The following is a 118460-nucleotide window of genomic DNA, read 5'->3' on the forward strand; positions in this document are numbered from 1 at the left end:
AAGTCACACACTAGCAACCCCATTAATGGGGTATGAAGCAACACTTATTCATAGCCATCATTCTGAACTGCTCTCTGGCCATGTTGGTGTGTTGTCTCCGGTCTTACTGAATCAGTTAAGGGGTTTCCTGAAAGCAGCCCATGCACTGGCTGGCTTACGGGAACACATGGTTCACCATCTTGCTGAGTCTTTTTCTGCTTCCTTTGGCAAACGCTCAAAGATACGTTTTTTAAGAGATACCAATAGAAGAGTGGAGAAGACAAGCAAGGGAAGTGGGGTATTTTAGGGAACTCTTTAGGTCCAGGAGCTGTCTTACACAAATCAGCCATTGACTAAGATCTCTCCTTGGCCCCCTGGCACTAGGTATCCATGCAGCAAAGAAATTTAAGAATTCCAAGGGTGATCCTTTGTCAGAAAACGCACTGAAAGAAGGAAATAGAGAAGGCCAGAATGGGGTACATAGCAATGATAAGAGTAATAGGGATCTGAGCAGAATGCCCACTACATTGATCTTACTGAGCTACTTTCAGTCATTGGAATGAAGGTCTGTCACTAGCCTCTTGTCAATCAGCTCATCCCTGATGTGCTCTTGCCTGGCTTCTACAATTGGAATGTTGAACTATCAGAGACCTGGCCAAGATCCCCCATCTCCCAAATGAGTGTACGGTGAAGACTTAAATAAATGAGACAGATGGTATGATTTTAGGACTCCAGGAGGATCAAAATCCTCTAACACAGTTTGAGACACTGGGGGCTAAGACAAGAAATGTCTCTGGGTGGCCTATATTTATTTAGTTTTCAAATAAGGAAGGTGTTAGAGTAGAAAATGTGGGAAACTGAGCAAGACCTTGGGAATGGTTCAAAGACTTTTCCAAGTAACAGACTATGTTAATTTAGGAAAACTTTATTATGTTAATTTAGGAGAAATATCTTATGTTAATTTAGGAAAATTATCTTAGAAGAAATTCTGCAGGTTGACCTTCACTATGGGAGTAAAATGCCTACAACTACAATCTCTATCTTGTTAATTGAGGTTGGGGCCAGGTGTCCTCAGCTGTGGCCTTATCTTGCCCTTTGAGGTATCTGTTTGTTCTCGGGTTGGCCATTCCTTAGCCATGCTGCAGCCCTACTTGTGTGTTTGATTTCCAGCTTCAACAGCTCCTAACACTCAACAGACACAATTTAGTCCAGTGCTTCTCAAATGGGGGCAATTTTATCCACTCCCATTTCCCCACTGTCCCTGCATGAGGGCATTTGACAATGTCTGGAGACATTTCTGATCATCACGACTTTAGCAGTGGGCGCTATTAGCATCTGGACTGTCTACAGCTAATGCCAACATCTTAGGATGAACAGCACAGTCTCTCCTTTTTCCCCAGAAAGAATTATGTGGTCCAAAGTGTCAATAGTGCCAAGCTGGGAAACTTTGTTGAGGCTCAGTTCTGATAGTTAAATCACTGCTTTGCTCTGCATTTGAGTCCCTGGCTGCTTATAACCTGTTTGTACTGAAATTCTATAGGATTATCCTTAATAACCCCAGAATGAGAGTCCGCTCCATCACCCCAACCCCATTATGCTTACCTATCTGCATCTCATAATGTTGCTTATAACCAGGTTCTCTATATCAGAAGAAAAACTTTCACAAACATTTGTTGTTAGTATTGAGTATTCAGTACAACTACAGAAAAAAAGAGTCTAATCTTATGGGCTCTCAAGATACTACTGTGGGGGCTGGGGATTTAGCTCAGCGGCATAAGCACCTGCCTTGCAAGCAGGCAGTCGTGAGTTCGATCCCCGCTACCGATAAAAAGGAAAAAGACAAAAAAAAAAAAAAAAAAAAAAAAAAAAAGATACTACTGTGGAATACTGTACTTTCATCTCTTCCTCTGTGATACAGAAAGAACTCTGCAAATCTCTACATTGTGCCTTGGGTCTGGCTAGTTAAATCATTCAATGAGCTGCCAGGAGTGACAGACATGTATCAGGCTGACTGCTTTATAACATATGCATTTGTGTATTATTTGTACTCTAATAGATGACTTACAAATTTAGTGCAGTAACTTTAAAATTTTAAAATAAGTATTATTAAACATGACAACCTTGTAAAAAGCCTGTTTCTTCATTCTTATCACTGCTGTCATTCCATACAACAGGGACCAGTTTTTTATGTACCATACCACATGTACAAATCATTTTTATGTTTTTAAAGCTGTTAAATTAAAGAACAAAAATGTTTTAAAAGCTTTTGAGAGTTACCATAATAAGCATATTAGAAACTTAGTCTTCTTTCTGGGGAAATAATGTTTTAAATATTAAATGATAGGTTCCATCATAATTTGTCTTTTGCAATTTTTTTTTGTCCTCTAAAGAAATCACTTGTATTCGTCCATTAGTATTTAATTTAGCCTCCCCTATATTTGAAGGACCTCAGCAGCTGGCAGAAGCATTGCCCTTTCTTCCCCAACACCCAGAAGAACTCAATAGCCAGGGGGAGCTCAGTCACATGTCCCTCAGCATCTCAATGGGCCAGCAGGAGTTTTGGTGACCCCTCCCCCACTGGAGGACTTTGGTTGGCCTGAAGAAGTCCTATTCTAGAGCACGTCAACATGCAAGCAAGAGTCCACACAACCAGAAGACCTCAGTGAGTAGGCAGTAGTCTCACTGACCCCTCCCTCCACCCAGAGGATTTCAGGAGGCAGGTGAGGGCATGGATGAGTCCTTCCCTCACCTAGAGGACCTTGGCAGGCTGGTAAGAACCCCAGTTAGGCCTCCTTTCAATTGACTGAGAATAACTGAAAAAATTCATGACTACCAAAACAACCCTAGAAAGAATAGTGAGAGATATTCTAGATAGAGATAAAAATGCCCACAATTCTCAGAACAACAGAAAGAAACCATCAGGCATGGCAAGCAGTTAAATAAAGGGAAAAATCAGGGAACCAACAGCAGGAAAATAACATGAAAAAAATAAGCAAATATATATCAGTTATAACCATCAATGCAAATGGCCTCAATTCACCAATTAAAAGGAACAGATTGGCAGAATGGATCAAAAACAAGATCCAACAATATGCTATATACAAGAAACACATTTAACTCAAAAAGAAACTCATAGACTAAACGTCAAAGGATGGAAAACAATATTCTATATAACAAGAACCCAGAAAAAAGCAGGGGTAGCTATTCTGTTTGCAGACAATGTGAACTTGAAACCAAAATTTATCAAAAGAGATAAAGAAGGTCACTACATACTTGTTAGGGGAAAAAATTCAAGATGAAGAAAATACAGATACAACATATCAGAACCTGTAGGATACAATGAAAGCAGTCTTAAGACTGAATTCTCACATTAGGAAAACAGAATGAACACAGATAAACAACCTAGTGCAATACTTTAGCTTCTAGAAAAAGAGCAGCTCAAAACCAAAGTTCATAGAAGGGAAGAAATTATAAAGATTGGAGCAGAAATCAATGCAATTGACACTAAAATTGAAGAGCATATCAGAAAATAGAAAGATATTCTTTGTTCTTGGATAGGAAGAACCAACATTGTGAAAATGGTTATACTCCCAAAGTGATTATACAGATTGAATGCAATTCTGATCAAAATTCCATTAGCATACCTCACAGAACTAGAGAAAATATTCCTAAAATTCAATTGGAAACAGAACCTAGAATAACAAAGAAAATACTAAGCAACAAAGGTAAGGCAGGAGATATTACAATTCCAAACTTGAAATTATACTATGAAGCTACTATGATAAAATCAGCACACTGCTGTCAAAAAACCAGACCTGACGGCAGGGAGAGAGACGCGCAAGGTGGGAATTGGTGAACCAAATGGCATTGAGAGCAGGACTGGCAGGGAGCCCTGCATCGACCTGCAGTGAGTGAGAGAAATGGGAACCCTTTCATAGACTAGGAGGCTCCAACAGAGGACATTCTGGGAACAGGCAAACTAGCCAGAACAGGGCCCTGCAGTGACTTTAGTCACATATTCCCCTCTCAAGCAGGATTGGTGGGTAATGCTTGGCCTGGTTGACGCCACGGACTAAGATCCAGTAGGCTAGCCCAAATCAGGTCCCTGCGCCTGGTGGTGCACCCTAGCAGTGAAGCCTTCAGTAGGTTGACCTGGAGGGGCGGGCCCAACATAAGGCTGCCCGGGTCTGTGCCTCCTAGTACACTGCTGTGGGCAGGACCACCTAGTCAGTGCACTTCAGACAAACTGAAACCAACCAAGAAAGAAACTGGGCCTCCTGTATGGAAGGAACAAAAAATATGAGAAGAGGAGGCAACAAGAAAGGGTCCTCAGTCCCCAGTCCTGAGAACACTGATCCAGAAAAGGTAAATGCAAAGGAGAATGAAGACAGAAAACATACAATATCAGACACAGCACCAACAGACATAAAGCGATATCTCCGGAGCCTCATAGACGAGTTCAAAAGTGAACTTTTGAAGTAAACTAATGAAGTAAAGCAAGATATAAGTAGAATAGTTAGAGAAATGCTAAGCACCACCCAAGAAAAAACAGATGGCGGAATGGAAGAACAGAAAAAAAGGAGAGAATTGTTTGATGGAAAAAAATAGAGAAAACATAGAATATGTGAAGCAGGTTCAAAGAGATTACCAGGAAACTAAAAACTCTATTGAAAGCTGGCATAACAGCTTGAAAGAAACTAAGGCTAGATTATCTGAATCAGAGGACAGATTTGTAATGTGGGAGCATGAAATGAAAAACTTCTTAAAAATAACAAGAAAACAAACAGCAATAATACAAAGGCTAGAAGATGATAAGAGGATCTATAACTTAAGAATTAAGAACGTAAAGGAAGAAGTAGGGACACAAACAGATGAGCTACAAAAGCTATTCACAGAAATAATCCAGGATAATTTCCCTAATTTAGCAAAAGGTAAAGATACTCAGATGTATGAGGCATACAGGACTCCAGCCACCTACAACCCAAACAGAACTACACCCAGGCATATAATAATCAAAATTCCAGAAATCCAATATAAGAACAGAATATTAAAAGCCATCAGAGACAAGAAACAGATCACTCACAAGGGAACACCCATCAGAATTACAGCAGACTTCTCGGCACAAACCATCAAATCACAAAGAGTGTGGGGGGAAATAATTCAAGCTTTGAAAGACAATAACCTCCAGCCAAGATTGATATATCCTGCACAACTGTCCCTAGAAATTGATGGAAAAACAAGGTGCTTCCAGGATAAAGAGGAACTAGGGGAATTTGCAACCACCAATTTAACTCTACAGAGATTACTGCAGGATATTCTAAAAATGAAAAATACCAAGATTCCAGAAACAGTGGCAGAGAGGCCACAATGAATGGAGCAGAAAGTGAAATGAAGAAGACAAATTGACAACTAATGACAGAAAAAGAGCTCAACAGAAATGAGGCAGAGAAGGTTGGATGGTAGGAACAGCCATTTTGGAGAAAATAAGACATCATAATAGGTAGTGCTGATTTAACATCCTCTTGTTTTGAAGTCCCATCAAGCTTTTGTTCTTCTGTCTCCATCAGTTTTAGCCTGTTGCATCTTATTGGATTTTATTATATGTGATAATATAAACAAAACTTTTATAGACAAGGAGATTATACAGAAACCATTGTTCATTTTCTGTTAGTTGATTCTAAATACCCTGTAATACTGTCATTCTCTTGAACGGTTTTATATTGTCTTGATACGCTTGATGCTACAGTATACAAAGTTATACCCAAAGATTTTAAGAGAAGAGACACTATAGTAACTACTTTTATGTCAAGATTATCTTGTGGTGAAACACTATTTTGCCTAAATGGCTATGTTTTGACCTGCGCTGTTTTGTTGTTATGCCCTCTTTTTTATCTCAATCTCCTTTTTATTATCTACTTTTTCATTTTTATCCTTTTAATTAAGGGAAAAATAAATAAAAATAGCAGGATATATTATAGTAACCCACTTTGATTTCCTATTAACTTGATTTGAAACCCTGAATTGCTCTCACCATCTTGTTTTGACTGATTTTCCTCTATTCTGTTATGCTTGATAGTACTGAGTTCGAAAGTATAGGCAACAACTATGAAGACAATAAGATTCATTATGACGCCCATTCTGGTTGACTATTATCTTCTTTTAAAGTCCTCTAACATCTCCAATGTTTTGGTTTTGTTAGACTTATTCTTTACTGTTTTGTTCAATTTTATTATAACTGATGATATAGGCAATTCTTTTTAAGTTAACAAGAGGCATTATGGTAACCATTGTTTATCACCTTGTATTTTGTTTTTACATTATGTATTATGTCCATCCTTTTGATTTGACTGACTGTTATGTCACATTTGGTTTTACTTTCTTCAAAAAAAAGTAATAAGAACTGTGGGAGTAATAAAACCCAAAATGTGTAATTGTCATTGTACAAAAGAAAGGAAAAGAAAGTGCTCTAAAGGATATAACTGCATATATATAGTGCTCTAAAGGATATAACTGCATATATATTTAAGTATATAAGATAGATAACCATATTACTGAGTTTTGTTGGATCATTGAACAAAACTGTTTGCAGTCTCACTGTTTGAAAGTCCCCTCGATATGCTTTAATTTTGTAACTTAACAACTGTTTCAAAGATGACAATATGTAATTAACTAGTGATTTCCTACTGTTTATTTTTTCTGAAATTCTGTATAAATTGCACCCTTTTTCTGTTTTTTTCTTTTTTCTCCTTAAATAAAATTTAAAACAAAAACAAAAACAAAAAAAAACAAAACCAGACCTGAGGATCAATGGAACAGATCACAAGATGCAGACACAACTACAAAGACACTTAGCCACCTGATATTTGACAAAGGCCAACTATGTTCACTGGAAGAAAGCCTCTTTAATAAATGATGTTGGAAAAGTTGACTTTCCACATGCAGAAGACTAAAACTAGGCCCATATCTATCACCATGCACTAAACTATAGTCAAAATGGATCAGAGATCTAAATATTAAAACAGAAACACTGTCCTGGGGAAAATGACGTATCAATAAGTAGCAACGTAAAGAGCTTCTCTGAAACAGCTCAGATGCTAGAATTTAACACCATGAAGAAGATCAGATGAAAGGAGAGGGATTCTCACAACCCAGGATGAAACTAAGTAAAAATAAAAAGAAGAAAAAAAGAAAGAAAAACATGGATGGAAGGCTGGACCAGACATGCTCTCACTGGAGCTGGTCCCACAGTGTGCTAGATGCCACCAGAGCCTGACGACTCCTGGTCTCGCTGAAATTGGGGGTTGCTAAGTCAGCAGGAGGATGAGTTGCAACAGAGAACAGAGTCAGTGTGGAGATCTGCACTGGCCCATAGTGAGTGCTCAGAATTTGGTCCTCTCACAGGAGGGGATGACTGGCTGGGTGACATTTTGGAATTGGGCAGGACAGGCCTGAAACCAAAACCATAGTGGCTTCAGTTGGCCACTCCTGGTGCAGAGGAGGTGGTAGGAACTGCTTGGGCTGGGTTCCGCCCTTGTGTGGACCCAATAGACAGAGACGAAGCTGCCCCTGAAGCTGTTTTGAAATGTTTTCATCTGCACAGCGCACACTAACATGGTGAAGACTGCTGGTGGTTGACTGGCTCAGAGGGGAAGGGCCAGACTGCATCACCCTGCTTGTACCTCAGTGATCAACAGCAAACTGGAGAGGCCAGAATTCCCTAGCCAGTTCAATCCAAGTAATCGTAACCAATACAAAAAGGGCCTGGACCTCCACTATACACTTGTCTGGAAGAAACCAGAAACATGACCATAGGAAAAAACAAAAAAAGTTTCTAGCTGCCAACTCAAACAATATGGAGAGGTAAAGACAGAAGAGATTGAGGGCAGCAAAACTGCAATATCAGAAGCAGCATCAACTGACATAAAGAAATATTTTCATGACATTACAGAAGAACTCAAAACAGAAATCCTAATATAAGCAAGGCAAGATATAAGAAGATTAATAAAAGAAATGCTAAGCACTGCTCAAGAAGACACAGATGGAAGAATGGAGGAGCACAGAAAAAGGAGGGAAACCTTTGATGAAGAATATAAAAAAATCTAGAATACATGAAACAGATTCAAAGAGATTACTGGGAAATTAAAAACTCCATTGAAAGCTAGCAAAACTGCTTGAAAGAAACTAAGGATAGACTATTAAAACTTGCAGACAGGTTTGCAATGTGTGATTGCAAAAGGAAAAATCTCTTAAAAATAACAAGGAATGAGGAAATAACAACACAAAGGCTAGAAGATGACAAGAGGATCTATAATTTAAGAATAAAAAAATGTGAGTGGAAGAAGCAGGGGTAAACACAAATGAAATGCAAAGGCTCTTCACAGAAATAATTAAGGAAAACTTTCAAGTATAGGAAAATAATATTCAGATATATGAGGCATACAGAACTCTAGCTTGCTACAACCGAAACAGATTTATACCCAGACATATAATAATCAAGATGCCAGAAACTCAACACAAGAACAAAATATTAAAAGCTGTCAGAGAAAAGAAACAAATCACCTATAAAGGAAACCCCATCAAAATCACAACAGATTTCTCCACACAAACCATCAAATCAAGAAGAGCTTGGAGTAAAGTATTCCAAGCCCTGCAAGAAAATAATCTCCAACCCAGATGGATGTACCCTGCAAAACTATCTCTCAAAATTAATGGAGAAACAGTATGTTTCCATGACAAAGAGGAACTGGGGGAGTTCATGACCACCAAACCAACCCTACAAAAAATACTGAAGGACATTCTAGAGAGAGAGAGAGAAAAGAAAAACACCAGGGTTTCAGGAATAGTGGCAGAGAGGCCTCAATGAATGGGGCAGATAGTGGAATGAAGGGGAAAAGTAGGCAACCAACAGTAGAAAATGGCATAGCAGAGATAAGGCAGGGAAGGTTGGATATAATCTCTAACATAGATGACCTTGATACACTAACAAAAAGAAACACAGGCAGAGTAGATCAGGAGATATGGTCCATCAAGATGCTCTGCACAGAAAATATAATCAACCTAAAAGAGGGTTTATGGACTGAAAGTCAAAGATGAGAAAGTAATGTTCTATGTGACAGGGAGCCAGAGAGAAACAGGGGTAGCTTGTCCAGCAGCTGCAGATAGGTTGGAAAGACATGACACTTTTGGGCAGTGGAGAAGTACTCAGTTATAAGGAACAAAACCTTGAGACTTTTAAGGTAAAGGAATAAAATTTAAAATCAAGCTCGGGTTAAAATGTTCAGAACCACTTAGATAAATAGCGGGTTGCTTCCCTAATCTAAAAACTAAAAGAGTTAGTGGGAACCAAAATGTACAAGGCACCATGTGAAAGTAAAAGGGGAGGAATTGTCTAAAAAAGGAAGGCAGAGGACATTGTTAATGGTGTATCACGATGTAAAACTCACATTGTTCTCATTGCTCTGTTTAGTTTGGTTATTTTCTGTTCCAGTATGTTTACTTGTACTAGATTTGAGGGCACAGACAGCTATTCCAAAAATAGCAGAATATATTATGGTAATTGTCCTTAATTTCCTATTAACTTAATCTGAAATCCTGTATTACTTACATTGTCTTATTATGACTGATGTTATTTTAATCTGGTTGGTTAGACTACTGTCTTATCTTAATTTTATTTGAATCTGTTATGTTTATCTCAATCTCCCTCCTTTTTTAAAAATCAATTTATTTCTTAGTATCTTTTAATTAAGGGAAAACTAAATTAAAAATAGCGGGATATATTATAGTAACTTTTTTGTTTTCCCATTAACCTAACTTGAACCCTTGTATTGTTCTCCACATCTTGTTCTGATTGATTTTATTATATTCTGTTTTGTTTAATAGTATCAAATTTGAGGGTATAAGCAACCACTTTGAAGGCAACCAGACACTCTATGATGCCCATTATGGTTTGACTATTACCTTCTTTGGAAGTCCTGTAAGGTCTTCAATGTGGGTTTTATTGGTCTTGTTCTGTACTGTTTTGTTCAATTCTTTTATACCAGCTGATATAGGCACCCCTTTTTAGGATAACAAGAGGCATAGTGGTAACCATTGTTGATCACCTAGTAATCTCTTTTTACATTATATACTATGTCCATCCTCCTGTTCTGACTCTGTTTTGCTTTGTCACATTGGGTTTTTTTTTGGTTCTGTTTTGTTTTGTCTTGTTTCTTGTTTTATGTTTTTTTTTTTTCTTTTCCTCTTCAAAGAAAAAGTTATAAGAACTGTGGGAGTAATGGAACCCAAAATGTGTGATTGTTAGCATAAAAAAGGGAGGAAAGGAAGTGACCTAAAGGATATAACTGCAAGTGTATTTAAGTGTGTAGGATAGAAAACCATATTACTGAGTTTTTGTTGGATCATTGAACAGAACTGTCTGCAATCTCACTGTATTAATGTCCACTTTGTATGCTTTAATTTTGTAACCTGGACAACTGTTTCTGAGATGACAATATGTAATCTATTAACTAGTTAATTCTTACTGTATATTTTTTCTCTTGAAATTCTGTATCACTTGTAGCCTTTTACTGCTTTGCTTTGTTTTGTTTTGTTTTTCTCTTTAAATAAAAAAAAAGATTTAATAAGGATTAGTAAAGGTCATTCAGGTTAACTAATTCGATAAGAGTTACGCAGGTAGGAACCAACAGAGCTGAGAATCACACTTAGGGATTTTTTACTTCAGAGCCTGGAATTTAAAAATCATGTGATAAAAAAATAAAAAGAGAAAAACCATGTGATAATGCTGTGAAAACATTTTAATATACTAATAAAAGGTTAAATTTATCAGCTAAACAATAATATAATTTCTATTGAAGACGAATTTTACAGTCACTTTTTTTCTATATCAACATTATAGGTATGCTACAATTTTTTTTATTTAAAGGGAAAAAACCAAAACAGTATAAGGGTACAAGTAATACAGTATTACAAAAAAAAAACGGTAAGAAATCACTAGTTAATAGATTACATACTGTCATCTTAAAAATAGTTGTTCAAGTTACAGGATTAAAGCATACAAAGTGGACATTCAAACAGTGAGACAGCAAACAGTTGTGTTCAATGATCCAACAAAAACTCAGTAATATGGTCATCTATCTTAACACACCTAAACACACTTGCAGTTGTAGCCTTTAGAGCACTTTTGTTCCTTTTTTACAATAACAATTACACATTTTGGGTTTTATTACTCCCATAGTTCTTATTACTTTTTTTGGAAGAGAATAAAACCAACAAAGCAGTCAGTTAAAACAAAGGATAGACATAGCACATGATGCAAAAATAGAATACAAGGTGATACCCTAATGCCTCTTGCTTTCTTAAAAAGAATTGCGTATATCATCAGGTATAATAAAATTGAACAAAACAGTACAGAACAAGACCAATAAAACCTAAACATTGGAAACATTACAGGACTTCAAAAGAAGATAATAGTCAAGCCAGAATGGACATCATAGTGAATCTTATTGCCTTGAAAGTAGTTGCCTATACCCTCAAACTTGATACTATCAAACAGAACGGGAACAGAGTAAAATCAGTCAAAACAAGATAGTGGGAGTAATACAGGCCTTCAAATCAAGTTAATAGGAAATCAAAAAAATTACTATAATATGGCATGCTACAATTTTGAAAGCATTACATTGCATATTCCTTGACACACTTGAAAACAAAAATATTCATTTGAATATTTGTTTTTGCTACTAAGAGAAATGATTCTTTTTTGATATGCTAACTCTTTAAGTTTAGCTCGTTTCTCAGCTGTTAGAATAAAACATTTTTTACCTTGGGGAATGAGATTGATATTGAAATAAAACCATTTATTGTTTCTGGGGAAATACAGTCTTTCTTGGCAGAAACAGATGGCTACTTTTATCTATTTTTTAGTTTTAACCTTTTGCAGTTTGGGGGATCAAACCCATGGCCTCATGCCATGGCAAGTGCTTTACTACTAAATTACATCCCCATTTATTTTATTTCATTAATCTTTTAAGATAAACTCTTGGTAAATTATCCAGGTTGGCTTTGAATTTGAATATGTGATCCTTCTGCCTCAGCTCTTGGGTAGCTGGGATTACAAGCATGGGTTACCAGGTTCAGCTACATCCTTGTTAGGGTTTGTGTCTAGGTATCCCCTAAAACCTCATGCAGTCATGGAGAGGGCTGAGTCTAGGATTTGTGATTGGTTTTTGTCTAGCACTGGGATTGGCAGTGTGACTGTTGCACCTGCTCTGGGGCAGGCAATTGGCATGCAGTATAAGGCAAGGAAGGAGGCCTGCTTTCCCCCTTTTCACTTCTCACTGTTGTCTCTCTTGGCTGCCATGAACGATTGATTAAACCTCAGCCATGCCACCCTTCCTTGAGACCAGCTAAATATGGACTGCAACCTCCAAAAGACTGTAGGCTAAATAAACCTTTCCTTCCTTCATTTTGAGTGTCAGATATTTTGTCTCAGCAAGGAGCAAAAGGTAACCAAGACAATCCCCTTTCTTTTTTTTTTTTTTTTCTTTCCAGAATTCTAAAAATAGGTACTTGTCTCCCTTTAATAAGAAAACTTTGGCTGTTCCAATCATGATTGAATATTTATTGATTAATGAATTACAACTTCATTTCCTCAATTCTATAATAGAGATGTAAAGGTCTCTGAAGACTATGTTGCATCACTTATGTCAAACAATAATCCAAATTTTAAATTGTGAAAGAAAGTTGGCTACATGGGGAAAAACGTCGAACAACAGCTTGATCCTAATTTGAAGATCATCTTTTTAAAACTTCCTTGGGGGGCTGGGGATTTAGCTCAGCGGCATAAGCGCCTGCCTTGAAAGCAGGCAGTCGTGAGTTCGATCCCTGGTACCATAAAAAAGAAAAAGACCAAAACAAACAAACAAACAAACAAACTTCCTGTAATAGCCAGGGGTTTAGCTCAGTGGCATAAGCACCTGCCTTGCATGAGAGCAGTCCTGAGTTTGACCCCTGGTACCAATAAAACAAAACAAAACCACTGCAACTTAAAGAATACTGTTCGTGCTGAGCTTCTTTTTTTTTTTTTTCTCTACATTTACAGGCTTTAATACACAAAACTTATCTCATAGGAGCTGCCCAGCTTTCGTTTCTCACAAATTGAATGATAGGCACGAATGATCCAAACTGTTTTAGGAGCTGTTTGTGATCACCTCATCTGTCAGTTTTATCCATCTTTTCTTTACTTATGTAAAGGGAAAAAAACCGAAATTATTTTGTTTCCTGCTCAGCAGCTGCAAAATGTCTTGGGGAAAAAATAGACTAACTTGAATGTTTAGAGAGGCATAGATAAAAACGTCTAGCTTTTGAATCATATTTATTTGCCACTTCACCATTATCGAAGGTATTTTACATTGGCGCTTTATGTGCGTCTCAAAACTGATTGTGTTTTTTCAACAAATGTTTATTGATTCCAGGCGCTGGAGATACACCGCAAAACAAACAAAAAAGAATAGAAAAAAAATGAAGCCAAATTTGCCTTATAATGTGGAGACATGAGCAATAACGAGGGCGGGCAAATTCCACGAATTTTTTCATTTACTTTGTGTAACGGATCATTAGACGTTTCGGAGCCAGGGATAGTTTCATTTGCCATTTTACAAATATGAAAAATAAAGGCCTGTTCCTCAGTGTATAAACTAAAGGCGCTTCCTACAAATTCTTGGAGAGTTTGCATTTCGGTGGGACGGGGGATTAACAGGAAATAGGCGCTGATTTTGGGTCTTTACTCCAGAGGGCGGCGGAGCAGAAACGAAGAACAAGATAAACTGAAACCCAGAGCTGGGGTGTGAATTAGTGTTAGGGTGCTCGCCCAGCATGAATCAGGCCTTAGGTAGGATAAAGTGAAAATTAATTCAACACACCAAAATAGAGCGTAACATAACGTAAGCCAAGAGTATGCCGGGGCTCTTTTCAGACATTTGTCACGGAAAAGGAAGTACATCCCGACGTCTCGCCCTCTGCCCTCTGCCTACTGCTGGAAGGCTAGAGGTGGAGCGGGACACCCGCTGTCACCCGAAACGTGCCCACCCGTCAGCACCGCCCACTCCGCCCACGAGCTCCGCCCACTTATTCCCCGCCCCCATCCTCAGGGCCCCGCCCCATCCGCAGCGCCTCTCTGCCCCGGTTGGCCGCCGCGGGGGCGGTGGCCGCGGTCCCCGGAAGTGTGGCTGACGTGTCCCGGCCGCGCTCGGAATTGTGGGCTATTGGGCTAATGGCGTCGGCGAGCCTGAGGAGCTTGGGGAGCTAGCACTGAAGCTTCTCACTGGGTTGGCTGGTAACGCCCGGTGTGGCCGGGTCCCGCGACGGCGGGGAGGATCTACCTGGCTGGGAGTCTCTTCGGCCAGCGCTGGCGGAGCCTAGCGGGCAGGAAGACTGCGGGGGCACCTCCGACGGGAGCCGGGGGTGTTTCGAGGCTACGCGGGGCTCGGGCTCGCTTCGGGTTCGCAGCTCAGGCCCTGCAGAGCCCTGCGGAGCCCAAGAGGCAGCTGCTCCCGGGGCTGGAGGGGCCGGAGCGGAGCTGCGCGTTGCCCAGAGGAGCTGACAGTGTCGGAGCTTGTTTGAGTGGCTCAGAAATCAGCTCGGACCTGGGGAGATCATGTCCGGCACCAACAGCCCTGAGGCAGTGAAGAAGCTGCTGGACAATATGCAGAGCGACTTGCGAGCACTGTCACTGGAGTGCAAGAAGAAATTCCCACCTGTCAAAGAGGTAAGCTCCGGGCAACGTCAGGAGGAGGCGCCCAAAGCATGCCTAGTTAGGTTGGACCCAGTCTTTCATCCCCGGCTTCTGTACTCCCGTTTTTCTTTGGTGCTTACCTTCGCAGGTTGGAGTTGGTGGGTTCCGCACGCGTTTTCTGTGGTTTCCGCTTGTGAGGTCTGAGTTGAATTGATTTCTTCCACGCTCCTGTCATTTTGATTTTGGAATGAAGTTCGTAGAGTAAGCCGATTCAGTTAATTCAGCTTAGTGTGCTGTACATTCACATTTTTTGTTGCTTTTAAAAATGCGAAACTGGTCAAGCGAGAGTTGAAAAACTTATGTGTTTGCTCCTAAAAATTAATACCCACTGTTATGGTGAAATCTCTGCTCTTTGTGCAGATAATACATCACTTGATAAAAAACAACTTTCCTTCTTGGGACTTGTAATTCAGTTTACCTCTCTGTCAACTCCATGAAGTATTAATAAACTATCCAAAGCCACCTAATTTACAGCTAGCTGCAGTGACTTTTGTTGTTGTTGTTGTTGTTGTTGAACAATACTGTGGTGGGAAGTTTGGTCTGGGAGTTAAAGCAAATACTGTACACTTGAATTTAAGTTCTAGCAATACATTTTATCTTCTTGAAATTTCAGGATTTTTACCAGTTATAAAATAGAGTTAAATAATGATTTTATAAGATTATGTGTAGAGCGATGTTATAAGAGAAGCTCAGGTTAATGTGTATAACTAAAATTCTTTCTCCAAGTAATTCCTGAATTGAAATTTCTAACATTTAATCACTGTTGGCTTTTTCTCTTAAGATGCCATGTTAACTCTTTTAAAATGTTTTTTAAAAACTCAATTTCCTTTATTTTTTGAAATTACATATTTCAGTGATATTGTAAAGTTAATTTTTATTTCTATTTAGTATAGTTTGGTATACCTGCAATATCATGTGTATTTATTTGCCCTTAAGAATTCGCCAAGGAATTTCGCATTTCTATGATTATTTAAATGTTTACCTGCATTATTATAGAGATTCTATAACTAGAATTGACTAACAAAATTTGGATTTTAGGCTTCTAAGGAATCTTTTCTGTGAGTGTTTCATTCTATGAGGCTTTCTGTTTTTGTTTTTGAGACAGAGCCTCATTGTGCACTTTAGGCTGCCCTGGAACTCACACTATGTGGCTCAGGCTGGCCTTAACTCACAGCGATCCTCTTGCCTCAGCCTCTAGATTGCTGGGCTTATGGTGTGGATTGCAAGCATGTGACACTAAATCCAACATCAGTTTTTAACAAACTGTCTTGTTATTTCTTTAATAAACACAGTGGAACGTGGTAATAGGACCGGATGGGCCATTTTGGGGAGATAGCTACGATGCCTTTTATTTCAGATAGTTAATGTAATCAGTAATGTAATGTAATCAGTAATGTAAAGTAATCTAGGGACCTTCATTAAAGTTAGTTAGCTTTTACTTGAAAACTGGCTAGAAAAGTATTTAGTAGTTGCACCTTGTCTTTTCTGTAATAGTGAGAATTCTTGTGATTATCTGATACATAATTTTGTGTCTAGTGCATGCTGTATAAGAATTTGTTGACTGAAAGACTTGCCTTTTTTTTTTTTTTTTTTGAGTACTGGGAATCGAACTCATGATCCCATGCTTGCCAGTGGCACTGCCACTGAGCTACATTCCCCAGCAGAATCTTGACTTTTTAACCAATAGTACTCATTTAGGACTGTATTTAGAGAAAGCCTTGATTTTCAAGAAATGTTTTGGAAGAATTAAAGTTTCTGTTGTAATAGCAATGGCAGTTTTTGGCTTTTGTAGGTAACTGGTATGTTTTGGGCTTTATTTTTCTCTTTAGGTGCTAGGTAACCATTAAGGCAAAGCTTTTTTTAGTATAAGAAGCTTTTCCATCTGTAGATTCATTTACTAGTTAAGTCTCCCAGGGTCTTTACAGGTATTACCAAAAAAATAATTATGGTGAAGTACTCAAGAACTTAATATAATACAGATCAGATTGCAGTGTGGGCTTTCAAAGATAGGTCTTCTTTAGGACTTTTAAAAAGCCTAAAAAGAAGTGGGATAGTTTATATTTAGCCTTTATATGAAGTTTTCAATAGTTAGTGCTTTTTTGGTTATAATACTTCATTGTAAATTTTTTAATAAGCTGAATTTTTAGGATTTCAAATTTGTTTGAAAAGCAGGAAAAAAACGCAAATAATAATAGGTGATGTCTCTAAAGTCATTTTTATGTAATCAATTTAAGTGGCTTTCAGTAACCTGAAGGTTTTGTTTATGTATTTTATGTAATCAATTTAAGTGGCTTTCAGAGGCAGTAACCTGAAGCTTTTGTTTATGTATTTCACAGATGCAAATATTATGGTTATTTCCTATTTGCTAGTGTTATGCTGTGGAAACAGCTGAGAGTGATCTGAGCCTGAAGTGTGATAGAGAAAATTTGTAATTCTTGTGCTGAGTTTTATAGAATGACTAGAAGAGAGGAGATGAGGATTAGGGGTTATACTTGCCTAAAGAAATAGCATATATTGTTTATAGTTCCTGTAAAATAAATGTCATATTTAAGATGATTGAGAACAATTAAAACTTGTTGAAACTAATATTAGTCACATTTTGACATTGTTAGTGGCAATTACTGGAAAGTATTGAGATTGAGGGAAAGGGTAAATTTTAAAAATGATGATTGCCCATATTAAAGTATAGAGATAAATAGGAGATTGGTTGCATTGTGATAGGAGTAAAAGAGATGGAACAGGTATAATTACCAGGTTATGGTGACCCTTCATAGAGTGGAAAGTGAAATCTGTGATATCTCCTAGGTCAGTGATGGTAAACCTTTTAAAGCTTTCAAAGATATAGCCTACTGTACCACCTAAGTTTTTGGCTTAGGAAATAGGTCAAAGAGGAAATGTTTTGGGGGAAAATTACTAGTCATAATATTTATGTGTGTCATCCAAGTGGAACTGCCCAGGATGTGTTTGAAAGGATAATCTTGTAATGTCAGAAGGAACTCTAGAATCTCAGATTTAGAAGTGTCAGCAAATAGTAACTATAGGAGTTGATGAGGTGAGGTATGGAAAGTAAATAGACTGAGAATATCAGGCTTGAAGAAGGAACTTCTGGAGACCATGGAATTGATAGGAAAGAGATACGGTTGGGTAGGCTGAAGGAGATTTCTTACTAAAACAAGGTTCCTGAGAAAACTAGGGTTTCCTAAATGTAGAAACTAGATTTTAATCTGAGAAAGGAAACATCTTCTGTCACAAGGAAAAAATGGATTTGAATGTCATAAATGTAAGAAGGGCATGATGGAGGGATTGGAAGTTGTGGGCAGTTTGGGCTGCGGCTTCTGCTGTTTTGGTAAGATAGGAAGCAAACTTGTGGCTAGAAGTAATAGTGATAAAAGAAGTGATGAGTGGGAGATTAGAGGAGCGCAGTGGATCACTTTGGAGAAGTGGAGGAGAAATAGACTAGGAATACTTAAGAGTCTTACTAGGAAAGGTGATTTGAAATGATGGATTGTGAGATCTCAATTGAATTCCCAAAGTGGCTTTGAGTGACTTGAAAAGATCCATAGGTTTAAGGAGCTAGCAGCACCATTTTAATAAAAAGCAGTAGGGTGGAAAATGAAAGAGCTAAAGGATAGAGGTCAAGATGGTATACAAATGGAAGTGAATAATATTGATCACATTCTTGGCACTCTTTTGTGACATAGAATAATTGAAAGACATTATCTCTGACGTGAATCAAAAAGGAAGAGATACTTCAAAATTGAATTATTTCTCTATATTTTCTTTTGTATAAGAGAGCTTTATTTTCAGCTATTTTCAAAATAGAAAGTTTTACTCATTATAATTTTATAGAGATTTACTAGTAAACTATAAAGCCTGGCAGCAAATATAAGAACAAATGAGAAATTGCCTTTATTTTCATGAAACTAACTCAAAAAGTTGAGTAAAACTGGTTTAGGAGTTTTGTACCTTTTGGCTCTGTTATGGTTTGTGTTTGGATGTCCCCCAAAGCCTCGTGCAGTCATGGAGGTATCTACTGTTTGTGATTAGTTCATTCTCTAGCACTAGAATTGGCAATGTGAGTGCTGCACTCGCCCGGGGGCAAGTAGCCAGTACACAATATAAGGGAAGGAATGAGGCATGCTTTTCCCTTTTTGCCCTTTTTCACTCTTGTCACCTGTGGCTGCCACAACATTTGCCCCTTAGCCACTCAACCTGCCTTGGAACTAGCTATGTACTGAAACCTCCAAAAACTGTAAGCTAAAAAACCCTTTCCTTTCTTAATTTTGAGGATTGAATATTTTGTCCCAGCAATGAAAGAAAAGTAGCCAACACGGACTGTAATGCTACATGATGTTTTAAATATTTCATTTTGTGAGTTTAGAGAAGTTTAGTAATTTGCGTTAGAATTAAAGCTAGCATGTAGAGGAACCAGAATATGAATCCATGTCTAACTCTTGCTTTTTTTTCTAATTGTATTATGCTGGAAATGCCTTCAAAACAAGTTAACTTGTTTTTGTCCTGTTTCCATTCATCTATTTTACTTCATTATTTATTACTATTGTTCATTCCTTCCATCTTGACATTCTGACTTCTGTAATACTGTGTTCCTGTTTCTCCTCTTGCGTCAGTATTCCTCAGAACTTGTAAGCCTCCCCCAAGTTCTGCCTTCAAACCTCTTCTTTCACCATGCTCATCTTACTAGCACTATCATCCTCTCCCATCTCTTCTGGCCTTACCCCAATGCTGATGACTTGAAAATTTAGTTCACTCTGCTTTCCTTGTTGAGTTTAGACCTGTATTTCCAGTTGCCTGTTTAACACATCTACCAGAATATCTTTCACATATTTCAGATTGAACTTGTAGATGAACTTATCTTTCCTCCTCATTTCCTTGTTTGGTTACTGATTCTATCATTATTACTCAGCAGAGATATTGTTGGCTGTCTTCTCCTTTAGCTTTCTCTGTTTATAGTCAGCTATTTTTTCTGGCTCTGTAATTTCTAATAACCTCTCTTTTTATGTGTGTGTGTGTATGTGTGTGTGTGTGTGTGTGTGTGTGTGTGTGTGTGTGTGTGTGTTTTATTTTCTAGGCTAGGTTATAACATTTTGTCTGGCCTTTGAAAACATAACTGGCATAATAGCTCAAAAAATCATTTTGTATTTTACTACTAAATTAATATACTTAAAATGAGGATCTCAGTGTCTTCCCTGTGCTTATAGGTCTCTTTTAGATAATATACCTTACACTTTCCATTTTTTTAAAATTTTGAGGCTGTGCATTGCTAAGTTGCCCCAGCTGGATTTCAACTTGCAAGCTTTATGCTTCAGCCTTTCAGAGTGCCTACTCTCTTCTTGAATGCTATAGCTTCTGACATTCTTTTCACTAGTCTGAAATTCCCTCTTGTGTGTGTGTGTGTGTGTGTGTGTGTGTGTGTGTGTGTGTCCAGCCCTATTTATTTCATGTCACAGGGCCTTTCCAGGTTGCCAAGGCTGGCATTAAACTTGAACCTTCATGCCTGAATCTTCTAGAGTATTGGAAGTGCACCAAAGCCCTTATCCTCTTTTTTTTTAATTAAGATAATTAGTTATTTACCTCTTAGTTATTTACCTCTCATGGCTGAGACAAACTACCTGATACCGAAAGTTAAGGAAGGAGAGATTTATTTAGCTTACAGTTTGTAGAGATTTCAGTCTATAATGTGTTAGCTCTAAGGTGGGATGGCACTGCAGAGGGGAAACAGTTCATGGAGGGCAGAAGGTAACAAAGCAAGCAAAGGATGACCACAGTTCTTTCTGTTTCTTGTGTCTTATCCAGGATGTAGGGCAGGTAGCACTCACATTCCCTTGATCCTATTACCCTGCTATTGCTCTGTGAAGCAATCCGACACACTCTAGATCCAGCCACTGTAAACAAGCCCCACCTATGACTGTGTAAGGCTTTGGAGGGACACCTAGACATAAGTCATATCACTTGTCTTTAATTCAGTCATATTTTAAGGTTTTTCTATCTGTTTGTTACACAGATGAACCACAGTTACATGTAATTTTCTAATTTTGCCAAGAATTCATTTATTTGTTCATTCATAAAATGTTTGACCACCTGTGTACTGTGTGCTAGGTTAATACTGGAGAAAAATATTTACAACATCTACCTAGACTTGTTCTAGTTTATTTTCCTCGGCTTTCTTGACTTTCATTCACTTAGGCTTATTTTACAAATTATTTCCTCATTACAGTATATTTTACCCTCTGTTATAGTCTGTTTTCCACTTCTAAATAACTCCTTCAGGGTCAGTATTTTATCTTGTTTATCCTGTCTAACATAGTGAAAGCATTTGTGTACCTAAAAGATCCTAAAAACTTGTTAAAGATTACATTTTTAAGAAAAGACAGAAAAGGATGTCACATACATATTTTTTTATCATCTACATGGACTTTGCATGTCAGTTTTTCATTTAATAATATGTTAACAAAAATTTATTTAGTTCTTTCCTAGTAGCTAGAGGCTTTGACTATTGTAGATGTCTGTCTGTCTGTCTGTCTCTCTCTGTATATATGTGTATATATATATATATATATATAGATAGATAGATAGATATGAAATGCTACAGTTATAATTAATTGAAAATCTGGTTTAATGTAATAACTATTTTATAAGCACATTGTCCTCTACAGTGTATTCTAGATCTGTTAAGTACTCTCAACAGTGAACTTTGAGTTTAGGTCTTTTGATTTTACTTGACATCTAAAACTCTTCAGCCAGCTGCATACCTCCCTTGTGTTTCATGAGTTTGTTATATTATCTAAGTTGCCATTAACTGGAATTTCACATTTCTTTTTTAGCTCTTATTTCATACTGTGTCTTGTAAATAATTATTTGTCTTAATTTGATGCTTTGTTCTCATATAAGTTGTGAAGTTTAGCATATACACGTGTATATATATATATATATATATATATATGAGATAAACACAGAACAGGAGCTTTTGTGAAGGGAAGCAGTTTTTAAAAACATTTTAAAAGCAAGTCTATAAATTTCTAGTAGTAGATATTTATTGATTTTTTTCCTTACCATCTGATTCCTTTGCACCCATCAATGATATTCTATACTCTTCCTTCACTTTCAGCCCTTTGATTTTTGTGAATTAATGTTTCTTATCTTTAGAGTGCACTGATTAATTTAATCTAGTTTAAACCTCTTCCACCTCTGTCACTCCCATCTCCATTCCTGCCCATATCATGCAGTGCCAGTGACGTGTGCCTAGGGAAGAAAAGCTTGTTCTTTCTCAGAATTCTTCTGTAAGAGATCTTTTTCTCTCCTAAATATGAAATTGTGAGTTGTGGAATAGCTGCAGCCATTTTTGTTGCCAAGATTTGAAAGCATCCTGAGGATAAATCTATCCATGGAACAGGAGAGAACTAAGAGAGTGACAGAAAAGTAAAACTGCTGTCCTGATGGGGTGATGAATCTGTGGATCAAACTTCCTTGGTTTGTTTGTTTTCCATTAGTGAGACAATAAAGTCTCTCCTCCCTCATCCTTTTTATGTGAGTTTGACTTTTGATACCACTGTATTTAGAACTTTTAATTTATTCATTTAGAAAAATTTATTTCTGTAACTATTGTTTGAAAGACACTGTGAGTGGTATTAACAATATAGAGAGATGAATAGGATGTTTAGTATCTTTTTTTTTTTTTTTGTCTTTTTTGTTTTTATCGGTACCAGGGATCGAACTAACGACTGCCGGCTTGCAAGGCAGGTGCTTATGCTGCTGAGCTAAATCCCCAGCCCCAGGATGTTTAGTATCTTTATAGGGCTTATAGCTTGAATAAATAAAAAGACATAATGAAATGAATGGGTTAAAGCATTACAGATAAGACAGATAATTCTAAAAGCTTTTTTAGTAACTGTCATAGATAAAAGTGTTGAAAAAAATGATTTCTCTCACAAAGGGTGCACCAATTAGAAGAAACTGTCTTACGTCTACAAATATTTTCATGTTGGTTGTGGTTTAATTTTGGTAAACCATTGTCACATAGTAGTGCTAATTTGGCTTTATATTTAAATGATTTTGTTGACTTCATAATTTGAGGACTATAAAGAGTTTATTTTTCTTTTTTGTGGTGCTGGGGATTAAATTCATGGCCTCATGCATGCTAGGCAAATGCTCTACCAACTGAACCACACCCCCACTCAACTCAAAAACTTTATTATATTTATCCATTTTTAAGTTTGTTAGAGAATCCCTTTGCATTTAAAAGATGTCCCTCACATTGCTCAGTTCTGAGAAACTCCAGTAGAAGTGGGTATAAGGAAATTAGTTAAGAGAAACTGAGTAGATAAGAGGTAAAGATTGTAGAGAGATAGATATCCCTTTAGATTGAAAACGAGTTTGAACTAAAGAGTGAAAGGATTTGGGGGGAAAAGATTACAAAATAGTTTAATTAGATAGACTTTGTGCCTAATTAGATTGTGGAATGAGGAGTAAAGCTCAAATGGTTAGTGATGGGATGGGTAATGCCAGTATTCAGAGAAGAAAGATTGTAGAAAAAAGAAACAGGTTTTTCTGGCTGAGGTGGGAGTTTTGGAGGTAGAGGAAGATGATAGCATCTTTTTTAACATGTTGAATTTAAAGTACCTTTTAAAGGTAAGATCAATCAGTCCTGTAATTTGAAAGACACGTTAGGAATTGGAATATACTTTAGTAGTCTTCAGCATTTAGAAAGAGAGTAATTGAAACCATGGAATTACGGGGTACCCAGGAAAAGTTTATTGAGTGAAAAATGAGGCTAAAGACATTCTGGATGGTTTTGCAGGAGGAGTCAGCAGAAGGTATTGAGGAGAATCAGCAAATATTTCTTGAGAATTATTCACTGTTAGAGTGAGAAATAGCTGGATTTAGTGGTGCATACCTTTAATCTGAGACTGATAATCTCAGTCTGAGGCAGAAGGATAATGGTGAGTTTGAGGTCAGCCTGAACTACATAGTGAGTTCAACCTGAACTGCACAGGGAAACACCATCTCCCTCTGAAAAATAAAAAATAAAAATAAAAAAGAAATATTGATTGCTTCAGTGCATTTAACTTTTTATTTTAAAGAGAAAAAACCCCACACATTTAAGATTTTGATTCTCTTTCCCAAATCATAAATTCCATTAGAAATAATATTAGACTACCTAACCTTAACATACATAATCTATCCTGGTTACAGAACTAGCAATTTTTTTGTTTCTTCTCCCCATTAGAGGTAGGAGGATTTGGATAACTTGTGTTACAGTTGAGTAGGTTTCCTACAGATGCACTTATTATCTGTGCAGAGTAGGAGATACTCTTAATCACTTAACATTCTACCCTGAGTGTTGGTGTTGCTGAGGCAGATGTGTTTTCAATCAGCTGATTCTTGTTTGTATGAAATGCACTTGTATGTCTGTTTTATATTGACTATTTTTTTTATATTTTTTAAAATTTAGAACATTGTATTTGCCTTTGATGTTTGTTTCTAGTGAAATTTAACAGTAAGTTCTAGTTATTTTCTTTTACTAATTTATGTTTATTTTATTTGTGATAATAACCTATAATTTTGTGCTACAGTCTATAAAAACTCAGGGTGGGAATGTGGTTCAATGGTAAAGCTCCTTTTTTTTTTTTTTTGTGGTACTGGGGATTAAATTTAGGGCGTTGTGCATGCTAGGCAAGCACTCTACCACTGAGCAATATCGCTGGCCCAGGGCACAGCTCATGCTTTGCATGCACAAGGCCCTGGGTTCAGTTCCCAGCACCACAAAACAAACAAAAAAACTTAACTAAAAAACTCTTAACATAATTACATTAGAGGTAATTTTTGTACTTCTCCAGAACTCTGATTTTCTTTTACAATACAAAATGAACACATTTTGGACACTGGGACTGAATAGGAAGGAAGTGCCAAAAAGATCTGAAAAAAAAAATCTGCAAAAGGAGAACTGATAACAAATGAGACAGGAAAAGTCTGTGTTAGGAAATGAAAGGACAAATTTTTCTCTTTATTGTCAACTATTCATAATACAGAAATGTTAGAACTTGGCAGGAGAAACAAAACTAAAAAAATTCTATAGTGGTCAGTGCTTATAATAATTCTGTGGTGGTTTGACAGTTGATCAACATCTAACAAGCTATCCTATCATCAAAAAGCAAGGAAAATATTATTATAAAATATTTACTTCTAGACTAAATAATATGGAACTCATTTGTTATTTAGTCAAAATGAGGGGATTCAGAAGGTCATTTACAATCTAATAGACCAAATAATTGAAAAATATGGGATAGTAAAATGCCAGCCAGGATGTCTGTCACCATTCACCATTACATTTAGTGGGTAGACATTTTATTGAAATTATACCACCCACAGAAAAAAAGAAAAGGCAAGCATGACAGTGTAAAATATGTTGTTTAAAGAAAGGCAATAATACAAAAACAATTCAGAAAGAGACTAGATACTACTGTCCAGATAGCAATGTGCTATGTATTAAATGTTTTAAGATGTACCATACACAGAAAAATTACTAAATAAATTTGATAAGGTTGTTTTTATATTTTTTGTTGCACTAATATGAATGAAGAATATGCAATTTTTGGCCATTGTATATTTAAATAATAGAACTAGAAAAGGTTAAAGCAAAAACTACAGATTTTTCTGCACACCTTGGTAAGTGAATGGAAATCAAACTCTGAAGACCTCCTACAGGATACACACTTAAAGATGCAGGCTAAACTGGGGTTAGTTATGAAGTAAGACCACAGAAATTAGGGGATCTTAGTACTCATGTGTTGTCAATAACCATTCCTAGTGAACCTTCCTAACACTGCAGGAAACAGGGTAAGATATTACACTTTCAAAGTACTTTGACAGTAGATATTTTGATTTTAAAAAATGAGGACTGCCTAGGGCTGTGGTGGTGAACCATACTTTTTATTTATTTTTTTATTTTAATTTTTTGAGACAGGGTCTCCCTATGCAGTTCAGGCTGACCTTGAACTCACTTTGTAGCCCAGGCTAGTCTTGAATTTGGAGGGATCTTTCTGCCTCAGCCTTCCTAGAGCTGGGATTGCAGGCATGAGCCACCACACCTGGCTTACATTTTTCTTTTAAAATAAAAGATGTTAATGTCTGAGTTTTTTTTTTTCAAAGTAAAACCTCAGTATTCAGGTTTAATTGCAGTTTGGCACTGTGATAAACCAGTGGGTTTTTGGTTACAATTTGGGCACTTGTCTCTCAAAGGCTCAGTATCACTGACCTAAGGGAACATATAGTCCTTTTGAATTTAGGAATGAGAACATTGGTTATATATATTTTTTAAAATATTACTTAGAGCTACTTAAAGCACTGCTTCTTCCTTCTTATTTTGAAAATTTATTGATTTATTTTTAATTTTTTTATTAACACGTTTGCTGAAAATGAGGTTTACATTTATTTTAGGGAGTAGGTACATATATTTAACATATCTTGATTTTTTTATTCCCCTTTTTCTTCTCATCCTCCTCTCTAGATCCCCTTCGCCCATTTTCTTCATCATTATCATTTTTAGTTCCTGTGAATAACATGATTACATTGTAGGTAGTTGGTACATGTACATGATACATTTTAAATCTTTTTTCTTTCTTTCCCCAACTCTTGATCCCTTGGTCCCCTTCAATTTGCACAAGATCTATCTTCCTGTTTGTTTTTTTTTTTTTCTGATGTTTATTTTGCTCTTTTTATTTATATGCTGAATTAAATAAATAAATCAGTATTTAAGCTTCTATGTTTGATTTATTTTACTTACCATCATATTTTCAGTGTCTATGCATTTTCCTAAAAATGTCTGGAATTTATTCTTTTTTATAGCCAGCTAGTCTTCTATTTTTGTATAGATACATTTTCCTTATCCATTCATTTGTGGGGAGACATGGAAGCTGCTTCTAAGTTTTGTGTACAGTATAATGAGTTGTGCTGCTATACACATTAGTGTGTGTATATTGCTATAAGATATCCTTATGTCTTGGGAAGATTCTTTGAAGGGGAATAGCTGGATTGAATGGAGTTTCAATTTTTAGTTTTTGAGAATACTCCCTATTAGTTTCTTTAGTTGTTGTACTAGTTTATATTCCTACCCACAGTAAACAAAGAAATGTTCTTTTTTCACTGCATCCACACCAGCATTTTTTATTATTTGATTTCTTGATGATTGCCATTATTTCTGGAGTGAGATGAAATTTCATGATGTTTTAATTTGTTTTTATCTAATGGCCAGAGGTGAACTTTATTTATGCATTTATTGATCTTTGTATTTCTGAGATGTGTACTCAGAAGTATATTCATTTCAGTTGGCCAGTTTTTCATTGAGTCTTTTATTTTGGAATGGTCTAATTTTCTTGAGTACTTCATATATTAGTTCTCTGTGTAAGGTATAGCTGGCAAAACTTTTTTCCTATTCTGTAGGTTTTTCTTCACTTTGTTGGTTGTTTCCTTTGTTTTGCAAAAGCTTTTTAATCTGCTTTGATTCTCGCTAGCTCTTGTGCAGTTAGGGTTCTCTTCAGAAAGTTCTTGCCTACACCTATGTCTTCAATATTTTTACCTATTTTATCTTTCCATAGGTTAGGTATGTCTGTTTTAGTATTTTAGATCTTTGATCTATTTTTATTTTAGTTTAATACATTGTAAGAGATATGGATCCAGAGTCTATTTTCTGCATGTGAACAGCCAGTTTTCCCAGCACTGTTTGCTAAAGTGACTGTCTTTCTTCCAATGTCTAATTTTGACCCCTTTGTCTAAGATCAGGCGGATAAATTGTCTCTGGGATTGTTTCTTTATCTTCTCTGCTGTTCCACTGATTCACATGTCGGTTTTGTGTCACTTCCATACTGAGTGTACCAGTATCAACTGATTTGATCATACATCACCTATGTGTTAAACCTTGCAGTTACATACACTTCACCATTTATCATTACCATTAAGTATATCCTGTATTGTTACTGGCATATTCTTCTATGTAAAAAAAGAGGAAAGAAGAGATGGAGGGATGGGCGAAGAGTGGGTATAAGTCAGTAGGAAGAGAGGTAAAAAGGAAAATAATAGGTAAAAAGGTAGACAGGTGGTCAGACTGTTGGAGGTATTTGATAGTTGGAGTAAAGGGTTAGTGTTGCAGGTTTAAAGAAGGTATTTCTGTGAGTGGGGACAGGATGTAAGAGGAGGATGGTGTAATTTGAGATTAAGGAAAGCTGTGAGTTTGTTAGAAACTGGCATATTTGTGTGCCTCTAAGGTGGAGGAGGGGTGGGTAAAGACAAGGACTGGTTAAAATAAGGAAGAGCAGAAACAATACAACAGGGAGAACAGAAATTAGTATCACAGAAGAAAGGAAAGATAGCAAGAGCACAATATTTAAAAAAAACTTGAGTTTGAAAGGTGTGAGAAAGAAGGAAAAAAATAAGAAAACAGCATTGATACAGAGCTGGAGTTAAAAGGGGGAAGAAAGAAAATAAACATTACATCAAAGTAATGCATGAATGAATCTGACAGGAATTCAAAAAATCTGACAGGAATTCAGATAAGAGACTGTACTTTCCTTTCTCACATGACCATTATGACAAGGACCTGAGTGTCCACACGGTTTCCTGATTCCCTTCTTGCCTGTGCATGAAGCCACCCAAGTTCCCATCGGTGGTGAGGGTATCAGTTTCTCTGAGTCCTTGTCTTTAACGCAGGCTGTGCTTTGGGCATGGTTAGCTGCAATCTTTTATTTGTTTTTCTTTTTTTGTTTTTGTACAGGGAATCAAACTCAGGATCTTGATCAGGCACTTGTGCTGCTGAGCTATATCCCTGGCCCTGCAGTCTTTTATTTCTGTCCTGTGATCTAGCCACATCAATTAATTCAAGAGAAAAAAGATGTGAAATAATTTTTCTGATACCACGCTGTCCTTTACTTTTTACCAGTGTCCTAAGCCTCCTGCTTCTCTTTGGGCTGGACAAACCTCCATGTTCTCACTTTAGATATTTTATGAATATTTTGTTGCTAGTAGTTCTCTGTCCCATCTTTCTCTTTGAGTTCACATGCCAACCTAACCTTGTCTCAAGAATTTTCCTTTCTAACCAGCAGTTAGAAACTGGCACAGTCCTTGGACCTAGTTTAGGAAGTCTTTTGCTAAATGTGATTATGATCACTCTTCCATTTATTGAGTAATTTCACTGCTTAAATTTTTCTGGACTGTGTGGAAATGATACAGGGGAATGAAACTCCCAACCTACTATGTGTGGTGCGAGTTCCTATTGCTTCCAAGATTTAGCTAGTATGAGTTGTTTCTATAAATACAGGTATGCATGTATCACTGTAAGATGATGTGTTTAACTCTTTTTGGGGAGATAGCAAGAGGAAAGAGCTGGGTTAAATGGAATTTTTAGTTTTGATTTTTTGAGGAATCTCTGTACTGATTTCTATAATGAATGTCCTAGTTTGCATTTCCACCAGCAATCAGAAGGGTTTTTGATCCCAGCAGCTGCCTCAGTAGCATTATTATTTGATTTTGTGGCGATAACCATTCTTTCTGGGGTAAGGTGGAATTTCAGTGTTGTTTTACTTGGCATTTTTCTAATGGTTAGAGTTGTTGCACGTTGTCTAACGTGTTTATTTGTGCTATTTCTGTGAAGTGTGTATTCATTTCACTGGCCTGTTTTTCAACTGTGCTTTATTTTGAGGGGTCTACTTATTTTGAATTCTTTATATATTCTAAATATTAATCTTCTGCCCAGGTGGAGTAACTGGCAAATTGTTTTTCCCTTTGCTTAGGTTGTTTTTTTATTCTGTTGGTTGTTTTCTTCGCTGGGTGAAAACTTTTTGATCTGATATAATTCCATTTATTGATTCTTAGTGCTATATCTTGTGAAGTTTGTATTCTGTTCAGAAAATCCTATCCTTAAAGAGTTTTACCTATTTTATCTCTCAGCAGATTGTTTCTATTTTAACATTTAGATTCTTGATCCATTTTGATTTTAGTTTAGTACATGGTAGGAAATATGGTGAGAAATATCTAGATTTAATCTTCTGCATTGACAGCCAGTTTTCTAGCACCATTTGTTAAAGAGGCTGTCTTTTCCTCCAGCATGTTTTTGGTCCCTTTGTCAAAGACCTAACCACTGAATGTGTGTGGGGTTATTTGTGTATCCTTTATTCTGTTTCATTGATATATATCCATTTTGTGCCAATACCATGCTGTTTTTAGTCACTGTAGCTTTGTAATATTACTTCAGGTCTTGGAATGTGATGCCTCTGCTTTCTTACTGCTCAAGATTGCTTGTGCTATTCTAAGTCTCTTTTATTTTAAGATTGTCTTCTCTAGTTGTGAGGAATATATTAGTATTTAATTGGAATTACATAAAGTCTGTTTGTCAGTTTGGCAGTGTGGCCGTTATGACTACTGGTTCTGCCTATGTAGAACTTGACATCATTTTCTGATGTCCTCTTTAATCGGTCTTTTACTTCCTTAGTTAGGTTTAGTTTGTAAGTGTTTAATTTTTCTTGGTACTACTGTAAATAATATTGTTTTTGAAATTTCTGTATGAGATCATTATTGGTATATACAGTGTTATTTATTTTTGTGTTGATTTTGTATCCTGCCACATTATTGAATTTGGTTATTAATTCTAGGGATGTTTTGGTGAGATTTTTGGTCTTCTTTGTAGGAGAGCATGTCTTCTGCGAACGATTAGTTCGAAGTATTCCTTTCCTATATAAATCCTTTTTATTTCTACAGTCTGGTGTTGGTCTGCTTGCTTGCCTCAGGGGACACTGTGGTCTGTCATGGACTTACCTATGTTGGAGTCCTATTGTCTGGTTTTTAATCTTTTGTTATTTTGAATAATTTAGCCTCTGTATCTTTTGATTTCCTCCCCTTGCTGACCCATGCATTGGCATTGGGAGTTTTTGGAGAGGTTTTTGTTGCCTTGTCTTTTCATGTTTCTAATTTTTGTTGCTATTTTCTTTTCTTTAAGGTTTGTTTCTTTTGTGTGCATGGGCTAAAATTTATGGGCACTTGTAGTGGAAAGATTTTGTTGTTAGAATGGAGATCTCTTTAGTTCGTATCGACTTTTCATTGATGCACTCTGTGACAGCCTTTGTGTTTGTCCCAAGATTTGACTATCTCCATTAATTTGATAGTGGAGGATTCAGTGTAATTTGCCTAGCACTCAGTTAATCCAGGAATGAATCAGTGTGATACATAGGCAGTTCTAATACTGACATACAGAGAAAACCTGTGCCACCCTGGTACCAGTGTCTAAATCAGCGATCCACAATATGAAAACAGACTGAATATTGCCCTATCATAAGAACCAAGCACATATCATTCTTAATCATAGAAAAGACTTTAGTATAAGCAGTGAGACAAATCCATTGTTGATATACAATAAATAACTACTAAATGTATCAACTCTACCCCTACTAACAATAGGAAAAAATTCAAGAGTAAAATAAAAGCATAGAATTAACTACTAAAGATTAATAAAGCTTAATGGTTATACCAATAAATATAAGGACTAGGTAAGGAATAGGAGAATTAAAAAATAAAATTTGAAAAATTAATCAAAAGATGAGAAGGAGGAAAAAAAATTGTGCTAATGGATTATCAAGGAGTAAAATAAAATTAATAGAATTAAATGAAGAACAGAAAAGAACAAAGAAAAAAAATTTTTAAAGAGAAAGGAAAAGAAACCTAATCCCTAAAACAGCAATGAATAAGAAAGAAAAAAATGAGTCAAAAAATTCTATAGTAATTTTGAATGGGTCATGTGTTGTTGTCATTTTGGCCTGTTTATGTGTGTCCTCACCCTGCAGCTTTATAATCCAGCAACATCTGCCTAAGTTTACAGCCTGTGGATTTGTGAGGTGCTCCAGAGCTCCTCTGTGAGTCATCCAGGCTTTGGCTTTCCATCCACGCTAAAGTGTGCCCTTGCTCACATTAGCAGTTGGGGAAAACAGGCCTTTTCTTTGTGCCCAATGTAAGCAGCAGGTTAAAGCAGACTACTCTACTTTATTCCAGCTGTTTCAAACACAACCACCAGTGAAAGCCATACAAGACTGGGCCTGACTTCTCACCACAGAGGGCAGAGCAGTGATTTTCCTGACTTGAGTTTAAATTTCTTAAGGGTTCTTTGACTAGCCTTCACCCTCTGAAACTGTCTCCTGTTGCTGCCTCTCTTTCTGAGGATAATACTGAAAACCCTGACCGAGGTTGTTTTGTAGTTCTGCAGCTCTGTCTCCCTCCTGAAATGTGCCTGATTAAACCTTCTCTGCTAATATTGTGGGTTCTGCTCTTGACAGCTTCTTCAAATAGCCTGTCCTGTGAATGAAGTCATTTTCAAAGTAAAACTCCACTCTGTTTTTGCTGTTTATAATAGCTGTGGGCTTTTCGTGGGGCTAGTGCTACTGGTCCTGTCTATATTTGTTTCTTAGACCGCCCAACTCTGGGAACTTGACCTTGTATTTGCTGAGTAGGTTCCTCTCTTCAGAGCTTGAGTGAGCTTCCACAGTGTTTCATTTTTTTTCCGCATCGTGCTGTGTTTCTCTAGCTTTTCTGTATTTCTAATTTTCCTCTCAGTTTCCTGTCAGTTCCCAGAGATACACTTTTTCTTTTCCTTCTTCACCAAGTTGTAATTTTCCAGGTTTCTGGATCCCAGGTCCCGGTGAAGCAATATTTTGCTGCTGATCACTACTTTGATATTTTTATTCCTCTACTTTCTTTTTTTATGTACTCAGTTTTCAAAATATAGTGTGTATTTTATACCTACAGTGCAGCTCAATTTGTACTGGCCTTGTATCAAAGTGTTTAATACCTATATGTAGTCAATGGCTACCATATTATAGAGTCCTTTTTGAGGTATTTTGTAGAATGCAATGTGACTTGCAAATACTACCAGTTAAACACTCTGTGATAAAGTATTTTAGATGTATTATAAAAACTTAAATGACTGAAGAAATTTACTAAAGAGAAATAAAAGTGTATTATAAAACTTAAATGATTGAAGAAATTTTACTAAAAAGAAATAACAAAGTGCTTAGTTATACAATTTCAAGAAAATTGTTTAAATACAAGCAGCACTTTTATTTCACAGTGTTGTACAATTTTTTGTGATGGAAAGAGAGCAGATGTAAAATGAGAAAGAACAATATGATTTTTTTCCCTTAGGTTTTGTTTATGTTATTTTTAAGGCAAGAAGACGTTAACATGCAGTTTGCATGTGAGGGATCAAATTAATAATTTTATTATGGGTAATGTGTGTGCACCACTGGGCTTAGTGTTTAATATTTTGAAAATAAAAATGATGTGACTGATTCTGTTTGTGAATTTAATTTTATGTATTATATATTACTGCATTTGCCTGGATATTGCATGTTGATGTTTTGTTTTCTAATTATTTTTATTCTTGCAGGCTGCTGAATCAGGAATAATAAAAGTTAAAACAATAGCTGCAAGAAACACTGAAATTTTGGCAGGTAATTTTTTGCATTACTTCAATAATTAATGAAAAATTGATTAGTAGTAAAAATACAGTCTTTATGCCATCAAGTTTTTGATTCATTTCTTTCTCATATCCTAATGTTTTCTTTAATGGTACAGAACATGCAAATGTCCCTATATTGGGAACTGTTTCCCAGAGGTTAGAGCTGTAAACTTCTCTGAAATCAGTAGTTTAAAACTTTTAGTTCCTTACAGTCTGGAAGTTTTTCCTTACTCATCTTTTCTTCCACCTAAGACACACCTTATTCATAAAAGTCATTCAATTAATATTTGTTATATGAAATTGGATGAAAGATTGAGTCTTAGTTAATCTTTCAAGATCTTTTGTATCCTTAAAATATAAATAGTTTGCAATGTGTTGCATATTTAGTGCTAATGTGAGCTTTGAGTTCTGGGTGAAGAATGAATGAATAAGGTAGAGAAAAGGAAATCATTTTTTTAAAATAATTTTTTGAAAAATTTCTTTTGATTGAATTCAATTTTCAAGGAGAAATTGTTGAGCTTCTTTTTCAGTTTCTTCCCCCACCCTCTTACTTCTTTTTTCTTCTTTGGTACTTTCTGATCTTGCCTCGATAATGAACATGGAAATGATGATAACTTTTTTGTTTTCTTTTCTTTTTTGAGACTGTTATATGTGAGATACTTGTACCATTCTATCTTGTAGAAAACTATCTTGTGGGAAATATTATCTTATATTTATAGTAGACCAAATTGAGATACAAAGAGATTAAGTTACTTTTCTAAGTCACATGATAAGCAATGGAGCCAGATTCAAAGGCAGGTGTGTTGAGAGCCAGTGTTCTTCCTCCTGCAGTGTGCTGCCTTGCTATTGCAAAGTTTGTGTGCTTGTTAGGCCCTCCCATATTTCATACTTAACTATTGCTTACTCCATTGATCTTTCAGTCTGTATTTACAGTGCCGGTAGTGCCTTTGCTTTCAGCCAGTATAGCAGAAAAGAAGTCAATTTACACAAAATCTAAATAGTAAAGAATTTCACTCTTTCAGATTTTACACTTAAAAAGAATACCAATAAACTCCTAATTTGTGAGATTTTGGAGTGTTACAGAAAGTTTTTTTGAGAAGGGTATAGTTTAAGGATTGGAGGCTACTAGGTTTGTTGGAAATTTACCTTTAGGGTTAGTTCTTCTAAATTGCATCCATCTCACAGCTTCTTCCCTGATTTTAAACAGTCAATCAAAAGCACCAAATAGTTTTGTAACCTTAGTCACAGCAGTGAATAATGCTCTGTGTGCATATTTAGGAATGTAGTGAACGTGATGGGTAAAGACAAAGGTACATATGGTTGGAAGAATGAGCAGATACTATATTTTGGGAGATGCATGTTGGGTCGGTTAACTACTGTGAAGAAATAGTTTTTAAAGATAACTTATGACCTGGATACTTTTAAGTTGGAGACATATAGGCCAATCATATTAGAATATCATTGTAAATATTTACATTTGCTACTATCATTGCTGATATCATGGTAAATCCTTACTCTCTTAAATTGAAGTTTTATTGGTTTTATAGTTGATGGAAAATATAAGACTGATTTCTTCTAAAGATCACTGTTCTATATAAATAAAATATCTAGTTAATCTTAAGGAAAAGTAAGAAATTTTGGATTAGGTAGTTGGAGTTTAAAAAAATAGACTTGCAATTTTAATTTGTTTTATTCATATCAATTCACAACATGTTTTTACACATGTACAGTAATTAATGTGTTAATCTCCAGACCCATGTACATGAGGGAGATACTCACATTTAATCTTTATTGTATTACTTTTAAACAAGTATTTATAGCATTGATAATCTAAAGGATATCGATTAATAGATTGTTTGAAAATCAAAGGCTTTTAAAAACAAATGATTCAAGTTATTTATTATATAGTTTTTAAATTACATGATTTATTCAGAGCACAGTGAATACTGAGAAAAAATTTTTACTTAACTATTTCTTGAGAAGTATTTACTTTTTTGATGCTACTGGGGATTGAGCCCAGAGGGTGCTGTACTAGTGAGCTACATCACCAGCCTTTTATTACAGTTTTCTTATTTTGAGAAAGAGTGTTGCTAAGTTGCTCAAGTGGGACTTGAATTTGAGTTCTTCTTGCATCAGCTTCCCCAATTACTAGGATTGAAGGTATGCACTACTAGGTTCAGTTTATTTACTTCTTTATAATACTTGAAACTATAGGGTACTTTGGTTTTTTTTTTTTTTTTGAAACGGGCTTGCTAGGTAATTTAGGCTATCTTTGAACTTACTATGTAGTCCAAGTTGGATTTGAACTCACGGCAACCTTCCTGCCTCATCCTCCTAAATGCTAAGATTCTAGGTGTATGCCACCACACCTAGCTTGTTTTTTGTGGTATAATTAATATCAAAGATCCCCCCAAAATTGTGATGTCTCAAATGAGATGTGACATTGAATTCCAATGTTTTGGTATATTCAGAACATATAAAGAGTTGCTGCAAAAATCAGAATCCTTAGAGTCATCTAATTAATGATATTCAGCATAGATTTTTAGTCAACTTAGGTTTCTTACATTTATGTTACATGGGAAAATCATTTACATTGCAGCATAAATTTTTGCTTTATGTTACCCCTTCTTCTAAGCATCCTCCTTTAATGTTTATTTTTCTTTGTTTTCACTGCTGTCATGAATGCTGACATAAGTGGAAATGCTATGCCAGGTAATGTCAGCATCGATTCAGACATAAAAATTGTTACCTAAAAGTTTCCATTTTCTTTAATGAGAAAACTCTGTAAATGAGTGAAAACAACATAGTTTTTTATTTACAAAGCCAAATGCCTTAAAACTTACACTTAACTGCTATATATTATAAATTCTTACTATCCTAGCTTAGAGTATACTAGAAATTGAGAAGGTATGTGCCATAGAAAAATTACATAACCTACTTTTAAAATGTATATTCATAATAAAGATACCAACAATGTTATAATGTTTTAAAGTTGTACATTTAACCCCTACTTAAAACCATAGTTTTAACCAACAGTTAAATATACTCATGGCTGCTTTCAGCTACTATTAGTATACATACAGGATTTTGACATACCTTTTAGTTTTTTAATGTAGGGTCTTTTCATTTTTAAATACTCTAAATTTTCTGAATTCTTTCATTGCTTTAAATTTAGGATACCCCTCTTCTACATAGTTTATAGTGTTTGGGTTTTTTGTTTGTTTGTTTCCTATGGCTTTTTAAAATAATATACAGAGTGGTATGAAGATCTAGTGTTCTTTTCCTTTGCAGAACTTCATTGTACCAACATCATTTGTAGAATAATCATTTTCTTTTCTTCTGGGTGCTTTTCATAAGAAATTGGCTTTACTTTTATTTGTTTCTTTTTCTTGAATTACTTGAATATATTTTTGGTCCTTCTGAGCCCATTAAATTTTTTAAATACTGTTAGAAATGGTAGTCTGTCCCAGAACTAGAATTTAGGCATTTTGAAGATAGAAGTAATGTCTAAATCACATTTATTTCTTTCATAAGATTTAAAATTTTTTATTTAATACTTGTTAAAATTAATCACATTGAAACTTTTATTAATCCCTGTTAGTGTGATTTATAGTGGGGTATCCTAGTTAAATTCTTTTTTTTCAGGATAAAAACTGCAATTATGCAGTGAAAATACTCAGAGCAAGGAAACCCCTAGGATATGGGGACCTGTTGGATCTCTTCCAGGTGTGTGAAAGTGCATCATTTAATCTCAAAATTACGTAATTTGGAAATACAGCATATATCAAACACAGTGTTACTCTGTTAAAGAGTTATGCTTCTTAAGAGACTTAGGTGGAAAGTAAACTCTTTCTCTTCTTCCCACCAAAGCCTATTCTTGTATTTTTATGGATACTGAATTAGAGAATTTAGATTTTTTTAAAAAATCAAACTTTTGTATTTTTTCTGGAATAACATATAAAATGGTTAATGCCAGATGTCTTTACATTTTTGTGTAGTATTTTCCTCAACACTTTTTTGAAATCTCTTTTCCTATGAAGACATTTGCATAAGACTACACTTTAATAGCCTATCATTATAGTTATTGTATATAGAGGCAGTATATGTTGTACTCAAAAGCTTCAGATTAATTTTAGTTTCCTGAGCACTTTTACATTTGAAAGAAGAAAAGCAGATCAGTAAACTTTTTCTTCTTCTGATCTTTCTTTTGCTGAGTTGTTTTTCTTTTTGAAACTGTGCTTCAAAAGATGTAGAATACATACATCAATTATTGGTATTATCTATTAGGATAACAAAAAAAATCTTCCTTTGATCCTTATATTCTCCTATAAATTGGAAGTAGAGATACATGTTTGATTCCTTTATATAATATAAAAATGTTAAAAATTATTACTACTTTAAATTTATCTCACCATGACAGACCTAACTATATAGGACATGCATACAAAATTTCACTATGATGCACCTGATTTGTTGATCTAAGATACACAGGTTTTTCAGCTGTAGTATTCCCTACAATGGCATGCATCTTAAAATTGATGTCCTCTTGAAATCATTAGGGCCTGATTAGGGATGTAGTTTTCTTTCTTCGTATGTGTGTGTGAATTAGTTCATTCTTAATCATGTTATTATAATTTCTGTTGAGTTATGCGCATTTGTTGTGGCCACTTATATACATCTTAATTGCTATTTAAAGTGTCACATTAGTTGTCAAAACTTTGTTAACATAAGGTCAGAAAACATACCAGTGTCAAAAAACGCAGAATGGTTGTCATTGGTTTAGAAGAAAATCTCAGAAACAATGGTGAAGTACTCTTTCAAGAAATAAGATATTCCCAAGCTCTTGATGATATAGATATTGAAATTGTAAAGAAAAATTCTAAACAATGAGATGATATTCTCATTGTTTAATTCACATTGATTTTCTTTATGATATTACAAGTGTATCTTGAAATCATTGGCCTCTTATACTCTTATGAAAATACATTGTTTTTTGTGACCCTTTATCTGAAGAGTTTAGACAGATAGTTTTAAAATGCAGATAACGGAGCCCTCTTAATTTTCATTATCATCAGGATGCTATTTAAAGAGTGCATTTAATGTGGGGATAATCGTGAACAAGTAATTAGAAGACAGTATCTTCGAATTATGGTTTTACCACCTATCTATTGAGTCACTTGGGCCAAATTATGCCTTATAGACTGTAAGAATATTGTGATGCTTAAATGAGAAACACATGCTAATGTCAAAAATTCAAAATGTACCTTGTTATTATTGAAAAAAATTTTTTTATTATTGAAAAATTTTAATTTGCCTGAAATTGAATAAGAGTGTCAGCAGAGATGGATGTGGATAGCCTTAGACTGCATATTTAACACTTTATTAAAACTTTATGATTGACTTTACAGTGACATTTAATCATTCCTAGTAATGTTTTGAGTCATTGTTATGGAAAATTTATATCTTTGGGTTTGAGTTAAAACTTTTATGCAAAGAAAGCAAGGGAATAAGGAGAGGGAGCTCTTTTGGAGAAGCTGTTGTCAGTCCTGTTTGCCATACCTTAGCTGTTGACACGGTAAGTTATGCTGACTTAGTGAAGAATTTTGTAGAGCATGCTCTAGGAAATTGGTGTCTTAATTTACCATACCATAAAGAGAACTTTGGGAGAAGAAACATAGGATTGAAACAATAAAACTAACGCAGTTTTGCCTTTTAATGGTCATTCTGGATGACTCAGTTTCTTTTGAAAAACTCTGTGTCTTTATGACTTTTGCCCCTTTAAAATTTCTCAGAGAATTAACTTCGTAAAAGGAGTTTGAGGTTTGGAATTACGTCATGTATGTCCAGTTAAGAAAAGAAAGGCTATTGTTTTAAAGGAGATTTGTTTATTTCTTGAAGAAGAAATTAAAACTATTTAAATTCAAGGCCTGTAATGAAATTATAGGAAGTTTCTGAATATTCATTCACAAGTATGGTAAGGATGACATACATACTATTTGTAATTACTCTTTCTGATCTAGAGTATGAATTCCTATTTATTTTCCCTCCAGCTTTATGTGAAGAAATAGATTTTTCCCTGAACTGTTGGGAATACATATCCTTAAAAAGCTTATAGCAAAAGATAAGGAAGAAACAAATATTAGGATGGAAGCATGAGAAAGCTTTAGTAAATGAGTGTAGTTAGATCACAGTGTACACTATATGTTGACTGTGTTTTAACTCCTATTACCTGATTTTTATTGTTATTTATTTTACATAAAGTAGTTATCATCACTGGTTGTGATTATATGAAATGTACTTCTGATTATGAATTAAATGTGGAAACTTATCTTCCATGTGTTCTAAATAAAGCCTTGAAGGAAAACAGCTCAGAGGTTGTACAGCCTTTTCTAATGGGTTGTGGAACCAAGGAACCGAAGATTACTCAGCTATGTCTGGCTGCCATCCAGAGACTCATGTCACATGAAGTTGTGTCTGAGGTAATACGAAGATTTTATCTAAACTGCGTGTAGGAGTCAGATCAGAAGATTTCCAGGGAAGAATGAAACATAACCGATATTTAATGTGAAATAGTCTTATGAATATTAAATACACTGGAAAATAATTTTAAAATATTAGTTATATCATGTACAAGTACAAATTCTCTATGATGAAGGGGATTATTATGTAAATATAAAATGTACCAGTAAAATCTGATTAAAAAGTAAAATGAATGACTTGGAAAAAATATTGTCAGCTTTTCTTATTTTAGAACACTCAAATTAAGATAAAAATATTTTGTCAGGTCATTTGTTATCTTAGAAGTTACAGTTTATTAATAAAATAAGTTTAGAATTAAGCCAGTTTTCAGTATTATTCAGTAGTTAATACAACTTATAATATTTTTAAAATATAGGTGAAAAATAAGGGCATTTTTAGATGATCAACACTGATGATATGTTGCTCATTAATATAAATGTTTGTGTCTAATCTGATGATGGAAAACAAGAAAAAAGATTTCATTACCTTGAACCTACATCTTGCTTATAAAATTAATGGTTTTACCTTAATACTATTACACAAATGGCCAGTTATTTTGCCCTTTATTAGTTAGCAGCCTAAATAATGTTAGTTTTAATTGAATATACAATATTGTTAATTTGGGTTGTTTTTTATGTTTTTAACATACAAATAAAGTAATATATAAGAAACAGTAGACTAATAGTTTGTATATATCCATAATACTTATTTCCAAATGAAGAAAAACCTGTTACTGTAGAAATGAGCTTTGATTTGTGGCTGGGTATTTTAGAACTGCGTGCTACTATTTGCTATATTTTTAAAGAAACTTAACTTTTTCAAAAAGAAAATTAATTGATTGTAAGTCTCAAATTAGTTGAGATGTGTGTGAATCTGTGGATCTTAAAATACATGTTTTGTTTTTGCCAAAATCAAGAAATTCCCTCTTAAGTGAGGCAAGGTTTGTTATTGGGAAGCTTTTGTATTGGGAACCTCCACACCTATGTTTTATTTATTGATGATTATTAAAATTATTTTACAGACTGCTGCTGGGAATATAATTAACATGCTTTGGCAGCTAATGGAAAATAGTCTTGAAGAACTTAAGCTACTTCAAACAGTTCTTGTTCTTTTAACAACCAATACAGTAGTTCATGATGAGGCACTTTCTAAGGTAGGCATTCATTCATCCATCAGAGTTCATAAATGGTTTTCAAAAGTATTTGAATAAGCTGGTTGAAAGAGAAAAGCCTGATGTTCTAGAACTAAACCCAACTTCCCTGTAGCCATTGTGACAGTAAGTGCCTCATTTTAATGGCCATTGGTACCTACCTTTCTCTAGATGAGAGTTAAAATAATTTTCAGAGCCCAGTGGGTATTGTTGATGGATTAGTATTAATAGGAATTAGGAAACATAAGAGAAAAGGTGTGAAAGAATCAGAATGATGGAAAAGGGAAAATGTGTTGTATGGTATTGTGTTGGATTGTTTAGATTCTCTGTGACAGCTCTCTCTTCTCTTTTTAAAGTAATTTCATACATATATATTATGTAAACCAACTAGCTCAAATTGGTCTCAAGTGGTAGCAAAGTCTTCTTTCAGCATTTTTACTGGGTAAAGCTGCACTTATGATAGCTATTTCATTCTTTTTCACTCATTCCAACCTTTTTGCAACATGTAACAGTTTTATTTATTCACATCTATAAAATTTTTTAATTACTAAGTATCCTTAAAGAACAGAAAAGAAAGAATAGTTTAGGGAATAGTCCCAGTGATTTACAGTAAGGGATGTTTTGGATGTTCAGTAATAGTTTTATTATAATTCGCATGCTTTTAAGGATGGATAGCCTTTAAAATAGAGACGTATACTGTCACATTAAACTGTATATTGTCTCAAGTAATATGTCTGACTTTCAAGTTTATTTGATCTAAGATTAATAAAATTTACTTAATCACAAATAGTTTATTCTTTTAAGCTTATATCTGCTATATACAATGTTTAAGTATTTTTGTAAAGTATATACAATTATATACAGTTTTTCTTGGGTTCTCACTATTAAATTATTCTGATATGAGTATTTAAGATTCGATAAATGATTATTAGTTTATCTACTATAGAAATAAAAATTGACTGTAGGATTTATTTTAGTATGTTATGTAATTGAAATCTAAATAATTGAGGATGAAAATCAAATATAAAGAAATTATACAACTAGGCATAGTGGCCCATACCTATAATCCCAGCACTCAGGCAGGAGGATCTCAGCAAGTTCAAGGCCAGCCTGAATTACAGGGTGAGCCCTTCTCAACAAACAAATAAGTAAAACCAAAACTGAGCATTATACATGTTTATATATAACTGTTGAATGTCCCTTTCCTTTATATTGAAATATTATGAATAGTAGTTGTATCAAAGGCTTATTTCTTTTAAATTTTTTAGTTAAAATTATAAGGCATTATAATCTAAACTATCAAGAACAGCTTATTTTCAAACTAAACAGTTGTTAGAACATATAGGAGAAAATCTTTGTGATGTTGAGACTACAAAATATGCAAATTGTGAAAGAAACCACAGAATGGGGGGAAATATTCATAAGTATTTGACAAAGAACATACATTCGAACTATATAAAGAACTGTTATAATTATTTTATAGGAATACAACTAAGTAAGAAATGAACAAATTATTTCAACAGCTACTTCACGAAATATTCAAATGTGAACAAATACATGAAAAGCTCACTGTGAAAACGTATCAGTGAAATGTAAATTCAGACCACAGGAGTTATTGTTACATACCCGTTAGAATAACTAAAACTTAAAAAGACAGACCATATCAAGTATCATGAAGGATATAAATAGTTCTGAATTCATATATACTACTGACAGGAGGGTCAAATTGTAAAGTTACTTTGAGAAACTGATAGTTTTTTAGAAAGTCAAACCCATATTATTATGTTTCCTGGCCATTTTACTCCTGGATGTTTACTCGGTGTAAATGAAAATGTATGTACTTGCAGAGACATGTATAGCAGCTTCATTCACAATCAAAACGTGAAAAGTACCCAAATGTCTATTAGTAGGTGAACAAATAAGCAAAATGTGGTATACTCGTACCATGGAATCTATCAGTAATAAAAAAGATACAAATTACTGATCGAATAATAGATGAACTTCACAAATGTTATGCTAAGTGAAAGAAGACAGACACAGAAAATGCATACTGAATGAATTTGTTGATATACAGTGGTGCAAAACACTGCTGAAGGAAGAGACATGCTAATAAATGACCCCAAGGAAACTTTTGGGGTGATGGAGACATCCTGTGTTGTATTTGTTGCTTGTATTTTCATGGTCCAATGTATTAGTCAGAATTCATCACATTATATGCTTGTAAAGATACAGTGTGTTTTATGCAAATTTTAAGTTGAATTTAAGGAGAAAAATGAATGGCTCCTGTTATATAGTAGCATTTTATTTATATGCTTAGCAATTTATATAGCATTGCTCCAAATGATTTAGTGTTATAATGGATTTTGACTACTTGCTATTTGCAAAGCAAGGCATTCAGGAAAAGTAAAAGCTTGATACAACATTCTATACATATTAAAAAATAATTTGAAAGACGTTCCATGTTATGTAAGCTAATCTTATGTAGCTAAATATTTGCTGAGAGTGAATTATTGTAAAATCTGAGCAATTTTGTAGCTGTATTATATAAAAACGTGCGACTTTTAATGCTCTGAAAGAATTAAATGTAATCATTTAAGTGTAGGTTTTATCTGATAAAAATAATAGTAGCCATGTGCCTCAATTTTATTTCACACTAAATGAAAACTTTTTTTAGGCAATCGTCCTTTGTTTTCGATTACACTTCACAAAAGATAATATTACAAATAACACAGCTGCTGCAACAGTGCGACAAGTTGTTACTGTTGTTTTTGAGAGAATGGTTGCTGAAGATGAACGCCACAAAGGTGACGTGTAAAAATGATTTCATTTTGATTGTGAATGATTCTTACATGTATGATTTCATTTTTATTAATTTTTAGCCTTTGCCCTATCAATTTAGAATATCCAAGAATTAGGCAACTTTAAAAATGTTAAAACAATATCATTGTATTAATAGTGGGAATTGTTTTTAAGTCACAATTTTATCATTTTAAAAAGTAACTCTTCATTTCCATGTTTATGTTTTCATATGCATAATTTTCTGTTGAAGATGATAATTTCACATTTTAGCCAAACAGTACATTCTGTGAATTTTTGTCATTTCCATTACCCACATAATTTGAATTTTAGTAGTTGCATTATATTTTGACTAGTCAGTAATTTATTGAATAGGTCTGTTGGACTCTTATGTGGTATTTGATATTTTAAACTATCTGAATGACTTCCTGAATATATTTTTTCACTGTTTGAATAAGTGACGTTATAAAGAGTAATCTTTTTATATTTTTAGCAAATACCTTTATGATAAATTTTTTTTTTTGTCTTTTTCCTTTTCCCTTTTTTATCGGTACTAGGGATCGAACTCCCGACCACACACTTGCAAGGCAGGCACTTATGCCACTAAGCTAAATTCCCAGCCCCTATGATAATTTTTAAAACTTTTTACACTAATTGTCTTTTCAGAGAACTGACAGATTTACCATTCTGACATGTTATAATTTCAATAACTTCTTAACTTTTCATTGCTGTAGAAATTATTTTTTTTCAGGTTTTATCTTTATTTGATGAAAAGTAACTTTTTTTCTCATGATCCTTTGAAAACATCACAAGATGCTATAATGTTGAGCAATCTCTTTTATGTAGTCAAGAAAAAATATTTAACTATTTTTTCCCTCACATTTTCTTTTTTAAAAACTCCTTGATATTATAAGTCTTTTAAGTTTGATGTTCTTTGGCCATACTATAAAAATTGGCAGTAGTATTAGGTATTGGATTTGGGCCTAGTCAAATAATTACTTTTATTGAAATTGAACATTGGTCAGATTTGGTACATGATTTTTCTATATTTGTCTTGAAGAAAATTGTAAGTGGAATTTTAATAATTTGAAATATTAAGGAATCAATCTTATGGATTACCACCTTTTGTTAAAATATTCAAAATTATGTAAAACTGGACAATTCTTTATTTTGAATGTCTTATGTATTCATAACCTCAGTATAATTCTGGGTTGGTGATTTTAGCTATGTGTCTCTAAAGTCTAATAATATACCATTAAATACTATCAAATAAGATTTCAAAAAACCTAGAATCTTTTCCAAAAAAGGCATTAAATCAGTAATTATTCAAAACCAGTTGTCATAGTTTATAATGTTATATTTTTTATTAGTAATGAAAAACACTCATTAAAAAAATTCCTATTAGGAATGGGAAACACCATTCTAGCTGACTTTTAGCTAGTGAGTATTTATGACTGACATTAAGATGGTAGATCAAGCAGTTAATTCTTCTGTGGATAGTAAGATGGTAGAGGAATTAATAATGTGATAAACTTGTGTATATATATATATATATATATTTGATATTCAAATATCATGTCATTTTCATATCCATGAGATAAAGGAGTTGATGAATGGGAGAAATCAAATTATTAGATAAAGACACTCTAAGCTTATTAAAATGAATATGACATTGAATAGTGATTTTTATGGCATTTGTATAAAAATAGATTCTCATTTATTGTTTCATTTTGAAGGTATAGTTCTGAAATTATAAGGTTTATAATTAAACAAGTATTTATTTTAACCTTAGCTTTTAAATAGAATATATGATTTATTAAAGGCCATTATTAACTATAAAGCTTATCCCCTTTTGATTCTAGATAATATAGAACAACCAGTACTGGTCCAAGGAAATAGTAACAGGAGATCTGTTAGCACCCTCAAGCCATGTGCTAAAGATGCATATATGCTCTTCCAGGTACTTCAGTTAACAAAAGTAGCTTTGTTACAGTTTTGTGTGAATTTTTGATTTAAAAATTTAATTCTTATTATTTATTAAATTTTTATTTTGAATTTTTGATTTAATTTTTAATGTAGAATTAAAAATGTAGAAGCAATATATAAATATGAAAGATTAAAGAACAACTTCTGTATTTTCTGTATACCTAATTAATATGATAAAGTATTATTTATTACTTTGAGAGATCATCTGTTTATATTTTGTCAATAGTTACATGTTTTATAAAAGTTTATATGTATCTATCAAATATACAATTTGATATACTGATGTTTCTAATGAAAATTTCCTTTTAAGTGCATGAACTGAATTTTGAAAAGTGTATTCCATTGTAGCACATGAAATTATTTATTTTCTAGGACCTTTGTCAGTTGGTTAACGCTGATGCCCCTTACTGGCTAGTGGGGATGACGGAAATGACTCGGACATTTGGCCTCGAATTGCTTGAGTCAGTCCTCAATGATTTTCCACAAGTCTTTTTACATGTAAGCCATCAATACTGTCCTGTAACAAAATTGATCTTTAATTTTTTTCACAAATATTTTTTAAGAAAACAACATGTATTTTTTCCCACATTAAAAGATGTAAAGACAGCTTCAGAGTATAGATATATGATAATGTACTGTTTCTTTTATCATTTTTAGGACTGTAACATTTTGAAATTTTAACATTAGAAGAAATCCCTAAAGATTTTATCTGGTTAGGTATTTCCTAACAAATGAGTCTATCAGAGAAATGTATGTGAGCTCTTTTTATATCTAAAACCCTAAAAAAATTATAGATCTTTTAAACCTGTTTATATATTGTTATGTGGTTTTTTAGTTTTTTAGATAGAATCTTGTTCTTTGTTGCCCAGACTGACCTGTGAGTTCTAGATTCAGGTGATCCCCCTGCCTCAGCCTTCCCACTAACAGGACTATAGGCATGCAGCAATTCAGCAGGCAATAGCTGTGTGTTTTTTGATAGTGAAAAGTCATGGTTAATACTAGTAAATATAATGTATAATATAAAAAATCTTAAATAGAAAATAAGGGGGAAAGAATAATGAATTCAAACATTTCATTTTACTTGAAAAACTAAAGTCAGTAACCTCTATAAGCCCCTTAGTTATTGGCATATCTTGAACTATAATTCAGATCTTTTATTGTTTTAAGCAAGAAAATATTAAAAACAGGCTCCTGTGTAGGCTGCCTACATAGCATCTAGCTTTTTGCTTAAATAATGGTAGAAGAGGAGATGTGGGATGGGAGAAAGGTTTCAGTCAGTCAGTACTTGGTCACATGCATTTTGGAAGTTACTAGCTCCCATCAAATTAATTGAGTTGGTAGTGTCAGGTGGTCAGATATACTATTGCTCTTCTGTTTAAATGAAATGTAGGTCTTTCAGCAACCACCGTAACCCCTTCCCCTTTCACACAGTCTTCCTCTCTAATCCATTTTATCCTTTGTTCTCAGCCTACAGACTGTATAACTCAAGTGCTATAAGCTATAAGATCTTTTGGCCTGGGTGTTAGAGCTGAAGTTATTTTTATGTGGTTCATAATTTTTGGTACACATTAGGCAACTGTTAATTGCTTTTCATAATAATGAACAATATTTACTGGTGATTCCATTTTATACAACATGCAGTATTTAGGTATAACTTGTCCAACAGTCTTTTATGTGGAATGATAATAATAGAATAATCATATTCTCTTGAATTTTTCCAATGCCTAAAAAGTAGCAGTTATACCTACTTTATTCATGACAAAACTATGACTTACAGAAGGTTAAATAATATATCCAAGGTTGCATGGTTTGTTAAATGGCAGAGTTAGAATTTTTGAGTTTATGTTGCTATAAACTCAAAATTAGTTTCTCTTCTTAACCTTCATTATGATTCACATCCTATATACCAACCATTATCTTCAAAATATATCCAGGACCTAATCACCTCTTACCACTCACTGCTACCACAATTATAATCTGAGCCATCTTCACTTTTACCTGAATTATCTGATTAGCTTTCTAACTGATGTCCTTGTGATTATACTTGTTCTACCTCATTATAGTTATTTTGTCATACCACATTCAGAATGGTCTTTTAAAAGGAGACAGATCTCTTTAGTTCTTTGTAGAAGTGCTTCAATCAATATCTTTACTTAGAGTAAAAGATGAAGACTTATGAGATCCTACAACTTACTATGTAGTCTCCAGTAGTCCTGAATCTTTTCTTCCTTTACTTTTCTCCTTACCCATACCCTATGGCCACTTTATCTTTTATATTGTTCTTTAAATTGCATCAAGCAGACTCCTGCCTCACTGTCTATATACCTAATGTTTTCTAAGAACAAAACACTTTCCTTCTTTCTTTGCCCAGTTGTCAATTTAGAAGACAAATCTTCCCCAAGCACTGTGTATAAAGTGATCAGCTCTTATTATGCCAGCACCCTTATCTTTGTTACCTCTTTTTTACATAACACTTACCACTTCCTGATATATATATATATAATATTTATTGCAGATTTTTCATTCTCACAAAATCCCTCCATTATTATTCCTGCTGTAATGTAGGAAATAATCACTGTGTGTAAGATCCTTAAATTTATTTATTTATTTATTTATTTATTTATTTATTTATTTTTTGGTACCAGAGATCGAACTCATGACCTTACACTTCCCAGGTAGGCACTTCTGCTGCTGAGCTATATCCCCAACCCAAATCCTCAAATTTAATTCTGCAAAATTTTCATCCAGAGATAGATTTTAGGGTTTTTTTACTTAACATTTACACATTCAACCAAAATTTAGTGGTTGTTTATAGTACCTTGGTTATGTGTGTCTTGTAAGACTGGCAAAATCCTTGCTTTTACAAGATTAATTGAAGGAAAGATCCTAATTGAATAGGCTGCTATAGTACTGAGGAAATGAATAGATAAAGCTTTTAAAAACTATGTTTGTTCTTTGACATAGTGATACACAGTGTATTGTTAGTCTCCTTATTTTGTTAGGAAGTTTTGTTTTAGTTTTTTATTAAAAACTTTCTGTAAATGTATATATTAATATATAAAAATTATTTTTATGATATGTGAAAATGCACTTAACTATACCTTTAATTTTGGCAGTCAAACTAACTGCAGACGTTAGGGTAGAGTTTCAGATCACTTAACTGTTAATAGCTATTTTGAGGGGAAAGATTTAAAGTACATTAAAACATATATGAAAGGATGGAAGGGTATACACATCAGAAGTTAGCAATGACTAACTTATCTACAGAAGGTAAGATTAGGTAGGACTTTTTATTACTTACTGTGTTTTCTGATTTTTTATGTGTAAAAAATATTAAAACTTGTTTCTGAGCAAATTACTCTTGACTTACTTTCCTTTTAAGATTAAAGGATTAGATTGGATGATTTTTATATTTTTTGTGTTTAGCTTCAATGAAATTTAGATGATTAAAACAACAAAATAAAATATATTTAAAGTTAATTATTTAATGCACACTAAGTTTTCTCTTGTCAGTAGAGTAAAATTGCTCTTAGGTAATATAGACAGGGAATTAACAGGTTAAGGAAGACATTTGTGCCTAATATACTAATATAGAATGACAATATCTATGAGATTTAAGAATTCTTTATAAAATTCCTCAACCTGTGAAATAATTAAGACTATTATGAATTTCACAATACTATAAGATATAAATATATGAACTTATAATTAAGTAAATTTATACTGACTAGTAGCAAGTCATATTTATTGTTGAGTCTGTGTTTTAAAGTACAAACTAAATTCTTTTTTTTTTTTTTTTTGCTTTACAAATAGCACCAGGAATTTAGCTTCCTCCTGAAAGAAAGGGTGTGTCCTCTTGTGATAAAGCTCTTTTCTCCAAATATAAAGTTCAGACAAGGATCCAGCACTTCATCTTCCCCAGCACCAGTTGAAAAACCATATTTTCCCATCTGCATGCGTTTGCTGAGAGTAGTATCTGTTCTGATTAAGCAGTTTTACAGTCTTTTGGTAAGTGCTAATTTCCATAAATGTTTATATATATAATATTTCTTTAGATAATGCTTTATCTATTAGTTTTTAAAATTTAATTCAGAACTTTAGGGTAGGGGGTTGTACTGGGAATCAAACTCAGGACCCAACATTTGAAAAGTAGGCAAGACGTAAAAGTGAAAATAATTAAGATATAGAAGTATCTGTAAGCCTGGGAAGTTGGGAGGAATAGAGAGATTTTTAAAAAGAGAGAAGCTGGAAATATAACTCAGAGGCATAAGTATCTGCCTGGCAAGTGCAAGGTCCTAAATACAGTGCCCTGTACTTTAAGGAAAAAAAAATAAAAGAAGTATATGAGCCAATGTAGTTGCTATAGTTCTGTTAAATAGTTGTTAGGCCATGTGGTAGTCAAAATATTCAGAAAGTTTTTATGGCTGTCACTGAGGCATCTGTGTACCACTTCCCCATTTATTCTCTAAGAATTGGCTAGGTTATCTGAAAAGGGCTTCTCTTCCTCTTTCTGGAATGTTGGCCTAACTATTGTAAATTGGGATAAGACAATAAGAAAACATTTCTCCTTTTTCTTGTTGTGTCATGGAAAAACATATTCTTATAGGGGAAGTACCAGATTCTATCCTATATCCCCAATCTCCCAAAGGAGTGTATGGTGGAGGTTAAATAAAAAGAGACAGAGTGTATGATTTTTAGGCTCCAGGAGGGTCAAAATCCTTTAATTAAGCTCGAGACTTTGAGGGTAAAGACAAAGGATTCTCAGATCAGTCCACTTATATAAGGATCAAGGACAAAGGGCAGAGAGACAGGAAAGTGCAGGCAATGGGCAGGACCTTGGGAGTCACTTCAAAGACATCTCCAAGTCATGAATCAAGCCAATTTAGTAGCACTGTCTTATCGTGAAGACATGGTAGAAATGAGACTGTAGGAGTAATCTTTGCAGCTGCAGGCTCTACCTTGTTAATTGGGTTGGAGCCAGGGGTTTACAGCTGTGGTCTTATCTTGCCCTTTGAGGCATCTCTGGCCTCACAGGCCTCTACAGGCCTCAGCCAGGACCAGTGATTTATAGAAGTTTGCTTACTATGAATCAGTTCCTGTCGCCAGTCCAAAGCCTAGGACAGACTCACAGATAAACATAGAAAGCCAATTAGTAAAATTTAAATCCTGCTCAGAGCTGCTTCATAGTGGTCTCCAACAAAGTCCTCCAAGAAAAAAGTTAAATAGTTCATTACATAATTTTGTTTTTTCCAGACCTCCAGCATAATTTTGATACACAGCAAAAGCACTCCATGTATATTTCCCATTTTGTCATATTTAAATATCATTTCAAGAGTGAATTTTATAGTATGTATTTTTATAACTAAAACATATAAAAATGTAAGCAACATAGTAAAAGTGAAAATAATTAAGATATAGAAATACCTGTCAGCATGTAACCTCAAAAGGTATGGGGAGAGTATTAGAAGACTTGCTTAGAGTCAAGTTTAATAAAATCAACAATTTATACTGTATTTTACTTTTGCTATTGTTCTTAAGTAAATTTATATAGTGTATATGTGTACACTTTAATTGTAGGTGATAATGAAATATAAAATGGCACCAACACAGTTTGGTTTTATACTTTGATTTGTGCTATAACTTTGATTCCAAATATAACTATCTGTTATATCAACCATAGTGTTTGTAACATCAGGTCAAATGTCACTAGCTTGAAGATGAGAGACATAGTATTATTATAAAAATAATTTAGTGTTTGCTTAAGCAGCACATTGACTAAAAATAATTTTGATTTCATGGGAATGGTTTCAAGGGCCACTAAGAGGTCCAGCAGCCATACTTTGGGAAACATTGACCTAGAGAATCCTGTTCTCTCATTGGGGTATGCTGGTTTATCTCTGTCAGTAGCTCAGAGATAAGGATAACTAATATTCAAAAGTTTGTTGTGTTACTATTATCTAGAGTGACTAGAAGAAATTATTCAGGTAGATATACCTATTTTATTCTTTCCCATTTCTATTATCTGAGCTAGGTGTTTCTGTGCCCTCTGAATCACCTAGGATGGGTGCCCAGATATTAGCTTATTGCCTCTATTTCTTAATCAAGAAAAGAAAATAGAGAAAAGCTTTGTATTTTTCCTGAAGGGTAGAGTATACATCCTGTTTAGCAGTGTATCTGATACATGCTAAATGGCAATTTTCAGGAAAGAGGGGACCAGATGGTATACTGTGCTTTCTAAAAAATAAAAATAAAAGATTAACCATGTTATAGATCATGAGTGTTTTCAGGGATGTATTTAGAGTATTATTTTTACTGTTAACTATTCCTTATAATTAAGCTACTTATGGAAAACTACTCCCATTTTCTCCAGTCATTTTAAAAATTTATTTCAGGGGCTGGGGATTTAGCTCAGCAGCGTAAGCGCCTGCCTGGCAAGCGTGAGGTCATGAGTTCAATCCCTGGTACCAACACAAACAAACAAACAAATGAACAAAAGAATTTATTTCAAATCTAAAAGATTTTATTGGTTTGTCACTAAGTTAGTAGTAAGAATACAATTTATTATTTTCTTTGACTTAAGGAAATATAAAAAATCTCATCCTTTTTAGGTAACTGAGTGTGAGATATTTCTGTCACTTCTGGTGAAATTTCTGGATGCAGATAAGCCACAGTGGCTGCGAGCTGTTGCAGTAGAATCAATACACAGACTCTGTGTACAACCTCAGCTGTTAAGGTAAAACCTCAGTAGTATTTTGCTAACTGGATGGATTAAGAAACTGATAGGAAAAGTCATAGTTTAATAAACTAGTAGGAAGAGTTTTGATACTTATTCCCCCCAAAGTGTAATTTTTAAATAAAATTATATAGTATTTAGATGTGAAGGGTTGTGGCGGAGGTATACAAAAGAACTTAGAGGAGCAGAATGTAAATTTACTGAGTTAATTTAATAACTGAAATAATTATTTTTAGACTTTGACTTCACTCTGAATCTTTGTCCTTAAGTTAATAAAATCACTCAACTATGATGAAGAATTTTTGAATATAGCATTAAAGCTATTTTAGCAGCATTTCTTGCTGTAAAAAAAAAAAAAAGTTAAGAATTTTTAATACATGCAAATGTTTTTCCCAGAAGTGTTTTAAAATATTTTTCAGGTCATTTTGTCAGTCTTATGATATGAAACAGCATTCTACCAAGGTTTTTCGTGATATTGTGAATGCACTGGGATCTTTTATCCAGTCCTTGTTTCTTGTCCCTCCTACTGGAAATCCTGCTACAACCAACCAAGCTGGTAAAGATATATATCCTGAGAGACTGTTTTCTAGAAATTATATGACTAGAGAAATTTGGATACATTAATGAAGATTTACATTCAAAGAATAATGTGATGGCACTGTGGCAACTGTATTTTCTTTTCTGAAATAGTTCTCTGGTATACTTTCAGTTCCTCTAACAACATTAGAACAGAAGTTTAGATGCTATCCTTTTTAAGAGATACTCCACTGATTCTTTCCTTAAAGAGTCCTGGTGGTTATTACCTTAGGAAGTCCGTTAGTCTCTCTTTAAACAAAAGACATTAACATGGGTGTAAATTTGTTTGGGAATCAATGTATAAATAATTTATTGTTTTTCTTTACTGTCTTTGTCACTTTGAATTGATTGTATTTTTATTTACATCTTGACAAAAAAGACTAACAAAAGGGACAGTAAAAAATTTGGCAATAATTCTACTTTCGTAGTTTTTATACAAGAAAGGAAATGATATGTGGGGGAGTCGGTTATCTGGTAAATAAATAAGGATTAATTTTATTTGTATGTGTAATAGACTTGGTACAGGAAAAAATTTTCAAAGATTAATTAGGTGCTTGAATATTAACGATTTGTAATCAGTGGTAAATTGACATCTTTGCTTTTTCCCGCTTATCTACTAGGAAACAATAATTCAGGTGGCCCAGTCTCAGCACCAGCTAACTCAGGAGTTGTAGGGATTGGTGGAAGTGTTACTTTGCTACCAGCATTTGAATATAGAGGAACTTGGATACCTATTCTGACTATTACAGTTCAAGGCAGTGCTAAGGCCACCTAGTAAGTAGCAGTCATATTATTTTATAAGGAATGATATTGTTGGGGATAATATTGAATCCTAAAATGCTTCTGTCTGCGTTATATTTTAAGTTTTAGATGTACCATTTCTAATACTGTAAAATTCTTCGTCTTCTGTCATGAGAATATGTCTAAGACTATATTTTTTTGTGTGCTGTTTGTAGACTGCTAACATCATAAAACGATGGCGGTTTTTTATTGAACGCTAGAAACCTACTTAGCTGTCCTATATAGATTTTTTGGAGTATAGGACTTGATTTCAGACCTCTTGGACTTATGTCATCTGATACTTAGTTATGTTTGGCAAATTAATCTTTTTTTTTTTAAATCTCAGTTTTGTCATCTATGAGGTAGAAGTAATAATATATCTAGATTTTTTTCATCTTATATGTGAAGCAAGTTATTTTAAATATTTAGCTGTTCAGGGAAAAGTAAAAAAGAAATGAGAAAAGAAGAAAACAGAAACAAAGCTTTGGTAAATGAGGAGGGGAGGACAAGTTGAAGGGAGGGTAGGGAAATGGAGAATAAAAGGAATCAAGTTAGGTCATGTACATAACTTGATGATTGTGATCATTCTATATATTCAAAATATACCAATAAAATCTAGTTGAAGAAAAAAGAACCAAAAAAGTGTTTATTCTTATTCTTAAAGCTATACAAATAGAAATTTTAGTTTTTAATTTATTAAAACTTGAGCTGGGGATTTAGCTCAGCAGCATAAGTGTCTGCTTTGCAAGCACATGGTCATGAGTTTGATCCCTGGTACTGATTTAAAAAAAAAATTATTAAAACTTTAATGGAGTCCATATCTTTTCTTCTTGAGTTGCCATTAGTTACCTAGTTTAACGAACATGTATTTAGCAATGTAAATAGATACATGTTTTTTGAGAAGAGAAATTTGACTGACAAAATCCTTAGCACTAGTTTATTACTATGTGACTTTTCAAGGCTTGTTGGCCTGGTAAAGACTAAGTTCCTGAACTTTTCTCCCCATCTGAACTTAGCTTTTTTGATCAGTAATATAAATATGTTTCTAATGATTACCTAAATTGTAAAAGACTCAGAATTGCCACATTATTAGTGGTTATAATGGGTAAACTTCAGAGTCAATCAGGCTTGAGTTAAATACTGATGATTAATAATTATATCTGTGTCATTTAAGGTTTTTGTGAGAATTTAAATGAGATAATATACCCTCCTTCAAAACATAGAATCAGGCTGAGAATATTTGCCTAATAAATGATTGCTATATTTAGGTGCCAATATTGCTTATTCTACGTTTCTTTATTAATTCTGTAATTTGTGTAGTCTGAATTATGATTGAGAGATTTTTAGCATTTGCCAGGAATTTTATTAGTTTTTCTTATTGTATTCTTCAGTAATTTGTCTTTTTATTTCTGAGGTAATTTTATAACATAAAATTTACCCTTTTACAGTGCACATTTGATGGTTTCAGTATACTTTTAAAAGTTATGCAAACATTCCTACAATTTAGTTCTAGTATATTCCATTACCCCCAAAGGAATCTTTATACCCATTACAATCTTTTTTCCAGCCTCTAGCAATTTACTTTCTGTCTCAACTGATTTTTCCTATTCTGAATCTTTATTAGGAATGGAATACTATAATAAAATTTCTTTTCAGCTCAGACTTCCTTTATTTAGCATAATATTTTGAAAGTTCATTCATGTTGTAGTATATTAGTACTTCATTCTTTTTTATGGTTGAATAATTATGGATACACCACATTTTTTAGTCTCTTCATCATTTAACATATTTGTATTATTTTTAGTGTTTGGTTCCTATAAATATTGCTGCTGTGAACATTTACCTGCATATTTCTTTATAGACATGTGTTTTTATGACTCTAGGGTATGTATCTCAGAGTAGAACTGCTGGATCATATAATGGCTCTATGTTTAACCTTTTTGAGGAACTGTCACATTGTTTACCCAAGCAACTGTAATAGTTTATATTCCTGTTAGCAGTGTATAAAGGTTCAGATTTGTCCACATCCTAAGCAATATGCAATATTTGTTATTTATCTTTTTTATTATGGCCTTGTTAGTGAAAATTTCTCCCATTCTTTGAGTTGTCTTTTCATTTTCTTAGTATTACTATTTGAAGCATAGTAGTTTATCTTATTTTTACTTATTGGTTGTGCTTATATCTAATAACCATTGCCTGATCTGAGGCCAGGACATTTTTTGTCTATGTCTTACTATAGGAGTTTTTATATGAGATTCTTTTAATTCCTTTTAGGTTAATTCTGTATATAGTATGAGATAGAAGTCCAGCATTTCTTTTTTAATGTGAAGAATCAATTGTCCCAGTACCATTAATTCCTTCCCAATTGGATTATTCGTTCTTTATAGTATTGACAGAATGTTAAGGGATTTAGGAATATGATTTCTTATTTGTTCTGATTTAAGACAAAACATTTATTGTCCTTCCTCATGAAAGCTTCCTCCTATGAGTTAGAAACTGTTCTGTCATTTGATCTTGACACACCGATACTCTATCATTGTACTACAGATTGTTTCTGAGGTGATAGGTGAGCTGAATATTTCACAGTTAAGCTTTTCACTAATGTGAAAACATCTTCCCCTTCATAAAACCGATTTTATTTTACAGCACCTTCTTTTAAATTCACCTAAGGGGTCGAGGATTTAGCTCACCTGCGTAAGTGCCTGCCTTGCAAGCGTGAAGTCGTGAGTTGGATCCTCGGCACCATAAATAAATAAATAAATAAATAAATAAATAAATAAATAAAATCACCTATGTCAGTCAGGTATAGTTGTGCATGACTGTAATTCTAGCTATTCAAAGAGACTGGGATTAAAAGATTATAATTTCTAGGCTAACCTAGGCAATTTGACGAGACCTTGTCTCAAAATTTTAAAAATAAATAAATAAAATGTGCTCAGTGGTATAATTCATTCTGTATCCTTGGGTTCAATCCCAATACCAAAAAAAAAAAAACAACAAACAATCAAAGAACCCACCTAAGTCAGAGTTTGAAAAGCTTTATAATTTTTAAGTTTTACTGTGTTTTGTATATATCTTTACTTTTCTTATATTAACAATTAATGCAAATATTGGCAAATTAGGGAGAAAGCATTAAAATAATTAGTTACGTTGGGAGTCAGGCCTTAATTTTTCTGTTACTTAGAATACCATGAAGAGCTCAAAGGAAACACCCTTTATATTTCTTCTTCTGTCAATCTTAATTTCTACAAATTGTTAAAAAAAAGTTCTTGTAATTTCTTGGTTGTACCTTCTCAGTACTTTAATTTTTTTCATAATTTCAGCCTAGAAATGTTGGACAAAGTTGAGCCTCCAACTATACCAGAAGGCTATGCCATGTCTGTGGCATTCCATTGTCTGCTGGATCTGGTCCGTGGCATCACAAGTATGATTGAAGGAGAGTTAGGAGAGGTTACAGCAGAATGTTATTCCACCACTGAAGCAGCTTCTTCACCAACACAGTCATCAGAACAGCAAGATTTACAGTCAGCTTCAGACCAAACAGATAAGGAAATAGGTATATTTTGATTCTGTATTTTTAATTATTATTTTGAAATAGCTTGAATTTATGGACAATTGGCAAAAATAGGATTACCATACATCATCCATTCTTATTTTCCAATTGTTAGCATTTTACTATATTTACCTTACTATTCTGTGTACATACATGTCACTACTTTTTTTTTTAAACTATTGGAGAGTATTTATATTGACTTTATGGCCCTTATACCTTAATATTTAATACTTAGTTTTTCTAAAACTAAGGGCAGTATCTTAAGTACTGCAGTATAATCACTATTAGAATCCAATATAATCACCTAATCTCACACTACATTCAAATTTTATCAATTGCCTCACTACTGTCCTTTCTGGTCCAGGATCATTTTTGAGAAGTACAGGCTAAACAAATTGAGTTTGTTTTATGTTCCTTCATATTTGGAGTTACTTATTCATTTTTGACAGAATTTGCCTAGAAATGTTCCTATGCTGTATTTAATGTAAGGACACATTAGGAAGAATATGGTATCAACTTGTCTTCTTACTGTTTACTTTTATCATTTGGTTAATATGTCAGCCTGGTTTCTTCAGTACAAAGTTTATTATTAACTTTTTATAACAAAATACATCAGCTGTCTACCACAACAGTGCCCTTCCTTATTATTATTATTCATTTACATTAGTGTAACTTCCTGGATTTTTTCCTAAGGAAATTTGAGACTCAGATTGATCCTTTTGAAACTGGACTCAGTATCCTTTTGATGTCCTGTGACATTTTGACATTCTCTGAACACTTCCTTTTTATTTAATAGAAGATGTTCCAAACTAATACGGTATGTTTCTTGTCTAGCCTACATATCAGTCAATTTTCCAAGGAACCCTGGAGAATAGTATTAAAATACATGGACATTAGGTGTGCCTTATGCTACCTTATATAGGAAACACACATACACACACCCCCCACACACACACACACTGTGTTAAATGCCATGATGACATTATACCAATTTCTCTTGTTCCAGTTTAATACCATAAGGTTTATTTTTAACTTTACATATTTGTAATTTCCATGTCAGTGGTAAAGTGAGTGAGTGGTCACGTTTTGCTCAGTGTATTTATTTACTTGCTTGATTCCTAATGTATGTAGCAGATATCTTGGCTAAGTCATACTCAACATATTACATTGCAGCCCATCTTCATTGGTCACACAAACTTAAAGATTGGCCGGTTGAATGAACTAATATGGATTTTTTAAAAAAGATAGTTAACTCATATATAGAATGATCTTTCAGTATGTATTTTAAAACCTTTAATACTTCTTCAAGTTTGCAATTTGTGTGGCTTCTAAGTTTTTATTTATTTGGTATATTTTACATATTACATATAATTGAGTTGTTGATAGAATATTTATGATATTGTCAAATGACCAGTGAGATTTTAGAATTTGATATATTGGTGAGTGCTGTGCCATCTATAATTGCCATAAAATGTGATACTTTTTTTCCTTTAAGTTAATAGAGCTGTTTGGGAAGAGATGGTGAATGCTTGCTGGTGTGGTCTTCTTGCTGCGCTCTCACTCCTCCTTGATGCCAGGTATTAAGTCTTTGTAAGTTTATATTACACGGTGGCAGTTAAAACCAGCATTTAAAAAATTACTTAAATTTTGCCAAGAATCTGTTTTCTAATATTAGTGTTTTGAATGAATAGAATATTATTCTTAAATTGCATATACTTATGGAGTACAGCATAATACTATAGTACATGTATACAGTGTAAAATCAGGGCAAATAGTATTTCCATCTCACTATAATTTCTTCAAAATGTTCTTTTTCTGTTACCCCCTCCTTTATCGTCTCCTTGCCCTTCCTTCCACCAGAATTGTAATGTTTTAATGGCAAATGCAGTTCTCACATTACTAAACACTTTTTCATTACAAGACTTACTACTGCTTTTGCAGTGATGACTATGTTCAATTTCTTTAATATTTTGCTTCAGGATTGCAGACTTTACTAATTTTACAATTCTTGAGATACATACATTTGGGGAGAAGGGTGAGATAGCATGATAGCATCTTGCTATAGCATCTGGCCTCAAACTCAAGGTGATCCTCTTGCCTCAGCCTCCTGAGTGTTGGGATTATAGGCATGTGCCACCATGTCCAGCTAGAAATTCTTTAAGTTCTTTCATTGGTAGTATGTGTGAGTGTGTGTGTGTTACACTGCATTTACCTAGTTAGTTTTCAGATATTAACAGTTAAAATTCCTTCATTAACTGTTAAAATTCCTTCTGAAATACATTGATTTTAACAATATTTTTTGTAGATTTTCTTAAAACTTAACTGAATAACTAGTCCCACATCATGTTTTACCGTATAATTTAAAATAAGTTAATCAGATTAAGTAAAATACCTTATCTTTTCAGCACAGATGAGGCTGCCACTGAGAATATTTTAAAAGCTGAACTGACTATGGCTGCCCTTTGTGGAAGACTGGGCCTTGTAACTTCACGAGATGCCTTTATAACTGCAATATGTAAAGGTTCCTTGCCTCCACATTATGCTCTTACTGTATTGAATACCACCACTGCAGCTTCACTTTCTAATAAATGTAAGACTTAAGGTTATGCAAAGTTTCTCCATCCGTGGGGTGACAACATCGAGAAACGATAATGGGAATTCTGAGTTGAGGCTTCTGCTGTTCCATTCAGTGACTGTGTGGCTGAGAATGTTAATGCCTATGAGCATCAGTTTCTTTAGTCCCTTTGCAGCAATGGCAGTGGAGGGAAAATAAAATAATATCAATCATAAATATTAATTGTATAGATAAAATAAATCTGGAAGTTCAAGGCCAGCCTGGGCTACATAGCAAGACCCTATCTCTCTTTTTTTTTTTTTTTTTTTTTTTTGTCTTTTTCATTTTATTGGTACCCGGGATTGAACTCACGACTGCCTGCTTGCAAGGCAGGCGCTTATGCCGCTGAGCTAAATCTCCAGCCCCACAAGACCCTATCTCAAAAAAAAAAAAAAAGAAGCAAAATTAAAATGCTTTGTGTTCGAATTGTTTTGTATATGAAAACTACCAGTCTTATAATTTTTACAATTTATGTAAAAAGTCATTTTCCTTAATATTTGCTTAACTTGTCTTGATTTTTGTACCTTGTGAACTTTCATAGTGATTACATATAGATAATATTAATGATGTTTAAGTGTTATGGTTGAAATTAAATTAGTATTTTTAAATATTACTTTGAATGCAGTATGAAATGTATATGTTACTTATTCAGGCTTTCCTTTGTATTGTAGCATATTCTATTCAGGGTCAAAGTGTTATGATGATCAGTCCATCAAGTGAATCACACCAACAAGTTGTGGCAGTAGGTCAGCCTCTAGCAGTCCAGCCTCAAGGGACAGTAATGGTAACAAATTTGTCCTTTTTCTGGGTACTAATTAACTATCAGGGAAATCTTTTGGTACCTTTCTTTGTATTTAGCAAAATCTATCATTATACACACTTCTTTTGCCTAGAAGGTATTTTCAGAAGCTCTTTAGCTATATAGTTGGCATTATTATGGCTAATAAATGATAACACAACTGTAATCAATTGAACTTTTTTTTTAAATACCCAACTTATTTTCTTAATTTTTTACTTAAAAAAATCTTTGAATCCACTAGTATTACTTTATAAGACTTTCACTTTAAAAAATATATAACAATATATCTTTTTTAATATAGCTAACTTCCAAAAATATCCAGTGTATGAGGACTCTACTTAACTTGGCTCACTGCCATGGGGCTGTCCTTGGAACTTCATGGCAGCTTGTCTTGGCAACTCTTCAGGTATGTTGCAGTATGTGGGTTAGAGGTCAGTACTGTTAATCACTAGCAGTTAACTAACCAATGCCATGGATGCTTTAGGCTGGTCTGGGAAGCAGACAGTAAGCATTAAAAAAGAAGTTGGAAAGGAATATAAGACATGGCTCATATCATAGGAAGTGACGAGTGTTTCACATAATGGTCCAAATCCTGCTGACTGTACTTGGTATAATTATTTTGTATGAATATTAATTACTTCCACGTCTATCACCATACACTAAGTCAAAATGGATCAAAGATGTAAATATTAAAATAGAAACAAATCTACCAGAAGAGAAAGTAGGTAGAAATCATGAAGACATAGGTGTACACACATACTTCATGAACAGAACCCAAATGGCATGGAAAATACTTCAAAGAATCAACAAGTGGGATCTCATCTTATTAAAAACTTTTATACATCAAAAGAAATCACCAACAGAGTGAAAGGACAATCCACAGAGTGGGAAAAAATTTTAACCAATTGTCCCTCAGACAAAAGACTTGTGTCCAGAATATACAAAGAATTAAAAAAAAAATCAGACCCTCCCCCCAAATTCAAAGACCCAATCCAGGAATGGACATCTGAGATACATATACACTTCTTACATGAAAAAATACAAATGGCAAATAAATATATGAAAACATGTTCAACATCATTCGAGAGAAATTAAAACATTAAGATTCCAACTCCAGAAAGAATGATTGTCATCAAGAAATCAACCATCATCAAATGCTGGAGGGGTTGTGGGGAAAAAGGCATAGTGGGAGTGCATACTGGTGCAACCACTGTGGAAATTGGTATGGGGATTCCTCAAAAACTAAGATTTAATGGGGTCTTTTAAAGACCCCATTTGACCTAGAGATTCTCCTTTTGGGTATTTTCCCAAAAGAATTAAAAATATCTTACCACAAAAATATATGTGCACCCATGTTCATAGCAGCATAATTTGTAAAAAGCTAAATCTTGGAAACAATGCAAATAACTATCAACTGAAGAATGGATAAAAACAGAATGGATAAATTAGATATTTTTATACAATGTAATACTACTGAACCATAAAGAAGGAAAAACTTTTGAGGATAAATGGATGCAACTTAAGACCACACTCACAAGTGAAATAAATTAGACTCACGTGTGTAAACATTGTATTATCCCCCTGGTGTGAGAAATTGAAACAGTAAATAAGGTCAGGAATGAACAGTAGGTATTGTGAAATGGGAAGTAATTGCTTAAAAGGGAAGAGGAACTAGAAGGAGGAAAGAAAAGAAGGGAAAAGAGAAAAGAGAAAAATGCAAGGTAGTTATACTATTAGTGTCTCTTATTCATTGAAAAGGAAGGTTCATGCTCATATTGATTAGAAACTTTTTTATGCCCATATCTTATACTCTGAGTAACTTCTTTGAAGATGACAATATGCAGTATATTAACTATCATTACTCTCCTATCATTTTGTTATGAAATTCTATTTTACCTTTTTTTCAATAAAATAAAAAAATTACAAAGTATTAACCAATTTTAGTGTTAGTTTTGAGAAACTTACTCATTTTAGTACTAGTTACTGAAAGTTACAACTAATTTTAATGTTGGTGTTTTAAATTTTTAGCATCTTGTGTGGATTCTGGGATTAAAGCCTAGTAGTGGTGGTGCCTTGAAACCTGGAAGAGCAGTAGAAGGACCCAGTACAGTAAGCTCCAGTCCTTCTTAACAATTTAGTGGTTGCACAAATGTCATGTCACATTAACTTTATGCTTTTCTTAGGTTCTCACAACAGCAGTGATGACGGATTTACCAGTGATTTCCAATATACTTTCAAGATTATTTGAAAGCTCACAGTAAGAGTCATTTTTTAAAAAATAAATAGAAACGTTGTTACCAGCTGTATATTTTAGACCAGAATGTCTAATTTCTTAATTTTCATTTTAGGTATCTTGATGATGTATCATTGCATCATTTAATAAATGCACTTTGTTCCTTATCTCTAGAAGCAATGGATATGGCCTATGGAAATAATAAGGTGTGACATTCTACCTCTCAGTTTTAAATATGGTACATTATATATATATAAAGTGTACATCTGTTATGATTTTTGTGTTTTACTAGTAGGATTAACTACTGTTTATTAACAGTAGTCTGTTAGGTCTTTACCATTTCTAGTTATCTGTAGAAGGGTTGGAATACAAAAGACATAACTTGGCTTGTGATACATATTAAGTATGAAGTATGTTTCTAAATGCTGTCCATTCTTCCTGGGTATTAAATATTCTTTAAAATATTTTTATGAAGAATTATGCATCATAGTTTTTAAAAAAGGGATTCCATTAAATATCATGATAGCATTTGTAATTAAAATTTATGATATGGGAAATACAAGATTAAATTAAGGAAGGTGTGTCAGTTTCTCTTTTCTTTATTCCAATGTTAAATGAGCTAATCATTTCTTTCTGAAGATAATGATTATCTTAAAATTAAACTTTTCTTAGTTCATTGATTAAATGAACAGAGCAGTACTTCTGAATATTAACATTTAGGAACATTTTATATTCAAAATATATACTTGGAAAGCACAAAGTTTTGAGCTTCTAAAGTAGTTATTAGTCAGGCATAGTAGTACATGCTTATAATCTCAGTACTTGGGAAGCAGCAGCAGGAGGGTTATAAACTCACATCCAGCCGGCGAACTTGGCAAGACTGTGTCTCAAAATAAAATTTTAAAAAAGGTTAGGGGCCAGGGATTTAGTTCAGTGGCTTAAGAACCTGCCCGGTAAGTGCGAGGTCATGAGTTCGATCCCAGTACCAAAAAAAAAAAAAAATTATGTTATAGTGAAAAAAGGTTAGGAATGTAGCTTGGTGTGAAGGACCTCTTTATTTTAGAATCTAATTTTGTACAGTAAAACAGTAAATATTAGAATGGAAATTAAAGCCCTATAAAAATGTTCAAAAAAGGTACAGGCTCTGGCTTCAACTCCCCAGTCCCCCCAAGTATAAACCTTATAAAAGTAGTAGTTAAATTAACTTTATAAAATTATAGCTAGATTGAAGCTTTTTAAAAGTTCATCACTTAATTATGACATCTATAAAAATTATATGCAAATACTAAAATAATTTTTCTACATAATTAAAAAGCAACTGTCAGCTGTTTTAAATGTGTTAAATATTGTAGAAGTCTCAATTCTAGAAATTCTTCAGGTAATCAGCATTTTATTTTTGTTTGCATTTTGGGAGTTTGTGCTAACATGTTGAAAAGTAACTACCATAAAATTTTAATTCTAAGAAATTGATGCTGGTTACATGTATGCCTAATACCCCATTTAGTATAGCAACAACAAAAATATTAAAACAGCTATTTTTTATTGTGCTTACTATATGCCAAGCACTAACATATTATTTTATTTAACAATTTTCACGCTTTTTGTTAGCTTATGTCTGTGATTTTTTTAACAAGTACATTTTGAGCTGTTAGTCTTGCGGTTAATCTGTATTTATGGTAATTAACTTGCTGAGAATTTACAAAATAAATCTGATGCTGCAAAAACCATTTTTAAAAATGAAGGTAGGAGGAAAGGGGAAAAAAAGAATTGAGATGTGTTAATGTACATGTACCAATTCCCCATAAAGAATGTAATTATTAAGTACTGCAAACATATACTAATACAAATACAAATAAATTTCAAAAGAAAAGCAAAAAGAAAAAAAACCTAGATTCATTCACCATGCAGTATGAACTTAATCATTTAAAACAACTCTTCGAGGCTCAATGTGGTCTTCCTCTTTGTTTTTGTTTTTGTTTTGTTTCGAGACAGGGTCTCCTTATGTAGTTCAGGCTGGCCTTGGACTGACTTTGTAGACCAGGCTGCCCTCAAACTGGAGCATCCTCCTGCCTCCCACTCCTAAAGTGCTGGAATTACAAGTGTGCAACCCAACACCTCCACCCTGGTCTTCCTTTTTTCAGTGAAAGCATGAAAACAGTGTTAAGTTACCTGCCTGAAACCACTTATTTGGTAATTGGTAACTTTTGAATTTGAATCCGTTTATGTTTCATTCCAAAATTTCATTCTTAACTCCTTTGCAAATGATTATAAATTTTCAAATGTATCAGAGTTAGCTGTGGAGGTTTTAAAAATTAAAAATGCTAAAAAAATATTAAAAATTCTGAGTACATTCTAGGCCACTTGAATAAAAATCTTCAGTGTGAATCCTAGGCGTGTGTTTGTTGTTTTAAATGATATACATGATTCCTATGTACGCCATAACTAAAATAAGGAGGGAGAAAAAGCAAAAGTAACAGTAGGCACCATTTGGAGGAACTTATGTGCCACATACTGTCTGACATGAAATAGTGTTTATGTTGTTTTTATAGCCTTAAAAAAATTCAGTAGAAGGAGTAACTTACCTAAGGTTATGTAGCTATTAAATGGTAGACTTCAAAATCTCAGAAATTTAAAACTTCATACATTAGTCTTAACCACCATTCCATATTATTTCTAGAATCATGAATTTTTTTGCCACCCTAAATTTTAGGGTATCAACACATTAGCATTTGCAGGAAGGGTCAGCCTACTCATATTTGTCTTAAAACTCCAATAAACTTAGTTTACTGGCACATGTCAAAAATTTCCATCAGTACATAAAAATATAGAATTTAAAAAATCTTTATATCTTCAGACCAAATGCTCTAATTTAGATATTCTCTGTGTGAAGTACAATTTTGGAATTTTCACCCTGTTCCAATTCAAACATTCTCTTCCTTAAAAAAAAAATTAATCGGGGCTGTAGGTTTAGCTCAGCGGCATAAGCACCTTCCTTGCAAGCAGGCCATCGTGAGTTCGATTCCCAGTACCGATAAAAATGAAAAAGACAAAAAAAAAAAAAATTAATCAGGAGCTATTCTGAATACTTAAAGATGTCAGAAGGCTTATCTTGTGATAACAGGTTTTATAATATTTACTGCTAGCTATTTATATGCTAATTATATTTTAATCACAGCTGTACCTTTCAGAATAGTTTCATTTTTATTTGTAGTCAAGATGTTAAGAATTCTCTTTATTAACATTAAAATGAGTATTTTTCCTCCCTAGGAACCATCTCTCTTTGCTGTTGCCAAATTGTTAGAAACTGGTTTAGTTAATATGCACCGAATAGAAATTTTATGGCGCCCTCTAACTGGTCATTTACTTGAGGTAAACGCTTATACTTAAATATAATTTTTTTAAATAAGGAAGTGCATACAGAACTGATTCCAGATAATCTTTCCTAGCCTTCCTTTCTTGACTCTGTACTTAAATCTGTATGTTTTATCAAGGATTAAAGTTGTATAGTAATTAGTTAAGTGAAGCAGTGCTTGTTTTAATTGGTTGAAAGTAAGTGAGAATTTTAAAGTGTGAATTTCCATTGAAATCAACTGTCATTTTGGACTCCCTTTGTTTCATTATACAACCTCTTGATTCACCTCAGTTTCAATTACTGTAGTTCTCAAACTTCAAGGCAGTTGAAATTGAGCATTAGCAATGAACACTGCTTACAGCTTTTGCTACAACTGTGAGGGAAACTGCTGGTATCACTAATCATAGTGCCAGGGAATTTTATTTTGTATTCAGCTTGTGGTGACTCTTAATTAGCTGCTTGTTTATAACTACCTGCTTCTGTTAATGTGTATATTGGTATACAGTTTAGTTTTGTCTTATAATGGTCATTTTGTTTTTTTAGAAACCTGCAAAAGATACTTCATAGTAAGAAAAATAGACACAAATTCTTTTATTATTGGAGTATCAACAAATAAGGTTTTTAAATTTTATCACAGTTTTTGATTATGAACTATATTACAACCATAGTACTAAGGCTGCACATACAGCTCTTGCCTAACATGGATTCATGGACTCTAGGTTCTCTTCCCAATACCACAAAAGAGAAAACAAATCACAAGAAAACAAAATCCCTTCTCAGTTTGCTTCCTTTGTTAACTCTGATGATATATCCTTTGAAATCCTGTGACCTGTTTTAGCGTCATCTTTTTTCTTTTGTCTTCTTCCTATTGCTTCCTCTTGTCCTTGTTCAGAAGGTAAGCTTTCTGACATTTTAGATTTTATTTTTCTTGACTCTTGTAAACATATGAAGTAATTTTTAAAATGTGAAAACAGAAAATGTAGTCATTGAATTTTTATTTTCTCAAATTGATGTGTGACTCGCAGCTTACATACACAAAGTAAATATTTAATTTTTATTCAACATCTGTACCTTCAGGTCTGCCAGCATCCAAACTCTCGAATGAGAGAATGGGGAGCAGAAGCTTTAACTTCACTTATTAAAGCAGGATTAACATTTAATCATGAGCCTCCACTTTCACAGAACCAGGTAAAAAAAAGTACTTAATATAAAATCATCCTTCCCTGTAAGTAACTTTTTCTTAATTTATCAAATAATTGATATCCTAATGGTTCTTTAAAACTTACTAGTTTATTTTGTATGTAGACTATGGATCTCTTAAATCTTTTGTGAATGACAAAAGTTAATAATTACCTACAGTTGGTTTTCTACTCTGCTAGTTTTTTTTGACGAGATGCTAAGATATCACTTCAGTGTTGTCTTTACTTTGGTCTTTGCTTGTCTGATTTTTTTCTCACTGCCCTTAACTAGGGAGAAAACAAATGTCAGAAGCAGCAAGCACAATAAAATAGATTTTTATTTTTAAGTTATTTTATGCTCTCAGAGTTCACTTTTGTTATGATTTCTTTTTCCTATCTTTATCATTCACATATATCTTATACCATTTGAAAACTCCACCAGTTTTAGTGATTGAGCACTGAGCAGGAATGAGGCATTTATAACTATTTTCATTGTCCTTATCATCTTACTACTTTGTAATTGTATTATACACATTGATTCAATACATAATTGTCAAATACAGCTCTTGGAACAAAGTAATGAACAGGACAGAAGAGGTCAGTGCTGTCTAGAGTTTGAATTTCAGTGTTTTCATATTTTTTCCTACTGTAATAATCAGGTTTTTAAAACTGAAAACCCTTGTCCATTTACTGTCGTATCTTCAGTGTATACTTAATACTTGAAAAACCTCAATACTTGGTTCATAATGAGAATTTAATAAATACTTGTTTAGTCAGTGAACAAAATAAATGAATCCTTAGAAAGGAGAAAGTTTAAAATGAAGCAGGTACTTTCAGATGTTGGAAGGGATAGAAATGAGTGTTTGTTTTTACTCTCTAACAAATTTTGTGGTTTTATATCCTCTTTGTTAATGTCTGGCATACTTACTCATATTTTATACACATTCTAGCTCTTATTATATCACCCTTAAAAAATTTAATTTTAATAAATATGGTGTATTTTCTAAAAATTTTATTTAAAAGGAGAAAAAAAAAGAAAAAACAAGACAAAACAGTGTAAGGGTGCAAATAATACAGGACTACAAAAAAAAAAAAAAAAAAAACAGTAAGAAGTCACCAGTTAATAGGTTATACATTGTCATCTTATAAATAGTTGCTCAGGTCACAGGATCAAAGCATACAAAGTGGACATTCAAACAGTGAGCTGCAAACAGTTGTGTTCAATGATCCAACAAAAACTCCATAATTTGGTCATCTATCCTGACACACCTAAACACACTTGGAGTTGTATCCTTTAGAGCACTTTTTTTTCCTCTCTTTTTTTTTTTTTTACAACAAAATTTACACATTTTGGGTTTTATTACTCCAAATATGGTATATTTTAATGAAGTAAATGAAAGGTAGTTGAGAATTGTTTTCCTTTCTTCAAATATGGCTAGAGATGTATTTCCTTTAATGACATTCATTTCATTATGACATTTCATTATGGTTCTATATTTAATACTTTTTAAAATAGGGTCATTATTTTTTATTCCGAAACCTAATGTCTTGTATCTTTCTGTGTTACATAAAAATAGATGACAAAATAAACTTGCAGTGATAATGTTGAAAAAATCATACTCAACGCTTACTTTAATAGAAAATTTTCTGTTTACGCTGGTGATCAGAGTGGAGGTGAATTTAAACCTAGAAAGCAACAAGCTGGGCACAGTAGCTCATGCCTGTAGGCCTAGCATGCAGAAGGTTGAAATGGGAGATCACCTGAGTCCAGGAATTTAAGATCAGAGTAAGCAGCATAGTGCAACTCTATTAAAAAAATTGGCAACAAGAAAAAACCTTCCTGTCCTGTTGAACTTCTCTTCCTAATTAGTTTCTTGCCCCCTTTCAGAGGCTGCAATTGCTTTTACTGAACCCATTAAAGGAAATGTCCAATATTAATCATCCAGATATACGACTCAAGCAGTTAGAATGTGTATTGCAGATTCTGCAGAGTCAAGGAGACAGTCTTGGGCCTGGGTGGCCCTTAGTTCTTGGAGTCATGGGAGCAATCAGAAATGATCAAGGGTAAGTGTTTGAACTTAATACCCCAAAAGTAATAAAGATAGACGCATACATCTTGAAGGCTTGCAGTAATAATAATTTTTATGTATTTCCTTCTTGCCAAAGTCCAGGATGTATAATAATGTTTCTTAATCCTATCACTTTTACGTATTATAAAACTTTTAGGTATTACCTACATACAAAGATATTACCTATGTTTTAAAAGGTTGGAAAATTGCTGTTATTTAACATTAGTATTAAAATACAAGGTTCTGCCAGGTGAAGTGGCACACACCTGTAATCCCAATACTTGGGAAGCTGAGGCCAAGAGGACTACTACAAGTTTGAGGCCAATGTGGGTTACAGAGTGAGTTCAGGGTTAACCTGAACTGCATAGTAAAACCCTGTCTCTAAAAGACAAAACAACAACAGCAACAAAAACCCCCCCAAAAAACCAGAGTTCTTACTTACAATTATAAGCCAGTCTAACAAATTTCAGAACACATCCAAAGACTGAGTTTTGTTTTGTTAAAACAAATATTTGAAGAGCTGGGGATTTAGCTCAGCGGCATAAGTGCCTGCCTGGCAAGAGCGAGGTTGTGAGTTCAATCCCCAGTACCGCAAAAATAAAATAAAGTACAATACAATAAAATCTAAACAAATTGGGCTTTAAAAAAAAATATTTGGTAAAGTACAAAGTGGCAGTTAGGGACATAACTTCCCCATATATCTTAGAAAATCTAAGAAATAGCTTTAAAATGACTTTTTAAATGGATTAATTTATTTATTAAGCATCATTCTCTGCTTAGTGTATTCTGAATACTATGTTTGCTAGCTGTTCCAAGTTTGAGAAACAATCCCAGCAGGGAAGCAGTTGTTATGCCACAAAATAAGGCTCCAATGGGAGGAAGGCAGAGCCAAATTTTAAAGGCCCTCATACACTTTTATAGCTACTTGAATTTATCTTGAATACATTTGGGAGACATTATAGGATTTCTAAGCAGAGAAGTTATCAGATATGTATGTGATATGCACCTGACACCACTGTGACAGCACAATGAAGGGAGAGAATAAAATGAGAAAACCTGTGAGTGCTCTTATAACTGTCCCATGCATTTGAGCTATGTCACAAATTGACGTGAGGCAGAGGAAGAAATGGCAATTAGGAGTGACTCTGAGATTCCTGACTTAGGCAATTTAGTGGTTGTTGGTATCATTAACTAAATAGGGAATATAGAAAAAAGAGCAAATTTGGAGGGGTTATATGCTCTTATGTACTTAATTAACAGTAGAATACTAGCTTGTTGGGTATATTTGTCTGTAGTGCAGGAGTTCACACTTGCTTTGATGACTAATTACGGGTTTTAGATGATTGAGCTGCTTGAGACTACTAAGGAAAATTAACTTTTTCTTAAATATTTATATTATTAGTATTACATTTCCTATATAGTATTATATTTCCTTAAATATTGTAAAATATTGGAATTATTAAAACTATAAGCTTATGGGGCTGGGGATTTAGCTCAGTGGCATAAGCACCTGCCCTGCAAGCAGGCAGTCGTGAGTTCGATCCCCGGTACCGGAAAAAAAGAAAAGAAAAACAAAAACAAAAAAAAAACTATTAGCTTAGATCAAGTTGAAATTGCCTTTCACAACTTACATGCAGTGTATATGGCATTTTTGTAAGGATAAAGTTAATTAATATGTGTGAAACACTTATATTTTAAGCACTGAATAAGTGGTACTTATATAATTATGAATTTCATTATTTAACACCATAATTTTTCTCCAAAACAAATTTCCTTCATTTGAAATTCAAAATTTACTCTTCTGACCAGCTAGATGTAGAATTTTACATTCCTTTGGAGATTTAAAAAAGATAGCAGTATAGAAATAAAAAAATGAGGAACTTGTTTTCATTAAGTACTGTTTATGTACATGTGCTAGGCACCATGTAAGATACGGGAACAGCCAGGCGTGGTGTTGCACACCTGTAATCCCAGCATTTGGGAGACTGAGGCAGAAGGATTGCCACAGGATTGAGGCCATGCTGGGGGACATAGTGAGTTCAAGGCCAGCCTGAACTCTACATAGTGAGACCCTGACTCCAAAACAAAACAAAATAAAACAACAACAAAAATATATTTGGATACAGTGGTGGAAAAGTAACTATAGCTAACATTTCTTTCTTCATTGTCTTAAGTTTTCCTTTGGTTAGTTGGTACAAAATTACAAATAGAAATAATACAGTGCTAACACTGATTTTCTTTTCTTCTTTAATCTAATTTTATTGATTATTACCTGAGATTATTATTTGTTTAATTATATGTTCTTTACATTTAACGTGAAAATGTTAAAGTACTGTATCATATATATTAAGGAGTTTTTGCTAAAATTTAAAAATTTGCATTGTTCAAATTATTTTAAGGTGTTTATTTTTACACATTTCTTTTAAATCCATCAGTATATATTTCTTTTTTGTTTTCAGAGAATCATTGATACGAACTGCATTCCAGTGTCTTCAGTTGGTTGTTACAGATTTTCTACCAACAATGCCTTGCACTTGCTTGCAGATTGTTGTAGATGTTGCAGGTAGCTTTGGACTTCATAACCAAGAACTTAATATTAGTTTAACATCAATAGGTTTATTGGTAAGCACCAATGCTTTCTTTTGATAATATGATTTAAAAATTACTATTAATGCATTTGTGAGTGAATACCAGGCCAATATGTTTTAGGTTATATGGAAATTTTAAAAATGACTTTGAAGTATCAAACTTTTTTATGATGATTTAAATAACATCATTTAAGAAAGAGTTAAATTTAAGAGTTAATTAATTACAGAATATTTGAAATACTTTCGATATATGAAACTGAAGTTTGACATGACAGCTAGAAAACACACACACACACACACACAAACAGGGAAGGGAAAAGAGACTCAGAGACTGGGGTTAAGGGGATATATTCTTCAAAAGTATGCTTCCAGTGACCTGTTTCCTCCTGTTTTGCCCCATTCAACTCTGAATTCATCAGTAGGGTAATCCATTAATGAAGTTAGCACCCTTAGTACGTGATTCTTTAGGGGCACTTTACATATGAACCATAACACTGTTAAAAATGTCAGCACAGAAATATTATAAGCATGTTATTTATAAGATTGTTTCTGAAGAGTGGTTCAGTGTTAGATTACAGCTGAATGTCAACTCCTTTATTTTATATTTATGTTCACAGTATTTATCCTATTGAATTTTAAACATTGATATATCATGTTGTACAATCATAGATATATTTGAAGTAATTATATTTTTATATGAAACTTATTTAATTATGTGAAGGAATTGCTAATAATTTTGTTATGGTAGTAATGGTGTTATAGTTACGTTCTTCATAGTTAATTATTATATCTAGTGTGTGCATTAATACATTCAATTTCATTATATCATTCTTCTTGTTTTTCTATATACACTTGAAATTTTTAATAACAATTAAGTAAAGTTAGGGGCTGGGGATTTAGCTCAGCGGCATAAGTGCCTGCCTTGCAAGCAGGCAGTCGTGAGTTCGATCCCTGGTATCGATAAAAATGAAAAAGACCAAAAAAAAAAAAAAAAAAAATCACCAAACAATTAAGTAAAGTTAAAACAAAATTTTTTCCTCCACATTCTTCTAAAAATCAGATCAAAACACTGATAGGAAGAAATGTTTTTATTAAATCTATTCTAGTAGAAAAGAGATTTCTGAAATAATTTATTTATAGATTTACTCTGGAAAATAAAACAACCACATTACTTATCTATGTGTTTTTTTAAAATTTGGAAATAGTGATTTTTTTTACTTTTCCTTTCAGTGGAATATTTCAGATTACTTTTTTCAAAGAGGTGAAACTATTGAAAAGGAATTAAATAAAGAAGAGGCAGCACAGCAAAAGCAGGCAGAAGAGAAAGGAGTGGTTTTAAATCGGCCATTCCACCCTGCACCACCATTTGATTGCTTGTGGCTGTGTCTTTATGCAAAATTGGGTGAACTGTGTGTGGACCCCCGCCCTGCTGTCAGGAAGAGTGCAGGACAAACTCTGTTTTCTACAATTGGTGCACATGGAACTTTATTACATCATTCAACCTGGCACACTGTTATATGGAAGGTATTGTAAAATAGCTTGGGCTATCAGTTTGAAATTGAGATGTGCTTTTACAGTATTTTTTTTCCCAGTGAAACTTGTCCTTTTTAAATCTTTGTTTTTGTTTTCTTTTTGAGATAGGGTCTTGCTGTGTGGCTGCCTTGGACTCAGTTATACAGCCCAGTCTGACCTTAAACGCACGACTATCTTTTTTTTTTGGTACCAGGGATCAAACTCATACTTGCCAGGCAGGCCTTGTGCCACTGAGCTAACCCTGGCCCCTTACAACAATCTTTTTGCCTCACGCTCCGCATACTGGGTTTACAAACATATTCCACCACACCTGGCAGTTTCTTAATTTTTGAAGAAAAATATGCATTTAAAAAGAAAAATTTAGGCTTTATCATATTTCAGATTGCCATGTTGTCATATTTCAAATACATCTTCTATTTCAACTCTATACCATGGCTCCTCAGATCACAAACATGCTTAAATCTACTTTATTTTTAATGGTATTTTCTGATTCGTGTTTTTCTTTCAGACAGCTTCGTTTTTACCATTCTCATTACCTAATGCTCAATGGTTTCTTTCTCATCTCTCCTGCATTCCTTTATCCCTTATAATTTGATATTGAGATTATTTGATGTCATGTTCTCTTAAACATCATGGTGTGATAGAATTACCTAGAGATCTTATGAATGTACAAGTTACTGAGCCACTTTTGTTTCTTCTCCTTCCTTGCCCAGACCTCCAGTGTTTCTGATTTTTTAAAATTTTTATTTATTTTTTTGCTTGGAGTGGAGCCTGAGAGTTTGTTTTCAGTCTGATTTCTGAATGCTGCTGCTGCTGCTTCAGAGACCACACTCTGAGAATCATAGACATTGTCCATGGACCAGAGAGAATCTGGCTACTAATCCTTTTGGCCCAGGTCCAGTCCTTGTCCTACTGATTTTTGGCAGCATTTAATGCTGAGGATGATTTTCTTCTTAAAAATTTCTCTTTCTTTGACTTCTGTTTCAATGTATGTGTCTATTTCTCTGTTTAGGTTTTTTTTTTTTTTATTGTTTTACTCTTGTTGCCTTTACATATAAACATACCTAAAGTTCCAACCAGTTCTTGCTTACTGATTTTTTTTAAGCACCCTGTTTGATTCCTGGAGCTTTAATTGTAATCTTAATTCGTTTATCTCCCATAATGATATTTTTGCTTGAAATCCTTTCCTTACCTTTGTTTTTTTTTTTATAAATTACTCTATATCCCTTTGATAACCAACAAGTCTTAGATGTTGTTCTATCCAATTTATCTACATTTTTTCATTTTGCATGACCTTAAGGTTAAACTTAATATATTATACTTTTATTGATCAATTTCTTCTAGTATGTTGGAATGTTAAGATTGTCAGGTATATTTTTGAAACTTCTGGGTTTTTCTGTGTTGTTTCTTAAGCTATATTGTCACAATTTTAATATGACATTTTTATAAATACTTAGGTTCTCTTTCATTTACTGGACCGAGTTCGAGAATCTTCTACCACTGCAGATAAAGAAAAGATTGAATCTGGAGGTGGCAATATTCTTATTCATCATTCAAGGGATACAGCAGAAAAACAATGGGCAGAGACATGGGTATTAACATTGGCTGGCGTAGCCAGAATCTTCAATACTAGAAGATACTTACTGCAACCTTTAGGTACATGTACATTTTCTTTCTCAGATTACAAGCAACTTTTGTTAAAAGAAATTTAGAACAGATAGAAGATTCTCTTAGAATTCATATGCAGTATTACTACCTAAGAATAGTAAATTCTTAATTTATGGTCTTATAGTTATGTGTGAGGTATGCATGAGCATGTACATTTTTCATTATTTCATTGACCAAATTTTAATGTCTGTATATTATAAGCTAGTGTCTTAATCACACTTTCTTGTTGCTGGGACAAAATACCTGATAATCACAGTTTAAAGAAGTTTGTTTTGGCTTATGGCTTTTAGAGGACTCAGTCCATAGTTTGCTGGCTCTAAGGTAGGGTGGGTATAGTGGAAGGGGCTGGTGGAGGGAGGCTGCTCACATTTTGTCAGGAAGCAGAGAAAGAAAGCCCCAGGTAGGAAGATACACCCTTCTAAGTCATACTTTTAGTAACTCATGTCCATCCAGGCCCCACCTCCTAACAGCAAGTCACTGAGCACTCCATAATCCAGTCAACTTCCAAAGCCCTACCATTGAACACATGAGATACTTGGGGACACTAGATCTAAACTGTAACACCTAGCCTTTTGGAGACGCAGTGATGAATACAATACTTACTGTCCTTGCTGTCCCAATGATAAATGCTAAAAGGTGTATAATATGTCATGAGTTCAGAATAGGTGAGGGCCAAGTAACCTTTCCTGAGAAAGTCCTATCTTAACTGAAATCTGAAAGGGTAAATAGAGTTCATCAGGAAAGGGTGAAATAAAGTCAGCAAATCCTTATATATATACAAATAGACAAAAGATTGAAGAGAGAGGGCTGATGAGGATCCAAGCATGTTTGAAGGTCTGGATTAGAATGAAAAGAATAAGGAAAAATGTGACACCCAGTAAGGTGTAGAGGTAAAGAGAGGCTAGCACTTTTAAACTGCATGTGGAACTTAAGGTTTCAACCTAAGACGTGAAGTAAAAACCACTGAAAGGTTTTAATTTGTGTTGTGACATGATTAGATATATATTCAAAAAGATAACTTTGGTGTCCATAGGATAGCATGGTAGCAAGGAAGGATGGCAAGATACTGTTAGACTAATTAGGAAACTATTGGTACAGATCAGTGGTTCTCAAACAAGACATTTTGCTGGAAAAATATTTGTCACATCTGGGAAGAGATGGGTGCTGTTACCATTGGGGTGGGTTGAAGTAGAGGTCCTGCAGAGGATAATGATACACATCCTACAATACACGGAACATATCTTCCATAACAAAGATTATCTGACCAAAAATATTAGTAGTACAGAAATTGAGAAAGGAAGTGCAGATTATAATACTTTCAATTTTGGTGATAGTAATAGGTATTGTAAGGAAAGATGAACAGAGTTATGTAACTTTTGTACATAGTCGTGACCATGCTAAACATATTTTCTTGTTTTTTTTTTTTTAATTTGGTTTTTTTAAAACCTTCTTGTGTTAAAGAATATGAACAGCTACTTTTTTCCTAGTTGCTTTTATATGTTATTCATATATACTTTGTTGTGTATATAAGAATATACACACAAGAAAATAACTTACAGAATGTGATTCATTATACTTTAAGGTTTCATTATACTTTAAGATTTTTTAATCTTAATTTTTTTTCTTTTCATCCAAAATTTATATCCAGTGAAATGTATAAATTTTACAATGTGTATTTGCTGAGTTTTAATAAATTAAACATGATTTTTAATATATTAACTCTTTTAAAAGCTAAAAAGCAATAGATACAGATTTAGATTTTTCTAAAATGAACTTATAAGTCAATGCATGTGACTTTGATTTTTTTATAATTTGTAGAATAGGAAATTGTGCAATTACTATAAAACAAGGTTATGCTTACAAGAGGAACTTCTTGTAGACATAAAATTTGTAAGTGGAAGAATTGCAAAATTTTTACCTTGGATGGCACAGAATATTGTAAACCTGAGATTAGGCTACCACACTATGGATGGCAAATTTTGTGTTAAACTATGATGGGAACAGGAAGAAGTATTTATTTAAATATTTGATAGTTTTAAGATGTTTAATATTTGATAGTTTTAAGATACAATTTGTCATAGCATTGAGCAGTTTATGTTTAAAATCTGCTTTTTATTGCATACAAATTACATGCCAGTTTTAATAAAAACAGTATAATAAAGTGAATAAAACTGTTATGTTTGTTCAGAGTAGGAATAGCACCAGTTGTTGCGTATCAGACTTACTTTCAGCTGTCCTGTTAACTCCATGCTTCCTCAGACATTTGAATTTCTCTATTAAAAAAGAATCTAGTCACAGTCTCTGCAGATTAAGTCTTTAAACCTGAATTATTTATTTTATATACTTAATAACCTACTTACATTAAGTTACTTTGAAAAAACACCACTTTTTCTGGCTTCTTTGTAATTATAATGCAAATATGTAGATTATTAACAAAGCTATTAGGGGCTGGGGATTTAGCTCAGCGGCATAAGCACCTGCCTTGCAAGCAGGCAGTCGTGAGTTCAATCCCTGGTACTGATAAAAACGAAAAAGACAAAAAAAAAAAAAAAAAAAAACAAAGCCATTGAGCTTGATTGAGGTTGGCAAAAAGTTATTTTTTTTGAGCTTCCCAGAAACAGACTATACCAAGCCATAGAATGCATCATTTTAAATATGTTGTCTGTCATAGTCTGTCTACTGCTGATCAGTAGAAACCGGCAACTTCCTTTCAGTCCATGTCTGCCGACATGGAACTAATAGACTTGATTTCACACAAAAAGAATAAATTCATTGTGAAAGAACTGTTTGTTTATTAGGTTTGAACCTACGGCTTTAAATATGGTAGGCAAGAAGCCTACCACTGAGCTACACCTCCAGCCCAATTTATTCTTTATCGTATGTTTTTCTCCTCAGTCACCAGTATTATGAGAAAAAAAGTGTTTAAGAAACCAGGACATAAAATTAGGATTTATAGAGTCTAATATACAGTTTATTTTACAATATTTAGGTCTACTAAAACATACATCATACTGTTATAACTTCTCCATTGTTGTTTTTTATTTTGCTCTTTATAATTTGGGTATCTCCTATAAGAGAAGTCATGCGATCTATAATTTTGGGTGCCCGATTTATTTTACCTAACATCATGGTTTCAAGGTACATCCATGTTCCTACAATGACTCAAGTTTATCTTCCTTAGCAGTAGAGTTGTGTGTAAATACTATGTTTTTATTATCCATTCAACTGTTGATGATTATGTAGGCTACTCCCAAGATTAAGCTATTATGAATTGTGATACTATAAATATGGGATACGTATGAATCACTGTAACATGATTTCTTTTTTTCTGTTTGTTTTAGTACCAAGGATCAAACTCACAACCTCACACTTGCAAAGCAGGCATTTATGCTGCTAAGCTAAATCCCAGCCCTGTAACATGATTTCTTTAACTTTTTGGGAAAATACATAGGAAACAAATAGGGTCAAATGAAATTTCTAGTTTTAGTTTTAGAGGAATCTCCATATTTCTATACTGGTTGTAATAGATTACATTTCCACCAGCAATACAGAATGTTTCCTCCCCCACCCACCCCGCCTTGCCTTCTTAATTTGATTTTGATGATGGCTATGGTTTCTGGGGGGAAGATAGAACCTTGGTGGTGTTTTAGTTTGCATTTCTCTAATGACCAGTGGTTCTAGCGTTTTTTCATGTACTTATGTGTTTGTACTTCTGTGAAATATCTATTTCACTGTCTATTTTCTGATTAGGTCTTTTATTTGGAGGGACTTTTGATTTTTGAGTACTTTATATATTTTAGAAACTAGTGATTAAGAATGAACATTTTATACAATCATTAATGGTAAGAGGATAGACTAACAATATTACTTCAAAATCTTTGTCTTGTGCTCATTTTTTTAAAGAGAGAAAGACAAAACAAAATACAAGAAAAACAAGAAACAATAGAGACAAACAACAATAACAAAAAAACCAAAACAATAACAATATAGGCTTTCAAAACAGGGTGGTAGGGACTTAACAAAGGTTATTATTTTGTATAGTTACCTTTAAAAGAGTTACTCAGATTACCAAATATTAAAATGCAAAATTTATCTATTCCTATGAGCGTTAACTGTTTTGTTCCAAGAACTAATAGACTGTTGTAGTACAGTCATCTTAGCTATCTTAAGTGTATATATACAAATTTATATATTTTTTTCTTTTCCTTCCCTTCTTTTCTCCTTTTTCCTGTCCGAATTTGCTCATTGGTTTTTATTCTGTTGTTCAGTAGCAGTTCTATGAAATAGTATAAACCTACATATGTAGATTTATAGTTTTGTTTTCAAGACCAAAACCATGTTTGATATACTCACTTTCCTCTTTTCAGGGCTTTCTTTTTTTTTGATACCTGGGATTGAACTCACAACCTAGCAATTGCCAGGCAGGCACTTATGCCTGCTGAGCTAAATCCCTGGTCAGTTAACTGGCTTTCTGAATTGTGAGGATTTCAGTTCATGTTGTTAGTACATTAATATACCTATTTTTCTACTTTTATGGAAATTTAAGCAGAAAAAATAAATATGCTTTACAATATCTAATATTAAGGGAAATTTTGGTGATTTATGCTTTTCCTCCCTTCTTAATGCAGGAGATTTTTCAAGAGCTTGGGATGTTCTTCTTGACCATATACAATCAGCAGCACTCAGCAAAAATAATGAAGTATCTCTGGCTGCTCTGAAAAGCTTCCAAGAAATTTTACAGATTGTGTCACCTGTCAGAGACTCAGATAAGCCTGAAACGCCTCCTGTAGTCAATGTCCCCGTGCCTGTCCTTATAGGTTCCATATCAGGCCCTGGCCTGAGCAGGCCGTTTGTAAGAACAGATTCCATTGGAGAAAGACTGGGAAGATACAGTAGCTCTGAGCCACCCATAGTTACTGATGAGCTTGAAGATTTGAATCTCTGGTGGGCTGCATGGAATACCTGGTATAGAATTGGATCTGAAAGCACTAAGCCTCCTATCACTTTTGATAAACTAACATTTATTCCCAGCCAGCCTTTTCTTACAGCTTTAATTCAGATATTTCCAGCTCTCTACCAACATATAAAGACTGGTTTCAACATGGATGACTTACAAAAGTTGGGAGTCATATTACACAGTGCTGTTTCAGTCCCAATAAGTTCAGATGCGTCTCCTTTCATTCTTCCATCTTATACTGAAGCAGTTCTGACAAGTTTACAGGAAGCTGTACTTACAGCTTTAGATGTTCTCCAAAAGGTAATATAATGTTTATTGCTATTTTAGCAAAAATGCGTATAGTTTTCAGAACTTTTTTACTTTGCTATATATGTAGGGATAAATTCTGGATCATCAAGAATGCTGTGTATTTATTTTGAGATAAATCAGGATTGTGAGATCTAGTTAGTTACTTTTAAAACTTTGTTTTCTGATATTTTCAAAAAAGGTCATTCGGCTCTATTTTGAGTGTTTAGGAAGCCACCTGCATCTTGTTACTATTCACAAGCATTTTTGGTTTATCCATGTAGTCTTTAGAAGAAGATGTATTTGGGGTAATAACTTTAATAAAGTGCTTTTATGATTAGAAAATTAATAAACATTGGCATATTTTGATATTTCATGTATACTCAAACTTGTGAAATTATAGAGAGCTTATATTTAGAAAGGACAAATGTATAAAACATTTTTTCAGAAGTTTTAAAAAGTAGATATATTTAAGCTGTGTATGTTTTCTTGCACAGAAAACAAACTAAACGAAATCATTCAGCAAATCCAGATTTGGAACCCAGACCAGATTTTAATAAGAAGGTTTTTAGCTTACCAAGAAGACTGATAGTGTAATTCAAAACTATCAGAATGCTAAAAACAAATAAATAAAAAACAAAAACTGAATAGCTACCCATTTTAACAAAGTAGCTAAAACATTATACTGAAATTAAAATAGAAATAGAATCTTACCATACATGTTTTCAGTAGTCATTTGTTAGTGCAAATCATGTTTTTAGTGAACTGATTTTTTTTTACACAGTTGCAATGATGAAAATTTTCACTGTAAGAATAATGATAATCCCCATTAGCCACCATGATACCCTTTAACTGCCTATGGAGATAGTTTAGGTAAGCTGTAATTTTCATTAACCCAAGGAGCACCATATAGGGAAACAAGTTACACAGAAACTTAAAATTTAAGAGAATTTCTCATTTAAAAAAATTATTATATGGATATTGATTTTTACAATTGAAATCAAAATAATTGCTTTTGATTTCGAAAAAAGGAAAGCTATCTAGTTTTTCTCTCAGTTGGCATAAAAATAAATTGCTTGTCAATTATCCTAGAGGAAATAAAAAAATGTTTTTCTATCAGAAAAGAGTATCTTAAGCTTCTTGTGAATTGTCATAAATCCAATTCACATATTTGATTCTGATTTTTATCTAGTCAAAAAAATAAAGAAGCAGGAATAACCCTATAGCTTTGTTTTTTAAAGTACATGATTTTGTTATTTTTTTAAAACTCAGTTTTAGGGCTGGGGCGTAACTCAGAATGGGCACATAGCTCACTGGTAGAATACTTACCTAGCATATGTGAGGCCCTGGGTTCAACCTCCGGTACTGAAAAGAAAAAAAAAAAAAAAGAGAAAAACCTTTGTTGACTAAAATTCTGCTGTAGCATTAAGAAAAATGAATTAGTCATACAAGTACTTGTAGTTTCAATCTGAAACTTAGGAAACTTTATTGTTCATTTATATCGATTGTTACTGTTTTTCATGATTAATTAATTTTTATTCTAGCCATTGTTTTTTTCCTTGTGTAGTTATCTAATTGATAACTTCATGAGCCTGGAATATATTAATTATCTTCTAATAAAAAATTAGCATATATCAGAGTATTTTTATATTCTTTTTCCAAAGGCATTGGAATGCTTTTGCAAGCAAAATTTATTAGCCTTAGAATTGTATCTTTAAAAATAAACTATCCAAGAAAATATTTTCTTGATTAAAATCTGTTTCTCTTACTAAAGGAAAAAACTCATTTGTGATTTCATTTTTTTTTCCCTAAAACAGCTTCTGTGTTGTTCTTCCGTTACCAGTGTATTGTATAGGGCTTCATAGCCTCAGTCTTGGTTCTCAAAGGGTTCGTTCAGTTTTGTGGGCTAATTGTTCTTCCTCATTTTAACATATGTGTGGGAATTGGGAATTTGATTATCTGCTTTATGTGTAGACCGTACTGTGAGTTCTAAGGCCAGGAGACATCTGTCTGATTGATTAGAAAAGTTAGATGTCTAGATCCCATATCTAGCAGGGCTGTTGGAGTCACACTTCAGGGGACACCATCACAGTTTCCTTGGAGCTGTGTAATGAAGCCCTGAGTTGTACATAATATAGGGCGATTTTCTTAATCCATCTGTCCTTCAGCTTGCTCATCTATAAAGTAAAAATAATAAATCTGTAACTGTTGTCTTTTAAATGGGCTATGTATTAGATTGTTATGGTTGATACATTGTGTCAACTTGAGAAGTTTAGAAGTTTAATTAAGAAACTCAGCTAGAAGCCAAGGTCCTTACTTTGTAAACATCCTTATTCTGTACAAGGGGAGGGATAGAGATTTTGTGAGTGCTATGTCTGCTTTCCCGGGTGTGTATTGTGGGGTGGAAAAAAAGACTTGCTCTTTCTCTTTTGCTGTGGCTGCTTTTGCTGGCTGCTGCTTTGAAGTGTTGCCCCTGTGCCATGCCACTGTACCTTGCAGCCAACTGATTTAGTGCTTGCCACAAGTTAAACATTCAGTAAGAATGTTATCTCTGGGCTGGGGATTTAGCTCAGCGGCATAAGCACCTGCCTTGCAAGCAGGCGGTCCGGTCGTGAGTTCGATCCCTGGTACTGATAAAAATGAAAAAGACAAAAAAAGAATGTTATCTCTTCTTAGTTTTACAATCAAGTCATCTAGCAGAGACCTTAGTACATGGTAATGAAGGATTTATTGTTAAATCAGTTGGTGAGTGAAATTTCTTGAGACATGTCACAAGTTAAATGTTCACTTTATTTTGTTTTTTTTATGCATAGCTCTCAAGGACTAAAAGAAAATATTGTCCAGCTGGCTTATTCATTCCTAGGCTAAAATCTGTTATCAATTTCATCCTTTAGTTTTTTCTGATGTCTACTTAAGAATACTGAAGAAAAGCCATTAAAAACTTTTACCTAGACAATATCTAAGAAAAAAAGAATGGGTTCCATATTATGCATTTTAAGGTTCCAAAATTACTTTATAAAAATATCACTATTAGTATATTTTCTTTTTATAAAGGATTATTGAAATAGAAATGGGTTCTCAAATTGCTGATAAGATACCTCCAAAGAAATTGTGATATTTAGTTTTCTCAAGTATGCACATGGTCTTTCTAAGTCATCAAAAACTCTAATACTCATGTAGGATAATTTGGTCTGTTTTCCACAATAATTCCTACTAGTTTACTTCTAAGAGTTGAGAAATAACATGATGTTAATTAACAATAAAGTAGAACTATTAGAAGTAGAGAATTTTTTAGGCTGTATAAACTTTATTCGTTTTCTGTTCACTCTTTCTGAGTAAAATACTCAAATATTGAAAGTTAGTGGTAGATATCTTTATTATACTTTTTTATTTTGTATCCATACCTATATACAGATTGTACTAGCTAATCTACATTTATGTGTCAATGCAGTTTTATCTGAAACTTTAGTCACAAATACATGCTGCATTTGTGAGGCAAAAATAACACAAATCCATTATCTGCTAAATTGAAAAAAGGAAATAGATGCATAAAAATATAAATTTTATAACTGAAATACTTTAAATATTTTAAATGCTTTTGTAGCATGTGCAAGACCCAGCATCATAAAAACACAAAGAAATGAATGCTTTGACTTTTGTGTTTTGGTTTCATTATTTGAGAATATACTCAAAATATGCGTTGTTTTTTTTTCAGACAGGATCTCACTGTGTAGTGGCCTTGAACTCACTGTGTATCCCAGGCTGGCCTTGTATTTGTGGCTTTCCTGCTGCCTCAGGTTCCAGTGCTGGGATTACAGGCGTGTATCACCACATGTGGGTCAAAATACCCACTTAAGGATAGATTATTGTGTTTTTTATTTTGATGACCTTAAGTATTTTTGCCACAGAGAAAATCATTACAATAAGAAAATATAAAAGAGTGACAGGAGAAAACATATTTGTGGCTAGAAAAAATAATATAAATCTAAACTGCATGAGCTGCAAACATGTACTAATATGTTAAAAGTATATATATATATATATAAGCAAATAAGACATTTTGAGTACTTTAATACATTTGAAAGTATTGTAATTAAAGTCTACAGTGTCCAGATACGCATTTTATTCTTCTGTCAAACAATTTAAGGCAATAAAGTGTTATTTCATCAATTTACATTAAATCATTTTACCTGTTTTAAATCAAATACATATAACCATTCAGAAATGTCAGATTAAGTGCACACAACCTGTTAAAGTTAATCTGTAATTTCTTTTAGAAACATTTTCATAGATGACTTACTTTACTAGTTATAAGGCACATGAGTATTTGTCAGTTCTCATTTTAATGAACTGGCATCATTTATGGTCAGGTGGCTGTATTAGTGAACAAATGAGCTGAGTGTGGCGCCTCCGTATTGCCTTGGTCTCTTTAAATGCTTGCGCCTCTGGAACAAATCACACTTTAGTAAAAAGCATTTTTAAAAAAGTAGCAAATTTATTATTTTAATAATTGTGAAGATCAGAAGTCTGAAATGAGTCTTAAGGAGATAATAAATTAATATCTAGAGGGTTGTGTTCCTTCTGGAAGCTCACAAGAAGAGTTATGTTTCTTGACGTTCTCAGCTTGTGGAGAATAACTGCATTCTTTGGCTCTTGATGTCTTCCACTGTCTTCAAAGCACATCTGATGTTATTGCTTCTGTCTTTGTATTTCCCTTTTCTGCCTCTCATTTTCTTACCTCCTCTTGATAAGAAGACTTACAGTTATGTAGAGCCCACCTAGCTAATCCAAGAGCATCTTCTCAGCTCTAAATCCTTAGTCTAATCACAACAGCATACTTCCTTTTCCCATTAAAGGTTACTTATTTTACACATTCTGGGGATTGGGTTATAGGGTCATTAGTTAACACTTTCAGGCTATACTTTATTCAATAATAGTTTTAGACAATTTAAATGTCCTGTAAGTTGTATAAAAATGGAATACCCCAAATAGTACAGCTTTTACTTTGGTTAAACCAGTGTATACACAGTAAAGAATTTACTGAAGTTCCGATTATGCATTCTAATGTTTTCTATTTTGCTTTTATAGGCTATCTGCATAGGACCAGAAAACATGCAGATAATGTATCCAGCTATATTTGATCAGTTGTTGGCATTTGTAGAATTTTCTTGTAAACCTCCACAGTATGGACAACTAGAAACAAAGCACATAGCAAATGCAAAATATAATCAGGTAACTTAGTACAAATTATATTTATTCTCTAAGATTTTATAGCTCATAAATAGTTCCACTTAAGATAGGATTTGATTCTCTCAAAAAAAATAATGTAGTCACACGTAAGTTTGTATGCATCTGTTAACAGTTTAAACCAGCAAAAATACATTTGGGAAATCATTTCTGTGTTCCTTTTCCCTTGTTTGTGACCTTCCTCTCTCAAGTGGTCCTTCAGAAAGTTTGGCCTATGTTTTGAGAACATGGTTCTTAAAAAACTTTAGGTTCCTTTGTATCTTTTTCACGGCTACCCCATCCCACTACAAATGGCTTCTAAATCCCTAAGCCTGAGTTTATCTAACATACATATCTGCAACGCAAGATAAAGAAATCTGTGTGTACTGAATGAAGTTGTACACTGCTGGTGTGAAATGTAGTAGTTGGATTTTACATAAAATATTTTTGTAGCCATAGTAGGCAAACTTTAACTTCATTTTGGCTTAGGAGAAAAGTAAAATTCTGAATGTGTGCACATGCTGATTTCGTTCACTCAACATAAAAATTATAATTTTATATAATCCCAAAAGTAGTTTCAATATGTATTAACTTTTCTCATTCTATTTGTCTTGCAACACAATGGAATCACAATAGATCCAACTATTTGCACCGGTGAGTTAACTTTCCTAAAATTGTCCTAACCTGTTGGCAACAAATAAAATACATCTTTCCCAGTTCTTCATAGAATCCTTTATATAGTCTTTTTCTGATAATTTTTAACTTTTGCCTGGATGAAAATTATTTTTCATGAAGAATATTTGAAAACCGTGCATGTAATATAAGCTGACCTAAAACCAAGGCCTGGACTTTTAAGACAAAGAAACTTTCTCTTTGAAAACAATGATTTCCTTTAATCCCTTTTATCTTTAACTCCATGTAAAAATATTACTTTCTAGGCAGAATGGGTAGCCTTGAATTATGTACCATTTGCTGAAAAATCTTTAGAAGTAGTTGTGGATTTATACCAAAAAACAGCCTGTCACAAAGCAGTGGTGAATGAGAAAGTTCTCCAGAATATTATTAAGGTATCTTTTCATTTCTACATTTTTTATTTGATGATGGAAGAATTATTGAAATTGTTCTTTAGGTGATAAATGATTATTTAGGTGACATTTTATTATTTTGAAATAAGCAGGAAATATTTATATTATTATTTATAGTGACTTTCTTTAGTATTCATGAATTATATTTACTAAGCTGTTTTTTAAACTCTTAGGTCTTTCTGATGAAGAATATTTTTTTAAAAGTGCAGTAGATGTATTGTATTTCTTAAATTTTGCTAGTAAGGCAGTGAGGATCCTGTTTCTAACTTTACTCTTCCTCTAGCATGTAGATATACCTTCTATTTACTAAGTAAATAAAAGCTACTCTGAATTTTTTCCTATTGGAAGAGAGCCTTTCTCTGTTCCAAGATTTATCCTCTTTATATTCCTCCTTCATTCTACCTTTCTTTATTGGTGATTGTTTGATATTTTTAGCATTTTATACTTTATGCTACAAAGAATTTTCTCTGAACTCTATTTTCTGCTCAAATTACCATCCTTTTTTCAGCTCTCCTTTATTTCTAAATTCCATTAAACAATTTGTAGCTGAGCCACCATTCACTGTTACCTTACTGTATGCTGGCTTTTGGCTTATGTCCTCATTGCTCCATAGAAACTGCTTTCACAAGCTTCAAATCTTCATATCCAAAATCTTTTTCTAGTTCTTTATCTCCTCTATGGAATGGTAGCGCTCCTGCTTTAAAAATCTTTGAGTTGTGAGATACTTCTTTTTTCCCCTCGCCATATACTTACCAAAATTCGCCCTTTGCTCTTCATTTATTGAATATACTTTTAGGCATCTCTATTACTAGATACTAAATACTAGGAATTAGAAAATGAATAAGATAATTCTTATCTTTAATAACTCAAAAAGAGAAGAGAGAAAGGCAAACAATAATATAGTATGATGAGTGCTAGAAAAAGACCAGAGTGGCAATAGCTTTTTATACAAGTATACCTGACTTAGAATAGTGTTGCCCTGTTTACCTGATGCTCTGTAATTTTGAGTTTGAGAAATTTTATGTTTACCCTCATTTGAGAGTGTTTCTTACCTGAGAAAAAATTTAATACTAACAACATTTGTGTCTTAACTACAATTAAGAGAATACACTGAATATTTACTTAAATGATGCTTGCCTTGCCTAGTAGCCAATGCTGAATAAAATGTTAGCACTTCACTGTAATTGAACTGCTAAAGGAATTTGGGGGAAAAAATAGAAGCAACTGTTTTAGGAGTACAAGTTTGCTATGTTAGAAGGAGGAAAAAGGCATTATAGATGAATTAAGCTGTATAAAAGATCATGGAATGGGCTGGGTATTTAGTTCAGTGGCGTAAGCACTTGCCTGGTAAGCACAAGGTCTTGAGTTCCATTGCTGGTACAAAACAAAACAAAACATGGTGTTTTCAAGAAATGTTGAGAAGCTCCATTTAAGGAGCTCACAGGATAATGGGATATGTCTAATAAGCTGTAAAATTCCGTTTTCAGGGACTGGGGATTTAGCTCAGCGGCATAAGCGCCTGCCTTGCAAGCAGGCAGTCGTGAGTTTGATCTCCGGTACCAATAAAAAGGAAAAAGACAAAAAAAAAAAAGAAAAGAAAAAAAAATTCCAAGTTTTCTACTTTTATTCTTAACCTTTTAGGAAATACCCCTATTTTTGTGATGAAAAAAAAAAAAAAGGAATTTCAAAACAGTTACTTATTCAGACTTACTGTTTAAAGGATGGAGTAAGAATTTAATAGCATATCTCTTATAGTTCAATGTGTAGCTCAGCGGTAAAGCATGTGCTTAGCATCTGCAAGGCCCTGGATTTAATTCCTGGCATCCAGTCAGTCAGTCAGTCAATGTATGTATGCATGTATATGTTTCTAGAAAGCAGGATTTAAGAGCCATGTCTAAGAATCACTAGATAATATCACCCTTTCGCAATGAAAATGCTTATGCTATTACTTTTTCTCTCTGGTTTAGCATTTTGCTTCACAGTAAAGTTGTCTTTAATTAATACTTGTTTTAAAGCATCTTTATTTTCAGACTCTTAGGGTTCCTCTCAGTTTGAAGTATTCCTGCCCTTCTGAAAGCACATGGAAACTAGCAGTATCTTCTCTCCTCAAAGTTCTTTCTATTGGGCTCCCTGTCGCTCGGCAGCATGCGTCCTCTGGAAAATTTGATAGTATGTGGCCAGAACTAGCCAACACTTTTGAAGACTTTCTCTTTACTAAAAGGTGAGATTATTACTTTTAAACAATAAGACAGTGTTTCAAGAAGTATCGTATTATATTGACAGTTGCTCTGAAAATAATTTTTATCTTGATTCATTAACAAAGTGATTAATTAGATTACTAACTCCTATATAGATATAACAGTTTAGGCATTTATTCACTGTATGTTATTCATGAGCATTAGAGTTTGTTGTTATTTTCACTGTTTGGTTTTGAGGCAGGAATCTTATCTATAAGATCATATGAACGTAACACAATTAAGTAACTGAATTTTTAATTTAATGAAGATAATATAATTTTTAAAAATCTGAGGCCCATTTGGTTCTACAAGAGGAAAAAAATTTAGAAAATTAGCATTTTTTAATATTGATACATTCTTAAATCCTTTAAGGTTTAATTCATACTTATCCTAAGACCCTGTATATTTCTCTATGATACTTTCTAACTCTTTTGTTCTTGAAGTTGCATTGGCAAGGGAATATAATAATAAAGACAATACAGATAAAGTCAGAATCAGCTAGAAGAAAAGAATGACTTTGAACATCATTGCTGTCATAAGTACATAGATTAAGAAAAAAAGCACAAAATTGAAAAGCAGGAGAGCTATAATCTAGTAGATACGTGAGGTCTGTTTAGAAATTTATCCAGCCAAACTTTGAATACCAAAGCATGGCACTTGTCCTACAGGAGACATGGTGTGCTAATGGATCCTGTATAATTTATGCCCTGTGGATGGTACATTAAAAGTCACTGAGTATTATGTTTTCTCCTACAGCAGATATACTAAAAATTCACTGAGTACTAAGCCAGGCACATTGTTGTGCATCAGTATTCTCAACTGCATTGTTGGGTGAATGAGGCAAGAGTAGTTTGTCACCTGCTTTGGAAATATAGCAAGATCCTGTCTCTCTCTTAAAAAAAAAGTCACAAAGTACTATTTGAAAGAACTGAAAGCACATGTTCACATGATAAACTTATATGTTAGTGTTCATAGCAGTATTACTCATAATCAAAAGAAAAATAACCCAAAAGTCAGTTGATTAGTGACTAAATTAAACATGGGGTATATTTATATATGTCCATACATACACACACACAGTACACTTCTCAGTATAAAAAGAACTGAAGTACTGAATCATGTTACAACATTGGATTAACAAAACATGTGAAGTAGAAGAAATTAGACACAAAAGACTACTATACTATTGTATGATCTAATTTATATGATGCATCCAAAATAGGCAGCTCCACAAAAAGAGAAAATAGACTATTTGTTCTCAATGGTAGGGAAAAATGGGGCAGGGGAGGAGAAACTGCTAATCAGTATAGTTTCTTTTGGGAGTGATGAAATATTGTGGAATTAAAATAGTGATGGTTGTATAACTTCATATATATGCCAAGTTTGCTAAATCATATACTTTTAACAGTGGATTTTGTAGCCTGTGAATCGTCTTGGTTACAAAAAATTTCAATATACCATACAGAGAAAACTGACCAAAAGTATATATTTCATTAGTTTGAAAATTTTTTTAATATTATTTATTTGTTTGGGGTATTGGGGATGAAACCAAAGGGTGTTGCATCTTGAGAGATAAAAGTGATGTTTAATTCTTAAGCCACAGTGAAACAAGCCAAGGCTTTTTAAGAAACACACTAATTTAAAAAAAACACTAATATTAATGCTACTTGCATCATAAATCAGAAATACTGAGCTGGATTGTTAAAATATGAAGAAATAATAGAGCAGCACACAAAATTAAAAACTGGAAAGTTTACTCTTAATTCCAACAATCGATAAAATCAAGAAGTTGTTTTGTATAAATTGAGTATTTTGATACCAGAACCTTAACTAATGATTATTTTAATTAAGTTAGTATCCTTACCAAAGCATAGCAAAAAACACTGGTTGAAACTTTTAAAATGCTGATTAAAATGATTTACCTATAAATTACAAGGGAGATGGCCAATAAATGGGCCTTGTAAAACACTAGAAGTTTCATGAATCGTTAAAAAAAATTTTTTTTTAAAGTTTGGGTAAGGTGGCACATGCCTTTAATCTCAGCTACTAAGGAGGCTGAGACAGGGAGCATCACAGTCAAAGTCAGCCAGGTCAACTGAGCAACCCTGTCTCAGAAACAAAGTAGGGGAGCCAGGGATTTAGCTCAACAGCTCAAGCGCTTGCTTGGTACCAAAACAAACAAGCAAACAAACTAGGGTGCAGTTCAGTGCAAGAGCACACCTCTTAGTTTCATCCCCAGTAGGTTTTTGAAATTTTCCCTGTAATTCTTACTACTAGATTATAAAGTTAGTAGGTCTTAGACACCAGAATATAAATTCTGTAACACATGGACTGAATCTAGTTTTTTCACAATTGAATCTTAAGGAGTAGATATAAAACCTGCTTCAAGGTAGTTGGTACTCAGTAGATACTTAATGAATGCAAAGTGTCCAAATCAAACAAACCAAGGTCCAGTGCCTCCTTAACCTTGGGTACAAAACTGTGTACTGATACACTAATGATTTTTCCCCTACAACATAAGAGAATAATATAGGCTCAAATGTCAGGTAGATCCAGGTTGCCATTTACCTTAGTGTGTTTTTGTGCATTTTGTTATCCATTTGAAGCTTCAGTTTTGTGTTAATTACAAGAAAATTATGTTTGCTTCATGTGACTGCTGTGGAAACCTATGAGATTAATACACATAAAGCTCTCGTAATGGGTGGCTATTCAACTTTCATTGTCGTTGTTGTAAAATCACCACTACTCTCAGTTGTTTTTAAATGATTAATATTTCACTATTTTACAGATTTCTAACAGTTTTACTAAATTCTATGAACCAGTATTTAGACTCCATCTTGCTTTTCACAGAACTATTGATTTCAGCTTTTGTTAGCACATATTTTATTTTTAAAAATCTAAGTTCTTTTTGCAAAGTAGATATTCTCTATTGTTACTGTAAAAAACGTAAATACATTGTGGTTATTACAAATTAGTGATCAGTGGCTCTGAGTAAATAATTTAGCAATTTAATTGAGGTCTCTCAAGTCATTGCAACCTAAGTGAATTCAAGTATCACAATGGTATATTATAAATATATTATATTTGCTATAATATAGATGATATAATATCTTTAACTTTTTAAATTTTTCTTTCATAATAGTGAAAAAGTTTAATTCTGCAGATTTTTAGTTTAGATTGGACCAGGCATTTTTGTAGTTGGAGTTTTACGTTTGCATGTCCCAACCTAGGTGGGAAAAATTTATGATTTGTCTACTGTTTATATATATTCTGTTTGTATCTCCAAAGAGTATTTTTTCTTTTAAAGTCAAAAATATTTTGTTTATATTTTTTAGCATACCTCCAGATAATCTCTCTATTCAAGAGTTTCAAAGAAATGAAAGTATTGATGTTGAGGTGAGGAAGCTATTTAATACATTTTCCTGTGATCATTTGTGAAAGCCAAATATAAAAATGTTGAAATTATAAAATTGCTGAAAGAATAAGGTAAAGTAATAAGATTGAGCCAAAAGGCATTGAAACTCTCACAGATAAAAGATTGAGTTTTAGGTACTGACAGTGTAAAAATGATTTCCTTAGTTGTGGTTTTATACTATGTGCATGTTATCTAGAGATTTAGTTGGGTTTGTTTAAAAAGCAATTTAGTTCACTGAGATAAATCCATCAGTCAGTGAGCATAGATTTGAGAGTTCAGTTTCTAGTTTGGCAAATCAGGTGTCTGTATATAGTTCAGACTACTCCGGTTGCTTCAGTTTTAATCACCTGCATATAACAACTTGTTGAACGCTTAAGGCAAGTGCAAGATCATGAGTTCTGTTTCTGGACCAAAAAGAAAAAAAAGTTGAGGATTGTAAGTGAAGTTTAAGGAAGTGAGTTTCTTTTTTTCTTTTTCCTTTTTTTTTTAAGCTATATGTTTTTTTGTTGGTGATAGAGTCTGAGGTCTTTTTTACTTTATATGGGGGAACATCTAAGTCAATCAAATAAAAAAGGTGTTTAAAATATACATTTAAAAAGCCTAGAAATTATCACATATATAAAAAATACTACCTTTTATGTAGTATTTACCTTACTAAAACTTGGGTCAACTTCTTTTAGAGGACAAAATAATAAACTATAGATAAACTGCTGATAAAATCTATAGTTTATTAGGTAATAGTAAACTGTTTAAGTAAAAGAAAAGCTGTTTGAGTAAAGTGATTGTAGCTTTTATTTCCTTTGTAATTCATGGTTTCTGACAATAAAAAGTGATTAAATCTTAATTTGGGGTATTGTTCTCAAACATGGCTAAGTTTTATGTACCGTTTTCTCTGTAGCACTGTTTGTAATTATGTGTCAAAATATATGTCAAAATGATGTCACAGTAAACAGTTACACTGTTGAGTACTTTGTAATTGGAGAGATGAGGGAAAACAGACTAGTAGCATCCTATATATTAACATTCATGTATCTCTACCATCATGGTTTCCATAATTAATTTTCTTTAAAATAAATGTTTAATTTTGCTTTAGAAATTGTAATTTGAGCCAGTCTCTTTCTAGAAAAAAAAAATGTACCGTGGTTGACACCAACCCCTTTTATTTTTTTTCAGGTAGTTCAACTGATTAGCACTGAGATACTACCTTATGCCAATTTTATTCCTAAGGAATTTGTTGGTCAGATAATGACAATGCTTAACAAGGGCTCAATACATTCTCAGTCCTCTTCATTTACAGGTATATTATTTTAATCATTTTTTTAGGTGTTAGGAAGTACTGAAGCATTGTCAAAGATGAGGTAAAATATTTAATCCTATGATTGTGGTCAATACATATTGGAGAGGTAATTTTTTTTAAAGAGAAAAAATAAAAATGATAGAGATTTCATAACAATAGGAAGTTAACAATGATTAATATATTGTGTATTACTATCTTCAAAGTAGTTAATAAGCAGTATTTTTGGGGGGAGAGTAATTTTTAAGAGTATAAAAATAGAACAGTAAGCTTTATAAGGAAAAAATATGACTATCCTGTAAGTAGAGTATTTATTTGCCAGTCTCAATTAATTGTATTGTGTGTAGCACTTACAGAATCTGATGAAGTTATGCAAGCTGACAAGTTACCAGTTTTGTGAAGTCATAAATTATTGAAAGGCATTATAATTTGGGGAAAATAGGGCTATATGCTACTGTTGGATATGTTAGTTAACTTCTCTTGAGTGTCAGTTTTACAGTCTTTAAGATGAAGATATTAATACCAGCTTTTCAGGACAATTGGGAAAAAATAAGATGCGTTAACATTTGTTAGGGAACATTTAGTGGATAACTGCTCTGTATGAAATGTTATACTAGAATATTATCTCTAAATATTTCTGTGAGGATAGGTATGTCCATATTATAGAAGGTGAAAGTACTTTTTAATATAGTTGAAAAAATCGTACACATTCTAAAGGATGAAGGCTAAATTCATACTTTAAAAAATTAGTTATTTTTATTAGATAATTCTGCCTTAATGCTGATATATAGGTTGTTTCTTGAGTTTTGTTTTGTTAAGACAGAGTTTTACTATACAGTTCATGGTGGCCTTGAGCGCATTTTGTAGTGAGGGCTCAGCCTCCCAAGTGCTGGAATTGGAGGCATGTGCCACCACACTCAGTCTTTTTATTTCTTTTATATAAATCTGTTTTCAAGTTATAAATGTAACTGTGGCATCATAATTTTTTTCTTTGAAATGATTTAAAGATTGTAAATCAGTTCAGAGCATGTCAGTTCTCAGAATTTAGTGGAGCCCTGGCTAATTTTGTGCTGCTTATTGTAGAGTAGTATTAATGCATACAAGTGGCCACTAGATGTCTCTCTTAGTATATACAGTACTTAACGAATTAGTTTTCCTAGTCCTGACAATTTTAAAAACTAGCATAGTAACATGCAAATTTATTTTGTTTTGTTTTGTTTTTGGTCTTTTTCCTTTTTATCGGTACCAGGGATCGAACTCACGACTGCCTGCAAGGCAGGCGCTTATGCTGCTGAGCTAAATCCCCAGCCCCCATAACATGCAAATTTAATAAACATGAGAATCTCAGAGGAGAAAAAATTGAAGCCCACTTATATTAATATAATAAACTTTTTATTAAGTGTATACATTTTTCCTAGATAATTTTAATAAAATATACATTAAGAATTAGGTACAAATATCCTAAGGTAAATGAGGGTTGAGTTTCAGGTATATTTTTTCTGGCCATTTTTTAATAATATTCCATGCCGTTTATAGCACTAAATTTACCAAAACAAAAAGGATTTATGGTCATTCTTCCAACGATCTTACTGTAAGGCACATTTTCTCAGCTTTGTCTTCGAGTTTTTGTTAACAATATACATACAAAGTCATTCCTTGCTATTTAAGGCCAACCTATGAACACAGAGCTTCCAGTAAACATTTTGGACCTCCACTCTGAACTGACTGCTAAAGTTCTCAGTTGTGAGAGAGAAAGATTGAACAATGAAGAGGAACTAAAAAAAGCGGGAAGAAAATAGATGAGAACCATAGAAAATGGAAAAACATACTACTAATAGGAAGATCAAAAAGAAAAAATGTTTATTTATATTCATGAAACAAAAAATATTATGAAATAAGGAGCAATATGAACAAAATTCATAAACACTAAAAACATAGCTGAAATCATTTCAGTGAAAGGTTGGAATAAAATATTAGGAAATAATCTTGAAAGTAGTACAAAAACAAAAAAATGGATAATTTGAGAAGAAAGAAGTGAGTAAATGAAGGCTGAAAAATAAGCTAAAGCCGATGTTCTAAAATCTGACAATTGGTGTTCCAGAAAGAACAACAACAACAAAAAACCCCTAGAAGACATTATCAAAAAAACAAACTGAAGAAATATACCTGCAAATTAAAAATGGCTGCTTAGTCCCCTGAACAGCAAATGACCAAAGATGCTTAATAAGGTACATATCATAAAAATATCAAAAAATCTAATATAAAGAGAAGATCATAAAAAATTTCACCCCAAAAGTTCCAAGACAGCATAAGAATTCTCAGTTCCAAAAAAATTCTCAGTACAACACTGGATGTTAAAGACATTAAACAATGATTTTAGATTTACAAATTTTAAAAAATAGGCATTTTTGGACCTATACACACTGTTGGGCAAATACGAATATAAACCAGTAATCCTGAAATTTCAGCAAGCAGTATAATGGAGGACAAGCTATACTCCAGAGTTTTTCCTTCAGGAAGACTAAAATGGATCATTGAGAACTCACATTACAAATGCACTGGTGATGGTGATATTGCTACATACCACTTTTTTATTTTAAAGAGAAAATAAAAAACAGTTTCAAAACAGGTTAGCAGGAGAGTTACAATGTGCTAATATTGTTCAGACAAGATAATTAGGCTGATACCACATTTTTTGGGTTCCGCAGTAAAATAAACATTTTCAGAAATAAGAGGTCTCAAAAAGTTTACTTTGCATTAATTCTTCCTTAGAAAAATACTTTAGAATATACTCCATGATAACAAAAAAGATAAACCAAGAAAGCAAAAGGAATGAAATCTGGGAAGCAAGATCTAACATATGGGAGAATACAAACATTTCCCAGGGTGATGGCCGTAGACTACTTTAGTGTTACAGCTACACAGCACAACTAGAGAACTGGAGTAGAAGTCAGGTTCCCAAAAAGATGTTGCCAGGAAAGGAGGAAAAACATACTGTTATTGCAAGTCTGACCCAAAGAAAACTGTTAAGATGAAATGATGAGGATAGACAGCCTTGCCTGTTTTTGATCTTATGAGGGGGAAATTTTCGCATACATATGTGCATGCCATAGGTTGTTCATAGATGTCTTTCATCAGATTGAGAATTTCCTTCTATTCCTAGTTTGCTAGAATTGTTACATTTTATTAACCATCAAAAATTGATTTTACAGAAGCAGAGATTGATATTCGTTTGAGAGAAGAATTTTCTAAAATGTGTTTTGAAACATTGCTGCAGTTTTCCTTCAGTAATAAGGTCACAACACCTCAAGAAGGCTACATCTCACGAATGGCACTCTCGGTGCTTTTAAAGCGGTCTCAAGATGTTCTACATCGCTACATAGAAGATGAAAGATTAAGTGGTAAATGCCCTCTTCCAAGGTATATATTTTGTTTTATTAAAGAAAGAAACTAATATAATTATTAATTACAAAGACAGATCCAAAAACCAAGTGTCTTCATAAATGATCTAGACTACTCTGAGGCTATTTATTATCATTTTATTTACTTCAGACTGTGTAAATATTCATAGATCTCACTGCAAATATCTTAATGTGTTTTATCATGAGATGTGTTTTCAGATCTTAGGAGCTTAAGTACTACATAATACATGTCCCAAATTACCTTATTTAATCTGAAATTTTTGAATTGCAAAACATATTGTCTACCATACTTCTACATAAAGAATTTTGAATCTGTCTGATTATATGATATTTCTCTACAGTGAAAATACTACATAAGTCATATCCAAAAAATGTGTTGTTTTGTAACTATTTCCAGGCTTCTCTTTGTCAGCTTGCCATATATTAGATTTTCTCTTTATCTAATCTACTTAATTTAGCCTTTGAACCTATACATATTGATAGCCTTCTCATCTATCCAAGCTATTTTAGTGGAAGGGTTACTAGGCCTTTGTGTTAAACCAAGGCTAATCAAAGCTAGGATATGGACCAAAATTCATCAAACAAATGAAGAAAACAACATAATGTGAGAGGACAAAGATATCAATCATGAAATAGGAAAATCATTGTGGTTTCTGTTTCATATAGTTTTACTGAGAAGGCAAATCACTTGCCCTAAGTCTTTATTTACCTTCTTATATACTTTAATTTCTGGAGGTAGAACTGACCTGTTAAAGAATACAGACATTTAAATTCTTTTTTAAGAATTGTATGAATACCCTTTCCTCCATGTTTATTTAGCATTTTAAATGCTAAAGTTTACTATTTATTTCTTAATTGATGAATGAAAAAGTCATATAATAGTTGCTTTTTATTTTTTAATTACCAATGCTCCTTAATCATTCTTACTTTTTTTAGGATTCTGCATATGTTGAATTTCTAGGACATAAATTACAACTTTCCTCTTCAATTTATATGTAAAAAAAATCCCATTCCAAATATAGTTGTTAAGTAATTTAGTTATGAATATGGCTAACAGTTGACTAATGAAAGTTGATTCATAAAGTGTACTTGGAAATGTAGTAATAAAATTGCTTCAAGAAGTATATTATTTATTAGATTGTAACATACTGTTTGATTTCAGAAAGCATCCTTTCTTTTTTTTTCTGTTCTCAGTATTTTGAGCCCTATTCATACTTGTGCTATGCAGTTACACTGGGTTAGCTTATGTACAGAATCACTAAATTGATTTCTAAAAAGCTACATTACAATATTATACTTCCATGGTTACAAAGAAGGCTTGAAATGGTTCTCCATCATAGTATTAGAAAATTCCCACCTATAGAATGGAAACATAGATTCATACTCAGAATGGAGTAAAGGGAACTGTACAGCAGAAATTTTTACTTTTTACCTGGATCAAACACCACCCTTTACTCCAAATTTATTTGTCATTGTTAATATCTCCAAATAGTGCCATATAGGATTGATTTCTAACATTTTTTTTGTTGTATTAGAAAATTAAATAAGTATCACTGCAATTTTGAATGTACTTTAAACAGCATGGTAAAATGTGTGCCAGTTCGTAACTGTAATGTTTCTCTTTGGCAGATTTCTTTTAGTGCTAATAACTTCAAAAACATTTGTAGAGAACTTTTAAAACCATACTTTATAAATATTTTAAGTAGTATGTAAAATACTTTACAAATAAACTTAGATTTGAGTGAGTAGGTTGCACCTCTCCTTTTAAATTGGTAATTTGTGGTAAGAATAATTGTAAATCAGATTTGTACCCTAAAGTATATATATGTATATGTCCTGTTAATAGTTATGAAATGCTTTTTCCTTTTATGAGAAGTTAAAGCAAACATTAACTTTATATTGTGTTCAGTAATTTTTCAAAGTTATTTGTACAAATCTTATTTTTAAAAAGTATGCATGGCATATTTAAAAATCTTGACAGGAGTCGTTTCCCCTTTTTTTAGGCAACAAGTAACAGAAATCATATTTGTTTTAAAAGCAGTCAGTACTCTCATTGACTCACTTAAGAAAACTCAGCCAGAGAATGGTAAGTGCTTAGAAACTCAGTTATCCTAAATTTTTAACATTTATGTTCTTAAAGAAATTCATAACAAAATAAGAAAATAACAATAGTTAATGCAGTGTATCATCTAAAACTGGTTACTAATAGTAAACTTTTGCTTTACTGTTAAATAGCTGAATTTTAGGAACATAAAAGCCCTTAGACTTTCTTTTCTCCACTTTTCATGACAACAGATCATCAATTCTGCCAGGATGTCACTAAGTGAAATTAAATAGCAGTTTAGATAACTTATGAAAAAACTAAATTGGTCTGAATTCAGTATGTTGCAAGGACAGTTCATATTTCATAATTATTTTTTTGTGCTGGAAATCGAACTCAGGACCTCATGCTTGCCACACAGGCACTGTGCCACTAAGCCATATCCCCAGCCATATTTAATTATCATGGATGTACAAGATTACTGTTTTTGGAATAAATGAGAAGGCTTTTTATCTGCTTTTACTGACTTTATAAATATAAGTTATATAAATAACTGAGTCATTTTTATAGTTTTTTCATTTGTTTTCCCTTTCTCTTGTTCATTTCTACTTAATCCATTCTTCACATTATCAGAAATGATTTTTCACTGTATGACTTTGATCCTTCATCTTTTTATTCCCTCCAAACACAAAAAATCATTTTCATTTGCCATTTCCTACCAAACTGCTGAGTACTACAGTCTGACTTCATTCTGTTCATGTGTTACTTCCAACTAGATTTCATTTATTCTATCTATGCCACTAAATTAAAATTCTCAGAGTTCCCAAGTGTTTCCAACCTTTCATTTATTTTCTTCGGTTGCCTATATCCATCTGGATCAAACACCACCCACTTTTGAGCCTTGTTGTTAATCTCTTAAATATGATGGCTCTTTGCAGTGAACTCCTAGCACTTTCATTTGTACCTTGGTTTTGAAACATTATTTTTAATTGCAGTTAGATATGTACATGATTCAGCTCCCCTTACCTTGTAAGCATTTTGAGAGCCTTTTTGAGCGTTGTTTGTACTATTTTGAATTCTCTACAATATTGCTTCTCAAAGTGTGGTTTGCTGGACCAGCTATTGGTTTTAAGAGTGTGTTAGGGAGCTAAGACAAATAGTTGTATCAAAATATAAATCAGTTGTGTTACTAAATTCAGCTAACTTTTTTTTTAAACACAAGACTATGTTAAAGAGGACAGTAGTATGTTGATTTACATTCTAGTATGAGCTTATTTTTTTTAGCAGACCAACAATTTAAACAGCATTTTGGTTTTTCTGGGTTTTTTGTTTGTTTACGTTTTTGTGGTGCTGGGGTTCAAACCTAAACAGGGCCTACATGCACTCTACTATTGAACTACATCTCCATCTTCAGGCAAAATTACTTTTAATATACCAAAATAAAGGAAATTTTCAGTAATTGACTAATCACTTAATGGCAGGATATGCCTATCAGAATTCACTCATTGGTTCTTTGACCTTAAAAGGTTATTATACTAAAATCTTGTGGGGTTTGTTTTTGTTTGTTTGTTTGTTTTGGGGGTCTTTTTGAGACATGGTTTCACTATGCAGTTCATGCTGGCCTAGAACTCACTTTGTAGCCTAGAATGGCCTCAGTCGTCCTGCCTCAGCAGGAGGAATGGCAGCAATCCTCCTGCCTCAGCTTCCCCAGTGCTGGGATTACAGATATGTACCACCATGCCTGGCCTTAGCTTATACTAAATCTTAAGGGGAGTTCCCCCTTTATTTCTCTTAACCAAAAGGCTGGAGAAGGGGAGGATAAAGTAAATCTTAAGGGGAGTTCCACTTTTATTTCTCTTAACCAAAAGACTGGAGAAGGGGAGGATAGAGTAAAATTTTTAAAAAAACATCTAGAGCAATGTCCTGAATTCATCCACTCATCCCAAAATTTTTTTCTTTAGTGTTTTAATTGATTTTCCAGTGAAGGAAAGCCATGCACTGATTTTCCAGAGACCAAGAAATTCTTTATTCCAATGTTAAATGCTTGAAGCTATATTTTATATTTTATTTATTATTGCCAGAGATGTGCTAAATGTAACCGGAATATTTACATGCATAGAATTTGCCTTATTTCATGTGATGTTTAGACAATCGCCAAGAATTTAAGCATATACGTATAAAGGGAGGAAAAAGAAGGGAAATTCTTTACAAAGCCATTGGGCTACGAATAGGGCAGTGTCTCAGTTACTTTTTACTTGTTACTGAGACAAAATACCTGGAGCCCATGTTGGGAAAGGAAAGGTTTATTTCTTACAGTTTTTGGAGGTTTCAGTCCACGTTCAGTTGGCTCCAAGGCAGGCGGGCATGGCTGGGCCGCAGTTCATGGCGGCTGCAAACAGCAAACAGGAACCAGCAAAGAACAAGACAAACCTTCTTCCTGCCATTACATCACATCCTGGCTCCACCCCTGTGTGAGTGTAGCACTAACACCATCAATCCAAGCACTAGACAGTGTAGTAATGTAGTAGTGTAGATGGATGATCTAACCTAAATTAATCTTAAAAATTGTTTAAGAGAGTTAGAATTTAGCCTCTGATCATAAGAAGTGAAATTTTAAATGGAATGAAACTATAAATGATGGTGATTCTATATTAGAAAGGTATGATAAGCCGCATTAAGAAAAAAGAAAGCTGGGCCTTGGCAGCTGAAATATGTTATATTGTATATATCCAGTCTAATTCAAGAGATTAGATTTAAATTTAAGATTTAGAGCCAATACACTTCAAATCTACTTAGAACTTTTATTATAGGTTTAAAGTTTTGTAATGGAAAAGGAAGCATTTTTGACATGGAGAGATTTTGTTTTTATCATTTTACTTGATATTTATTTAAAAAGTGGAACAGATAGTGTGTATACACATAAATCCAAAAATAGAAGCCAGGCATATTGGTACAAGCCTGTAATCCCAGCAGTCTGGGAGGCTGAGGCAGAAAGACTGTAAGTTCAAATTAACCTTGGGCAATTTAATGACCTAGTGAGGCTCTGTCCCCCACCATTCCCCCAAAATGGCAGACGCTAAAGGCCCTGAGTTCAGTCACCAGTGCCCTCAAAAATCAAATAAATAAATTTACATGACAAAGTTTTAAGATGGTCTTTCCCCAAAGCAATATCTGCCCTGTTCTTACCTTACCACAAGCAACCATTTTTACTACAGAAGTTCCCTACAGAGGTTTATTATGTACACATAAAATATATATTCTAGTACCTTCAGTTTTGTGTACAAGTGTACCTAATAGCCTACATCATACCTACTGTTTTGAACCTCTTTTCTTGTTTTTTCACTTAATGAAGTTCATGGAAATATTTCATTATCAATAGACTAATAAGCTCTTTTATTTTTTGATAGTCAAATATAAAGTGCTCACAAAAATTTATGGTAGACTTTTAAAAAACATTTTGATTAAAGGAAGGTAAAAGCTTCCTATGAGTTTTATTTCAAATGTCATCTTCATGTGTTTCATTTTCCCCTGATAAGTGAAAAATTGGTTTTTCAGTTAATTCTCCATGTAGACATTCTAAATAAGTTTCACTCTGTATAACCTTGTGTTAAATGATTAATGAAAAGCTTTACAAAAGACAGCTGAAGCACCCAGCATGGCAGCACACACCTGTGATCCCAGTACTCAGAGGTTAAGGAAGGAAGATCTATGTGACTTTAAGGCCAGCCTGAAAAACCCAAAAAACGTAACAAAACAAAAAGACATCCAGGGCAAAATATTTATACTTCCTAGACCAGTGGTTTTTAAGACTTAAGCTTACTCTGAGCAAGTACCTGTTTGACCAAAGAGGTTTGGTGAACAGGTCATGGTTTTCTAAGATACATATTAAGGAATTAGACATTAGATAGAAACATACTAAGGAATTAGATATTAGGTAGAAAAAGTTCTATAATCATACTAATTTTAGAAATCCTGGAACTTTTACTGTAAGCACTCCATAAATTCATGTGAATTATTAGTCCTCAAAAGGAGAGAGATACACAACATCTACCACACTTACTTGACAGGAACTTTTAAAAAATGAGTAAGTAAAGAAGTTGAGAAACTTAATCCTGTATTTTACAACAGAAGTTTCAATAAAGGGAAATGAATGACTTGACCATCTCTCTCCCTTATTTTATAAGGAACTTTGTATAGTTGGCAACCAATAAGTGAGAGTGAAAAACAGAATCAAAATTTATTGCACATTTTATTCTTGCTTTTGTATTATACTTCCTCCACATTAGAGACTTGTCCCACAAAGTGCCATAAAATCATTATGGGAGTGCTCAAAAAACATTTCATTGTATGAGTGCTCAGGAAACAGAAATGTATTATGTGATCTCACAGTATAAGGAGATTATTAACTGATTGGGATGTAACACTTTTGCCCCAGTCAACACACAACCTTTAGCTGTACTAATTGGTCATGATAATGTTAAGAAAGGCGCACGTGGTCTCTTTTCACCATATCTAGTGATTTACATTAAAGGTTAGCAAACAGTATAAGAGAAAGATACAGTGATACCTTGGTATTCGTCTTAGTTGATTCTGGGAGGCTTGATGAGTACTAAAACCAAGAAGTACCAACCAAGTTGTTTTGGCTGGAAAGCGTAGTGAGTCACAAGGCAATTGACCTTAACAGGTTGAAGCCTGAGCTTCAAATACAAAGCAAATGAAAAGCACTGGAACAAAATTTTCACATCAAATGCATTGCATACCCGATTTGATGAGTTTCAAAGAAGATAAGTGCCGAGGTATGACTGTAACTAGATCTAGGTTTGGTAATTTCAGTTTGAAATTAATATCAAGGACGTTACTGGAAAGAGCAGTATTTGTATTTTTAGTAGACTACTGAATAAAAAATGTTTCTAACTATTCTTGAAATGTACACTATATTCTCTGGAAATTACACTGAAAATAGATTATTGTAAGTTACTTTGTTAGCTTCCAAAGCTTTCACAAATTATCATTTAAAATGTACCTTAGCAAATTTGTTGGTATTGAGAACTCTACACGGCAACCATATTTTTTTTTCCCCATGCCTTATTAAATACAGCAAGAAAGCTTCCAAAGATTTTTTTTTTGAAGAAAATGTACCAGATGGTGCAACCTGCATGTTTCAGAGTTTTTTCCTTCCATTGCATTTAACATTGATTGTGTTTATGTTAATTGGATAATTTTTACTGTTTAAATCCATCGTATTTTGGGATTTATTTATTCTTCTTACATTACAGTTGATGGGAATACTTGGGCACAAGTAATTGCCTTATACCCAACTTTAGTAGAATGTATCACCTGCTCATCTTCGGAAGTCTGCTCTGCACTTAAAGAGGCACTGGTTCCCTTTAAGGATTTCATGCATCCACCAGCATCCAAAGTTCAAAATGGAGAATCTTAACCAGCTGCTTTTGAATATGGAGACAGAAAGATACAGTATCTTAAGATTGCTCCTGAGTTTACTGTAAGAAGGACATTTCTTACTACAAAAATTCTTGGCAGTTGTTTGCCACCATTAAATTGTAATTACCTGGGTTCACTAATTCATGTTATAAACTTATACAGCAACAAAGGCCTCTGAATGAGTAGCCCTGTGAGTCTTTAATGAGTTAAGCTGGTGGGAGGGAGAGTTCATACCACAGCATAGCTGCTACTATATCTTTAATTGGTGATTCAAAAGTGAGCTTATGTACAGTTTGTGGTGTATGTGTCAATGATGTACTTTTTAAAATGAAAGAAAAGATAATTCAGATTTATTAGGCTGGTATTTTTGCACTCTTTTTCAAGTGCAAAATTGTACTAAAATTTTATGCAAGATGGTACTGTAACATTCCATATTATTTACAACCAGCCTTTCTAAACAAAGGGAACTGATATACCTGTGTGTATAATAAATAGTACAGTACTGTATAAAATAGTTACATTTATTGTTTAAATTTTTAAAATGTTGATAATGTTAAATGCTTGAAGCTGTATTTATTATTAATACAAAATTGTTTGCTTACATTTTTACTTATAATTTGCTTTCTTATGTGCAGGTAAACTTACCATGTAATCAATTAGTTTCATGCTTATTTTAAATGTGTTATCACTGATCATTAAACATTTGACCAGAAAGGTCATGTGAACACAACAGCAAATAGTTTATGATTTGCTGATTTTTGAAATACAACTTTGAAATGGGTTATTAATTTAATACATTGAGATATATTGTAGCACTGACTCCATACCTCATTTAAATATCTCTTCAAGCTTTCGCTTAAGTCAGTTTTTATATTTGCTGTCTAAATTTTAAAGACTTTTCATATTTTATATTTCTACTGATTTTTTTCTTGTGAATTTGTCTTTGATTTACAACCGAGATAAGATGATTTCAGATGTCCTAAAATTTCACCTGTGAGGTTTTGTTGATTTCTGTGCTTTATTTTATAATGTCTTCTCAAGAAGAAAAACGACTACACTCTCCCAAAACTCTAAAACGTGTGTGTCTATGTGTGTGTGTGTGTGTGTGTGTATATGTGTGTGTGTTAAAAAAAAGACAGGTGTACTTTTGGAGATACTCAAGCATTTAGAAGTGCAGTAAGCCTGCTGCCATGAAGTAAAATGCTAAGTTTGTTTCACTTTCCTATTTGAGTGGAGAAGAAAAGTGCTGTTGAGTGCATTAACTTGTTTCTTTAAAAAAACTGACATTGACCTAGCTCACTATATTTTCTATGTAATGGATTATGCTGTTATATTTTTCTTCTCAGTTAAATTTTCATAATCACTTATGTGGAAACATGAAGATGTTTAAAAGATTGATTTTTTTCATAAATCTCAATGGCATTGGTATTATTTTAATGTACTACAGGGCTTTTGATTTTAATAGTATTTTAAATTTCAACCTCTCCAGAATAATCATAAAATTATAAGAAGCTATTAAAATTGAGTAATGAATGAGCTACAGTTTTGTGGATATTGTAATTGTGTAATTATTTAATTTGTGTTATTATCTGTAACCATACAGTAATGCCTTTTTGAGATAATATTTATTTACATGAATCAATGAATTTCTGCTTTATTATTTTCACCTAAGACTAAGGTAGAATATGTCACTTCATATAATCTGCTTTTAACATTCTCCTTATAAGTTATAACAAATCACTCAAGTTGTATATTTAGTGTATTTTTTATACTTGGATATGTTAAATTAGGGACTTGAAAAAATACAGATATCGATCATAAAGGATTAAAATAGAATAACAATTGTAATACTATTTCAATTGCTGTGAATTTACATGAAGTAATAATATTTCTATTCATGAGAAATAAGAGATTAATGGCAGTTAGGATGATTGTTTTCCAGTGAAAGTTAAATATGAGTCAAAGCTATACAACATACTTACATATTTTGAACTAATGCTGTATTTGTTTTTAGTATCCGAACCATGCCTAATACTTCAAAATATCAGTGTGATGAATGTGTAATCAAAGCTGTCTTATTAAGTATGTAGGCTGTCCCCGTGGTACAATAATTGACAGGCTTTTCTTCCCAGAATATCTTCCATAATTCCCCAGGAACCACTATTGGTAATATGTGCTATCAAATCAGGCGTTCTTCTAGGCTGAGTTTTCTAAAATATGCCTCTTCTTAGAAAGTTGATAGATTGTTCTAAGAGTTGAGTTCTTCACTAATTACAACTGTGTTATGTGAAATTAGATCCTGGGCCATTCAAAAAAGGAGGTTTCAAAGGTGTGTTCATTGCTGCACAACTGAGTCCATAACTAGTCCTGGAACAGGAGCAATTGTGTCCTTGGGTACACATATTAGAAAAATCGAAGAGTAAACCTGGCATGATCACTTTTTGTCACTGAGTGAATATATGCTTCAGGGTTTTTGGACAATAGACATGTGCCAACAATTGGATGATTAAGGTCCCTTTTTATTCTGTCAATTATAAAGGTAACAAACTAATTGTTAACTTGCATAGGTTACTTTTTAGTTTTCAATAATATTATTACTACCAGGAAAAAAATCATATATCTTATTATTTTTTATAACTAGTTTTAAAGTTTTATTAATTTTACCGTATACATTTATTAGAGATTAAACGCCAAAAGGAAACAAAGTGCTTGAAAGGTCTAGCTTAAAATGGATTTTCATTTGCTTTGTTTTTTATTTTTATATTAATAGCTAACAATTGTTTTGTTTTTCTTCTCTATGGTTATTGAATCAACTCTTACCAAATTCTTTAAATTAGAAGATGTGAGCAATTATCTGTAACATTTTATCTTGGAAAATAGCATTTATTTTAGAGCGCAGACTAGTGATAACTATGCTATTTGTGTTTTCTGATATAACCTGAAGAGTATTTTGTTCATTGTCACAATTTGGCATCGCTATTTCCAGGTAATCTTTGGTCAGAAGGTCAGTTAAGAAACCAAATAAGTAGCATTAATTATTGAAGTGTTCCAGAAAACAACGTGAAAAGTATTCCCCATTAGTTAAGTGATGATTATATTCATATTAAAGAAGGATTATGGAGCTATTGTATAATGACTGAATGAATATATCTTCTCTAATTGTAGAGTAATTCATATGGACAACTAAATCCTTAAGAGAACTACTATAGATGAAGTGTTAGCCAAGGCAGAACACTTTCAGGAAGCATCCTGCCTGCACTTAACTTGTAGTTTAACAGCTCAAGAATGAATCAAAATGTTTAGGCTTAGAATACTGTGGGTTATTGTGTTTTATGGAAAACTACTACAGATGTGGACAAAATGGTTCTTTGAAAGCATTGCCAGCAACCTAATACATTCCTTAGATTTCTACTTGTATTTGGCAGTTTTGACACATATGCTTATCTTGCATAAATTATTACATTTTACTAGGCTTAGTAATGATGAGCTGTATTTATCTACATTATGAGAGGGGATTTTACATTTTTAAAATTATATTCATGAGACCAACAGAGGTTCATACAATACAGTGTGTTACTAGCTTATATGTGGGGGCTAGTTTTTAATACTTCATAATCATTTGAATTAAAAATTTTATACCTCTGGAAAGTAAAGTGGTGCTTTCATTTTGAATGACAATTTTTTATAGTATGCGAAAGAAAGCTAATGTGTTTGTGTCCTAACTTATATACAGACCACCTAGAGGAGTTAGATGAATTTCTTATAAATCCTATGATTTTGAATGTATTAACAGTGTTTTTTTTAAGAGCATGGTACATCTTTTTGTGAATATGACTACTCTCAGTAATCTTGACTAATTGTAAAGCAATGACAAATCAATATTCTGCCTTTTAACTTGAAGCATGTTCGGTTTTCAGAGCCTCTGTTTATTTCTAAAACAGAGATGACAACTAATTCTTTAGAGGAGAAATGCATAATTTGAGTTTGGAATTGATTTTAAAATGACATTGTTAGTATAATTATTCAGGTTATTTGGTAAGTTTGGTAGTGTATCCTAAGAGAGATTTTGACTATTTGTTTTCTTTTTTCTTGGCCATCACTTTTTTCCTGCTGTTAAATTTTTTAAAATTATGTTTACTCTTAGTTTCTCCTTTTTTTCCCTCTTCCTTTCTCTGCTTCTCATTTAGTCCTTTTTCTGATTTCACCTCCTCCTTGATCATGAGAAGCAGAGCTGATCATGGTAGAACCACTGCTGACTGCCTTCCTATTACATGAGATTTTGGAAATAACTTCTACTTTTGGCACTATTGCCTTTTTGCAAAGGTGAAATTCCTTTGCCATTTCGAAATAGTGGAACAAGTTGAAGTAATTTGTGATTGTAGCTCCTACAGTCTTTCTGAATCCACAGGATTCAGCAGCCAAGATGCTCTCACAAAATGGGATTGCTATAAATATGATAGCTTCAACAGCTAAACTTGGAACAGTGTGTCTTTGCTATGATGTGGATGGAGAGATGATGCCACTTTTCTCAAAAGAGAAAAATCTAAATTACATGAATTCATGTAATGTAAAATCTGAATTACATGAGTTTTTGCGTTTTGTGGTTTTTTTTTTTTTAAATCTTTGAAGGTGGGTTCTTTCTGGAAGCAAGTGCTTTAAACTATTTTAGGTTTATGTTATGTAAATATTATTGTAGTATTTTCATGCCTACTTTCAAAAACTACTTGAGTTAGCATATTACCCCTGTCATGTATTGCTATTTTTCTGTTGCAAAACAGTGATTTTGATGGAAGATCTAGAATGTTAGAATTCTTATTTCTGAGTGTTTCTAGAATATATTTGGTTTCCATGTCTTTGTTGCTTATGGTGACACAGAGATCAACTGAAACATTCCTAATTATACTAAGGGATTAATTATAGTCTCTCAGGTAAGAAAGAAAATTATTGAATTTACAATTGCTGCAAATATAGTTTCATTAAGTTTTATTTTACACTAAACTCAATAGTGCTATGCTATTATTTGAGAAACTATTGCAAATAATAAAGTATTTCTTTTTGTGAAGTTTTACTAGAAAGGAAAAAAAATCCAAAGCTATAATATTGCACTCTTAATTCTTTTCATCTATAAAAATAAAATAAAATACTAAGCTTTAAACCAAACTGTGCAGGTTTTGCTTGCTTTCTAGCTTTTACTACCTCTGTGTCATAATTGTAACACGTAACATACAGCTCCTGTCTCTTATGGCAGTTGCCATATGGTGTTTATGTCAGACTGGATATATTTATCTAATTTTGTGAGATTCTTTTTAGCTCCCAACACAGTTCTTGAAAGTAGTACCACTGTTGTTATATTTTCTCCTTACAATTTTTATGTTGTTGAGATGTATCAGTTATGTATTATAATCATGAGAGTCTCTTGATGTCAAACTTAAAATTTTTTTTTAGTCTAAAATAGATTTTTCACAAAGCTGCATAGTAATAACTGTAATTGTATACAACTTTAATTCACTTTACAGTTAGCACTAAGCATGATTGTAGGTTTTAATTATGTTCCTGCATTACTAATTTTCTCATTATAACTCAAGGTTGAAATCTCTTTTATAACTTCCCTTCAGATATGATTAATAACTAATTTTTAATATACTTATTTCTCATCCCCATTAGATTTAAAACAGTGACACCCTATATCACCTGACCCTGTTTATAAAGACTTTATATGTAGCAAGTATGTTTAAAGATGGCTTATAGATATGGTTAGTTTGTAGGAAAAAACAAAGACAAATGTTTTTGAGAGCTTTGTTAAGACTGTTAATATAAAAACTGAAAAAAGTAGAAGTACACCGAAAGGCATCAAATATCTCAATACAGTAAGTTTGAAAAGAAAGTATACTTGGGACTTGGAGTAAAAATCCCAGGTCAAGTAAAAAATGTGGATTAGACTTTTTAGGGATGCTGATGATTAAATCTAGGGCCTTACGTGTGCTAAGTATATGATATGCCTTTTAAGAGCATTCTTTTTTTCTTGATGAAGTTGTTTTGAGACTGTCTGTATAAATGCCAGACCATCCTGCCACCTCTCAAAATTTGTTTGAACTTTTTTTTTTTTTTTAAAGCATGCATTTGTACTCCCAGCTATTCAGGAGACTGAGAAGGGACGCTTGCTTGCACCCAGGAATTTGACACTAGCCTGGGTAACATAGAACCTATCTTTTTTTTTTTTTTTTTTGTCTTTTTCATTTTTATCGGTACCAGGGATCGAACTCACGAATGCCTGCTTGCAAGGCAGGTGCTTATGCCGCTGAGCTAAATCCCCAGCCCCCATAGAACCTATCTTAATCAACCAGTCAATCAGTCAATTCCTTTTTTGCAAAGTATAATAGAAGCATAAAACAAAAATTCCTGTTTTTTGAGTGTATATTGTATAGTAATTTTTGTAATTCCTAATTTTTTTCCATCTTGGAATAGAATTTATTTTTTTTAATTTTTTATTGATGCATGTTTGTAATACATGGTTACATTCATCATGGGGAATTGGTAAATATACATGACATATGTTAATTCTTTTTTTTAAATTCCCTTCCCCTCCCCTCCTTCCCTCTCCCTACATCTCTTGCATCACTTTATAAATATAGTGTTTGTAGTATATAATGGTTACATTGCTCATAGGGACTTGAGCATGTTTAATTCCTAATTTTAATAGTATTTCTGGAGTACCTAGAATTTGTAGGCCAGGGTTTTACCTGTGTTACTCTGTTACCTATACTACTATTTCTTTCTCACAGTTTTGTAAGAAAGTTGTCATAAGACAGAAGTCAGAGTTTAAAATCACATACCTAAGATCTTGGTGATCCACCATGTATTGCTTCAGACGTGGTTCTACTACGATAATTTCGTATTTTTTTAAAAAAATTATTTCTACCCCATTAAAGCCCAACCCTTAAATTGAAAATACCTTTGAGACAATTACTATATCTATGAATAAGCAATTGGGACAACACACTTGAATATTACAAAAAAACTTCCTGTACTGGGAAAAAATATTTGTTTAGTAACTACGACCACCATATGAGCTGCGTTGAATTTTTATTATTCAAGTTTAAAACACATCTAATTTGCTGTTTTTTTAAAGAGCCTGTAGTATGCAAGCAATAACATAGTGGGTGAGAGATGACAGTTTGGGCAAGATTTTTAAAACTTCAAATCTCAGTTGTTAACTTACTAAATATGTAACCAGAGCAAGTTAATCTTTTTTTTTTTGGTTTTCTTATCTATTACATGTAGTTGTTAATGGGCTTTCACAGAACTGATTTTTAGAATTAGATGTTATAAAGCATTATGGTTAGAATATGTTCAGTTTTAGTAATATGAACAAAACACATTTGGCATACGCAACTCAAGAAATGGACAGAAAATTTTGATTATCATAATAGGGAATAGTTCTTGCCTTTTGCTGGACAAATACCAGGTGTTAAGAATCTAGTGTCCTCATAACATGGTTATATAAAGAAATCACTAGTGACTCTCAGGTGCTTGTTACAACTAGTTGAGTCAACACATATCTAAAATAATACTGAATATAAGACTAACCAAGTACTAATTAATTATATTTTAGTACTTGTATTATGTTGGGCATTGAGCTAATGCCCTTAGAAATTTAGTTTTTCAGGGAACAAAGATCTTTAACAAGTATGCAAAGTACAGTGAAAGACAAGTACAGATTAATACCAGATTATAACCTAGAGCCTTCGCCTAATTATCTGTGGTTCAGGTTAATGTTTTTGTTAATATTCAGAAGGAAAAGCAATAAAAAGGCTCACTGGTGGAGACAACTTAAAGTAAACCTTAGTGGCTAGATAACTTTTGAATGAAGCTAAAGGGCATTAGAGTATATTTTAGGCAAAGATAATCTGAGCAGATGTATCTGAAATATGAGTAAGCAGTGTCTTTTGGTGTTACCTGAAGCAAAATGGCCATGAGGGATTGAGGGCCAATCAGGAGATTCCTTGAAAGCCAAGTAGAATACTTGAATACTTATTTTTAATAAAAATTATGAAAGTAAGGAAGATAAACTTGCAGTAATAAGCAAGATAGAGTATGTGAAATCCAAGTAAAAACTAAAAAGCTGTTGCCATTTTTCTACAAAGGTAATGTTAAAGGATTAGCTGGGAGTGGTCACATTTGAAGGACACTTAGATTCTGGGTATTACAGATAAAAGTTGATCATGGACAGCACATTATATATGGATTGAGTGGCGTTAGCACTATCAAAAGCAGTTGTGGAAATCTGATGTAGTACAGTAGCATTACTAAAAGTTGGAGATTTTATTACTCTAGCAAATCTCTATACTTTGGGCCAAACAACTGTTTAATAGCTGTTTAAAAATCTTTGCCTTTACAAGTGAATTGGCTTTGGAAAGGATAATGTGATTCATTGTGTAGTGAGTTAGCAGTCAATGTGCAGTGAATATAGTGGCCTTGTAATAATAGAAAATGTGATAGTGAACTTTGTGCTTTGTTAGGTAAAACATATAACTGCAAATTGGTTACACATGCATATAAATATTAACTGGAAAGTTCAGATTTCATATCCCAGGCAAAAGTACCTTTGGTATTTATTTTAAATGCTCAAGATTAGCTTAATAGCCCAGAGATACAGCTTTGTGCCTTAGTGCCTACCTCGTTAATAAAAGGTCCTGAGTTTGAGTCCCAATATACCCCAAAAATTAGTATAACATGTCAGTAGGCATAATAAAATATACTTTATTTTGCGAATAATCATATACAAATGTCCTGAAAACATGCCAAACAAGTTACTTTTTAATTTGAAAACTTGTACTTCAAAGAATTAGGTCACCCATCTTACATACCATTTGGTTAGACACAGTAAATTTGCGGTGAGACTGTTGGCCTCAGAAGCTGCTGTCAAAATTACACTGCTGTTATAAGGAGGGAAAATTTTTTTTCCCCCAAAACTCCGTTATGGGCAAGTCTTCCCTGCGCATTGCCAATAAACTCTGCTCTCAGGCTCATAGCCTTTTAGTTGCGTGAAAGGATCGAAGTGTTGAGAAAGTCCCAAATTGTAGCTAAAGATGTTTTTCATTTCCCTCCATTCCTCATTTTTGCTATATGTAGTCTGGATTTTCAGGAGCTTCATGACTAACAGGACTGCCAAATGTAAATATAGAGGATGTCCATATAAATTTGAATTTTGAATCATATCTTTAGCACATGGGACATTTATGCTTCTAAAAAATATCTTAAGTTACAGGTGAACTGAGTGACCTGTATTTTATCTGGCAAGTGATAGAACTTTTGGCGCCACTAAAACGATAGAAATACGAAATAAAGTGGCCTTTAAGAATGTGGAGAGAGAACCCTGGACCACTGAGGTCTGGCTTTTCTCTCTGCCAGACACGTGGTGTGGGGGCATACATGTAGGGGTGGTACCTAATGGGCATTACTAATACAGGAGTATCCCACTGGAATTCATTTCAGGCCACAGGTAAATTGCCTAGGGGCGCGGGAAGGTGACCTCAAGATAGAGCCCCTTGGTTCCGTCTCCCACCGCTGCAGTGTCCCATTTAGGGCAAAGTCCTTTCAGCAAGTCCTAATAACTTTTTTTTTCTTTAATGTTAACGTCCCATTAAATAAAAAACTAAATGGAAAGCAAAGAAAAAGTTGTTTGGGGCGGGAGCAAACTAGGCTCCTGAGCAGGCGCCTTCGCTCAAACTTGACCGGGGAAAGGGTGGGGGGTGCACAATTCCGCGAGCCTGCGCATTATGGTGAGTTGCACGGCGGCTTTCCCGCCTATTTTCTGCCGAATGTAGCACTGGGGCTACGCCGCGGGGGTGGAGCACAGCAGGGCTGTGTCCTTGCCGGGGAGGAGAGGAGGCGCCGGAAAGTTTAAACAAGGCCAAAGTACAACGTGTCCACTTCGACGACGGTGCGCGCCGCCATCTTCTTTGCGGGCAGAGACCAGCAGAATACTGGGGCTCCCTGACCTCCACTGAGACTTGGGGGGCCGGACCGCGGCCGCGGCACTGCGGTGACGCGGAGTCGGGGGTGCCCTTTGGGGGGCTGATTCCTAGAGGCGCGTCGGAGCTTGCTAAGGCGGGAGCGGGACGCCGCCTTTCTCCCGGATGTAAGATGGCGGCTCGGGGGCGGCCCGGCGCGCGGTCACGTGGTGGGAGCAGCGCGCCAGCCTCCCTCCTTAAGTGATCTCTATGGTTCGTCCAGACGCACAGGAGCTGCGGAGCGCGAGACGGCAGTGTGTCCGCTCGGCCGAGCGACGGCGCCCAGCCAGCCGCACAGCGGTTTCAGTTTGACGGGGTTTCCGTGTGCTGTTTTCGCCTCTTGCGGAGCCGTGCGGGATTTCCCCAAAGGGTGCTGGCGAACCAATGGCCTGGGGATTTCCGGGCTGTGCCGCGGCCCCGAATCGCCGCTGTGGGACGCGCCCGGGCTTTCGCGGGGCGGAGAGCGGGCGGCGGGGCGCGCGGCAGGCGGGCGGGGCGCGGGGTCTCGCGGGCCAAGCCCGGGAGCGCTGCTTGCGGCTCGGGGACCGTCTCGATTCCCGTGGCGTCTCGTCGCGCTTTTGCCGCCTGTTTCCTGCTTTCATGTGGCGCGGGGAGGAGGGCGCGGCTTCCTCTCCGGAGCGGTCGCGGGAGAAGACGCCCGCGGGCTGCCGCCCCGGCCCAGGAGCTCGTGGCGGCGGCGGCAGCGGCGGGGCTGGGCGGGGTCTCGGGCGCGGCGCGAAGCGAAGAGCGGGAGGAGAAGGGGCGGCTGCGGTGGGGCGAGAACGGAGGGGCGCGCGCCGCTCGCCGCCCTGCGCGTGTCCGGAGGCTCCCGACACCATGGCCCTGGCTGAGGTAGTAGTTTGTGCTGTTGGTCGGGTTGTGACATTGCCCGCTGTGGAGATAACTGCGCAAGCTACTGCCTTGCTAGTGCTGGTGATGCTCAGCGCCGCGGAGGACAATGGCTGGGAATCCCCTTTGTTTTCCGGGACGCGGGGATAGCCCGCCGAGCCGGCCCGGCCCTCGGAAACCGTTAGCTCAGCTCTTCGGGGAACCGGGGCGCGGGCGGAGGGCACCGCGCTGTATTTTAAAGCTCTGGGAAGAGCCGAGCCATTGGATTCGCTCTCTTGAAGGAAGGAGTGAAATTGTGCAAGATATTGACACGTAACTTTTCACCCCAAAGGATTTTAACGCCTTTTTGAGTAACCCAAGATTTAGATTGTGACTATTTTTGCTTAATTCTGGTTGCGGTGGAATGAGCTATCCAGCCTTGCACAGCAGGTACTGGGGCCAGAGTAGCAGACCCCACAATGACAAAGTTTGTGCTTTAACATTTTAGATCTGGTGTTCTCTTGCTGTAGGTGCATTGAAGAGTCTTTTTAAAATGTAAAACCTAAAGTAATTTAGAGCTTGTATTTAAAACTTGGTTTGCAACTCCTTGCATGAGAAGCTTTAAGTTTATAGTTAAATACATTACTCAGGTTTTTTTTATGTTACAAAGCAAAAAATAAATTTTATTCAGAGTACTGTCATGTGAGTGGTTTTGTTCCTTTTTTCCCTCAACTTTGGAGAATTCAAGAAATTTTGCTGAGATGGTGGGTTTTCTGGATTTGTTGGCCCTCGATCCTTATGTGTTATTTTATATCTTTGCATTTAGTGTGGGAGTAAAGACTCGAAGTTGGAAGTAAGGTTTCTAGAAATTTAAATCTCATATCGAGTTTGATTCATGAGTAACTTGTACTTCAATAGGAAAATACAGTTTTTAGAGAGGAATCGTAGTTGAGGTAACTAATCTGATATACTAAATACCCTAAATTCTGTGTAAAAAATTAGAACTTGTATTTTTAAAATTTTATTTTCACTGATGAAAGTACTTGGTCAATTTTAGTACCTTTCTGTGTTTCTTTTTTGGGGGGATGTCCTCCGTTTTTTGCTAAGAAAAAAGCTTCACAGGAGAAATTTCTTTGAAACCAACCAAATTTCTTTATCTCTCCAATAGGAGTTTGCTGCTTTTGTAATTCAGAAGTGATCTTGTAAGGGCAGTCTGGCTGAATTTGGTTTAACCTTGAGGATAACCTTACTATTTAATATGATCTCCTGAGGATGCAGCTTCCTCATGTGAAAAGAATAGTAAATACCTCAAAATCCAGAAAGTATTTGTATGTTGGCTTTAAATTTTTATTGCTAGCAAAGAGCAGAGTAAATTCAGATGTGCCCTTTTTTTCTTTAAATGATGCAAATCTCTGGCATGCTATGTCAAACCTTGATTTGTGGAGAAATTAACAAGTGTTAAATTCTACAGTTACATTTTAAAAAAACTTCATTGAGTCAACTAGGCTAATTGATCCTATACACTTTAATATTTTATGGCTAATCAACAGTTACTAATCCACACCCCTGAAGTACTACAAATTGCTAATTTTTTTAAACTTTAAACAGATGTGAGCAGAAGCTCTGAATGGCCTGTGTAAACTAGTTTATTTTGTGACTAAAAGTAAATTTTGTCTAGAACTATATACAGTTCTGCCCACAGTAACTTTTTTTTTAGTTGAGTATGTAGGTCTTTGCACATATTCTTTCCTAAGTTACAAGAGAGAATGTTGCCACCAGCTGACTTTTGTCCCATAGTACAGTGCTGCTCTAATTTTTTTTTTTTTAAATAGGTCTACTTTTTACTTTCACAGTGCTGCACACTGGTAAAAAGGACCAGTGGAGTATTTTCAATATTGATGGTTCTTAGAAGATGAATTTGCATTATCAAAAATACAGCTTTCTTGTCAGTATTATTGACATTTATTTGGTGCAGTTAACTTCTTGTTAAAGGTCTATTGTCAAGCGTGTAAGTAATTTGTAGTTTCAAAAAGTCAGTGACGGGAAGAATAAAGTAGTATTTTGAGTAAACCAAAGGAAAGATGAGTTAGATAATGACATTTTAATAAATGCCAGCTTGGAAACAAATGATGTTATGGTATACAGGATGTACCATGTGGAGATGATTCTTGGGGAGCATAATTTTATCTCCAGAGCTCCTAATTGTCTATTATACTCATAAAAATATGAGTTATTTTAAAATAAAATTATCTTTTGGCAGATAGCACAAGACTGACTAGCCAGGGGACCACACTTGGGACATTGTCTTGTGGCATAGCCCCACAGCATTCCTGCCAGAGGCATCTGACAGCAAAGATAAGCTCTACAGTTTGTAGGACTAGAGTACTATGAAGACAGAGTAATTCATTATCAGACATTTTCTTTCCTGTTGCTTGTTACACTTCCTTGCCTCCACTGGGAAAAACCTGAGATGTATTTTCACTTTCCCACTGAATAATCCTCTTTATAATTTTTGTAACAAGAGACAAATGGAACACTCATTTTCAAAATTTAATTAGGTCAGAGCAGTAATACCCAAAAGGAGAATTATGACCATTGTCATAAAATTTGAAAGGTTAGTGGTGCCACTAACATAATTAAGCAGAAATACTAAAATTACCCGTATGACTGTCTAATGAAGTTCATTAAGTGTTTTGCTGGGTTCCACCATTGGGGAACCAAAATAAGTTGTACAGCTAGGTCATTGCCCCAAGGGAAAGCGCAGAAAAGGTATTACATGGAATGTTTAAGAATCAAAATTTGGATGATGAAAA

At 33.8% G+C, this 118460-nt stretch overlaps 1 protein-coding gene across 5 annotated transcripts; it reads left to right on the forward strand.

The window, feature by feature from the left end:
* The first annotated feature begins 14201 nt into the window (after positions 1 to 14201).
* On the forward strand, positions 14202 to 116348 carry Mon2 (MON2 homolog, regulator of endosome-to-Golgi trafficking). Of its 5 annotated transcripts, none has more exons than XM_063254191.1 (35): positions 14204 to 14740; positions 33204 to 33267; positions 39627 to 39754; positions 40816 to 40947; positions 43619 to 43748; positions 45603 to 45700; positions 46099 to 46224; positions 49540 to 49734; positions 52335 to 52459; positions 52879 to 53015; positions 53656 to 53809; positions 57139 to 57371; positions 58864 to 58945; positions 59774 to 59958; positions 60654 to 60766; positions 61083 to 61187; positions 62810 to 62890; positions 62965 to 63038; positions 63130 to 63220; positions 66282 to 66383; positions 67444 to 67554; positions 69433 to 69608; positions 72073 to 72235; positions 73432 to 73725; positions 75192 to 75390; positions 80031 to 80659; positions 85733 to 85876; positions 86507 to 86524; positions 86809 to 86937; positions 88986 to 89176; positions 92528 to 92588; positions 93781 to 93904; positions 97114 to 97321; positions 99327 to 99409; positions 104641 to 116348. In XM_063254191.1, the coding sequence occupies exons 1-35, from the start codon at positions 14630 to 14632 to the stop codon at positions 104802 to 104804; spliced, it is 5160 nt and encodes a 1719-aa protein (XP_063110261.1). In that variant the 5' UTR covers positions 14204 to 14629; the 3' UTR covers positions 104805 to 116348. The 5 variants fall into 5 exon arrangements, with proteins under 5 accessions (XP_063110266.1, XP_063110261.1, XP_063110262.1 ...); XM_063254193.1 differs by lacking the exon at positions 14204 to 14740 and adding an exon at positions 36921 to 37001; XM_063254195.1 differs by lacking the exons at positions 14204 to 14740; positions 33204 to 33267 and adding exons at positions 33296 to 35987; positions 36921 to 37001.
* Positions 116349 to 118460: the final 2112 nt, after the last annotated feature.

The sequence above is a fragment of the Cavia porcellus genome, unplaced genomic scaffold (genome assembly GCF_034190915.1).
Source record: "Cavia porcellus strain 051 isolate PalLab524CR breed Dunkin Hartley unplaced genomic scaffold, mCavPor4.1 scaffold_8, whole genome shotgun sequence".
Classification (NCBI taxonomy): domain Eukaryota; kingdom Metazoa; phylum Chordata; class Mammalia; order Rodentia; family Caviidae; genus Cavia; species Cavia porcellus.

Coding starts and splice junctions, on each gene's coding strand:
- Mon2 (XM_063254191.1), top strand. CDS start 14,630: ATGTCCGGCACCAACAGCCCTGAGGCAGTGAAGAAGCTGCTGGACAAT. Junction 14,741..33,203: donor AATTCCCACCTGTCAAAGAG/GTAAGCTCCGGG, acceptor TTATTCTTGCAG/GCTGCTGAATCAGGAATAAT. Junction 66,384..67,443: donor TAACTGGTCATTTACTTGAG/GTAAACGCTTAT, acceptor CTGTACCTTCAG/GTCTGCCAGCATCCAAACTC.